At 35.8% G+C, this 136,230-nt stretch overlaps 15 protein-coding genes across 17 annotated transcripts in view; 5 read left to right on the forward strand and 10 right to left on the reverse strand.

The window, feature by feature from the left end:
* The first annotated feature begins 2,589 nt into the window (after positions 1 to 2,589).
* LOC115631072 (degenerin del-1) lies at positions 2,590 to 5,200 on the forward strand. Its single transcript, XM_030527718.1, has 8 exons — positions 2,590 to 2,823; positions 2,878 to 3,031; positions 3,092 to 3,298; positions 4,124 to 4,260; positions 4,407 to 4,537; positions 4,600 to 4,750; positions 4,842 to 4,955; positions 5,016 to 5,200. The coding sequence occupies exons 1-8, from the start codon at positions 2,590 to 2,592 to the stop codon at positions 5,181 to 5,183; spliced, it is 1,296 nt and encodes a 431-aa protein (XP_030383578.1). The 3' UTR covers positions 5,184 to 5,200.
* On the reverse strand, positions 5,197 to 10,800 carry LOC115631071 (protein yellow). The gene is made up of 3 exons (XM_030527717.1): positions 10,738 to 10,800; positions 9,058 to 9,336; positions 5,197 to 6,417 (listed from the first exon to the last, which is right to left on the reverse strand). The coding sequence occupies exons 2-3, from the start codon at positions 9,314 to 9,316 to the stop codon at positions 5,306 to 5,308; spliced, it is 1,371 nt and encodes a 456-aa protein (XP_030383577.1). The 5' UTR covers positions 9,317 to 9,336; positions 10,738 to 10,800; the 3' UTR covers positions 5,197 to 5,305.
* Positions 10,801 to 17,243: 6,443 nt separating this feature from the next.
* Positions 17,244 to 24,916, reverse strand: LOC115631144 (BUB3-interacting and GLEBS motif-containing protein ZNF207). The gene is made up of 7 exons (XM_030527815.1): positions 24,779 to 24,916; positions 24,227 to 24,534; positions 23,891 to 24,152; positions 23,402 to 23,828; positions 22,301 to 22,570; positions 19,134 to 19,269; positions 17,244 to 19,066 (listed from the first exon to the last, which is right to left on the reverse strand). The coding sequence occupies exons 1-7, from the start codon at positions 24,817 to 24,819 to the stop codon at positions 18,933 to 18,935; spliced, it is 1,578 nt and encodes a 525-aa protein (XP_030383675.1). The 5' UTR covers positions 24,820 to 24,916; the 3' UTR covers positions 17,244 to 18,932.
* Positions 24,917 to 25,243: 327 nt separating this feature from the next.
* LOC115631651 (U6 snRNA-associated Sm-like protein LSm7) lies at positions 25,244 to 25,809 on the forward strand. Its single transcript, XM_030528463.1, has 2 exons — positions 25,244 to 25,303; positions 25,361 to 25,809. The coding sequence occupies exons 1-2, from the start codon at positions 25,289 to 25,291 to the stop codon at positions 25,679 to 25,681; spliced, it is 336 nt and encodes a 111-aa protein (XP_030384323.1). The 5' UTR covers positions 25,244 to 25,288; the 3' UTR covers positions 25,682 to 25,809.
* On the reverse strand, positions 25,795 to 29,658 carry LOC115631241. Its single transcript, XM_030527951.1, has 5 exons — positions 29,529 to 29,658; positions 29,397 to 29,483; positions 26,712 to 27,444; positions 26,133 to 26,655; positions 25,795 to 26,073 (listed from the first exon to the last, which is right to left on the reverse strand). Exons 1-5 carry the CDS (start codon positions 29,656 to 29,658, stop codon positions 25,795 to 25,797), a joined length of 1,752 nt encoding a protein of 583 aa, XP_030383811.1.
* A 1,518-nt stretch (positions 29,659 to 31,176) lies between these two features.
* Positions 31,177 to 32,430, reverse strand: LOC115631140 (cytosolic Fe-S cluster assembly factor NUBP1 homolog). Its single transcript, XM_030527810.1, has 2 exons — positions 32,299 to 32,430; positions 31,177 to 32,243 (listed from the first exon to the last, which is right to left on the reverse strand). Exon 2 carries the CDS (start codon positions 32,177 to 32,179, stop codon positions 31,247 to 31,249), a length of 933 nt encoding a protein of 310 aa, XP_030383670.1. The 5' UTR covers positions 32,180 to 32,243; positions 32,299 to 32,430; the 3' UTR covers positions 31,177 to 31,246.
* A 66-nt stretch (positions 32,431 to 32,496) lies between these two features.
* Positions 32,497 to 33,382, reverse strand: LOC115631141 (probable proteasome subunit beta type-2). The gene is made up of 3 exons (XM_030527811.1): positions 33,228 to 33,382; positions 32,945 to 33,170; positions 32,497 to 32,888 (listed from the first exon to the last, which is right to left on the reverse strand). Exons 1-3 carry the CDS (start codon positions 33,316 to 33,318, stop codon positions 32,600 to 32,602), a joined length of 606 nt encoding a protein of 201 aa, XP_030383671.1. The 5' UTR covers positions 33,319 to 33,382; the 3' UTR covers positions 32,497 to 32,599.
* A 101-nt stretch (positions 33,383 to 33,483) lies between these two features.
* On the forward strand, positions 33,484 to 34,052 carry LOC115631611 (COX assembly mitochondrial protein homolog). The gene is made up of 2 exons (XM_030528415.1): positions 33,484 to 33,623; positions 33,686 to 34,052. Exons 1-2 carry the CDS (start codon positions 33,572 to 33,574, stop codon positions 33,988 to 33,990), a joined length of 357 nt encoding a protein of 118 aa, XP_030384275.1. The 5' UTR covers positions 33,484 to 33,571; the 3' UTR covers positions 33,991 to 34,052.
* Positions 33,988 to 34,932, reverse strand: LOC115631610 (tRNA-splicing endonuclease subunit Sen2). Its single transcript, XM_030528414.1, has 2 exons — positions 34,345 to 34,932; positions 33,988 to 34,283 (listed from the first exon to the last, which is right to left on the reverse strand). Exons 1-2 carry the CDS (start codon positions 34,769 to 34,771, stop codon positions 34,009 to 34,011), a joined length of 702 nt encoding a protein of 233 aa, XP_030384274.1. The 5' UTR covers positions 34,772 to 34,932; the 3' UTR covers positions 33,988 to 34,008.
* A 1,083-nt stretch (positions 34,933 to 36,015) lies between these two features.
* On the reverse strand, positions 36,016 to 37,954 carry LOC115631111 (protein sine oculis-like). Its single transcript, XM_030527771.1, has one exon. The coding sequence runs from the start codon at positions 37,162 to 37,164 to the stop codon at positions 36,325 to 36,327; it is 840 nt and encodes a 279-aa protein (XP_030383631.1). The 5' UTR covers positions 37,165 to 37,954; the 3' UTR covers positions 36,016 to 36,324.
* A 531-nt stretch (positions 37,955 to 38,485) lies between these two features.
* LOC115631369 (V-type proton ATPase subunit H) lies at positions 38,486 to 43,683 on the forward strand. Of its 3 annotated transcripts, none has more exons than XM_030528089.1 (7): positions 38,486 to 38,687; positions 38,774 to 39,252; positions 40,671 to 40,871; positions 42,162 to 42,296; positions 42,361 to 42,923; positions 42,985 to 43,087; positions 43,151 to 43,291. In XM_030528089.1, the coding sequence occupies exons 1-7, from the start codon at positions 38,651 to 38,653 to the stop codon at positions 43,184 to 43,186; spliced, it is 1,554 nt and encodes a 517-aa protein (XP_030383949.1). In that variant the 5' UTR covers positions 38,486 to 38,650; the 3' UTR covers positions 43,187 to 43,291. The 3 variants fall into 3 exon arrangements, with proteins under 3 accessions (XP_030383949.1, XP_030383947.1, XP_030383950.1); XM_030528087.1 differs by having other exon boundaries at positions 38,490 to 38,687; positions 42,985 to 43,098; positions 43,275 to 43,683; XM_030528090.1 differs by lacking the exon at positions 40,671 to 40,871 and having other exon boundaries at positions 38,492 to 38,687; positions 42,985 to 43,098; positions 43,275 to 43,683.
* Positions 43,684 to 44,897: 1,214 nt separating this feature from the next.
* Positions 44,898 to 47,236, reverse strand: LOC115631115 (cytochrome c-2). The gene is made up of 2 exons (XM_030527775.1): positions 47,160 to 47,236; positions 44,898 to 45,491 (listed from the first exon to the last, which is right to left on the reverse strand). Exon 2 carries the CDS (start codon positions 45,443 to 45,445, stop codon positions 45,119 to 45,121), a length of 327 nt encoding a protein of 108 aa, XP_030383635.1. The 5' UTR covers positions 45,446 to 45,491; positions 47,160 to 47,236; the 3' UTR covers positions 44,898 to 45,118.
* Positions 47,237 to 47,777: 541 nt separating this feature from the next.
* Positions 47,778 to 53,239, reverse strand: LOC115631044 (cytochrome c-1). The gene is made up of 2 exons (XM_030527676.1): positions 52,973 to 53,239; positions 47,778 to 48,311 (listed from the first exon to the last, which is right to left on the reverse strand). The coding sequence occupies exon 2, from the start codon at positions 48,288 to 48,290 to the stop codon at positions 47,976 to 47,978; it is 315 nt and encodes a 104-aa protein (XP_030383536.1). The 5' UTR covers positions 48,291 to 48,311; positions 52,973 to 53,239; the 3' UTR covers positions 47,778 to 47,975.
* Positions 53,240 to 53,279: 40 nt separating this feature from the next.
* On the forward strand, positions 53,280 to 70,993 carry LOC115631045. The gene is made up of 2 exons (XM_030527677.1): positions 53,280 to 53,487; positions 69,580 to 70,993. Exon 2 carries the CDS (start codon positions 69,663 to 69,665, stop codon positions 69,837 to 69,839), a length of 177 nt encoding a protein of 58 aa, XP_030383537.1. The 5' UTR covers positions 53,280 to 53,487; positions 69,580 to 69,662; the 3' UTR covers positions 69,840 to 70,993.
* A 64,301-nt stretch (positions 70,994 to 135,294) lies between these two features.
* LOC115631243 (mucin-5AC) overlaps positions 135,295 to 136,230 on the reverse strand; it is a 5,408-nt gene continuing 4,472 nt past the window's right edge. The window contains exon 6 of the mRNA XM_030527953.1: positions 135,295 to 135,495. Within this exon, the coding sequence (XP_030383813.1) occupies positions 135,295 to 135,495 (201 nt within the window). The remainder of the gene's footprint in view (positions 135,496 to 136,230) is intronic.

Consider the following 136,230-nt stretch of genomic DNA (forward strand, 5'->3'; position numbering starts at 1 on the left):
CCTCTGGTATCGGTGCTGCATATGTATCTGTATCTGCCGTTCTGGCTTTGGCTCAAAAGTAAAGAAAACTTTTTGCTTCTTGCTCGTCAACACGTCCATGTGTATTGGTGTTGTTGTTGTTATTCTTTTTCTCAAAATGTTTCAATCTATGCTATTTTTAGTAACAAGTTTCTTTTTGTTTATTAGTTTTTTGCTTTAGCCGAACACATACAAGCACCTATCTATCTATCTATCTATCTATATAATCATAGACACATGTATATATATACAAAGATATATGTATATATGAGTATACATACATATAACCTATGTAGTGGCTCGCACTCAATTCTGTGCTGACTTTCCAACGTCACAACTGAGGAATTTATACGGCTGTTCCCACAACTGGACCCACCACACACATTCAAATGGTTTGCCTTGATTTCATTTGTTTTCACTAATTTTCTTGTTGAAAATCTCTATATGCAATATGTACTCGTACATACATACATATACGAATATACATTAGTATATTATGTACTCTAATGGCTTAAAGAGCTAATGGCTGGGTTATATGAACATTTATCCCACATAGGTGTACTGACAGCTAAGCTGTTTTTGTTTAAGACATAAGGTCAATTCAGTCATTCCCAAGCATTTTAAATAATGATGATGGATTTCGCGAACGGTAGCCACAACACACTTTATAGACTTTCATTCATTTATTTAGCAAAGCAATTACACAGAATAATATACATACACTTGAGCAAGAACCAAAGGCCATTGCTCATACTCGCAACTCATGAATTTAAATACATAACTGCATCTACAGTTCTGCAGTCGGGTTGGAAATTGTTATTCATTTACTATTAAGATGAAATAAACATAAGTAATTTAAAGAACTGAGTGGTCGCAATAAACATATTACATCTATGTATATTAGTCTTTTTTGTACAGCCGAAGAAAAGCTGTTCCCAGTCTCTATTTAAAAAACGTTTAACTTTAATAACTTATTAACTAACGAAGAAAACCTATTCCCGGTTTTATTTTAAAAGACTTTCATACTAAATTCAATTATTTATTAACTCTTTTAAGATATAGACCAATAGTTACATTACACATTTATTGACTAATGTGCGAATAAATGTTCAACTAACAATGCTGGTTTTATATTATACATTTAATTCCCATGTTAGTATTCAGGATATTTGAATAGAATTAAAAAATCTCTATTACTCGATAAACCAATTTGCTGTTGTGATCATAGATACTATACAATCTTGCTTTTAATTCGGTTGCTTTTTAACAAAGTTAAAACACAAAAGGGTTTCCCAAACCTAGCTTACTCAGCAACAACCCTAAAAGTATGCTGCATAATCTTATTTGTATTCCATGTCCATCTTTCATAGAAATGTTAGGGAATTATTCAGAACAATCTTTATTTATAATTCCGAATCAGGAACATATTTTTAGTAAATAATGTGCGCATTTATAAATAATTTATTTGTGTTACTATTTAAGTAAAGACAACAAGACCTTCGAAATGTGATAAATGATAAACTCTAAAGGAATATTTAAAAGAATCCGAAAATTAATATATATTATAATTTATGAAAATTATTAAGGCAACATTTTAATAAGAACTAAAAAATATGAAATTGAATCTATTAGCCCCATAAAGGTTAATCGCCATACAGATTCCTAACATACAATAGTTTGTCTAAAAAATGTATAATCAAGAAACGCAAATCATGGAGTATAGATATTTAAGTGTTACTTAAGCTTTAAATGCTTTTGTTGAGTATTTCAAGCAACAATTTTTATAGTTTTTAAATTTCCTAATTACAAATGCACGATAAGTCTGTATGAGGCTCGATAGGTCTCTCTGGATTAATCCGTTTCTTAGCTCTAGTGCATTCTACTTGTATATTGCTTGCATTAAAACATTTTATGAATCTTCAATCACATTGCTTTTAGTTTCGAATATATGTAAGTATTTTTTGTATCATCATATGTTAAGCAATATGAACCAAATTTGATAAATAAATAGATGCGCTTTAAGTTCATATTCACTTTTGACTAATATGATTTGCAAGAGGCTGTAAATTGGAGCGTTTCAATTCATAAAACCGTAAGCCACCCACAACATTTTGGGAAACGCTGATTTCAACTGCAGCTTTATTGCCAGATATGTATATCTATCCTTAGTTGCACGTACTCATGCCCATAAACGGAATTATAAACAACATGTTTCGGCAATTTTACGCTATGAACGTTATATACTTAGTAATCTGCAGAAAGCATGCGAAAACAAAGCCATAATCTGGTTGTAACTTTTGTGTTCGCTACACGTTTCGATAAGCCCATTTAGTTGTAGTTACTAACTCCAATACAGACGATACGCAAACAAAAATCCCTATACCTGGCGTTTATCGGGCATGTAGCAGTCCATGGCTCATAAATCAATATTAACTTATCTTGACCAACTGTGAGAATTTGTGCAAACTGCATAATTAAAAACGCTGGTGGTGTGTTGATGGAATGAATACTCTCTGTTGTAACATTGACATTCACTACAGTTTCACTTTTTACCGCGTCCAGTTCAGCGAAATGGGATATTGGTCGGAGCTACGTGCCTGGCTGCTCAGAGATCCTGCCAAGCTCATACGATATTTGGTGCTATTCGTTTGTTGCATAATTGTCATTGTACAGTTATACGAATGTTTTTCAAAGCTTAATCATCCGCCCATATCCACGCATTCGTATTATAATGTGAACGAGACTATAGAAATGCCCGCAATCACGATTTGTCGCGATCCGCCGTATAGAGAGGACGTTTTAGGAGTAGGTCCTTGAAACTTCGATAAAAACGTGCTTGATACTGAATCATTATTTCAGGAAATATCACATGGTTACTGTCCACATCCTAGATATGCAACATGTTGGCAAGACTATCCTTTTGGTGAAGTGGAATTAAAAGAGTTTTTTGAAAATGGTACCTACAGCAAGGAAGAAACCTTTATTATGTACGGACTTAATGGCTACGATTATAGTAAGTAAAATCATAGGAATTCACACTCCTTTCTATTGAGCTTGCAAAGTTATTTGCCAGATGTGGATATCGACAGCAGTCTACAATTTTATATGGGTCGCTGTTTTACACTGCGACCTAAAGCACCTATGAAACGTGTTTCCAAGTCAGTTGGCTATTCCCTGCTCCTGGAGCACAACATAGACAAAACAGCAACAAGCGATGTGGATTATATATCAGGACCCGGCTGGCATATCTTTATACACGATAAGCGTGACAATTTTACGGGTAAGTCACAAGATTACAATACCAATCAATTGGACCTACGGACCTACAATTGAAAATCAATAAAATGGAATATTTTAGTGTTCTTAAATTCATAACCGGTGAAAAGATTCAAAAACAAATGAACTGTGCTCTCATTCAGGAATTTAAAATTGTTTCGGCCTTCAGGTACAATTGAAAATCAATAAAATTGAATATTTTAGTGTTCTTAATTCTTAAGATTCAAAAATAAATGAACTGTGCTCTCATTCAGGAATGTAAAATTGTTTCACACTGCACTTTTTATAATTTATGTAAAAGATGTAAAAGAGTAAAGGAATCATCTCCGACCCCATAAGGTACTATATTTTTTATATTTTTTATTTATTTTTTACCGTCTGTCTGTATGAACGCCTTCCCTTCGGAAACGACTAAGCCCACATTGAGCAAACTTGGTATGTAGACACCCCTTATCCTCAGGCTACACGAGTTTTTTTTATTTTCTCTCCCCCCATCTCCCACTGCTGAATTTCTTAAATTTTTTTCATAATGCCAAAAGTACATAAACCAAACTTTGCACAATAATTTAATTGTCTGCTTTAGTTTTAAATTTCATACCAATTCGGTCGATTTGAAGAAAAATTATTGGCCCACAATTATTATTACTTTTAATTCTGCTATGGGCGGATATTAGAAAATTTGCTGGCGTACATTTAAAATTAAACCTCAAGGGAATGGTCGTATTGAAACGGAAAGGAATATTACTAAATTCTATGTATCTATAATTGAAAATTATTTCTAACTACTTTCACTTTTTAGTAAATTCTATCTAAAGCATTTATCTTTCAGAGATTAATATGAAGGGATCGGGACGCGTTGAATATGTGTTTGCAAGCATTAGCGAAGAAATTGAAATTAAACTGCAGAGCCAGCATTTCTCAAATGTGAACACATGTTCTAACGAGGAAGGCTACAGCGATTTAAAGGTAACCAGCGTTCTACTAAAGGACTCTCAATAATTTTTCAATTTCTGATTATCTTTCATTCATCCTATTTATAACTTTCTTTAGACTTTGTATACATAGTAGATTTCCTTAAGTATCCTCTAATTCTATTGTTTTCTGCCTTGTAGTGCGGTGAGCTTTGCATTTGGCACGATTTAGCGGAGGAAACCAATTGCTCTGGTCCCTGGATGCAGGAAATTCTGCACGAGCCCTGCAATGATACCAATTCCATGCGTAATTTGATATCGTCGTACAAAAAGTAACATAAATCTTGTCGATGTTTTCATAATGATATATACATTCAGGTGTTATTACTTTCAGCGTCTATGATGCCGAGGATGATTTCAATACTGATTGTCTGCAACCCTGTGAGTCACGCATCTACTCCACCTACATACAAAATCGAAAAGCATTTATACAACCAGAACCACGTACACTGGTCTATATCTACTACACAACCAAGCTGATATCGGTACGAGTTGTAAACAGACTGATAACTAATTTTATTGTAATTGCCTGTACATATTATTAATATATATATATATATATATATATATTGACAGATGTTTGAAGAACGTCCCAGCTACGACACTACACAATTTATCGCCGATGTTGGTGGCTCTCTGGGCTTTCTATTAGGTCTGTCGGTGCTGGGTCTAATTGGCATACTGGAACACGTAATATTAAGTTTATTAGTTACTAAATTATTTTGAATTTAATTAATCTACTATTTGCAGATGACGTTGTTCTTCTGCGGCGGTTTCATCAAACGCCTGCAAAAGCAGGAAGAAAAACGAAACGAGGAGCAGGTCGAGGAGGGAGAGAACGAGTCTCAGCGCAGCGAAGACACCGCGGATGTGGCAGCCATATATAAGATTGAAGCGAAAAAATTACCCAAGTACTAAACTTTAAAAACACTTATTGTTCAATAAATTTATTATTATTATTTTATTATACAAACTAATGGAAAGATCCAGAACTAAGTAACTTAATACTATTAAGAAGAAACTCAGAAATAACTTGAAGTCTACGCTAGTCTGGCAAATAGCAAAAGGCAGGAAATGAGCGCGGCACTTAGACTGTAGGTGGAGGCTGCGGAACGTGGTCCCGAACCAGCAGCTTTCGTATTTGTAACTGGGTTCAATATATCGCCTAACTTGTTAATCAGTTCTGGGAATGGCTTGGCCTTTGTATCGCATGCCGTATTTTTTATAGCCTCCTGCACGCTACCCGTTAGTATGCGAAAGTTAACAGAGCCCGGATAGAGCTCATCATAGATATATTCCTGCAGCTGATTGGACAGCACCCAGAGATTGTGCTTATCATCCACCTTGATATCGCTGGGGAACACCATAGTCTTATCGTCCATATAGACACGGCCCCGTTGCTTTTCCGTATACATTCCGTCCGAAGTCTTCCAGCAGTCCACTGCATTCATATTGGGCAGCGTATAGAAGAGTACTCCCGTCTCTTGATCCAAAAACTGTGCACCTGCCTGACCATTTGTACCGCGTGAGCCCAACACCTTGAACTCACGATATATTTGACCCGAAGTGGCCAGAGTCTTGTTGCGCAACACAGACGTGTTCACCGAAAACTCCATAGATGAGGTAAGTGGGTGGAAATAGAGTGTGGAAAAGCCTGAAGTCTCTGGCTTAGACAAGGCCAATCCATAAAGCCCATCGTCCCATTGAAACTCAATGCCATTGATGCTAAAGTTGCCAGCCATGGGATCTGGATGGAAGAAGTGATGCTGCACGCGCCAAGACTCCTGGTCCCGCCATGAATAAACAACCAGTCCAGGACTGCCCAAGTCAGCAGCATATGCATACGTGTTCTCACAGTCATGACCCTCCACAGCTAGATTGGCAAAGAACGAGTTCTGTTTCATCTGTTCAGCTGGGAACACATGACGACGCAGCAGATTGTCATTGTGCAGATCGTAGATGAGCAGCTGTGCCGGGCCATATAGTTTAGTTTGCTCCAGAACACTGGAAATACGCGAGTCTAGCACCCACAGGCGACCGCAACGATCGGCCCGAACGCGGAAAGTTGAAACAAGCTCTGGATTCTCTTCACTTAAGCTTTGCGACTGCCAGTTGAGGAAAGGAGTCAGCGCAGGCGTTTGTGTACTCGTATCTGAAAGAGAAATGGAGGTAAATTAAATAAATGGAAGGAACATTTTTTTAAACAGCTTAAGAACAAAATCTGTAATAAAAGCGACCTGAGATTTAAATGTGTAGATATTCATTAATTTTTCATATACTCTGCAGCTTGCTGTTGGTTGCGGCTTTGTTATAGCGCTACTGCCTTATCCTTAATCCATCCTCAAAGGCAAATTTTAATATAACCAGCTACCCTGCTCCGGAATCGCTTATCCACTGCAAATTGGTTGGAAATTTAACTAAAATCATTTCGGGCTAACTAAAAGTTGTTGCTTTAACTTATGGTGACCCCGACCTTGCTTCTATTTCATTCAATCAATATCTTTGTTTGGATCCAAGACAATTTCAACTGATTGATTTCCTTTGATTGATCTTGCAGATTGTTACTTATAGATTCTGTTTATTGAAGTGCTGCTGTTGTAGCGTCATCTGTTCCAGAAAAGCTCAAATTGGTTGGGACTTTCAACGCAAATCATTTTGGGCTAACTAAAAGGTGTTGCTTTAACTTATGGTGACCCCGACCTTGCTCCTATTTCATTCAATCAATATCTTTGGCTGGTTCCAAGCCATTTTCCACTGGCACATTGATTGATCTTACAGATTGTTACTTATAGATTCTGTGTATTGATGTGCTGCTGTTGTAGCGTCATCAGCAGCACCATTAACGTTTCACCTCAGCTAATTAGCATATGCCATGACAAACTGTGTACTACGTATTAACCCAACTGATTCATTGCGGCAGGTAATACAGGCAGCTCATTGATATTGCCGAGCACATTTTTTGGTCAGAACCGCTTGACCACTCAGACTTTTGCTCATTAAATTGGCGCGCTGAATTTGATTTATGTACGGAGCGCAATTATTTTTTAGCCTCACACAAGTTCAAACTGTACTGGAAAGTTTACTAACCACATCCATGCTTGCCTTGTTTACATATCTGGCTATATTTGTATACGAGTACGAATATACCTATCAAGACATAGGTGGTCACAAAAATAGTGACTGAAATCAACAATATTTTAAATTCCACCAAACACTCTTGGCTTGATATTTAAAATGTATGCAGAAATTATTTATTTGGCTTGGAATTTTGAAGATTTTTATATTAATTTTCGTCACATATCAATTTATCCTGATTTATATTCTTAGGTCCTGCATTGTGTCTTGCATGCTAATGAGTTTTCAATATTAAATAGTATACATTGCCAATGACGCAAGCGAACGGAAGTGTGAGCACTCACAGTAACAATAACAAGAGCTAGAACCTAATGTCTTGTTCAGGCACTTGAGATCGCGATTGTTTTGAATATGTATGTATAAATATCAACAAATAGCGAGTTGTTTTTGTGCAAATATTTTCGTTTCAAGTAATAAATCCCACATGCTTGTGTACCGAGCATTTCACACAGTGTGCAATGCCTGTGGTTTGCTGGCAGCTCTAAGTGAGCTGCCATTGTTGGCATAAGACTAACAATGCTATAAAACAATTAGGTTTATGCAAATGCAATGCGAGCACGAACAACTAGCGGTCTAACTCCACACTATGGGAAAAAGAATGAGATATTCCTAAGATACATTTTAAATTATTAGTGATGTTGATGGATTAGCGCGCCTAATAATCTCAGACTCTAGCAACTGCCTCAAGAGTTCTACTACCCTTGGTTGACTTGTAGTTGACTTAATAATAATAAATTCGAATCATTAAATAACTGAATATTTAAAATGAATAAATTAATTAATTTCAAAATAAGAAAAAAACAAATTAAATTAATTGCCTTGAGAAAATTAAAAAAATATATAAAAATATTGCATGTACTTATAAAGGTATACTAGCTACTGGCATTATATTAACGTTTAACAATTTCTTAAATCACAGATATATTTTTCGAATGCTATAGGCCTTCCCGTCTGACAACTATTTAGCTCTGGCTTGCCCAGGAGTGTTTTGAAAACGTAACGATAAAACTTATTATTTTTGTTATACCTCTTGCGATTCGATTTTCCTTTAGATGCATTGGTGTGAGCTTTTTTTCATATACATACATGTGGATATGCATATTGTTTTATACTTAACTCTTGTATGCCTAATGTTAGACAAGCCTGTTCACAAATATACCTAATTAAATGCTTATTCAACAGTAAACTAGATTAGTCAAGCAATTGTAAGACTTGCCAACCAACTGTAGATATAAAAGGCCGACAATCTTATGTAGATGATAAATACCTGGCTACTTAACTTTTATAATTTGAAATGTTGGTTTACTTTTTGATCTTGAACGTTAACACAACAAATTTTGATTAGGTGATAAGTTTTCCTTTTAAAAAGTTGCTAAATAAGTTTTTAATGGAACGTTGAGAATGTTTAAATAAGAGCTTAAATATATTTTTTGTATTCGAGCTCAATGCAAAAAGAATTTTCGCTTCCTGGATATTTTTGCCGATTTAAAAATAAACTGGTTTTCTAAAAGAATTAAATATGACAAACTAAAAAAAGAGTTGTTCGTTGAATGTTTTTCAGTGCAGCAACCTAAAGTCTCGTAAATGTCAAGAAGTCAGACACTAACTGCTGCTGTAATAATGCAACAGTTGGTTGCATGTTTGCTTGCTTACTCACCATTAAGATCAAGGTAGGCCAAAGTGGCGGGCACACCGGCACGCCACCTGGGCAGCGTTATAAACAAACGCGAGCGATAGACCTCCAAGCCATAAGGTATTACATTGGCCGGCTTAAATGAGCCAGCCTCAATGGCTTGCCAGCGTTGATCATAGCTCTCATATTTGAAGTCGATTTCGCGCCACTCGTAGGCCACACGCAAATTATTATTGGCCATGGCCACGCCCAGACAGAGCGTTAGAGCCAAATATGCAAGCATGTTGTGTTGATGTCAAATATCTGTAAATAAAATAATAATAAAACGACGCTCAATTAAATTAATGCAGCGAGTTTCCTCAATATGTGGCACTGCGGCAAAGCGCTGGCAAATCAGTCGGCCCATAATTGCAATTGATCGAAGCGACCTTCGCGTACCAAAACCAAATCATAACAGTCGAAAACAATGCCTGATCTGCTGATTCACAAAAATTACTTGTGGCACTTGACAAAGAGCCATCATTGAATGAACCACATTCAGCTTTTCAAGAACTGCGCGCTCACGTCTCACGCGCCAGATCTTGGCTATCCATCTAGTAATTTGAAAGTAGCCTTCGCTCTTTAAAAACATACAAACCTACTTAGAATTGCTGAGTGTGCTAAAAACTTGTTATGTTGCCAGTCCAAGAAAAACGACATAAAAAAAAACAAATAAATTAAAATTATACGCTCAAAGACTCGCTTTTTCAATTTGTTGGATTTGAACGGCATTATCTAACCAGCAGAGATCTAAACATGTTTGCAGTGGTCTTAAGTACTTTTATTTTTCGACTGCAATATCTTTTGTCTTGTAGGGTATACGGTCAGACGTGCTTATGTCTCGATTGTTGGCAACTCAAGCTCTTCAGCTTTAAGCCTCCTGCTTACGCATTTCAATGAATCTGTCAACCTTTTTTTTTTTGTCTTGTTATGCTTTTTGTTTGTCTGCTCTTGAACTTGCCGATGTGCACACTAATTTATTTAATTTATGATGACCACATTTTTGTGTGCTTTATTTTTCAAATTTTTAATACGATTTTCAGCCACAATGCGTCAATTCAACAGATTCGTGTAGGCTTGCATTTTTAATTTGTAATTTTCCTTTCATAAAGTGCCCGACCTGCTTAAATATTGTTTACGGCTTTTAGCTAATTAGGCGCTTGTTTATTTTAACTGAGAGTTTAATTTTTAATTTATTACAGTTCGTCAACTTCACTTTCTGTTAAATTTAAGGCTGGGCACTTGTTTTTTAACTTGCCAATTGCATACTTATTTATCAGAGTCGGCTCATAAATGGACAGTTCAATTGCCTTAATTGGCAAAACTGTTACTCAACTGTGTGTGCCGCGCCTAACGGTGTAAGGCGCTATTAAAGAGTGAAGTTGTTTTTCGATTTGAAAGTCAAAAGTGAATGTCGAAGAGCAGATGGTGTCACATTTACTAATAGATGGTGTCGGCATCAAGAAACGAGATATTACTTTGCTTTGTTGCCGGCATATACTACCATAGGTTTGTGTCTTAAGTCTTTTGTTTTGAGTAATAATCTTGCATGGCTCTTAATATCTTTTAGGGCTTCCTCTAATGTTAACAGCACACGCCTGTCGGTCTTTAAGCGCATAACCAGTTGATCTACACACACACATACGAGTATATAAATACACACACCTCTCTATAGGTCTTCCAATATAGGTATTACGTTAACAATATTAAAAACCAACCGTTACCCGCAACGCTCAAAATGAAACTAAAAGTCAAACAAGCTCCGCACTCTCCAACAAGCCAACACTTTTTGGAAGTTGCCGTTTGGTGGTGTGAGCTGTGAGTGAGCGTCGCAGTCTCCGTCGAAGTCGAAGTCGCGTGAGCGTCATTTAATTCCAATGAACTTGAATTAGTCAGTGAGTCAGCCTATCAAATTTTGATAGCCATATCTCAAGCTTACCACATTTCTATCCATTTCTTTGTTATGTCAACTTACCATGCCATGCAGCAATTACGAACTCCGTAAAAATAATTTGAATATGTTTGGAAAAAACGAAGTGTGACAAACTATTGGTTGGGGGCGTGCTGCGAAAAGTGGCCGGCCCTGTGCGAGACAAGCCCCTGAAAAAACGCCAACGCTGCACAGTGGGCTAAGCCACGCATTCATTTGAAAGTCAATTAAACAAAATGTTAATACCTTTAAGCTGCTTTGAATGAGTTAATTAAGGGATATCCCATTTTATTTTTAAGTGCATTTCTATTTCAATTTTTGTTTTCGTTTACTTTTGTAACTTTCAAGTTCATTTATTATATATTTATTTTATTTTTTTTATTTTAACAAATTAAAACTAGTATCTAATACTAAACTTAATATTAAATTAACGAGTGCTAGCTAGTCGGGCCTTCGTTTCTTATTTACTATATATAAAAATTGTATTTTTATTGAGTTGTGGGCACTATTAGTTAAATATACTTTGTCATCAAAAAGTTATTAGAAATTGTACCATAAAAATGATTGATGTTTAAGTCATCCTTACACTTCTGTTAGGCCTGTGGGTGAAATTATCAGCTAAGATTCACTGGACAAGGAGTACACAGTACGTCGGTGGGTTCGTTGACCTAATTAACAAACAACATCCGCACTATTTGTACTCTAATATGCTTTCTCTGACTTTTGCTTACCACAACCGCAGAAACCACATCGCAGCATTGTAGCATAAAAGAAAGGCAACAACATTATGCGAATAAAGCTACAGCCAGACCATATTTTATTGTTCTTTGACAAACATAATGTTTTATGAAAAATTAAAAAAAAAAACCCTGTGACACCTTCTTATTCATTTGGATGACGTCAGAAGGTTATACATAGTACCTTTCATTCGATACGCCTGCGAACCAGAACAAAGGGCTAATTGCTAGAAACTTCAGCGTGTCGTATGTATTTAAATATATCGACAAATTCTGTTAATCATACATATACACCTAATTTGCACGGTATTTTTATACTCTGTACATGAAATGTACAAGAGTATATTAGGTTTGCGGGAGCTGAAAAATGTAACAGGCAGAAGGAGGCGTGGCAGACCCCACAAAGTATATATATTCTTGATCAGCATGACGAGACGAGTCGATCTAGCCCTGTCTGTCTGTCCGTCTGTCCGTCTGTCCGTCCGTATGAACACCTGGATCTCAGAGACTATAAGAGATAGAGACACCAAATTTTGCACGAAGATGCGTTATGTGTGTATTCTATACGAGTTTGTTTTATTTTTTTGATTTTCCCCCCCACTTCCCCCCTATGGGGGTTTTCCCGATTTTCCATTCGTATAATCGCCTATATCTCGGAGACTATAAGATCTAGGAACACCAAATTTTAGTCCCAGATGCCTTATGTGAATACGTAGAAAATGTATATTTTGGAATTCCCCTCCCTCCCCCCTCTACCCCGCAAATCGTAACTCCCGTAATTCTTGGAATTTCGAACTAAAATTTTGGAAATACCCCCAGTTAGTTATTATGTGTCCGTATGCCAAATTTCATTATGATAGACCGATTTAACAAGAAGTTATAGCCATAAATATATTTGCTGATGCAGCGCTGCTGCAGCGCTGCTCAAGCGCTGCTCAAGCGCTGCCCGCGGCTGTTGTTGATGTTGCTGTTTGGTTGACTGCGAAAATGCTTACACAGACACGAATTGATGCGCATAGGCATACATACACTCACACAGACGCAATTGCTATGTAAATGTGCAATTATACACCCTTTACGTGAGTTCGAATACCGAGAGAGGTAAAATCGATCAAATTTTTTTTTTTATTTTCTTAATTTTTTTTATTTTCTATAATTATTGTAAACATATGTACAGAGTATTTCAAAGTCGGGACACCCGACTTTAGCTTTTTTACTTGTTTTGATTAACACGGTTTGAAAATTAAAAAAAAAAATTATTCCATTTAGCACGATTTAAAATAAGATATGATAAATGTCTTTTCTTACACGACTTTTTCTGGAACCAATCTACCGTGTAAAAACAGAATTAGGTGTATGTATGTATATATAAATATATATTGTAACCACTTGATTGTTTGTCCTAAGCACGATGGGCTCGTGTTTTAGACATTTAAAGTAAAATGACGCTGTAAGTCGTCAGAGTGGTAATATGATATTCAATATTGCTTTGCCTAAATATATGTAAGTCCGTTGTCCGCTGAACTCCTGAATTATTCCAAAGAAACAATTTTCTTTCCAACCCATAATTAAACCCGATATATGTATGTATTGTAGATTGATTACATTTTACTTTTCAATTCGCATATTTCATGCTCCCAAATATGCATAAAAGTTCAAGTTCCTGTTTTTAAACCGCTCACTAATTTGTAGGTAGTAAAGTAAATTAAATACAGATTTCCGGTCCAACTTTTTTTCTTCCTCTTCGGTGCAGCATAATGTTCATATTTCGATAGCCGATCATTTTCAGCAGTCAGCTGCTTCCATAATCGATAATAACATTTAACGGATGTCAGGTTCACAAGCTCATTATCTAGCCTGCTATATTGTTTATTAGAATTATAAAAAGGGTGCAGGAATTTATGTAAAGTCAAATAAACTATACTCAACCATCAATTTACACTCAACATAAGTTGTTTTTCCCACTGTGCACAGAGCGCATAGAATACAAGTATATTTGAACTCAATCATTTACATACTTCTGAGCGTATGATGAGACTTGGGACGCGCCCATGCGTCATCGAAGGTAAGAGTGCTGGAGATGTTTTACAAAGTTTTCAGCATCCCATTTGTTTGACTCATTAGTGATGAGTCGTATGGCCTTCAGTACAAAAATAAAAAACCCAGTATTTTCATATATAAATTGATTTTATTTATTTTTACTAAATTCAATAAATTAATTTAAAAAAGAAGAGCGAACAATCAAAACATTAAACTAGAAATATTATTGATTTGCTTTATCATTCAAGGAAAAAATAATTATCAAACAATTGTTTACATAAAATGTTGTTTGTTGTTGTTCTTGTGTTTATTGTTATTGTTTGTTTTTTCTTTTCGAATAGAAACATTTCTTCTGTATAAACGCTAAGTTTTTTTTTTGTCTTTGATTAATTTACTTGTCAACAATAAAAATGTTTACATACTTATTTTGATTTAGTCATTTGCACTATACGCATTAGCAATTAGTTAAGTAATTTATGTATTAAGATCTTTATCAAATTTCGATTAGGAAAAATTGCCAAAGTCTTTGCAATGACGAGGAAAATGTAATTAGAAATATATATCGGTAGACTCCAAATATTCAATTAATTAATTCGTTTGTAAATGCAAATCAAACTTAATAAAGCAGCAGCTTCTATAAAAGGAAAAATCATTTAATTCAATGAGTTTTGTTATTATAATTGTTATAAATAAATATGCGCACAAAAGGAAACTTCTTTGGTAAATTTAAAAAATAATAATAATAATGACTACATTTTGTGCGTCAAAGGAAACAATTAAATATGTAAATAATAAACGCTGCAACTATTTTTAAAGCATGGTATACAAAGTAGATATAAATCGAACTGGAACAAATTTATGGTTAAACAAACATTAGAATTGGCTTAAAAACTAGCAACATTGTTTGTTCGCAGCGCGCCTGGATCTGTTGTAGGACAATTTGGTTGATTGATAGTTGGATTGATTGCGGGCGTCGCAGGCGCCTGCAGGCTGGACCGCAGGCTGTGCAGTTTATTGATTTGAAGTAAAGTTAAATTTTCAAGAATTATATACGAATGCATGACAAGGACCGAAAAGTCCAACAGTTGTGTCTTTAATTCGACATTCAACTGTGATGGCATATCGCCTGCGTTTTTCAAAATGTATTTCTCTTGTTCTTTTAACTGCATATGACATGCAATATATAGATTGTGATTGACTGAAATATACATTATAGTATATATAGTATATGGACATATTGACGCAGGGAACTTTTCGCTCAGCAAAATTAATGTGACACGCTTTCGACTGGTTGTGCAAACGTTTACATGTGTGTTGGGTGTATGTGTGTGTTTGTGTATGTCTGTGTGTGTTAGGTTTTGTATGTTTTTGTGTGTGTTAAGTTCTGTGTATATCGGTTGCTATAGCATACAGTTTGTCACATTTTTCCAGCTACTTGCGGTCGCCCAGCGCAAAAACAGACATTTGGTGGCTATTATAAGTAATATTGGCATACAATTCGAAAACACCTAACGCCCAAAATTGTTGGACAAAACATGGTTGTTCTTGTTTTTTTTTTTTTACTTTACTTTAACAACGCGTGCAATTTATGCATATACATATGTATAGGTACTTTTTACAATCATAAACACAAAAAAATAATGCATAATGACCACCACCAGCAAAATAGAGAAAGAGAGGGGAGAGAGACTACGATCAGTGTTGCCAAAACAAACCAAACAAAAAATAAATAGAAGGATATAAAGGTAGATGATAAAGGAAACCAACTACATTGAAACGAAGCGCAGATTTCAAAAGGCGCCATCAATATAAATAAGTATTTACAGTTAAGGAAATGTTCTTTTTTTGTTGCACTACAATTAGTTTCGGAAAATATAACTACAGGCCTATTCCCATTTCTGCAATGATAAACATGAATAAGTCTTTTGATTGTCAACATTTTTTAATAACGATTACATTTGTAAGCGAAATTGATAATATATCAGCTTCAGGCAAAAAGTAGACGTTCCGAAGTTTTTTGGAAACTAAAATTAATTCGTAATATCATATCCTAATACACATAGACAACCGTACAAGTTTTAAAACTCATCAGGTCTGTTCCGAATGCCGTTTCTATTGAGAATAGAACGAAATGAGTTAAGTTCGGTCTTTAACAACACTTTTCAATGGAAATATTAGTTCCATCTGTAACCCTATTTATTTAAAACTCAATGTATCTATGTTGAATGTAGAAAGAATTTAAGTAGCTGGTACAATTATTTGATTTCTATGCTTTTCGGCCCGCTTTCTATAGACCTAGCCTAATATTTCTTATAACCGTTTGTGAACTCATCACAAAAAACAAAAAAACAAAATTGTAGAAAAAGTTCGTGATTTGTCTGTTGATTTACTTTTGAAAAAGGTACAGAAATGGGAACAACTCTGTATTATTTATTTATGTAAGTGATTTGTAAGTATATGTGTGTGTAATTATTAGCCACCAAATTTCACAACTTGTCTGTTTTGCATTGAGGTACTTTCATCTGAAGCACGCCATTCCAGCACCGTGACACGCGTGATGCAGTACGGCGAATTTGCCAGACCCAAAAGTCCAACATCAATTTTGCGCTAAACCATCGGGCAAACGATTCTCCTCTATTTTCTTTTTTTTTTTTTTTTTGTTGCAACCCGACAGTTTTTCACTTGTCATTGCTTAATTTACACAATATGATTACGATATTTACGCATATACATAGATAATAGATATATGTATGGGCTTTCATTATGTTGTGGTTATATGTATTTATATAAAGCTACATACAATTTAGATGTTCATGTATGGTTAGTGTATGATTGGGGATTTTGGTTAAGTGTGCTGAGCAGTAGACGGAGAAGTTAGTCGGTGAAAAAAAAATTGACTAGCCTAGACTTCACTACGACATTAGGTATTACTATATGTGGAACTGAACTGTGCAGACTGAACTTTATTGGAAGTGTACGAATTCAAGCTGCTAAAAGCATGTGTTTTGTTGCTTTAAGGATTTTGATAGACTATGCCCAATTAAGCTAGTGAATAAATAAAACAAGTGACTTGCAACTAACACTAGCTAACGATCTAGTAATATCAAATGCCACGGGGTCACTAAATTGCTGAGCCTAAGGAATAGTATTATTTATAGCATGTTTGTTAACTATTCAAGTGGTTTAGGAAGCTAGGTTTTTTCGTTTTATTTTTGTTTTGTTTGTCAACTAATGGAAGAACGCTACAGTGAACGCAGTATAACAATGCTAATTGTTTAACAAAAGTAACTATAGATAGTTTAGCTAATTATGGAACTCTACTCTAATAATTGCTAACATGTATGCAAAGGAGTAGGGTGAATTTAAACTGTAACTATAGTAGAGTAATTCTCGAAACTTTCTACGAATAGCTTCTAAAAAGGCGTACCCAGCGCGCAGCTTTCTTTTATTATTTTTATGTTGTTGTTTTTTTTTTTTTTTTTTTTAGTACCATACCATAACCAAGACAAAATAGTATTTAAATATACATAATATATATATAAAGAAAATATTGTAGATACCTGGTTGCAGCTGTGCACAGACAGAGCGATGACCGAACACAAAAAGAAAACGATACATTGAAAAAGAGTGAATAATTCTTTAACTTACTTTTATCATCCACAAACGAACGAGTATAACAAAGTAAAAGACGACGCATTTTTATCTTGGGAGTTCGGGTAGTTCAGATACTATGTATGTAGAAACATGAGCACAAACGCAAACGTTGGACAAATGTACGTAGAGTTAACCAAATAATAAATATATAACATTCATGTTTATATTGTAAAACAGTATAACAGTAGTACAGTTGTACATTTGGCATGGCACATACATAACTTGCTTTGACAATATATGTATGTTTATGAAAATAATTACTGAAAAATATGCACAAATAAAACGTATAAGAGAACGTTTTGTACAACATTTCAAAAGGAATACGGGAAAAAAATCGTTTTGTTTAACATACCCAGAGAGCGTACAGTTTGTCGTTTGTTTGAGAGAAGACATGGTAAATGGAGAGTATATATGTATGTATGTATCTGTATATAAACATGGGCAGGTTGGACTATATTGTGTGAGCCTGAAAGCGCTAACCGCACAGCACTAAATGAAACTAAAAAAAAAGAATGTAAAAAACAACAATATGTAGATTAATTGTTAAAAGTAATTTGCATATTTTTTTTTCATTATATTACAGTGTCAGAGAGATAGTAAGAAAGAGATCTATTTTGCTACAGAACTTTGTGTATGGTGTGTGTGTCAGCAAAGAAAGCGCTTCAACGTATCTGATGAGAGAGCGCGGAGCTCATGAGTATATAAAATGAGCGTATGTGTACAGATAGAGAGAGAGAGAGAGAGAGAGCGGGAGAGTGTCAGGGGTCTATTAGCTGTTATAACAATTGTATTTTTATAGAGTTTTGCAGTAGCAGGAAAATACAGAGCAACAATTTGTTAGTCGAGTTTTATAATGGATCAAGAGTAAAGAAAATTGAAAAGAAAATAGTTAAGCTTTAAATCAATGAATGCACAGAAATAAATATCTTTAACGAATTATAGCTTTTACGTACGTGTACATCATATGTGATTGACGTTGCCAAAGCATAGTGTGTTATATATAGGATGAATTTAAACTGTTATACTAGGCATACGAAGTGCCACTAATTAATAAAGTAACGGCCCTTCGATTAGTAAAATGGTTAGTGGGCAACATATCAGTTTGTGAGAGAGCAACATGACGTGATATATGATGTATGAATATGTGTGTGTCTGTTTGTGTCTTGCAAAACTGTTATACACTTAAAAAGAATGTTGCTTTTCGTAGTTGGTAAGTTTTGAAAAACTTGCTTGTAGTTGTGATTGCTTTTTGCACATCTAGTAGTTAGTAGACGACGTATTTATGTATGAAGTTCATAGACAACAGCAACGCCAGCATCTCACTCATGGAACAGCAGCGGCAGTGGCAGGCCCACCAATTGTGGTTGCGGCAGCGGCTGCAGTTGGCCAGGTGGTGGTTGCTGCTGATGCAGTGGCAACAATGCAGGCCTTTGTATCGACACTGGCCGATGTTGTGCTCCTTGCGGTGGCGCCGGCAACAACGGCGGCCCGGGCATACATCATCTAAAGCGTGTCTGCATCATCTGCATCATTTGCATGTTCGGGTGTCCAGGCAACATAACACCCATGCCCGGCATGGGCATGGTACCGTGTAAGGCAGGTAATCCGATGGCTTGCATTGGTGTCAAGATACCTGCGAAAAAAGTGCCATAATATAGTAAATGATTCCTCGAGAAAACAGTAATCATTTATGCACTCACCTGCTGGCATGCCGGGCAACCCTGGGGCACCTGCTGCACGCAGCATATTGCCTCCAATGAGTGCACCATGTGGTCCAATGGCGACAGCGGGTCTTAACATCGGCTGCATCAGTTGCAAATGACCGGGCAGTGGCATCTGATCGTGGGCGTTGGATAGAGAAAATATAGAAGAGCATGGAAGAAAGTCGGGAATTAATCGTTTTAGTGGCACTCGTGTGTATTTCGAAGCCATTTTACACAAAATTAGCTAATTTGTTAATAATTATTGGTTTTGGTTTTTGGTTTTTCTTGCTTGTATTAAGAATATTAATAAGTTTGTTTTGCGTATTCTTATTCTTTAAATGAATAATAGGTGTTCTTGTTGTGATGAAAGTTTCATTTGTTGTTGTCAAACATTTTTTGCATCGCATTACAATGTATGAGATATATAGTATAGAAAGAGAGAGTCAACACAGAAGTGACAATTCTCTTTAGGTACTCTTGCATTAATTTTTTTTTGTTTGTTTAAAGATAAAACATTTTAAGTTATCGAAAAAAAAAGTATTTGCATATATAGAAAATAAGGTTGTTTATTAAAAAGAAACGTACTTACAATTCGGAAACTGAACTGACGGCAGCGGGGAGACGATGAACTCCTCCCCACAAACGCGCCCACTCACAAATGCTCAAGACATTTGTAAAAAGTATTAGATTTTTTTTAAGATTGCGCTCTATGCATTAAAAGCAACTTAAATCAAATGAAAATTATGATAGGTAGTTCTTTTTTATTGTTACTTAATAAAATTAATAGTAAAATTGAAATTTTTACTAACCAGAAGCAACGCGAGTTGAGTTGAGTTGAAGTTCCAATTCTTTCGAGTGAGTTTTAATAATAAATGTATACTTATACTTAACTATTGGCCACAATGAATTGTGAGTATGAAGATTATAAATCAGTAATGAGTGTGAGACAGTGTGTATGTATATGGGTGAATAGCGTAGACACATTGGTGCAAAGAAGTGGGAGCTCAAGTAGCAAAAAGGCAGTAAACAAAAGTTAAATGGGTATGGAAATGTGTTAGTTTTGGATACCGTAGGCGTAGCAAGCACTGACAAATCAAAGGAAATTATGTTTAAAATTTCTTTTTAATCCAAGAAAGAGGATGAATAGAACATAGCATTTAAGAATTTTTATAAGTTATTGATAGAGATTGATAATCTAACATTCTTGCCAAAGTTAAGTTCTTCAAGACTTTCAAAGAGAAGATAATAGATATTCCGTTATATTAAGATGCGAAATCTAGCTTTCTTGCCAAAGTTAATTTCTGAAAGACTTACAAAGACAAGATAAAAGATATTCCGTTATATTAAGATGCAAAATCCAAATGATTCCAACAAAAATGAGTAACAGAGACTCCAAATAAAACATTAAAATTAAACATAAAACGAAAATAGTTTTAAAATAACTGCAAATTTTAAGTGTAATTTTTTGATATTTCAATAATTCTGGTTGCAATTCATTTAATATGCAGCTTTTGGTAGCCTTTTCTAACCTTGTTTTATCAGTGCTCCCCAAATAAATCACACCTTTTTCATAAAAATGTTAGTATTGTTATGGACTTGGGAGCAAATCAAAATGATTAATAAATGTAATACAAGAAAAGCTATAAATATTTATGTTTTTAAATAGTGATGTGAATGAAACTTAAGTATGTATGATAGTCACACTAAAACCTGCTCATTGCGCGTTTTACTAAACAGAAAAAGTAAAATGGTATATATGTATGTATAGAGTATACGTAGTACAATTTACAGATAAAACATTTAGATAATTTATAATTGTAGTACGTTGTTGTTGTAGTTGTAGCTTGTTTTAAAGAGTTAACAGATATCAATATCGATGTGGTAGTGTAAAGTTTTGTGTGTATATGAAGTAATCAATCAACCAATCAATCAATCACGAATCAATCAATCAATTAACCAACCAACGCAGCAACCATTACGACAAATTCAAATTAATTTTAATAGAAAAATTATTGAAATGTACTTACATGGCTTGCATAACTCTCAAAATTACATAAAATGTACTTTTTGCAAGGCATTACGTACTAGAACTTTCTTTCAGAGTGTGATAGGTGGGGTGTATGGGTATGGTATGGTATGGTATTTGTGGTATTTGGGGGGTAGAGAAAGGTAGTATGTACTTGCTTAGACTACTAATACTTGCATAGTATGTATGTACGTACGAGTATATTATTATTATTATTATGAAGTTTTGATATTTACTTATCTGGCTGTAGCTCTTTTGCAGTATTTTGCATTTTTGGTTTCTTTCATTTTGTTTTGTTCATTATTAGGCTTACGAAAACTGTACAAAAAAATACATACTGTAACTGTGCAGACTGTTTTGTTGGAGGCCCTGCAACAACTGCAACTCTGTTTATCAACTCAACTTCTGTACTGCAATTGTAACGGTAACTTTAATTGTTACAAGCACATTAGGTTAAGAAATTTTTGGTTTTTTTTTGTAGTTTTTTTTTTAAATTATTATTATTTAAGTCTAAGTATGTGGAGTTTTTTTTTTTGTTTTTTGGTTAGATATATATAGTGTTAAGAATGCGGGATAATTGTTAGATTTTGTTCTGTGGAAAATGGGTTAAAATTGGTTGTTGGTTGAAAGCGCTTGGAACCGCTTGGCCCCGTCAAAGAAATTGGACAGGCAGCTTATACAAATGTAAGTTTTGCTGCAGAATTTGGAGAGGAAATTAGAATATTTGGAATAGCGCCACAAGATATAGCAGTTAAAGCAAACAAATGATGTAGTATTAAAAGAAAATTGTGAATACAAAAAAAAAAAAATGCCTTTAAATGATCGTCCCTCAAATGGAAGTTCGAAAACTTCAAAGTAATTCCGTAAAATATTTCTAAAAGGTGATTTTGATGAACTGTGAGTATTGATCGTCCCTATGCATGAATTATATAAACATTGAAACCATACGGTCTTGATAATATTGGGCAACGTATTGGGAGCCTAATAAGTTTGACCAAAAACTCAAAATGCAGGGCACGGAGTAATAGTTGTCACGTTAAATAAAATAGTTGAGCATTTAAGGATTCTCGTTTTTTTTTAGTCAAGTTGAGAGATGTTCTTGTTGTTGTGCACCACACAAAGCAATTGAGAGACTTACCATGCCCACAGCCGCAGCAGCGGCGGCCGCTGCAGCCGCCCCTGGATTGTTTGGCTGACGCGCAGCCTGCAAACGTTGCAGCATCACAGCTCGATTGAAATCCTCCAGATGCTTGGCCTGTTGCTGGTGATGCTGCTGTTGTTGTTGTTGTTGCTGCTGGTGCTGTTGCTGAGCAGCAACCGCATGGGCAACAGCCTGAGCCGCCTGCACGTGCTGAGCGTGAGCCTGGGCTTGAGCCTGAGCTTGGGCCACGGCCACCATGGCAGCAGTCTGTAATTGAAAATGTGGATAGTTGTTGTGTTTCGTTAGCAATAGCAAATTTTGTTTGGGACGAGTTAGACGAGTTCTTTGGGTTCGGGCCATGAGTTATGTATTTGCCATTCAAGATGCGGTGCACCCTTAAGACAGAAACAACCGAGAAACCGCTGTCGATCAGATTCTCTTTCAGGTCTGACAAACATCTGATGCCAAGCAATGAGGATGAAACTTGTTGCCATTGGATTCAAGAATTCCTTATGTTCTTATAATTTTTTTCAATATTTTTTCTGTATTTCAATCAAATGATTTATTTGTTTAAATTGAAAACCGCCGTTTTTGTTGCCATTAATTGGTTTTTTAATTAAAAAATTATACAGACATATATCATATTATATGCTAAAATTTATGTACGATTTGTGTTGGTGAGTGTGTATTCATGTTCACGTCTTGTCTTGTAGTTCTTTAACGTTAATAAAACGCATTTTGAAAATTGCAAAAACAATCATTAAAATATAAATTTTGAATATTTAATAATATTATTGAATTGATATCTAACACAAAATATTTGTTATAGAAAAACAAAACTATAAATTATTTCCGTCCTTTACGTTGCAAAAAATGGAATTCTTAAATGCGAAACAAACGCAAAACTCACAACGCCGTCATCGCAGTTATGTATGTTTTTGTGTGTGTTTTTACTGTTTATTGTTGCTGTTGTTGTTGTCTTTTGTTTTGTACAAGTGCGGGCGGCGTGGCTATTTGGCGTCCGTCTCTCTGTGCGCGCGTCTCGGCTCAAACTCATTTATATTGACTATGTTTTCTATAACTATGATAAGAACTCACTTCCTGTGCCTTAGAGATGGCTGTGCTCACTGCGATCGCGTTTGCGGCGCTGCCCGTTGGCGAGATGCCAGGCAAGGACATTGGCGGAGGTGTGGCGGGCATTGAGGATGCGGCACTGCCTCCATTATTGTTTCCAATTTGAGGGCTGTGGCTTTTAGGCGTTGCAGCGGCCACTGCGGCAGCTGCCAAACGTGCCTGATATTTAGGCTTACGGGCGCGCAACTCCTCCAGACTAATATCCTCAGCCGGATGCATTATCTTTGTGCTGACAGCTGCGGTAGCGGGCGGAGCATTCCCAGTCGTATTCGTTGCGGGCGGACGAGCCTGATTATGCGGTTCAGGGGCGGCAGCCGGTGCAGCGTTTGACGCCGCAGCGACTCCAGCATTTGCATTGTTGGTGGTAGGTGGAGCACTTATGGTGGCGTTGCTATAATACAAAAGACAGAAGTAAGTAAAAGGATTATGTCGGGGTTGAATAGATTGCCTTACCTATAAGCCGGAAATGTGGGCTTTTGTTGCGCCATTGCGGCGGCATGATGATGATGCGCAGCTGCCGCCGCTGCGGCCGCTGAGGTAGTTGCCATAGCTGCCGGAAACATTGGACGCGGCGGCATCATGTGCGGCATCATAGGCACCGGATACGGAGGCAATGGCGGCATATGTTGCATCATGCCCATGCCATACTGGCCCAACATGTGAGGTGGCATCATATTCGGTGGCATCATCATTGGCGGCGGTACAGACATGGAAACTAAGCATACATTCATAAACCAAATCAAATTGATTGAAGCTCTCACTATGGTCTGCATCTTCCATGCTACTCACATTCAACTTTCTTCTTGGCCACAGGCTCATCGTCATCCGAATCGGATTTGCCGCCATTCTTTTGGCGTTCGTGGTCACGCAAATCCTCCGCTGGTATTCCATCCATTCCAAAGATTTCAATTTCGATGTTTGAGCGATTCGGCAGCGAGTTGGGCACCTTGTCCACCGTCTCCTTGTGTACCTGCATGCAATGTATAGATAAGCCCGGTCCTGTGTAAAGCTTTTTGTGACAAATATGGCACTTGAAGTGCTTGGCCTTTTGATGCTGCACCAGAATTTTTTCATCGTCGAATTCACGATTGCAGTACCTAAATTATTGAAAATCGAGCAGGGTTAAGGAAAACACACAAGACGCCGCAAATTGGGTCACCGTCACCCCAAAACGGTAAAAGAAGCGGCAATAACAACGCGGCATTATGTAAATGTAATGGTGTGCGTGCGTGTGTGTACGTGTAGATACAAAAATTTTTTCTACATCGTCTGAGCCTCAACAAGGCGACGCAGCATTGGGTAGCTGAAAATTTTTTCTTTTGATTTGTTTGAAAAGGATACCAGCACCAAGGTTTAGAGGCCTTCTTCTTTTTACGACCCATTGCCTCGAATTTGTTTTGAACACTAATTTACAACAAAACGAGCGTGCTAAACCAATATAATTCACTACTTCTGCTGAAATTATGATTTTTTCTGCGTGTGCTAGAAGACAAAATGGAGTGGCTGCCAGAGGTGAAACGATCTATCGATATTTGTATTAGTGGTTGCCAAAGTGCGTGATCGTTAATTGCTAAAAACATCGTCACAAAAATGCATGCGGTCGCCGAAATATAAAGTCTAATAAATGTTTATGAAATACAAGTTCTTTAACCAATAGTAAACAAAATCGCGCTTTGCTACAAAATGGCATACAAATTCGGCCAGTTCTCAACTCGTGACTAATACGCACACAGCTCTTATTTTGTCGACGAACACGAGTACCGTAGCAAGCAGCTAGCACATATGTTGCCTTTTATAAAGTTGGCAGTACTTACCGCTAAGAAGCAGACGTAAAATAAATTCGGCTCAATAATGGCAGATAAAAAGGTGCGTTTGTTTATATTTAAATTTGTCACTTATTTACAACTTCGGTGTGCTCCTTAGACAGGTGGTGGCAACAATGACGGTAAGGAAAAACGTCGCAAGGAATCCATTTTGGATTTGTCCAAATATCTAGAAAAACAAATTCGCGTGAAGTTTGCCGGTGGCCGAGAAGCTTCCGGCATATTGAAAGGATATGATGCACTGCTGAATCTCGTCCTGGACAGCACTGTAGAGTATCTACGCGACGCGGATGAGCCCTACAAGCTAGCGGAGGACTCTACCCGCAGCCTGGGACTCGTGGTGTGCCGCGGAACTGCGTTAGTTCTTATTTGTCCACAAGACGGTGTCGAGAGCATCGCAAATCCATTCATAACGCAATAGGTTAAGATAAAACATGTTTTTGTACAAACTACAAATTGTTTATAAACTCGGTTTTCAATACATGTATAAATTAATGGAGATATCATAAATTAAATCTTAAATATACCTAATATTCAGTCCAGACCAAACTCGTTGCGTATCCAGGGATATTGTGCCGGGCATTCCATGCATGTGTAGAAGTAACGATCCTCCTGCAACACACGGCTCCTCACTTTACAGGTATTGGGTATGTTGCAGACCTGCTCGTGCGTGTCAAGCTGCTTGGGTTTGCAATGCCACGACTCAAATTGATGGAGCTGATTGCTGGGCGTGGGCTGCCGCATCCACTGTATAGCCTGTTGATTGGTGACAAAATACACATCCGGCAACTTTTGCAGATCATCCAGGAATTTCTGCAATGATTTAGAAGTTAGCTTAGGCAGGGCTGGCATATCAACTGTGTCATCTTTACCAAAAATGCATTCAAGTAGTCGATCTTCTTAAACCACGTGGAGTGAAAATACAGCCCAAAGGGCGCGCGATTACTCAGATAGTGTCGCTTGAAGTTGTGCGTCAACATGCGATAGATATCGTCGCCATCCAAATGCGGTGGACAGCTATCCACCATGCCACATGTGTACTCACCGGCCTCCAATTGATTTATGACCATCTCCCAAATGCCCGGATAGCTGCGTGAGGGGCAATTCTGATTTACACCCGTGCAGGTGTGTGGCATCTTGTAGTCGAGAGTATAGGGCCACAGTGGCGGATGGGAATGTGGTGCCACCATAGAAGCATCGTAAACAAAGCCAAACTCCTTCATCATCAGAAACTGACGATTCCAGCCCACACGCAAGAAAGGCACACGCATGCCACGAATCTCCTCCATGCGAACGCTGGCAAATTTGTTAATGATGTTGGCTTGACCCACCATTTCGTCAAACCAATCCTCAATAGTGGCATTTTTAGACCACCAGAGCTCCGGACCACGATGACTGTCGGAGGAATAAGAAGGAATTAACAGAAAGGTGCAGTCAAGTCATAAACTTACGTCACGGAGTGCACGGCAATCTCATGCCCATCGTTCCACAGTTTCTGTACATATTGATAGTTCGTGAACGGGTGTGAGACGTAAAAGGTGCCCTTGATCGGACAGCCGTTGGGATTGCGCCGATTTTGGGTGAATAGGACCTTCGAGTAAAGCTCCCAATTCTCATGATTGACAGCATCATCGAATGTTAGGAGTATCATTTGTGGCACTGTCCGAGCCACCAATCCTCCGGGTATCTGTGTGCCATCCTTGGAGCAGAAACAATGTGGCAATTGACATTTGCGTGTATCACAAGCTCCAGCTGCGTTCGGATCGTGTTCCACATCACACCAACCCTCGTCGGACCCATCGGGGCAATCTACAGAGCCATCGCAGAAATATTCATGCGGCAGACAGGTGCCATCAGCACAGCCAAAGTGCGTCTCATCAGCACAATCGGCCATTTCCAGCAATGGTTTTGGTGCTGGCGTCTCAGCACTGACATCACAATTGTCCACATTCGCCTTGAAGTCGCATATCTGGCGCACCACATCGAAGAGCAGTCCCTCCGAGCACTTGAACTCGAACACTTCCCCATCGAGACAGAGAAAATACTTGGCACACTCATTGTTTGTCCATATCTTGTGGACTGCTCGATGCGGATTGCGATAGAATCGCGCATCTTGCATGCATTCGACGGTGGCGCGTGTGGCACGTCTATGTGGCAATGTGCTGTTGTTATTGTTGTCGCCGCCTGCAAAAACGAGCATCAAATTAAAGTGTGAAAGAGCGAACAGTGGTAATTATTACTGGGAAAACTAATTAAAACGTTGACCCAAAAAACAAAAACAGCTGCACACGTCAAGCCCAAATTAGCCACAACTTGGTGACTTGGATGTGATTGCAGCAATCAGCCACACCACTGGCTGCTGTGCACGCCAACCGAGTAACAGTGGCGTTGTCATTTGAGCCACTGAGCTCGTTTTCCACAAGGCCACACTATACTATACCAGGAAATGGAATTTCTGGAAAGGTACCAATCCAATGTAAAGCCTCGAAACTACGAATTTATAAGGATAACTTAATTCGTGTTTGTTTTTTAGTCTTAGAACTTACAATCTGTTGGCCAACATGTTTGAATTTGGACACTTTTGTACAGGTTTAGCAAATAGTATATTTCAACAATTTTCAATAAATCCTGCAGCTCTATTAAAACTGTAGAAATGAGAAACGGTTTACTGGTTTTGGAACTATTGCTTTCTGTTAACCATTTTGGCTTACTTTTGCAACCAGGTACTATATCATCTTTGTCTTTGCTAGATTTGAATAAATATATTTCTACAAAATAATTCAAATGTTTTATGGAATATGCCCATTCGACTCATAAGCGCAAGATTTTAAAAATATGATATATGATGTCTATAGAACAATCTATTTGAAGCTAGCAGGTAGTTGTAACTGTTTCTTTGTAAGTAGTATATTTCAAAAATGTTCAATAATCCTGTAGTTCTATTAAAATTGTTGAAATGGGAAACGGTTTACTGGTTTTGGAACTACATATTTCTTTGTGCAAACTATTTTGGCTCACTTTTGCAACCAGGTACTGTCTAAAAGTCTTTGCTAGATTTGAAAAAATGTATTTCTACAAAATAATTCAAAGGTTTTATGGAATGTGCCTATTCGATGTATAAGCACAAGATTTTAAAATTACGATACAAAAGCTTCAAAGAACAATCAATTTAAAGCTAGCAGGTAGCTGTAATTTTTTCTTTATTTATTAAGTAAACAATTTCGATTCAAAGAGATCCGCTAGCAATTATTTTGATTAAGAAGGAAAGAATTTCGAACAAAATAATTGAAATATTTTATAGAATATGCGTACTCGACTTATAGTATAAGCGCAACATTTTAAAAAGATGATATTAGAGCTTCAATGAACAATCTATTTGAAGCTAGTAGTTACAGGTAGCTGTAACAAATTTCGATTCTAAGATATACGTTAGCAATTGCTTTGGTTAAGAATGAAAGAATTTCGAATAGGATGTTTCAAAAGTCAATCTGCCAATCCGTTTTCTAACCAGCTAATCTATTTTCCTCATTTATGAATGAAGATTGATATGATGTGATTAACAATTTATTGGCACCCTCTTTTCTGAGCCACTGAGCAACAGTACATTAATAGCAACAACAACAACAACAACACCAACAAAAACTCAATTGCGTTTGCATCATGAATTGGCAGTAGCCAGCACTACAAGATCGTAACTCATGCGATTGAGCAAGCCAAAGACGCTGTAAAATGCAAGATGTGAGATGCTATCTTGTAGATACCACAAAAAAGAGTTTTAAGATTGCGTGCGTGCGTTTGTGTGTTTCTTGTTGTTGGTTGTGTGAGTGGGCAGAGACTGCTTCAGTTTAGAAAGTAAATCCCCACAATCAGTGCGCGGGTCAGGAAAATTTCAGCAACTGTCAGGTTGTTGGGTTCATTGCACACTATGCCCGATGCCGCATGGCTACTATATAATAGACCATTTTATTTTATTTATTTTTTTATTGTATTACACAAAACAAACAACTTTCACACTCAATGCGCATGCGCCCGCTTCGACTCGCCAAAAAAAAAAACAAAAAACGAGGCAATAACAAACACACTAAATTAAAAGCCGCCATAAAAATGTCACACCAAAGCTTAGGCGGAGAAATTACCAATGCGGGTAGCATCCACCGACGACATCGACGACATAATCAAAATCATAACACCAACAACAGCACACACGGAAATGGGCATCGCGCCTAACCACCGCATTGATAACGGCCAACCCGAGCAGCACAAATGGCGGCGTTTCTTTATTTGTGCGAGTGGTGCGGCAGCGGTGGCGGCGGAAATGCAAAAACCGCTAGCAGCGACGACCTTGACTGTGAAACCAGTTTGAATATTTAAATTTTCATTTTTCCAACAGCCCACCATTTTTCTGCACGTTTTCGTTTGACCGTTTGGCGTGTGAAAATGTTTGTTTTTGGTTTGCGGGAAAATTTTTTTAGACCCAGTACCCGGTGATCCGCACGAAAACGAGTCGCTGCTGGCGAACTTTGTATTGCGGAGTCGTAGCGCTTTAAACCACACCGAGTGAAATACAAAACGTAACTGAATTGGTTGGAGGAGTTGAGCGAGCAATTTATTGGGCGCGACAAACGACAGAGAAAGCGCTCGGGGGAGCTGTCGCTGTGAGCGAATTGAGCGAGAAGTCGCGGAGAGCTTACTCTATTTATTTAAGGCTCGCTTTTTAGTTGCAACAATGATTCGCAGTTATACTTATTTTAAACACTCTCAACAGATACATACTAAGTAGTATGTGTATCGGTCCATTCTTTTCTTGTTCAATAAAATTCGTTTGGAAGACAGATCTTATCATTTGAACCCATGCCATTTACATTTTACTCTATTTGAGAATCAATTACTTTGCCTTTTTTAAAATCCAAGTAAACAGGTGCCTTATTAGTAAAACGATATTGCAAATCATCTCGTCTTTTGAGATAATCCACAATATTAAATCGATCAAAATTGTACTGACAGATTAATTTTTGCTCAAAGAAAATCTCTTAAAAATCGAGAGAGCTATAGAAACAAACGAAGCTGGATCTGCCGTTGTTCAAAAAGAAGTTTACTTAATGCTGAACGGAAAGAAATTGAAAAGGAATTTTAAAATACATAATATAATATAATATATATATATATATATTCAACATCTCACTTATAATGATTATGAACGATAATAATGCAGATATTTAGAATTAGGTTAAAGGACTAAAAATAAATTGACAGGTTGTTTTGAGCTCAGCTTGTTCCGAAACTTCACTCAATATTATTAATTCATTTATTTGGAATTCTCCAGAAGCTTAACCTAGCTCGGTTCTCCATTTCTATGGCCAGATTAGAGGTCTTCTTTCCGGTTTTCACCACAAATTCTTACATTTGATTCTGGACTTTAAAAGAATCCAAAGGCAGAGATGAAAAATGGGCCAAAATGAATTTGTAAAAACGTATTTAATTTTTCCAATTAAGTCTTCAAATTTGAAATATACAAAATTGTATAAAATGTATACATTCTGTTTAAATCTAAAGTACTCACTGTAATTAAATAGGGGCTTTACACATAATATACAAATTACAATTTAATGGAGAAGTGGTTGAATATATTCGACCGATTTAATTTGGATTCCATCAACAGCATAAGCAAAACTTCTAGCAAAAAGATAATATACTAAGCATTATATTTTTGTGAACCTGCCTGAATAGCTTGAAGAAGAAAAACCAATTGGTACCGTTGTCTCAGGGATTGTCTGACGCGTTGGTATCAGAACGAGGCATTCAAGGAGGAGTGCAAGGCTATTTATTTGCAGGAGCGTGCAGACTATCGAAGCACTGGCATACCCAACAAAAATCGATTTGGCCTTTGCATCTTAAATGCTCGAATAGTCTATAGGATTATAACATACTTAGTTTTATTGAAAACAGTTATCGCATCTTATACAAACGTTTTAAAAACACTATTTAACTAAAAGCTGCTCACGATCTTGCCACAGATGTCAGCCAGCGCTTCTGTTGTGGGATTACGTATTGCTGTGATATCCTCTCCAGCATCGCAGGCTTTCGCCACATTGGGATCGAGTGGCAAGGAGCCCAAGAGGGGCACCTCCATTTCGGCGCACATGGCAGCTGCGCCGCCCGTCTTGGCCGGAAATATTTCCGAGCTGTTGCCACAATGCCCGCATCGAAAGCTGCTCATGTTTTCGATAACCCCAACAATGGGTATGCGTTGTTTCTTGCAAAAGTTTATCTCCTTTCGCACATCCAGCAGTGCAACCTCCTGGGGCGTTGTTACTATAATGGCACGCACTGAATCCGGCGCATTGTCATCCCGCAAATAGGAAACCACCGATAAGTGCTCATCAGAAGTGCCCGGTGGCGTGTCGAGCAGCAACAAATCCAAGGTTCCCCAGTCTACTTCGCTTAGAAATTGGCGTATCATGCCGTTTTTCTTGGGTCCACGCCAAATGATGGCATCATCCACAGATCCCAACAGGAATCCAATGGACATGAGGCACACATTATCATCGATGCCCACAGGTGACCAACCGGAGCCCGATTGATGCACATTTTCGCCAACAGCGCCAAGCAGGCGCGGCTGCGATGGCCCACAAATATCAATGTCCAGCACGCCAAAGTTTTTGTCCGGACAGCTGCGAGCCAAGTAGCGCGTCAGCAGAGTGGTCACAGTGCTCTTTCCCACCCCTCCTTTGCCGGAAAGTATAAGCAACTTGTGTTTGACATCCTTGAGAGCGGCAGCGACCAGTGCCTTGCCGGGGTCTTCGAGTTTTTTGTTGGGATCACTGCAGATGCTCTGATTGGGACACCCGGCACAGGCGCTTACTAGACCGGCCTGTTCGCTCTCCAAGCCAGGACAATGAACAGGTGGAGGAGCTTGCATTGTGCGTATAGAACTAAATTAGAGTCTTCACAAAAAGAACGTGTTGTGAAATTGTTTTGATGCCCTGTAAGAATAAGAGTATATTATCATGTACAGCCACTTGCAACAAGTGGACATACCCCCAATTATTGCGTACGTTTACACAAATAATAATCTAAATTCTCCAACTTTTTGGTTAGGTAAGTTTTATTTGTAGATTCTCAGTTTCATTACAATTCTTATCTGAATGAAAACTATAGGGAATAACAAAGTCGAATCCGTCAACCACGACCTGCCAACTATCTGCAAAAAGAAATAATGCCAACTCTCTTCAAAAGTTTCGTACCAAAAATCCGGGAAAGCGATAGCCGGTTTATTTATATGTATGTATGTAAACTAAAAAAAGGCATTTACAATGCTGTTACTGCGTTAGAAATCTAACTAAGCGGCCAAGCTGCTGGCCATAATAGTGTCCAATTTTTTCACTCCATTCGGATCGACAACCATGACATTAAAGTTATTCAGATTAACAATAAGACGCTTCTGTATTTCCTGTACGCACTTCTTCAGTACTTCGTAGGCCTCGTCCTGGGTAATGTTCGGGTGCCAGTAGCGATCAAAAATACTGGCTGTGAACATGCTTCCGTAGCCATGACCGCCATGATTCAAGGCCTTTGCATTGGCCAGATAGTCAATAAAGACCAACTCGGGGCCCTCTTGCGCATCATAGCTGAATAAAACCATATTAGTTTTTGCCACAATAAAGGGATTATCAAGTCCACTTACCCAGCAACAAACATGAACACTTGGTATGGAGTACGACTTCGCAAATATTCGGCCAAATTCTTGCGCGTAAAATGTGCGGCCGAACGTGGGCTCAGATCATAGCCATTCCGCATTTTATAGAGGGCAATGTTCTTCGAAATGAACTCTGTGAATTGCTCGGTATCACCTGACTCGCCCATAGTAGAAATCATTAGGTTGTCCGAGACCTGATGGATCTTGTTCTGATCTGCAAGTTACAGAAGATTACATTGCAAATTCACATTGTATAAAATTGCACACTTACCGTGCTTCATAACAACAATTGAGCGGGCGTGGGTTGTGTCTGCAGCTAGCATGACAAAATCACGACCCTTGATACCCAGCAAAGTTTCCATTTTGAAAAAGTCTTATATTTTTCTTTTCAGACTAAAACAAATCCCAATTTTCCTGTTGTTTGTGCCGGAGCAATGACAAGCAAATCCAATGATTAGTGGTGGGAGCTATCGATTTATTCGATATTTTGCGCACTGACATTCAATGGCAGTGCAAGCATGTGTTTTGCCATTCACAATGGCAGAAGGCAAAACAATATTCTCCGGCTTTATTTATATAAACAGAAATTGTGAAATTATTTGATTTTTACACATTATGAGCTTGGACCAGCAGCCCACAGTCAATCCTAGGAATCCTCATGGCCTTGGTAAGTACATAGAATTAAGAAACCATTACATTACCAGATAACCACAACTATTGAATAATTAGGCGATCCCAACGATACTTCGTTGCGCAATGTGGAGCGTGAAGTGCTAATACCAAAGATTATGCGGGATCGAGCGCGAACGGAGCTGTGTTCCCAAGAAGTGGCCGATTTTGAAGAATGCTGCAAATCAAGTAGCATTTTTATGGTGGCCACCTGTCGTAAACAGAATTCAGCGCTCAGGGATTGTCTGACGCGTTGGTATCAGAACGAGGCATTCAAGGAGGAGTGCAAGGCTATTTATTTGCAGGAGCGTGCAGACTATCGAAGCACTGGAATACCCAAGAAAAATCGTGTCCAGAAAATGTAGGTTAAGTTATATTATTGTTTATTTTTGTTTGCTTTGCACAAATGCAGTGTAGTTGAACCGTCGTACTACAGTCTCGTTAATGGTCAGGGTTCCCAGAGAAGCTGGCATGTCGTAGAATGCATTTAAGCCACTGCTGGTGAAGACTGTGAGTAGCAACACATCCTTGTCTGACGTCTCGGCCACGCGCTGTAGTCCTTGCAGGTTTTTTGGTATGTAGAGCTCACTTTCGACTAGCGTTTGTATAATGACCAGAAATGCAGCATGGTAGTATAACGGACTATGCTTGTAAATAACTGGGAGGCGGATCTTGCAATTAGTAGTTCTGGTGTACAACTTAAAACTATGTATACTTACGAAAATTCCCACCAAACTTGATGCCGCTTTTTATCACCCAATTCTTGGACTTTAAATACAGATAAGCTGCAAGATGTTCAATGAAACGTTCATTTAGCTGCAACGCTACTTGCAGATAGTCAGTCCAATTCATTTGCTGGCCCGTCGTATCCTTAATAATGAGCGATTCTAGATAAAAAGCTAAAAATGCTGCCTCCTCTAGTCCAAGCAGTAATTTTTCATCGGCATCTCCAGAATCCGGTGCCCCACGCGACTTACTACCCTTGCCATAGCAGCCATTCTCATAAAGCGCCTTAATCTGCGTTGGATCGGACACCTCAACAGTAATGCCGTTGTAGATGCCTTCGAAGCGTAAATCCCTTTTTGGAAATGGTTCGAAATTAAATTTACCATGAAAGTTTGGTTTGCGTTTGAGAGAGAATTGCATTTTTCAACACTACTGGTTAGTTTAATTGAACAAAACTTTAAAAGAATGCTGAACTTGTTCCGAGGTCTTGGTTCTTTTTTGCATATTTATTTAAAATTTACCTCTTTTTCTATCTATTACAAACTAGTATTTAATCTTTGAAAATATATGCAAAACTAATATTGAAAGTAATTTAAATTTTATTGTAATGCAACAAATACTAACATTTTAAGTATTTTTAATTTTTTTTTAAATTATTTTTATGTGTTAATTTATTTTAATGTGTAATGTAGTTAAAATCACTCGGTAGTTAGATTGTTTTATTTTACTGGTGTGATTAATAATATTCGCAATTCACGAGGGAAAACGTAATGTGTTGAAATTGTTGCCAAAATGTATTTGCTAGGCTTTTGACCGTTGGATTGCTTTAATTTTATATTAAAGTAAGCAGTTGTAAAAACAGAAAAGGAAACGATGGCGCAATACCAAACACATACAAATCAAGCACAATTTATAACATTTACAAATTATGCGACCCAAATTCATTTTTATAAATACCCATATGTATGTACATACATACATACAGATTTACTATATAATGCGCATATTTTGCGTAGTTCGCATTGTATCCATATTTCAACAATAATATCCACATTTTAGGAAAGTTTACACGACTTTAAAAGGAAATAAGCTAGAATACAAAATTAACAAATGTTTAAAGAGTTAGAGTAGGAAAACCAATGTTAATAAATGTTTCCACTGTCATAAAGTTCAACACACTCATTACATTCCGATTATAATATTTACACGCTAATTTTGAGACCTCTGAAGAATATGTACTGCATAAAATAAGCTGATGAGCCATTGTAAATGAGATACTATTTATACATTTATTTAAAAATGTGTGGCATTTCTATTAACTGAATTTCGTTGGCATATACGCAATGGACTAGACGATTTTTAACATTAACATATTTTACAGTGATTCAACAACTTTTCATAAATGATAATCCAGCAAATGATTTGTAATTTATCAATATCAATATTACAGATCAAGATTAGTTTGCAGAACGACTGTTTAAAATATATTAAATAGAATCAAACGGCCATCGCAATAACAAAAGCAATGTTTATTTCGCCACCAGCAGAACTTGTAAAAAGTATCTGTGAGGCACTGCATGAAAAAATCTATTACAGCACGAAATGAGTCGCCTGAATCCTAAAAAGTGCAACAGACTATAAAACCAATTTTAGGCACATGTAAATACATTTTTCTCATATTTTCGGTTTTATTGTTAATAAAAATACAAATAAACTTTGTCGTTTACATTAAGAATTGTTAACTGTATAAAATAAATCTCTATTTTATATTTTATGTGGCACAAAATGATAAGCCCATTAACTACAATTTCAAAAGTGTCAGTGTTTAGATTGGTGCTTGGGCGTGTCCTACTGATCTTTTGTATGTCGCTAATGCCATTCACAGGATACATACATACATAAGTTGTTATTGCAGCCATTGTTATTATTGCTGGTGGTGCTGTTGTTGTTGTTGTTGTTGGTTTTACTGCATGCTATTCTAGCTCAGAATCGCTGGATGAGTCGAGATGTTGTTTATCCGTGAAACCATCTTTATGCTCCGCAGCACGATCTCTTTGTCGGCGATTTTTAAACCAGTTTGAGACCTGTGTGGTAGTAAGTCCTGTGGCCTCGGCTAGATCGCGTTTTTCACGGGGCGATGGATATGGATTGTGTGCATACCAGTCTCTAAGCACAGATCGAGATTTCTCCTTAAAGCAGTAGCTGGTCTCCTCACCGTCCCAAATGGTGCGTGGCAAAGGAAATTTACGACGAACTCGATATTTTCCAACTGCACCCAAAGGTCTCCCACGTAGATTTTCGGCTTCCACATAATGAGCTTTCAACCACAAAGCCTGAAGCTTGGCATGGTTTTTCGGTGAAAAGTGATGATGTTCGAGCAGTCGATAGAGCTCCTTATACTGCCCGCGATGGAATGCGACGGCAGCCTTTGCTTTAAGCACAGATTCGTCCAATTGCAAATTATCACATGGCGGCAGGGACCAAAGGAAGCGATCTAGTCTGTCAATATTGCCAGCCTGTTGAAGCACCTCACACACACATGCTACTTGCTCCTGTGTAAAACCGAAACTGGGCAAGTTTTCACGCCCATTCCCGCCCCTGGCGCCTTCGTTGGCACTATTGTTCATGAGCAGATCGGTGCCGCCTCCACTGTGCGTTAACATATCTAGCTCGCTGTTGTTTGTATTATTGTTGTGCATGGCCATAGCGCTTAAACTGGAAGGACTGTAGTTTGGAGTGCATCGCCCGGGCAGAACGGAGGAAACATTCGCCGTCGCTAAATCATAAAAATCTGTAGCGGGTTGTTTTAACATTTTCTCTTTGGTCGTGCCTTCGCTATTGTTGTCGCCAGGTAACTAATCTGTAAATTGTAAGCCAGTAGGCTCGGCCATCAAATGTTAGTTTATCGTTTTGAGTGGTATTCTAAGGGTGAATCCTCATCAAAACACATAATTGGAGTTCTGTTTGTTCTTTTGTTTTCGTTGCTGCTTTTGTGATGAGTAGGACAGGGTTTGTTTGCAAGTGTTTCGAAAATAACTTTGTGTTGATTGGTGTATGTGTATGTATGTATATAAGTAAATTAAATTCAAAATAAGGAAAAGACGATCACACAAAGTCCACGAAGAATCCAAATGTTTATATTCCGCAGCTATTTACATAAGTAAAAGACTATATGTACTGCATACATACATACATACAGATACATACATATATGTATCTATTCAAGTCTATGGTACTATTTTTAGACACGTACAACTTCAACACTGGTACACAAAATATGTATGTGTTTGGCTCTTCTGCGGCTGTTTTTTCTTTTTTTAGCGATTATGATTATATAGCTATTGCTAATGGAAACTTCTGTTCTTTTCGATTATTATTTTTATTACATGTGTATTTTGATTTTTTGTTCAAGTGGGAAGCCGCTGCGTACTAAATGCGCGAGCCACTTTGTTACGCACGCGTGCAACACACCAAATGAGAGTCTGGGTTCTTATTTTTTTTATTAGTTTTTGTTTTTTATTTAAATTTTCGATTTTCTCCGTTTTTCTGTTTGTTCAGCTGTTATTGTTTTTAGCTGATATTGCTGGTTAAAGCCCATGTCGCACCCGAAACGAAATGCCAGCGAAACAAAGCAGCGGAGTAGTGATTTTGATATATGTGTTTTCGCTGCAGGGAACCAATTGTTGTTATCGAATACATATGTATATTCATTCGTTTATAGTCAGATACAAAATATTTTCAAACGGGCATGCCTTCATTTTCTATTGATTTATATTTTACTTTCCCTGCACTTTTTTAATGGAATATTGAGCTAAATAAAACAGAAAACTTAATTTCTTAATTTTCTTGAACCAAAAATAATCCTTTTACGTACATATATAGATTTTTTAGTGGAAAGGGGTTTGACATCGATAAAAAATACATACAAATATGAAACGAGAAACAACAATAAATAACATTTTCATGCTTAAAATAATGTATGCATGCACAATAAGCAAAGGAATAAAATGACCGATATATGTGCATGGATACTTTCAGATGCAGTTCCCATTTGAATTGTTCAACACTACCTGCTGCGGCGAGTTCATGCTGACAGTTGCAGAAGCAGCAGCTGACTCCGCGGCGAGTACGGCGAATAAGTCACAAGACCTGTCAGCTGAATATCGGTGCTGTGTCGCAGTAGTGAAAAAATTTTCACACTTAATTTTTGAAAATTTGACTAATTCCTGCGCCTGAATTTGTGTGCAAACGCGCGCATCAACTGTTTTTGCATACCCATCCAACTAAACAGCAAGCAAAATGACTACCGCGCTATATTTGCCCGAGGAGAACATCGGTGAGAACTCCCACCTGACAATTGCGAAAAATCGAAGTCAGGTCAGCACCCACCCAACACGAATGCTACAATTTGTTAACTTTCAGATATGATTGCTGCCACCTCGGTGCTGCAGCAGCAGGCGGCGGACATTCGGATGCGTACCATTAACTGGGCTTCCTATATGCAATCGCAGATGATTAGCCAAGAGGATTATCAGGCCATTAGCGCTTTGGACAAATCACGCGCTTCTTATTTGACACAGAATAGCACGCAGGCTGTGAAGACTTTGTTGAATTTGGTTTCGCATCTATCCAAGGACTCGACCATACAGTATATATTGGTGCTGTTGGATGATCTGCTGCAGGAGGATCGCTCCCGCGTCGATCTCTTCCACGAAACATCGGCCAAGTTGAAGCAGTGCATTTGGGGTCCATTCTTGAATCTGCTGAATCGTCAGGATGGCTTCATTGTGAACATGGCGTCGCGTATTTTGGCCAAATTTGCATGCTGGGGCCATGAATCTATGCCCAAGTCTGATCTGAACTTCTACTTGCAGTTCCTGAAGGATCAACTGGCCAACAACGTGAGTAACTTTTGTAAATATGCATGAGCTCCTGTTAGATGATCCCACAAACTTGTAATTATTTAGTGGAAAATTAAGTGATAATTTGCATGATTTGCAGCTGCATATAAAAGAAAAGCTTAGTATTTTTAGCTGGTCACTAGATTCCCTCAAAAAAAGTACGACCCACTGGACAGGTTTGTTAAATTTGATTATAAAATCTCTCTATAACTTAGTGTTCTGACCTCAAATTATAGTATTTGTCCGATATATATTTCGAATTTAGAGGGTAGGAAAATGTGTAAAAATTTGTAATCATACAACAACATTTTTCCAGGTGGTCCTCACTTCCCAAGAAAAATAGTTTTAAAGCAGTTTTAAAAGAATATGCGGTTAATGAATTTCCACACAGTTTGCTCAAGTATGTCTCTTTGACAGAATAAAAGTCCTTCGACTAAATAGTAATAAGATTGAGGTTTGAAAGAGGTATTTAAATTTTTTTATTTTATGAAGATATCTGTTAAGTTATATCTGTTTCACGATGTGGGATCTGGCCCCATTTGGAAAAATATAAGTATTTTAATGTGATAAAATATAGTAAAGTAGTCCATTTCCCAGGCTGTAGATGTTAAATTTCTAAACAATTATTTGTTAAGCCATATCACAATCTAAATGATCAATAAATCATCATATATCATATTTGATCATCAACATGTATTCTTCGGCCAGCCGACAGTTGAATATCCCTTCCGCCTTCCTGTATATATGTAATCCTCCTTGTGAATTGGCTTCTTATGCATGAATTTGATTAACTCAGAAATATCGATTGTAATGCCTTCCGCGTTGTTTTGATTTGAATCTTGCCTCTAACATTTCAATTGCCTTGCATGCTACGCTAGTTTTGTTTGCTTTTTGTTTTTATTCTTAAATTTTGCGAAAAACAAGAAAAACTGGAGCAAAAAATGTGTCTTGAAAGAATTTTAGAATGTTTGCAGAAATCGAAGATTTTGAAATGGAAACTCAAATGTTATCGTTATCAACAAACCTAAACACACATATTTCTCTCGTACATAAGTTAAATGCACATGCACATGAATAAACTTTGATGGCAACCAAAAGTATACAAAATTAAGCACACACCAAAAACCATTATGTGCTGTCCTGTGTGCTGTTCCACCAAACCACCAAAAGCACCCACCACCCACACCACCAAACACCAAACCACAAATAAAACCGTTCATGCGTTATTGAATGTGTTTTTTTTATATACAAACAACAACAAATAAGCTAATATTCCTATTTTAATTTAATGCAATTTAATTATAATTTAAACGAAATATTAAAACCCAAACCAAACCATCACCTGCAATATAATCCACAAACGAAAACCCCCAACACGCAACGATGTCCGTTTTGAATCGCACGGTTCCCTCCCTTAGAGCGCTGCCTATCTGCAAGATATGGCCAAGCTGGCCAAGCGGGCACAAACAATCATTGTGCATTCGCATGGACATGGCAAAGATCATCATGGTGGCAATCAGTACAGTCCTTCGGCGGTGCAGGCGCAGCTTCAAGAGCTGGCCAATGAGAGCTATCGTGAAATGAATTCGGAGCAGCAGGATGGCAAAAGTGTTATACCGGTATTCCAACAAGCAAAAACAAATAACATGCCAAACACTCACAAGCTCACACATAACACACACACATACACGCATCACGAGCCACACGCACACACATACAAACACACACACACATTAGAGTTGTCGGAGCTCAGTTTGAATCAGTTGCCTCAGCCACTTTTAGAATTTAAATTTGGGTCAGATTGGCCAGTTCATTCATACAGTAGTAGTTCGCGAAAAACTGATCTAGATCATTTCAACGGAAATGTTTTCTACAAAATTAAAACTACTTCCAAATATTTATTTTAAACATTTTTTCGCGATACACATTAAAGTTTGATGAACAATAACAAATAACAATTTATTCTGTAACTTTTTCTTAAAAATCTAGCATCAGTAAAGATTTTAACTAAACTATACTGCATATTATTTGAAACAAAAGTCACCTTCAACATAAATTAAATGGAAAAAATTGAATTTTTAAATTTTGAGTGCGAAATCTTTTAAATGGTTTATTTCTGTATTTCGAAATGAGCTAGTTCACAATTGAATTGAAGTGGAAGCCGGTCAACTCTAATAGGCAAACATATGCACACGAAGCTTGCGCTCTCGCCTAGACATAGCAGCAGCAGCAACTGCGTGTGTGTGGGTTTTTGTGTGTATGTGCGAGCTGCAATTGCAGCTCTGCAAATGCGAGCAAGCCAGAAAGTGTTGCACACTTATGGGCTGCGTGTGTTATAATGCTGTAGTTTCAAAAATAAACATTAAGCTACAACAAAAATATTATTACTAACACAACTAATGGTTGAAGGAGGAACAAAAACGCCGTATTTAAATGTGGTGTAACGGTACAATGCTTATAACGGTGTCGGTGTTGAGTGAGAAGATGAATATCCAGCCCGCTTGTCGCCCCACAAACATAATAAAAATGTGTACACTGGCAAAAAGGTTAAGGAAATTGGGCGGAAAACGTGTGTGTCAAGAAACTCTACAATTTTAAAACTCATATATATTTTCTGTTGTTTAATTTTTGTTTTTCCTACTCGTTGGCTCGCAGTGTTGTAGTTTGTAGTAGTCATTGAAGCTGTCACATTTTATTATTTTCCTTTTTTTATTTTCATATCTTCTATATTGTTGTGTAGCGCGCAAAATTCCTTAGATTGGCCCCGTATAAAAATTGTGTAATTGATGAGAGAAATAAAAAAGAAAAATCGTAGTGCAAAACTTTACTAACCCCCTACTAAAAAATTGCAATGTCGTCTGAAGCTGAACAAACTGTGACTAATGCTTGACCTTTTGCCCTCCATATAGAGCAACGAATACATTCAATCTGTGGCGCGTTGCCTGCAAATGATGCTGAGAGTGGATGAGTATCGATTTGCCTTTGTCAGCGTAGATGGCATTAGTACCCTGATCCGTATTCTGTCCACTCGCGTTAACTTCCAGGTGAGTTTGAAATTGAAATGTGTAAATTGTTTGGTACAATTTAAATTCGATTTCTTATTCATAGGTGCAATATCAGCTGATCTTCTGCCTCTGGGTGCTTACCTTCAATCCCCTACTGGCGGCTAAAATGAACAAGTTCAGCGTAATACCCATTCTGGCTGACATTTTGAGCGATTGTGCCAAGGAGAAGGTCACACGCATAATATTGGCTGTTTTTCGCAATCTGATTGAGAAGCCCGAGGATGCATCGGTGGCCAAGGATCATTGCATTGCCATGGTGCAGTCGAAGGTGTTGAAACAGTTGTCCATTTTGGAGCAGCGTCGTTTCGATGATGAGGACATTACCGCTGATGTTGAATACCTGAGCGAGAAGTTGCAGAACTCTGTGCAGGATCTGAGCTCTTTCGACGAGTATGCGACGGAAGTACGCAGTGGTCGCCTAGAATGGTCCCCGGTGCATAAGTCGGCCAAGTTCTGGCGTGAGAATGCCCAGCGTTTGAATGAGAAGAACTACGAACTGTTGCGTATCTTGGTGCATTTGCTGGAAACCTCAAAGGATGCGATCATATTGTCTGTGGCATGCTTCGATATTGGAGAGTATGTGCGTCACTATCCAAGAGGCAAACAGTAAGCATTTCAATGGTTTTTGAAATATTATTTCAATTAACAAATCCCAATTTCCTATCAGCGTGCTGGAGCAATTGGGTGGCAAACAAATTGTCATGCAGCATCTGGGCCATGAGGATCCCAATGTCCGTTACGAAGCATTGCTCGCTGTTCAAAAACTGATGGTACACAATTGGTTAGTATGTTTTGGGTTCAAGATTTTACTCATCACCCCACCTCATACGCAGGTTCATTATGAGAGCAGTGTTAAGTACCATGCATGATGCATTCAAGCACTCATTTATTCATAATATTTCGCATTTCATACTAAATTTTCGGTACTAAATTTGATTTGTTTGATTTGTTTATCAGGGAGTATCTGGGCAAGCAACTGGAGAAGGATAATGAGAATCAAAAGCAAGGCGCTGCACCCATCGCTGGCAAGGCTTAAGCACCAATACCAACAACAACACTACTTCTGCTATTACAACAACAATCCATGTACAAGCGTGTTAGCCAGGCCTTGCTGCCCAAACTAAAACTTAACTTACAATAAGAGTTGCGAGGGCTCTCAGCCCATTTCGGGTCCTCGTACTCCCCATTAACACAAACATGTTTTCTTTCTAAACTAAGTCCTTGTTAGCCAAACGCTCTCGACTCACATACACACACATTTGAAGCTGGAAGAGGAAATTTTAGACAGCGATTCACGTTTTTGTTTGTTTTTCTGGCATTCCAAAAATGAAAAAATTGCTTAAAAATGAAAATACTTTTTAATGTATCCTATTGTTTTTGTTGTTATTGTATTGTATTTGTTTTTCTGTTGCGCTGCTGTACAGTTTGTCCTATCATATATATATTCGTAGAGACATGCTTAATTGCATCGGCACAAGCGATAAATGAAAACCTTTTGAGTATTTCTTTTCTTTACAAATAAATACACATACATATATAATTTACCTATAAAGATAATGCAATTTTTGAAGATGTTTAAAGCTGTTAAAGTGTATAATAAATTTCGATTGTAAAATATATAAATAAAAATATGATAGTCAAAATGTATAACCAACTTTGTAATTAATAAGAATTCATTTAGGAAATGAATTAATTTCTAATTTACAGAAAGAAGTTGAAAATAATATTGTTTATTGATTCTATTAGACTTCATTGGGAAATAAAAATAACTTTTACGAAAAGTCTGTTGTGCTTATCAAAAAAAGAAGCAAGCTTTGGCACGTGACTCGAAAACTTTTTCTTCGGTTCTTCAAAATATCAATATTACGTCAATAAGAACTCTTCATACTTGGAAAATTGTTTGCAAGTTTAGAAAGTGCAAGTTTTTTAAGATGCATAATCTAATTAATACGACAAATGAATTATAATGTAGCTTGCTAATAAACGGCATTTAGATTTCGTAATGTGCTTGCCTTTTGAAGATAATAATTTCACAGCTGAAAATCTTTTCTCCTTTGCTGGAAACTCTATCATTTCAATTCAATTTCTGGAATCTTTGCTTGATGCATGGTCATTAACTGGCACCAGTTGAAGCCAACATTTTGACACCATGGATTGGAGTCAGCTTACAATGCCCAGATTTACAATCGAAAAGCTAACAACGTTGCTCATCCATTTCGATTTATTATATCATATCATCCGGTTGCACACAGACACAGAACACACGCTCTAGTCTGGCGTAAAAATCGATTGCGTAGATTGTTTATCATCAATGATGATGAGATAACAGTTTTACTCTCCAGATAAGCTCGTTTCAAACAATTCCAACTTTTTAAATGTATACTTTAATTTTCTCTAGCAGGAAAACTAAATAAAACCCTCCTTTAGTTTTTAAAATTTTTTTGTTATTTATTTTTACATGTTTTTATTTATGTTTAACGTCACAATTTCGTCAGCTTGAAATTAAATAGTTTGTCCATTTTATTTAAATTAAATAATAAAATTCTCCTATTTAAACTTTAAATTAAACATAATTGTAACTTGAAGGTCTGTATGTTTTTGTTGTTGTTGCTGTTTTTGTTTGTAGTTATTTGTGTGACTTGAACACAAAGTTCAGCCAGGGCTTTACACTTAATGATATCTGGTAGCACGTTCTTTTGGCAGCATGCCACGCCTCCGTTCATGCCCTAATACAGTTGTTGTTGCTGCTGTTGCTTGAGGTGGTGTGGTCTCGTTTTTATTACAGATGTGATGCTACCTCTTTACTTGGTGGCTGATTTCAGGTAGGCAATCAGATCACCACGCTCATTGGGCTTCTTCAGACCGGCGAAGATCATCTTGGTGCCAGGGATGTATTTCTTGGGGTTCTCCAGGTATTCGAACAGTGTGTCCTCATTCCAGGTGATGCCCTTAGCCTTGTTGGCGTCTGTGTAGGCAAAACCGGGTGCCTGGCCAGTCTTGCGACCGATCAGACCGTGCAGGTTGGGACCGACCTTGTGCTTGCCACCGGCCTCGACAGTGTGGCATTGCGCACAACGCTGCACAAACAGCTTCTTGCCCTTTTCAACATCACCAGCTGGTACGCCCATTTTTATAGGTTTTTAAAGTTGTCTAGCTGTGTTAAAACGGACTCGACTGTGGAGAGGAAACAAAAGAGAACGAAAAGAGAACGAAAATTATTGCATTATGCAAACAATGGCCAGTTCAGTAGATACGGAAGCTCTGTCTGCTAAAACAACAATTACTAAGGTTATCTACCGTCTATTAGTAATGCTGATAAGACTAGCCCATAGTTGTATAATCCGTTGCGACTTGTCTACACACCGTTATATGAGCTGAAGTTCATTCAACGCAAAGCTTCGCACGCGTGAGCGCCGACAACAACGTCATCACATAGCTCACTCATACAGCCATACATACATTTGCTTTGTCGGGTCACATGTTTATTCGAACAAAACTCACTCACTCATACATGAATATGTTGCTCCAGCGGAATTCTAATTGCGTCAGCCGTTTGGCGCTCAGCAACAGGCAAAACTCACAAAACTCCCAATAAAACAAATTCCGCGACTTCCAAGTATAAAATCGAAGATCAAACTGCTCTCTTATACAACAAAATGGCCCACAAATAGCTTCAGGGTCTGTGTCGCGGCCACACACTTTTTTCTAAACGGCTTATGCTTTGGCTAATTGTCGTGCATGCAGCAATGATGCACTTGAAACAAGTTGCATGTGAATAGTGAATTTCCGTTGCATGAGTAAGTCACCTACAAATACACACACACACACACACACACACACACACTCATTAACACAAGCAGACAGACGCGTAATTATTGAGAGAGCCAATTGGGAATAAAGCAACAACTACGCTATCGAGAAATAAACGCGCGGCCTTGATGAGAATTTTACATTTGTTCTACGCGTGTCTAGGCTTATGAAAACAAAGTTCAACGCATTTTTTTTTAAAGTGCAATGAAAGCAGGTCATTCTATATACACATACATATGTATATGCATGTATATACATACATATCTATGTGCGTACAAATGTGTGATTAAGGAGAGAGTTGAGCAGAAATTGGCCACGTTCTCGCTTCCAAGAACACCAAAGCTTCCCTGCAAGCAGCAAAGCAATAGTAGCGCATTTGTTACATAACTGCTATTTATGCTTCTACGCCTGTTTTCCTGGCAAAAACTATGCACTTGGCCAAGAAACTGCAACTTGTTAAACAACCACGTGGTCGTCTTAATCATTTTAGCATAAAAAACGTGAGGAAAAATTCCACTAAAGCAAACAAAACTAAAGAGAGAACTGATATACACATACATCTACATATGTAGATGACTGTGTAGCTCATGTAATCATCCCACGCTCATGCTCTCTTTTTCAATGCCAATGTGTGACTTCCACCTTGCCAAACACAAAAAAGCGCTCATACACATACACACATCGAAGCTATTTTTAATTACTTAAATATTAGCTAAGCGTTTGCTGTTCGATAAAGTTACAAATGTCATTTGTACTTTAGAATCATTAAGAACCAATAAATATGAATACTTTTGGAGTACATACACACACATGCAAAAATTAAATGTTTATGTAACAGCCAACCAACCCCAAAAATTTGCATGCAAATTTTAAGGATTACGCCATGCTACAAATTATGTAATAATTTTTGCAATAATAATCACTATACGAAATATCACACTTGTGGCAAGCTCTGCTAATTATTTTTCACAATTCTATTTATCTTTACGGCACTTGTTATTTTTAATATTTGTTAAAACTCCCGCTACTTACATTGAACACTAACTTTGTGTCGTTGCGAACTGTGGTTAACAGACGAATGAAAGCCAAGCAGCTGAAATCGTGAATGTTAAAACGGTGGTGGTTTGGCAGCGCAGTCAGCGGCGTAGGAGAGACTCTGTGTCGGTGTGTGCGTATGTGTGTAACGCTCTCTCATCAGGTATAGTGTGAAAATAATACATTCGGCTGCGACAGTGCTATGTACGCTCTACTGATTTTATAACACATATTTTTTACCTACCCTCTTGACAACTGGTTCCCACTATATTTGTATTATTAGCAGCTCTATTACAAATCATAGTAATATATACTGCGCGGTTAAACGTACTCATTAAGTTACAAACTTATATGACAAACAATGTACCCATCCATCTAAAGTGAAGAGAAGTAACAGCAGTGATCTGAGCATAGTACAGAATTACTCTCTCAAAAGTGGCGGGAAAGGCATGAATTATTATCGGTGTGCGCTCGTGTCGTGTTATCGATAGTCAGTAGACTGAGAGTGCATGCGTTTCAAAGCTCACTGCTACGCAAACGAGATTTCAAATATGTTCCCTGTGAGTACACATTCATATGTACATTTTTATAAATTTTTATTTGATTATTTGTAAGTTAGATTTTAAAGTATTTATTGTGTTGAGGTCACGGATGCTACCTTGTAAACGGTGTATGATTAATTGGGCTGGGTGTTGTTATATATTGTAAACATATTTAAAAAAGATAAACGATAATATATACCATATTGGTTATGTGTCTTATGTTATAGTTGCTGTCAAGATTGTGTCGTTGCTATTTTACTGCATCAGTCACTTATTTGCCCTTCTTTAGGAAGGCAATCAAATCGGCACGATCCTCAGCCTTTTTGAGACCAGCGAAGACCATCTTTGTGCCAGGAATGTATTTCTTGGGATCTTTTAAGTATTCGTCCAAATTGGCATCGGACCAGGTTACGCCCTTCTTTACATTGGCATCAGTGTACTTATACCCAGCTGCAGTGCCACATTTGCGGCCCACAATGCCCGCTAAGTTGGGGCCCACCTTGTGCTTTCCGCCCGACTCAATGGTATGACATTGAGCGCATTTCTGCACGAATATCTTCTTACCGTTTTCTGCATCGGCACCCATATTGACGATGACTTAGATTAACTGCAAAGAAAAAGAAATTTTTATTTGTAGGGCTAATAATAGTTGTGACTTATTTTTACAACAAATAAAATTTAACAATTTCTATTTATTGAATGTTAAAAAAAAGTATAATTATATGTACATAAAATAATGATTGAAATTAATTATGAAAAATATGTTCATTATTAAAATTAGCGCATAAAATTGAATATTGGAATTTTAGGTTCACAAAAGATCAAATACTTGTAACAACAATTACATATTTTAGCCGTACCGAAGCAATTTAGGAATTGCTGTATTTCGTAGCATACACAAAGGCGCTCAAAGAAAAGCCAATGCTGCTGTGTATAGAGCAGCCTTCAAGCCAGCGGCACGCCTCAAGGACATGCAAGCTCGAAGCCATTACAAAAACTTTTCATGTGTGTGTGTTTGTTCGTTTGTAGTAGGTGGGTGAGTAGCTTTAGGCTGGAGTGATTATGTCACCATAGCGTCGTTGACGTCGGCGACAGAGCCACGCAGTCTGCCAAGTTTAATTGCCTGGCTACATGCACGTTGGGCGTTTTCTAGGCCCCAACAAACTACGTGCCTGCGCAATAAAAAGCCATGTGTGGGAACACTGTAAACTGTAGTCGTTGTTAATGTTACTAGTATTGTTTATGCCCATAGTTTTATATGAAAGCACTCTTACAAAATATGTATGTAGCTTTAATAAAATGCAAAATCTCGCATTGCCATTTGGCAGACTGCCCGCCCACCACTCATCGTTAGAAAAATAGAAACTAAAGTCATGCGTAAAATTTTCTATAACAAAAAAATTGTTTGGTATCTTTCGCACACATTTTGTGCTTGTTGATGGCTATTCTTAACGCAGCTCTACGTAAAATTTTACCGATCTTTCACGATACATACGTAGATATTTTATTTTTTTAGCTTTCACACAAAATTAAATTTAATTGGTCTGTGTCTATGCGCTCGTTAATTACATTATGCGCAAACTAAAATTAAATTTCTATAATTGATTTAAATCGCTAAAGGAAAAACACAACATTATGACGACAATTGCAGCTGATGCCAAATGCTCGGGACTATGACGCTCAGTTGCTCTCAGAGCTCTCTCAGCTGCACACGCGTCCAAATCACTCACCTCCCACAAGAGACAACTAAAAAAAATCAAAAGGAATGGGCATGAGTGTGTGTACATGTGTGTGAGTGCAGTGAAAATTGGGTCAAACGAATGTAAATGAAAAATAGAATTAATAAAAAGCAAAACATAACGGCATCGACGACTATGGCGTCGTGCACCCGGCGCTCCTTCTCTCTAATATCAAATGTAAACGCAGCAGCCATAAAGTAAGGCAATTCAATTAACATGCAACGAACAGTGGGTGTAATTTAATGAAAGGGTTTAAAATCAACCTGTTAATTATAGTAGGCGAAGCTTGTAAAGGTTTAATATTATACTTTCTACAGATTTTGAGAATTAGGAAAACATTAAGAGTTTACAAATCTTATATAAATGTAAACGAATTTCAAAAATATCGAAAATCTTTAGCACACCAGTTTTATACGCATTTAATACTTCAACTTTTATCTATTAGTTTCTAATTTTAGAGTTGGGATTTCTAATTTTTGAATCAATTTGTATCATTCTACACAATGATTTAAGTTCGTTTTCAATTTCTTTTCATAAAATACTTTTCTAAAAGAAATGTCATACAACCACATTGTACTTCTAATTTTTTTTCTTTAATTTGCAATACTCCCCACTGTGCCGTCGACATCTACCCAATTGGTTTCCCTTCCCACCTCTCTTATTAGACATCATGCGCATCACATGTGCTTTGAACATTTCCCTTCAATTAAAAGGCAGTTTACGCAGCACGTCTGGAAACATGCTCTCTTGTGGTAAAATTGCAACAAAGCTGAAATCCAGATGCCGACAAACCAACAACAACAGGAAGTCATCTCTTCTGGCTGAATGTGGAGTGCTTTGTTTGCCTATGGTATAGTCGAAAAGGTGCGTAGGAGGAAATGCTGGCACAGCAGCAGGCGACATTTGCATCAGGTGTTTTTATGTATACCATCCTGCTTTGCTTTACCATGTGAGAATGCTGACCTAACCTAATTTGTTGAGGGGGCGCAATAAATTTTCCACATGCTAAGGGCGCTATAGTCAGGCCAACAAATGGACCCGTTGACCGACGACGGCGCCGACGACCGCTATAAATAAATGGCGTACCAAATTAAATTACGCTTGAACCAACGTTTGTGGGCCAGTGTGCAATAAAATATAAATGGAGGCAGAGAAAGAAGAATGGTAGGGAGACAGAGTTGGCACTTTCAGGAGAGTGACTAAAGAGAGGGGGGTGTGTAGAATGTTCGCTGCGGCTTGAATTATTAGTTCTGAGATGCATTGCTGCGGCAGTTTATAATAGCGTTTGTTGTTGGGTTGGCAGGATGGAAGGTTGAAATGGATCTAAAAACAACAGGAGGTAGAAGGGAAACCCGTTTCCGAGATGACATAGAAATGAATGAAATATGTAGGTTAGAAATGAAATAGAAGGCACATGGAGTGGAGAGTACGAAGAATTTTGTTTACAAACTTCTCAAATTACTAAATCAAAAAACGAACTAAATTATAAAATACCATTGAAATTGAAGTTGTAGGGGGATTTCTTTAGGGTTTACTGCAGTATACGCCGTTAATTGTATGGAATGAAGTCAAGCGATGCATGGTTATAAATACAACAATCTGATGAAATGGACATGCTACAATAGCTAGAAAGACACAAACAAAACACAACTGGCTTAAAAAATACGATTTCAAGGGAACCTCTGCCTCATGTGTAATACAAAAGGGCTCAAGGAGTCAGGTTAGAGATCTCACTTAGATATTAATATTTAGAGACAAAGAAGTGGAAACAAATTATTGAATAATTATTATTTGGCAAATCAACACTTTAAGTTTAAGAAGTGTAGCTGCAATTTTTAGCCGTCGCTAACGTCTTTTCAAGAACCATTTGGACCTTCAACGTCATTTTCCAAATTAAATTTTCCACTCACCTCCCATTATCGCAGCTACTTGAAAACCCACTCAACTGACAGCCAAATCAAGCTGTCTTGCCACAGAGCCCTATGAAAATGCCAATGCATTGCTTGCGAATGAGCCTGGCACTCATGTCAGTCCTGTCCACATTGCCAAAAGACACACAGTCATACATACATGCGTACATACATATGTACATACATACATATGTGTATGTATATTGTCTGACTGTTGCGCAATTCGGTAGAGCTTTGATGTCAGGCCAACGAGGAGCTATAGTCCTCCATATAAAGCAAACATGAAAAATCAGCCAGCCAGCCATCCACAATATGCGCCTTCCTAAAACCCAGTGGCTGTTATGCAGCCACATAGAAAACCCTACATTTTTATTATTGTAGATTTCGAAATGTTTATTCTGTACGCTTTTGCGCTTTGCTTTTGTTTTTGTGTTTCTTCTCTGTTGCTGCCATTTTTTTTCTAGAACGAGGTCGCTGACTGCCCTTCAACGATGCCTGAGACGTTGCTGCTACCGTTACATAAGCAGGCGACTATACAACACCGACGACATTAGTTGGCGTTGCTTTTTATGCTCTAGTAGGGCAAACCCCCCAAGCCCTACAAAAGAAGCCACATGCAAGCAAAACGAGCAGAATGTCAAAGAAATGCGAGCCCGACTTTTGCATACCCTCTTCCTCTGTCATAGTCACTATGTACATATCATGCTATATACATACATATGTATTAAAAAAAGCGATTATGGCGAGGAATTAAAAAATAATTATAAATATAAATATTTGTTGAAAATATTTTTACAAATAAAATGTTTGTACCTTTCGTTATTTTTCCTGCGATCGTTCCCATGGCAGATATACTTATTTATGCATAAAATAGAGAAGCCCTATGTGTTTTTTAGGTGGCAACTAGGGTACCAAATTTGAGAGAGCGAAAAATTTGAGAGCGACCTGGGTCTGTGGACGCGTGACATTTTTATGCAGCTGCCGCTGTTGCTGTTGCCGTCGTTGGTTGTAGGTGTGCTTGCGTGGGAATGTGTGAATGAATAATTGCATAAAATGTTTCAATATGCAGTAAAAATTATAACTGTTTTTCTAAGTCTACTTTTCTGGCAGTAGCTGCACGACGCGGGCTGCATGAATGAATGAGGGCCATTGAAATAAAAGCAAAGACAAAAAAAAAACAACAATAACAACATGGGCTTGGCACACACACATACTAGAGATGGAAATGGGCAGGCACGCGTGGAAGACGTGAAACAGTGTTCGTAACATGGTCCAGTAAGGTACAAGACGAAAACTGTGGATATAAGAATATAATTTGTTGTGGTTTTTAATTCAGAAATTGAGTTTACTTTAAAATTTAAGAAGTTGTATGTGCATCTTATGTAAACATTTTACATTTATAACCACATTTCTAACTGCATGTTTAATCAAATGTTTATCAAAGTTTTTCTAATCTCTATTTTATTCCTTTTTGAAAAGGAACTCGCGCGAAGTCGAAATATAAAACACAAATCCGTGTTGGCACCAACCATAGCACGGCCCATGTCCACCTCTATAACATACATATATACATATGCATGTAAGAACACTCTCACGCCTTTTACATATATATTACTTACACACTCCCACTCTACGTTCGCTGCTTGGGTATCCAACGAAGAGCGCCAATCTCAGCTGCTGCTGTTGCTCCGCTCTCTCTCGCTGCTTATCGCTAGTTGCTTGTGGCTCTGGTCGTTGCTTCTGACTGCGTTTTCATTCAGTCAGCTGAGTTCGCAGCGTACGGTTCGGTCTTCTTCGCTAGTTTTGGTTGTCGCAATTGACTGTGTCGCGTAAACGTTTTTGCGCGTTATTTAACAAGAAGTAAAAGAATTGAAACAACGTTTTTTGTTCAATAGAACGGAAAATTTGTTAACAGCTTACGACTTCGAAATTTTCAGTGTTCTGTGTTTGCACGCATACACAAATACTGACTGAATATTCACTTGGCCTAGTGTCAAAGCAGCTACCTACAAAAACAACAATTAAAGCAAAGCCTACTAGTGAGGCGAACAAAAATCCCAAAATCAACAGAGCAATACAGAGTAGGAAGAGCGCTCGTAGCCGCCGTCTACGCGCTGCCAACTTTTGATTAACGGTAAGTTAATAGTGTTGTAAAAACCTGATTGTATAATGACGGACTAAGTCTAAACATGCGCGTCCAATGTCCTTCTGCTGCACAATGTCCTTGAAAATGTTGTGAGCTCCTACAATCAAGTGGCTCTGCCTGCCACGTTACGTCTGTATATATGTATGTGTGTGTGTGTGTGTGTGTATGGGTGATACGTATTTTACGTAATCATTCCAGAGTCTTGGCATTTTTCTGTTACTCAAAAGCCAATCTCGTCTCCCGCATTTCATGTTTTTTATGAAGCGTTCTCCAGTTGAGCCTACATTTTCATTAGCTGGTCGTCGTATTGTCGGTCGTGTCCTCCCTTGGTGTAAGTTTAGGCCCAGCTGGGTTTCCAAATCGAGAATTTTTTTTAATAAATGTATTTTCCATGGAAGAGACTTTCAGACTTTCACTTTCTTTGCTTTTGTGATTATCACAGCAGGACCCGCAGCGTCCTTTTTGCTGAGCACGCACGTGTGCTCTTCATGGCAATGGGAGTCTGGATAAACGAGAGTGAAGATAATCTTGTCTTAATTTCGAACTCAAGCAGTTCCACTCAAATTAAGATAATCTTCCCCAAGCTGCGTTCTTGTATTTACTTGTAGCATCTTATTAACTAAAATGTTGTTTAGACAGCTCTAGTTTTAACCATTAACTCTTTCATAAACTTCAGGTTATGGGATTGATATCGACATAAAAACTCAACTATGATGTCCTTTTTGTTTTGGTAACGTTTCTTTCCATATTACTAATATTTTGCATATGTTTTCATAGAAAAGCATTTCTCTTTCATATGAGAGTCTTTTTATGATTATGATATAAACATAATATATATGTATATATTCACTTACATCATCTGTTCTTCGTCCCCCCACCATCGTCAACATCATCAATTCTAGGCTCGTGCCTTATATTTTGTTTTGCTTTTCATCTTAATAATTTCGCTTTGTGCCTGTGGCTGCAGATTTATTCAGCCCCTCCCAGCGTCAGCTTCAGCCCGCCCACTATATAGGCCAGTGCACATTAAGGTCTTTTGTTATGCGCGCCTTTTTGGCCAAATGCCGCCATTATTCAACATGGCAAGAACCGCCCAGGCTGTTCAGCTCTTTTGCTCTTCAGTTTTTCCACAATTCTATCAATGATACCCATTGCGGCGCATAAAATTTATTAATTTGTTTTTATACTCGAGCAATCATAATGCATAATTAATATTCATTAAGTGCAGGCACATACGAAGACACACACAATTGTGTCAATAAAATTAATTTATTGTATGTCGACAGCAGAAAATGGTCCATTACCCATTTAATTGGCATTAAAAACTTAACTCAAACTAAAGTGTTTGTCGGTCATCATAGTCGTGTCAATACTATGTTTGTGTGCGTCCGTTTGGCTATTTGGGTCAACTTTGTTGAATGCCTTTAAGTAGTGAGTCGGATACCAGATTCAATCAAATGCACCATTTTCTGCTTGAGCTGCCTGTTTGATTAATTGGAATTAGTTTAATGATTATGGAGTAACAAATTTTGTCGAGTTTAAAACATTACTCTTTAAAGTCGAGTTTTATATTAAAACAAACTACCTTAAGTAAATATCAATATTCTATTAATATATTAACCAACCAAGAGAGTACGTTAGAATGGGCCGATTTGAATGAAAACATAGAAAACAAATTAATTTATAGAGCATTAGAATTGTGGGCAGTATTAAAATTCTGTATGGGTGGGCAAGAGGTGGAAGTGGGGGAATTGAAAAGATATTTTTGGGTTGCCGGACGGACATGTCTAGATCGATCTAAGGTGATGATTCCTTTTACTTGGCGCAAACCTAATAAACCCTTTTAAACGTTTGGGAACATGTTAAAAAACTAGAAAATATTCTACTTTTTCGTTACTGGGAAAAAATCTAGTTTGAAAGTTCTTAATATAAATATTTATTTAAAAAGAATTTGAGATTATAAGCTTAGTTTCCTCGTAACTCAAATCAATCAGTTGTTAGTTAATAAATTAACAGTTTCACCCCCACATTCTTTTAAAACCATTTTTCTGATGTAAGTGTGTGTGCGACTGAACTCTAGTAATTGCAGCCAATATAAACAGAAAAACACTTTTGATTTTCTAAGTTCTACTAGAAGGACCTATTTTAAATATTTATCTTTCGGGCGACTGGTCTTTCAGCACCACTTCATCTCTTCTTCCACACTTTTTTGTGTAATGTCATTAAATGCACTTGTGCCCCAACTTCTGTCCGACATATGGAGCAGCACGAACTTATCAACGTTCGCGTTACACTTACCCGTACAACAGCTGAAAATCAATATTGACCAAAAAAGAAACCAGCACATACATATACTTGTATGTTTATGGTGTTTGGTGTGGTAACCTATTTGTCAGATAAGCGGCTCTTGCGTTTGCTTTTTATTTTGTTATTGTTGTTAAGTGCATTTTTATTAACGAGCCATCAGCCGCAAATTGCTCGCAAGCTGTGTCTTTTGAGCGGAGAGGGAGCGCGAAAAGAAAAACAGTCTCCCATTATGATAGATAACCGAAATGGAACTACATACACGCTCAAATACATATGTATATATACATATATATTTTTGTATATAAGTGCGTTTTTCCAACGAATGTATAAAGTTTTGTATACTTTTTTGATAAATTATCATTGAAGTGCGGCGTCAGCTTTGGGGCGATGGTAGAACGAAGGGCCAAAATGCGCGTTTGAGTGCATTTGGAGAGTCTTGCAATTTAGGTTTTGTAGATAATATAAAAATAAATATCATTAAATGTACCCTGACTGTCTAAATAAAAAGCGAGGGAAGCAACAAAACTTGGCGATCAAGGGTTTTGAATGGAAAGTATGTGCTAATCGGACGTGCATTGTAATATTTTTGAAGAGAATAAAAATAAATTGTATTTCGTGTATTAATTCAAATTTTGTGAACAGAGAAAAACTAGCAAATTTCTTATTCTAACATTTGAAACCTTTATGGACTGAATTTTTCTTCAAAAAGAAGCTCTGCATTCTCAGAATGATGAAAAATTGTAAATATTATGCTCCCAATGCGACTGTCATTTGCCAAAATGTTCCTAAACTGTGGAGACTTGGGGATTGCGTCGAAATTATTATGTCTGGCACGTATTGTACCAAGAGTCCTGAAAATGTTAAGTTTGGCTTGCCTAGAGTATTGAGTTATATTTTATTTTATTATTTATTTCATATTTTTTGCTTTTGTATATCAAGTTTGCTTTTTTATTTAAAAATAAAGCCTTCTTTTCCACTCTATTTATACTGATAACATTTTTAACAAAATTTAAGCAATTATTTACACGATTATGCATTTGGAAGAAAGCTTAATGTACTTTTTATTTGCGATTCAAATGCTTCTAAAATTGAAGATTTTCATTTGAACCTTAAGCGGAATTCATTCAGTTGAATACATTCATTTGAATTTTGAACATTGGGGCGTGGGTTCAACTGCTTGAATACTTGTACAACTTATTAGAGAAAATGCGTATGGCTTGAACTTTTTTCAAACAGAGATGACTGCGTTTTTATTCTTCAAGTGGGGCCCCACACGAAGTGACGTCGGCGTCTGTCAGCAAGTTGGGGTATAAACTGGTTGTAAATGAAACCGATTGGGTCGGTTCAGAATGGGGCAGATGCTGCCACGAATCCGACAGGCGTACGACAACATTTGCATACGCAATGATGATCATGATGATGATGATGATGACGATGTGGTGTCCCTAATCTTTGTCATTGCCACTCGCCTTTCGACCTTCTCATGCAAGTTTAATATGAAGACAAGTTTGGGCTAAAAGGCTAACAATATTCGTTACCTTTCTGACGGTCCCACATCGATTTACGCTTACATTAATTAAGGGGCAGCAATTGGCAGTGCCGCCACCGCTTGAACCCGAACCCTAATCCACAACACCATACCTTTGTTTTCTATAAATATTTCGATGCGCATTTCGGGTTGGCACGCATCAGAATCCAATGGATTTTTGTGCAAACATTTGTGCTGTAATTGCAGACGGCAGTCAATGAATTTTTGTTTTGTTTTTGTTTGTTTGTTTGCCTTGCCTTGCCAGCTGAATGTGTAAATTTTTGGCATAATTTATGGGCTCGGGGCGTTTTATGCTAGTCATGGAGGCGCAGTCTTTTGGAGCTTATTGAGCACACAGAGTGATGGCCAATCATTAATTATAAGCTAATCTCAATCAGTCACATTGATGAGCACAAATTCGCATTGGGGAAAGATTTATGTTCTGGCTGTCAATGGGTAGAACCAAATGTAAGATAAGCCATTTGGCTTGAACAATTTTGGCAATGTTTATAATTCGCTAGCCAAGTCACGATCATGAAAAATATTGAATGCTGGAGCCGTACACCACCTTCCAAAGTAAATTCTTATACAATGTGTTTTAAAATAGTTTCAATTACTTGACTTTTATTATAGCAGTTTTATTCATTTATTTTTAATGAACCTGTCTAGTTATAGCTTTTTGAAATACTTGCTTACATAGACAGATGAACCGACAGATAGAGGGACATTTAGCTGAACAGATGTTCAAGAATACTGTGCGACATATAAAGCTTCGTATAAGGACTCTGATTATTAGCGAACAGCTCTAAGCATAATAGCTTTAACAATGTTAAACTTAATACGTATTTGGGATTAAGTTAACTTTTGCACCAACTGCAGTGACACTACCTTCAACACCTATCGAATTGTAGTTGTTTAGACATTCAAACTATAAAATATCAAAAAGTTGGATTGAGATCGTTACCTAAAATTTTTGTGCTACTGCTGAAAGAATATTGGGATATTTTAAAAGAGAGAATTGGATATTCATTTGGAATTTCACAGCAGCTTAAAAGAATTAATTATTTGAAAGATAATGTAGTGATTCTATTAATCAATGAGTGGCTACTAAACTTGTTACAAACACTATACATTCATATATTTATCTAGTAGGGCGAGTATTCTGAACTGGCAACATAAATTCGAAGCATATTAAAATTTAACGAGTGCCATTAGGCAAAGAGTGTGTAAGTCTGAGGCGCGTTCCAATTAGCTTTCTTAGCATGATTTCAATTTGAAGAGTTAAGTTTCCCTGCACGCTCATTTCAAGCCGTTGCCGCAGAAAGTTCAAAGCAACGAATTCAATTTAAATTTGTATTCGTTTTTCAATTAGTTTAAAGCAATCGTCGCCACATTTACGACTTTTAAATGATGCTGAAAATGGTTTGCCAACCAGAGGCATGAAAATAGAAGCCCATTTAGCTACGCTTGTCGCTCGCTGCCAGTCGCTTCAATGTTATCAACATTTTTTGTTCCAATTGTGGACTCTGTGGCGAGCACAAAACATTTTTTCCCATCATTATGTAACGACAGTGACGACGACTAGTTGAAACGTGGCAAGGCATTACCCTAGCTGACCCCCTCGTTTGTCTAACTCTGCTGACACACAAATGCGTAGAAAAGCCAACGAGCCATAGCGGCTCTCGGCTAATGGGCAGCCCCACTGCTGGCACCTCCGTCGCAATTTCTTTGGCCAACTTTGAACTTCACGTTTCTCGATTTTGCTTTTTTTTTTGTTTATTGGCTTGACCGTCTGTTTATTATTGTTTATTTCCCATATAGTCGAGTGATTTAATATTTGCATAGAGCACACGCTGCGTATGCGTAATATTTGCCTAAGAACAGGAAATTGCTGCTGCTGCTTATTGTTTGTAATGAAATGTTCATGTGCCACACACTGTATATGCTCGTATAGTGTTGCATGTGTATTGGTTTGTTTGAAAAATATATAATCATTAGCAGTGGACATGACGAAAGGCATAATTGTGCGCAGTCTGAAAGAGTGGGCAGTTAGTCCAGCAATTAGGAACTGTCCACACATCTTATTTGATTTTCAATAGTAAATACATTACAGATGTATGTGTGCCGTTCGGAAGGTTATCTGTGATTGCTGTAGATATTTAAAAATATGCAGCGAAATATTTCACAATAATTTGCCTTTAGTTTAACGCAAACTCTTAAAAGAGATACATAATTCGCTTGAAAGAAGTTGAGGCTGGTGTTATACAATCAAAATACTGGTGCTATAAAAACAGAAATATTTTTGTATTTAAAGTACTTAAAAAATTAAGTTGCTAGTTTTCTTTTTAAACAATTGTGTGAGCAATATTTTATTCTTCAAATAAAAATTTTCTTTTGCTCGCATATACATTTTTTCTATTCAGAAGTTTAAAACTCTAAAAGGAGCTTTATGAATGCTTCAACAGGTGCTGTAAAACGTTCTCCACGCATTTTGTTTTGTTGATTTTTGGTGACAAAAATAAGTCGATTGTTTTGGATGATGCGACAATATTGATTTAATTTCTGGCGAATTCTCAAATACCACTGCTCTACGTTTCTCCAAAGAAATGAGATTCGAAAGAGAAGCAAGGAGGGAAGGACCATATCATTTTTAATCCAATCATAAAAAATATTTGATATAATCAATATCATTAAATCAGCATAAGTAGAAAGTATTAGAAGCACCAAGAAGAGCTTTAACATAAAAGTGTCCTCCAACAGATGATGATGTTTTTTTCCAGAAAAGCATAATTTTATCCCTAATATGTAAATTATAAACACAAATCGTACGAATGCAGCAGTTTCTACAAATGAATAATTAATTGTTAAACAACGGTATTAACTATTAATATAATTACATATATATAATTACAAATATATAATTACATATATATGTACCTATGTTTTGACTTATAAATATAACGTAAAAATTTGAATTGCGACCTCTGAACGCTTCTTAAAGAAATTATTTCATTTGTCAAAACATTTCTCGTCTCTTTCTTCAATAATTGGTTCGCAAATATGTATGTCTGTAGATTGTAGCTGTCAGCTGACAGCTGCTGTACATTGTCTATTGGCCAACAGTTACAACAGTTGTTGCTTCATGTCATTCACTATTAATACTACACCACCCCAGCCCCAATTTCCTCTGCAGACTCCTATATAGTGCCATCATTGTGTTTGTCTTTCTCAGGCCAGCTGAGTACCTCATGTTTGTTCTATTGTAGCTGCAGTTTAATTTACATGACAACACGTTTCGAAAGTCAGTCAACAACAACAAGCAAACGAACAACAACAAACAACAATATCTACGCTGTAAGTAACTTGCAGATACATAGATACTTTTTGTATCCACTTGAAGTTAACTAGACTGTTACATACATAGCTATGTAGTATGTACTTGTACGTACCTGCTGTATAGGGCCCGGCATTTGTGTCTCTGTTGCTGCCTCTTTGCGGTTTAGGGTTTCTGAGCCTCTGGCGTTGGTTCAGCGATGTTCTGGGTTACCGCAGCAAATGCGGCGTATCTTTCAGATGATTTTCATGTTATTGCTGTTGCTGCTGCTGCTGCAGCTGCTGTGCGACTTTTCGCAGCGCCGCATAGTTTACTGTTATAAAGACAAGGCAATAACAACAACAATAATAAGCAAAAACAACAGGCACAACGACTATTTCCGTAGCCCAGCGAAAAGAAACAAAAATGCAAAGAAAGAAAGAACAGAGAAAAAATTAGCATTCTTCTGAATATTTATGCGGTTTTTATATTTAGTAGTTGGGGCAGCTTTATTGTTCTTGTTGCCAATGAGCGTTAAAGTGCGCATTTCCCTTTAGGCCCAGTGCTAAGTGTCGAGACAATGAAAATTTGTGAAATAGCTAATTACAAAGGCAGCTACAGAGATATAAGAAGGCATCTTTAAAATCGTTGAAGCGTAAAATGCGAACGTACACGTATTTATATGCATATTACTGCTTTGAGATATTTAGAGTATCTTTTATCAAAATGTTGTATAAATTGTAGTTAAGTAATGTATTAAGCCGGGGGGCTTAGCTTCAATGATAGAAGTTATATGATAAACAAGAAAACAGGAATATGTTCAAAAAACGGTAACTTTTGTATTCATATTCTTAAACTATAAAAACTAAATTTGAAATTGATTCGATGGTAAAATAAGATATTCCACATTGGGAGATAAAATATTCCAGCCCTAGACTCGTCTACACTGTACTTGTGTCCAAATTTTAGCTTCCTAGCTCTTAACGTTCAGTTAATAAATCAATCAGTCAATTAATTAGTCAGTACCATCTATTTTATATACCTATATATTTTTAGATTTTGGTCATTAAGATTTATTTTGCACAAACTGTTTACATGTTAATTTAAAAAATATTCCATAAATGAAAATAAATAAAAATGCTTATTAAAGGGCAAACAAAAATCAAAAACTAAAAATAAATAAAAATCATAGTGGGAATATGCATTTAAAGGATCGAAGCATTCTTAATTCTTCAAAAACCTTCAAAATTCTAATTCAGTTGGTTGTTCTTAGATATATCAGATCTTGGCTGCAAATCGCGTAATTAAATAGATGCTCTTTGATTTTGCTCATGAAGACATTAAAACTATTGTCTCTAAAATACTTTAAAATACGAATAGAGAATGCAAAACTAAATTGGAAATATAGTCTATTGAATAATTGTACCTCTACCCTAAACCTCTGAAACTCAGTATTTAACACCCTTTGCTATTTCGAAAACCCTCTCGACCACTCATCACCTGCTGTGCTGCATTTTGCCGTCGTTACTGAGATATAATACTTTTTAAGTGAATCCAATTCGGTGTCGCTCATTCCACATTGACCCACTTACCGGAAACTATATAAACAACAACAACAACAATAACTACTAAGCAAAATAAGACTGTTGATGTCTATTTCGTTTAGTTCGAGCTTGCTCCAAATGCTATTATCAATTTGCGTCTAACTTTTTGCACTGTTTTGTACTTGGAAATGCGGCGACCCATTGTCAGTTTCTGAAGTGACAGATAGAGAAAGGAAGACAGTGAGCGATACAGGGGGAGAAAGGAAGTATGAGTTGTACACAGGAAGAAATTTAGCTTTAAACGAAACCGAGGTCATCTACAAAACATGAAATCCAACTAAAATTTGTAAATCTTATTGTAGGAGTAGTCTTTATGAACTAAATATAATAATAAATGGCATACAAATTGGTATTCATACATACATATATATATCTATCATTATTGTTATTTAATTCCGACTATTTTATTATAGAAAGTTTTGATTAAATAATGCACGATGCATTTTAAAAATAATTTATGCATATGATCAATGAAAAAACTTCAACAAATCCAACTCAGTTCTATTTTAAGGCGAAATAGTGCGTCATAATATTGAACGAGTGGTCGACTTTATATGGCAACATTTTTTTGAAGGGGCATGCCAGCTTGTCTACCTATTCGTATATATACATATGTTTTTATTGAAAGATCTGTTAAAGTACATATGAATAAGAGGTAAGGGGGGTTTTTTCTTTTAAGATTCCACATCATTTCATACTCGATTTAGAAGTTGAATCCAACTATTTCACCTAAAATCGCAAATTAGCTTTTGATTTTTAGCTTTTGATTTTTTAAAAGGGATTTACAATTAAATTTTTCAAATGAATAATATGAAGGGACTATTGAACCAAATTTTAGAAGACATATTTTTTCTCACAGTGCAGCGTATTGGCTTGTGCTGGGCAAAGTCTCCAGAGCTCACATCGTGGCTGGCGGTTTCAATTGCATTTCAAATGCGCAGCTCTGTGCGCGTTTCATGTTATCAAAAGCGTGCCAGCTGTGCAGATTGATTGACTGACTGCCTAACTGAGTAACTAACTGACTGACTGACTGACTGACATAACCGCAACGCACACAGACACATACAAGACAACCACATTGACAGCCCCCTTTTGCCTGGTCTGTGTGTGCCACTTTAACATCCGTCTTAATGAGGCTTCAATATCACTTGTCAAATTGGTGCAACAACAACAAAAGCAATGATGATGATACTTAGTTTTTATTATAATTGCTTTGAATTGTAAATGATCAGCGAAAATAAGTAATTTAAATGCTATATGTTAGATGCGGTTCTGATCTATGACCAATTGACTTTTTATGAAGAGTGTGAGCTCATTTGGTGGCGGAGCCGATTGTAGCAGTCGGTACCTTTGTTCGCCATCTGGGACACCAATCACAATCCAAACTTCAGGCTATAAACAATAAATGTTCAATCATATACACACATGAGGTATTACTCGAATGCTTTGAAAACAAGTTGAACTTGAACAAAGACTCTAAAAGTTGACAACATTCGATGCTCGATGGCTGCCCATTTACAAGGCTTCTCAAATCGAAACGCACAGCTTTTGGGCGAGCTATGAGCTCACACATTTGTGTGGTATGTGAGAGCTTGAGACAAACATGATGTCAGCACTGGTTTAACTTGAAAGCGCTGAGAAACTGCAATTAGAAACCAATAGCAAGTCATAATTATTTACGGCTTACAAGCTAAACGAATCGAATGAAGAGAGGGAGACAGGCAAGGGTCAGAGATGAATTTTATTTACAAAACTACTTGTGAAAAAGATGCACTGAGTTGGTAATTCGAAAATACAAGATTATGGCATGGTTTACAAGTAATAATTAAAATACACTGAATATTATGAGAGGGTAAGTGATAGAGTTGAAAGTTGTACCCATATAGGATTGAGAAATTTCCTTGTTATAAAGTAAATAATCAAAATAATGACTACAGTTGGAGAATTTAATTGTACTCTTTAGCCAGGTATGCCTCGATTAACTAAAAATAATATAAAATTACAAAAAATAAATTTTGAAAGACCAAAGTGAAAATAATAAACTAGTTTATGCTTAAAGTCGAAATCTGAAGAAGAACCCGAAATAACAATATTTTTTTGTCATGTAATACTTACTTGAATATCTTAAATAGGAGTATTTATTTATTTATTTATAATTACATTTCTAAATTGGTTTTTATTAAAGTTAAATGTTTATAGTTAGTTAGCGAAATAGAGCGGCCAAAGCAGTTACTTATTTAAAAACGGATAGGGGTATTTATTTAACAGGCCATGTAGACATAAGAGTATATCATTTATTGAAGCGCGTAGGACGAAAAAAAGGATTGATGAATAATTAGTACTGTATTTTAAACTGCGCTGTTGTAGAGCCGTGCCTATTCGAAACCTGATCGGAAAGCAGACAATATAATATTTATTATACAAATTTGATCCTATTTTTGTTTTTTTCCAGAGAAAATTGTTGCCATTGTGCAACAATAAAAGCAACAAACGAATTATTACAATATTTTTCATATTAAACAATAAATTAGCGCTGTTTTAATGATTAAAATATTTTGTATGGCTATCAGTACGTTTCCTATATCTATCACTCTATAAATAAGATAACGTTTCTATATATTGAAAGCACACTTTTCTATCTCACATAATCTACAAGACTACAAGAATGAGTTTAAATGTTATAATCCATTTTCGTCACATAACGGCAACATATTTCGAATTGCGTACTCGCAGATTTATTAAGAAGGCAGTCGGATATAAATAATACATGCCTTTTGGATTGCGTCCCTTGAATAAAGACATGTTGTTAGAATTATGTAAGCTGAACCTTCAACTTGACATGCCCCGAAAGTGTTGAGAGCTATGCCCAACATTATCATTAAATTCAATTACAGGCATATGTCACAGCCTCCAGCTTCGGCGATTCACACACACTCCGAGGGCGTCCAGAAAACGTGTCGCCCGATATATTACCAATATCTATATACATACATATGTGTACGACCATACTTATTGCCCATTTCATTTAATTTAGCGCCAATAAAATATCACGCATACGCACCGCAGGCGTAGCCCGAAACCCCCCATCCCTCAAACCAAATACCAAATGCAATAAAACAAATGCGTGACGAAGCGAAACGTGCGAGTGAGGAAAGGAAAGGAAAGGAAAAAACAAAACTAATAGAAGGCAAAGAAAAAGTTCAATCATTAGTTGTGCCACAGAAAAACAAAGTGTCACACGAAACTGTTGATGGGAGCGCGTGGGCGACAGTGTGGTGTGAGGCAGAGTGTGGAAGGGAGGAGGGGGGAGGGGGGGGGGCAGGCAGCCATACAACAAAGCGAAGGCGCCCACGCTGTCAACATCACGACATCGCAGCTGCATATCAAAAGATTAAAAGCGCAAGACAAAATTCCAAAATGTTTATGTCAAAGCCAAAATAAAGTTGCAGTCTACGCCTTATCCATACCCCTGCCTTCCCCCTTGCCTTAAAACCGATTTACTGTGAAATGGAAAACTCATGAAATGAAAATTAAGAACAGAAGCAGACATGAACCGCCGTCCACATTTTTTTCATTACTATAAACGTGTGTGTTTGTGTGTGGTTTGCAAGCGCAGAGGCCGACAGACAAACAAACAAACAAATACAAATTTTGTGTTTTTCTTTTCTTATTCCTATTTTTTATTTGAGAAGCTCATAAAAAATACTGTCGCGTGTATGAATACATATATGCATATATGCACATATTAGAGATGGCCATAAAACGTGCTTTTAAGCGTGAGCCAACAATTAAAGGTTTATGGTTGAGAGGAAGCCATTATTTGTACAATTGGAGATTTTATTAAAAAAATTATAATAGTAATAATAAATTTATATAATTTGAAAATTATAGACAGGTTAACCTAACGCCTTAACATGATTAGGTATGTGCGGTGCAAAAGTAGAATAGTTTCCTTTTCCTTCTTAAAAGTAGCACCAGCAAAATGAATTTTGTTTTAGGGTTTTACTTTTGAATCAAATAACTAGGGGAGTGCTTTTATTTACAAATAAAACAAGTTTTAAAAGGCATAGACATTAATTTCCTTAAATGACCTGCTTGATATCGTCAGCAATGCAATTACCTGAGAGTTTTTTATATATCTCTGATTACTAAATATGTGATTTTAAAATCTAAAAGAACCGCTACCTCGTCGATATTTTTAAACTGAGCTAAAAATATCTCATTGCTTTGACTCAACGTTTCCCCATAAGGTTAGCCGTTTTTAATTAAATCTAATGATGCCAAATAAAATAATAGTAAAATTTTTTAAAAGGAACACTTGACTTAAAAGTGAATTAGCATGTACCTACAAACTTAATGTAATGTAAAAACAGTTTTCAAATTCCAGTCATTCAGGAAGACATTCGATTTACTAAGGAATTATTCAATTTGTGAGGAGTTAGTAAAGTTATAAATATTGTAATTTTTGAAGCACTTGCATTTGTAACATATTTTACTAAATTGAAGAAGGCTGATGTGTAGTCAAATTCTTTATAAGTAAGTTCATTGCCAATGCTTGGTTTAAGTTGCGACTCACGCGTGCATCTCTATTACAATATGCATATATGTATGTGTATTTGTGTGTATTGTTGCTGTTGTTCTGTCGTGACACATTTAAAATTTTTTTCTGTTCGTTTGCACGCTCTGCACTTTGGCCAGTTGTTGCCGGTTTCAACACAACAACGACAGCAACAACAACAACAACAACAAGAATGGGGAACAAGAGTAGCAACAGAAACAGAAACAGCAAAAACAACAATAACAACAAAACGGAAAAAGCGTCGAGATTGTAAAAGTTAAATGAAAATTGAAATTAATTTGCTTGCCTAATGTGTAGAGAAGAGAGTGGTAGAGAGAGAGGCAGAAAAAGCGTAAGCGAGTGAGTGTGAGCGAGATGAATAGCGGGCGGGTGTGAGGTGGGTCAGTCCCGTTGCATAATGCCGAATGACGTAGAATGTGCGACGCACTCAGGATTTCATTTAATTAAAATTTGCCCAAACATCAACAATTCGACGTTGGCTTAATTGAACGCATATATGTATGTATGTATGTATGTATGTGTGTACACTATACGAATACGAACATATGTATCTAAATAAAGCTTGAAGGCCAATTAATAAATTTATCTTTTTTGTGAGCTGACAAAATTTTGAGTTAATAAATAATTCAAGTTATTTTTGTACGTGAACGAAAGTTCTACATTTTAAAAAATGTGTTTATTAGTGTGAAATTAGGTCAGCATAGGGAAACAAATACATACAACATATGTACATACATGTGTATTAAAGGCTGAATTCTTAATGCTTTTATAGCGTTTTTCAATATTTATTGTTGTTTATGTAAAGCAATAAGTTCAAAATTGGTTATCTAACTATTTAGTTTCGAATATTTTTAATATGTTGGATCAGGTTTTGTTAGCAGAGCTTCTTATTTTAAGCTTAGCTGAATTTATAGAAACTTGATTTTCTCGATTTGAATTAAATATATTTGATATTTCTACGAATTGTCTAATGTAGTGCTTGAAAATCTGAATTTCTAAATTAAAAGAAACAAGCTTTTCAAATTGTTTAGCTTATTTGATGTAATCGGTAAGCCATTATTTAGATGTGTAGTTACTTATACTACAATGGGATATTACAGCTTTCAGTCGGATGGATTCAACCAGTTCTTAGGTTGTTTCTTGACTCCAGTAATTTAAATATACATACATATGTACTCGTATGCTTCAAAATTTATTAAGAAACAAGCATAAACAAAGCCAACGCTAGACTGAAATGGAAAGAGACTTAAACAAATTGTTTATGTTTTAAGATTTCCTTTTAATAAACTTTTTATGTTTTATTCAAGTCAATCAATGCTTTTATAGTAATTTCATATTTCCGTAATTCATCATTTTAATTTAAAATAGGAATGCACGAGCATTCAAGTTCAAAGACCTCTCAGTCCATATATGTACAAGTATGTATGTATGGAAATAACGCTGATTCAACAAGAAAGACTTTTAATTTAGTAAAAAACAGTTAAAATTCTTGTAGTGTAGCTTTTACATTTTATTTGTTTACTGACATACTATACATACATCATACATATGTACATACATATGTTCCATAAATGTCAGTCTGCTGCTGTTATCTAACGAACCGTTAAGTTTGTCATTGAGGCGCATTCATCTGGTTAGCTCCGGTTATGGGAAACTGTTACATGATGTTTGATTTGGCACAGCGAAGGTCGGCGGTGAGCAAATGGTTTTTGTAGCTATTGGTGTTGTTCTTGTTGCCTCTCTCACTCTCTTTCTCTATGGCTCTGGGCTTAGTAAATCAATACGCCAAAAACTTTGTCTGGCCGACTTTTGGGGCTTTGCACAGCTCAGCAGTTTCGATTTGTGCAGCATTGGGGGACAGTCAAAAGGCAGCTAGCCAAGGGGTTGCCGCATAGTCGAGAACTGCCACCGGTACTTGACTCTAGGGGGTCTCGAGAGAGAACGAGACACTAGAGCCGACAACAAACTGCTGAGTGCCATTGATAGGCAACTTTAACTTTATCTCGTGTCCATTTGTTTTGTTGCTGCTCTTTTAGATGTCAGCACGATTGTCAATGCCTGGACCATAGTGCTGACAATAAAAGGGCCGGCTGTTGTAGTTTTGTGGGCGTGTTTTATGGGCGGACATTAAGAAGATATACGAATATACATATTTATATATTTACATACATATGCATATGTGTACAGTTACATTTTTTACGGCACATCAACTGATAACGAGCTGTCCCAATCGTGCTTACTACTGCAGATATTCAAGCTAATAGTAGTAATAATATTTCAAGCGAATCTTCAAGGGGTTTTTGATAAAACAATTTAAATTCATGCCGAAGCTTTAAAAGACTCTCTTATTATATAACTCATTCAAAAATATGGAATATAGAATTGGAGTTTTTGGGTTACCAACTGTTTACTCCTCGTTTTTTCGCCAACTGTGGATTGTTATTTTATTTTATTATTTATTTTTACAATTTCAAGATTTAATTTTAAAGCTCTAAGCTGAATGCACTCAAATATATCAACATGTTGAATTGAGACGTTAAAGAAATCCTCTAAAGCTTTTCTAAAAACGTTTCAAAAGTACATATGTTTTAAATACATTAAATATTAAGAGTATTTAGTTATAGAGGCAGTTTAAAATTCGAGCATTCTCGGCTCAATTATTAAAAGCTTAGCTGTATAAAAACTCAAATATTATTAAATTTATCTCAGTTCGTATTATAATTTGTTTACCATTTCATGTCCTTTGCAGTTTCCCAAAACTTTCCACGCTTGTGCCCGTCGCAACGCCCGAAAGGCGTGTGCCCCCCAGCCGTCAAAATTACTTACTCGATTATGAAGATGAGTTCGCCACGCATTATGCAGCAGAAGAGAAGCAGCAAGTCCTCCAACTCGTCACGCGTCAGCATGACGACATCGACGGCGGAGGAGAACATCCTGGAGTCGAAGCTCTTTAGCTGGATGCGGGTCTTTCGCTTCGCCTCCATGCTAGGTCGTGCCGAATTTTATTAAATTTAATTTCAACTTTTTTAATACTACACACTACACTACTACACTATAAAACATATACACACGAAGTGTTTAACTTAAGTTTATGAACAATTTATTGTTTTTTTTTCGTTTCACAATTAAGTCAATTTTTAGTGTAAATTCCGCGTGGCCAAAAGAGAACTTGAAATTGTTTTATGGCCCACTTGCGGAATTGCTCGCGCCTTTCGTACCTTTTATATTATAATGCTATAATATATAATATAAATACATGTTGAGAAATGTTAAAAATACTTTCAAATATCAATAATTTGCTCTTTTTAGATTAGTGTTTAAGTTTTGAAAACAACAATAACAAGAACCACAACCACAACCACACAAACAATACAATGCAATACGACATACATATATATTTTTGTAATTTACAACACTGTTTTTGCGAGTCACAAATATAAAGTAACGTTTATGCAAGGCAAAAAGGCAATATGCAATATATTAAAAACCTTAACTAAAGAGCGGTACTAACAATAATGCAAATTAATTATAAACATACATACATATTATAAATATAGATGAATATAATTAATAAATTAAATATGTATATGCAAAATGCGCTTTTAAACACAACTATTGACTCACACACACACAGGCATACACACCCACACAACACCTATAATAGTTGCGTCTTTTCCCAACAACAACAACAACTACTACTACAACACGTAATATGAGAACTGCATTTAATACAAAAAAGTTGCCAATCAAAAAGTTTGTGAAAAAATACCAAAAGAACTCTCAGACAAATTTCAAATACGTTTTCATTCACATATTTAAAATATCAATTTAATCCTAATCTGTACAACCAAACAACAATAACAACAACAACAAGAACAACTTGATGATGAATTATCATAGAATTTTCAAATAAAAATAAATATTTAATTATTAATTAGTTGTAAGCACAACAAAGCAAAGCCAAGCAACAACAACATGAACAAGAACAACAAAAAACCACTGTACTAGAAACATAGCATATAATAAAGATTTAAAAGAGAAATACGATCGATACTGCAATAATGTTGGCATACACATATGAACAAATGCAATAAATCGGAATAAATAAATAAAGTCTTTAAGCAAGTTGAGTGTTCAATGCAAATAAAAAATAACTAGAAGAATGTGAGTTTTACTTATTTCGAATAGGACGGAAATACTGAAATTCGTTTATACAAGCATTGCTATGTTTTCCCTTGTTCAAATTCAAACTGCGCGCGTTTACAGAGAAATATTTCTGCAGCCCTGGAATGATGACTGTTATCGTCATCGCGTGAGTGCCACAGTAGTGAGAGTGTATCGCTTGCCGATGCACGCAAACAAAAGCTGTCTGCTATAAGAATAGTGTTGATTGGTCATGTGTTCGTGCGATAAAGCACTGCCGCATAACGTAACTGGTACTTACCAGCACTATTAGATAGAGAGGTAAATTCTATTTACAGTTAATAGAAACTAATCTAAACATAAAGGTGAAGGAAATGTGAATGAATATAAGCACAAAAATAATATAAATGAGCTATTTTCATAAATAATAACGGCGTATAAGATTGCTTTTAGCAAATAAAAATTTGAAGGTCCACTGAAAGCAGCTGTGAAAAATGTAAAATAAAAAAAAACTTTTCACGAATTGATTTAGCTGGCAAACATTTCTGAATCGAGAACTAGATAGTTGGCGACTAATGTAATAATTTTGAGTTCGTCAGGTGCAGTGCTTACCGCATAAACAAATTCCATGTTTAATAATATTAAATATACATACATACATATACCATAATAAATACAATTTGAAAAAACATAAAAAATGGAATGATCACAATTACCTTACATAATTATTGTTCGATGTTCGGGTAAACGTCGATGATTCCGCGATACACATCGATAATTTTCTTACATTCCTATTACAAAATGCAACAGTGTCGCAATTAGTTATGCAGCAATTAGCAAAGAACGGATTGCAGATTGTGCTTTAATTGAATTAAAACTATTTAATAATATGCAGTGCAAAGTGTAGGGCGAAGTGCGAAAATTGATTTAACGGGAAATTCTGGCGTTGTCAACAAAGTGTGCGTTCAAAGTGTTTTATTGGCCGCGATTGTGTGTATTACGCGTTAATTTGTTGTTCCGCAACGAAAAAGGAAGCTGTTGATGAGATGGCAATTCATTTTTATGAAGCGCAGTAAGTGTTTTTCTTGGAATGCTTTAACCCCTTGAGACTTGTGTTGACGTTTGCGAACAGCAATCTGTAACATTTTCAATGACGATCAGTTTATTAGTAGACTTTATTTTACTAATACATACTAAGTATATTAGCATTGCCAGTTTGTTATTCTGGAAGGGAGAACACTGGAAATAAATACAACTAATAATGCCAAAAAGAATAGATGCCTTGCTGTTAGCGGTTTTAGATTCCATTCTGCTTACAGTGTACCAAAACTTTAATACAGGACGACTAGTTTTTACTATTGTTTAAGATTTGATTTTTTTCCGAACAGCTGTGATTGGCTTTTGTTGGTTACATTGTACGGCACAGTTGTTGAAATACTTACTTACTTGTTTTTACACGGTCTTTTTTTTAAACGGTTTTAACAAAAAAAAAGACGGTTTGAAAATTAAAAATTGTATACATGGTTGCACGACCTTATCCCATTTAACATGATTTAAAATAATATATTATCACGACTTTTTCTGGAACCAATCTACCGTGTAATAACAGAATTAGGTGTAGATGCTTTGAATATCCAACAATATTGGGCGAAAACTTGATCAAAAATGAGGTTATAAAATGATGATTAGTTGATTTTAAAAATAAATTAACTTTTACATTTTGAAGCATTTTTAAAGAATCTTGTTAAGGCTGCACTTTTAAAGAAGTAAAAACTGTACAACTACTATCAATTTCTTTTTTTTGTTAAAGTCTCTCTGTATTGGAGAAAATACAATTTTAAATTAATAATATTTTTTTCTGTCTTTGTATTTATTATTTATTGTTATTGAAAAAATGCCAAATATTGTTTTTTGGGTACAAATTATATTGGGAAAGTATCTTTTGGCTCTGAATGGGTTAAGTTGGACCAATTTGTTGCCATGCGTCTCCACTTCATTCACTAGCACTGCCCAGTTATTAAGATTCTCGGGTCTGTTCAACACTTTTACCGACAACACTAAGCCAACAGCAACCGAACACGTTTGCTCACGTCCAATTAGCCCCATTTCTGTGCTAAGCCATAACAAATGGCTTTGTTCTATATAGGAGGCAACAGCAACAGGCAGTAGCAGCATCGGACAGCTCCAGCCCCAGCCCCGGCCTCAATGCCAATCCCAATCCCCGCCATTATATAATCATAAACTGAAACGAGCCAAGAATATGGCAGGCCATTTGTTATGCAATTATTTAGCCTGCTCTGGCAGCTTCGGCGTGTGCATAAGAAAATCACCCAAAGCGTCTTACTATTTGAGCAGTTCCGCTCAATGAGCCAACTAAACATGCATCAAGATTGGCGGTGGCAGTGTGTTAAGCTCTGTCGACACCGCTGGTGGCTGTGGCAGAGGCGGAGACAGTGCCAGTGCCAGCGCCAGCGCCAGCAACTGCAACGCCGGCAGCGACGCATGCGCGACGTGTTGCAATTGTGGTGTACAATGCATTGAAATCGTAGGGGGAGACACATAGCAGCCAGTGCACTGAGAAAAAATCGTGGTAGTGGTACGTTTGAAAATGTGATCTAACAATTACCAATTCTCTACGTGAAGGGAAGCAGCTAAGCGGTCCCGACTCTATCTGGGGATAAAACATTTCCTCCGTCTTTTGGACCATCCAGTGTTTAAAAAGACGAATTTTGACAACCAACTAGTGAATGCTAAAGAAAAATTAAATTAAATCAAAACGAAACAAGCTATTACCTTTTTGATTCGTATCTTGATTGAATCAGTCAGTGGAGTATACAGGTATATGGTAAAAAATGTCTGATGTGGAACATCATTTTGAGGCTGGAGATTTCGGTGTTTTAACTATTCATCTTCAATGGTTCAGCTTTGCGAAATTGTCGAGAACTGGATTATTGATTGAAATTGATATTATTACAAATAAATATGGTTAGGATACTTAGGCTCATAATACACCGGTTCCATATGAAAAACGGGCAGATAATCATAATAATAACTGATACATCTTTTAATGGCTATCTCATGTTAATACCCAAAAATGTTGACTTGCGGGAACATTTTAAAGTTCCCGATTGAATTAGGTGTAAAAAAAAGCGAATTACCGATTAACAGGTTCTTTTTCTTCTAACAACGCATATAAAACAGGATTTTTTTTTTGGGGTTCAGGTTATTACAGTGATTTGAGTAAAGAAATAATTCTTGTTCGCCTGCGAGAGTTTATAATTGTAGTGTCTGTGTCCAGTCAAGAGAATATAGTTTTGTTAGTTTAAAATCTTAGAACCACGAGCGTTGTGCGCCTCTAATTTTAATTAAAATACTTTACTGCCTGAGACATTATTTCCAAGGCTTAAAGACATGTTTGTCTTCCATTTCAGGGCTACTGTGTAGCTATGGCCCAAAGGTACTTGTGATTTTCAGGAAATTGCGAATTCGATCGCTTTTCGGAATAATGTAATCGCTATCGTAGTTCGGACATATTTCAAAATATGCGAAATTATTAGTTTTCCAAAATTGAATTCAAATAACAGTTCTACTTTGTGGACAAAACAAATTGAATACGTAGTTAATACTTTGCTGCTCTACCGAAATAGTAATTGCTTTAAAATTTATTAGTTTTACAATGAGGTCTTAATGGGGCATGTTTCAATATTTTTAAATTTTATTGCTCTTTAGTAACTCGAAAAAAACGAGCGCCTTCGCTTACACTGAAAAGGTTAGCATTTCAAAAGTTTAAAGTATAGATGGCCCTACAGTTTGGTGCTAGTATTTGTTTTTAAAATTAAAAAAAAAGAATTTAAAAAAAACATACACCTAATTCTGTTTTTACACCGTAGATTGGTTCCAGAACCAACAAAAATAAGTGATTAGTTCCACATCTCTAAAGAAATATATATGCAATTTTTCATTTTCAAACCGTGTTATAACAAAATCGTGTAAAAAGTGTATTAAAACATAAAAATTTTTCATAATCCAGCCATCAATAGAACAGTAATATATAAATGGAGAATAAAACAAGGAATAAAAGGCGAACAGATATGTCAACGAGAAGCACGAAAATGTACTTCATTTCATGACTAAACATCATGTTGGCCCAATTGGTTTTTCGCTCAGTGTAGATGCGAACGCAGCAGTCCAATTGATAATTTAGTTACAATATTTATGATTATGTGCTGTCATGTACTGCTCTACAATTGCACAGCATCCTAGACAAACACACATACAAGTATGACAGCAACTAATAATTGCCACACCCCTCGCTCCGGTCGGGAATGGTTATAGAATGGAAAAGGACCGTTCGCATTGCTTGATTAAGGACCTTTGTTTCAGTTGCCCAATTATTGAACGGCATTCGGCGCTGGACTGACCGCTGGTCATGAGTTTAACGAAATAATTTACAGCGCTTTTGTGTAGCGAGGCGTGAATTCTGTACTGAAAACTGAGTGGTGTGTGTGTTGGTGATGGTCGACCCTTTCCAGTGTCCTGCGGAGCGGCCTTTAATACTTTCGCGCTTTGTTTGTCCAGTTAATCGCATTTGTTGTTCTCTTGTGTAATTATAAAGGCCGAGTGCCGCCGGTCAATAATTAAATGCAATTTTCCACGTGGCGCAGCAGCAGAAATCATTGACGAATTCAATTTGGTGGACAGCGACAACCACAGACGACCATGGAGCGACCCCTGGTCCGAGTCCTGCGCAGCTCCTGTGCAGCTGCTCCGGCCAATAAGTCAGCGCGTGCGCGCAGCACGATACAGCGTCCAATGTTTTCCGACAATTTTGCACCTTTTGAGTGGCAATTTGTTGTTCCTGCGAAAGGATTATGGCTTAGCTTGTGTTGCGGTTTGTTTTGTTCGCGCGCAATTTACCGTAAACTCTATGCTCCTTTTTGTCGTTATTGTGGAGAAATTGCCTTTTTTTTGGGGTTTATTTTATGTAGCTTTGCTTTCTCTTTGCCACATTTGTCAATTGCTGACAAAAGTGACAAATTTCGCTTTGTCTTTCACTTTTTTTATGTTTTATTTGAAGATTTATTGCAGTTTTTCGCCTTTGAAGTGGTTGAGTGTGGTTCGTGGTGGTGCACGGCATTTGAAGGGTTGGCCTTGCCAAGGGGCGTTGATTATTCATTGTCATTAGTCGTGTGCAACATTGAGAGATTTTTGTGATTTTCACACGCAATAAGCGCATCGATCGTGTCTAGACAGCAGAGCAGCTGTTTTGAGGATAAAACGAACAAACCAAATCAATGATAGCACATTTCCAAATGCAAAAAATTACATTAAAATACTCTTAGATGGTCAAATAATTTTCTCTTCCAGCAATTGCCTCCATTACTTGTATATAGATGGTTGATCAGGAAAACTTTTTGTATGTTTGGTAATTTTTAGCACCAATATTGAGATTCTAGGGGTTCCCTATTACGATTTTTGAATTGGTAGGTCCAATCAATATAAATTTGGCGATCAAGTAGTCTAACGCTCATTTATTAGTAATACAGACAAACGATTTGGAATCAAGTTAAACTCGAAAGAGTGGTCAACACTGACTATGCTTTTATTTAAAACAATTCACTTATCTTCAGAGTGCATCACTTGTAGATGAATCGATTCATTTGAAATCAACTTTATAATAAAATTGAATGAATCATCAAAATATAAATCATTTCAGGTAAAGTATTTCGCAATGGTTAGAAATGTTAAAAGGAATCTTTCAGAAATGAATCAATATCGATAAATATTTTATTTTTTAGCACCAATATTGAGAATCTACCTTTTGTAAAGACGATTCCGATATTTGGGGATAAAAAAAAGGTCAACAGTGACTATGATTTTATGTAAAACGCTTCACTTAACTTCCGATCGAATCAATTGTAGTCCATTCATTCCATTCATTTAAAAACAAACTGATATAACAAAAATTGAACGAATCATTCAAAATATAAATAATTTTAAGTGAAGTATTTTGCAATAAGCCTAAATAATTAATGGTAGTTGGAAATGTCATAGGAATCATTCAGACATACATTATTATTGATAAATATTTATAAAGGAATTTATTCAAATTGATAGCAGCAGACTTATCGCTCACAAAGTAACACTGTGTTTGTGCTATCGGTACAAAAATGGTTCAGAATTCAAAATTCATACGACATCTTTAAGGTGTCAAAAAAAGAGGAAAACTTCTTTTATATTTTTGTGTTTGGTGATTTGTGTTTATGTTTCAATGTTTCCAATACGATTCTGAAACCAAGCAGCAAAGTACAGAATGAAGGCAAGCAGGTGAGCCCTAATCGAATAAAAAATCATTGGGGGAAATCAAAAGAAAAATAAAATAGAATCTAAAAAACCGAAAGACATCATTAGATGTCAAAAAAAGAGGAATACTTCATATACATTATTGTGATTGGTAATGAAATGTAATATTTTCAATACAATCCTGAAAACAAGCAACAAAGTAAAGAATAAAAGCAAACAGGCGAGCTTTCATCAAAAAAAAGTCGTTGGAAGATATAAAAAGTGGAGAAAATATTGATTCGATGTTACGATTCGAAGGAACTTGTTCTTTGGTAATTTATTTCAACCGGCCAAATGGTTAATGCTGTATTTTATATTGGCCTTTAAAAGCATTTAGAGCATCGTTTTTGGTGTATTCGACACGATAATGCGTCGCCTAATCGGTCGAGAATTGTGACTTTTTTTTGACAAATAAACGCAACAACCACTTCCCATATTTATATAAGGATACCTTGTACCACCATTTTGTAGGACATGTCGGGAACGTTTAAAATACTCGATCGTAATTTTTCTAGATCGAGCTAAACATTGTTTTAAGTCGTTGAATAAAATAAAGTCCTGTTTGCTTTACGATGCTCCTTATATAATACTTAGTACAAGTATGTATATATTTATTATTTCTTTTGTGTGAAGACTCGTTTTAGATTTGGCCTTCGTCTTAACCAAGTTTTTTATAGTAAAACATTGAACTTTATGTGTGATCTTAAATCCCAGCTGCCTGCAATGTTTATGGCACTCGTTTAACCAATTCCAAACAGCCTTTCAAACAGAGACGATAAAAACATTGAATACAGCTGCTTCGGCCTCAGTTGGAAAATCCACACACACTCACACACACACGGACACAAACACATGGTCAATGTCGCTGGCCTTTGGCTATTTTCATTTTCCACACAACGCGGCTTTAAAAAAGTGTAGAAAACAACAACAAAAAGAAAAACAACGGCAAGTGTTTTTGCAACAGTTTTTCCGCTAGCCAGCAAATGCCATTCAAAATTATTCTCGCATGAAAATTAAAAAACATGTTCTCTGAAATTCAATACGCGTGTGCGCAGCGCCTGTTGTCAGTCAGTCATTCAGTCATTCATTCAGTTGGTCAGTAAGTTGGTTAGGCACTCTTGCAGTTTTTCATTCATTTATTCATTCGTCTGCTCACTCGCTTATTCATTCATACAAATTGCTCACAAAAACGCTTTTAAAACGACAGTTTCCATTGTTGTTGTTTGTCGATTTTTCTATTAAAAATCATGTCGTTTTTTAATTAAAAAAAGAAAACGGCTGACAAATTCGGAAGCAGCAACCGGATTTCATCAGAATTAGCCTCAAGTGTTTGATGACACGCTGTGCGCAGGCGCAGGCGTCCAGTGCCGAGCTCTTCCTGCTGCGACATCCACTTGAGAGCGTCCGACATCTGTCTGTGCAATGTTCTTGCGTGTTAATCATGCGCCCAACTACCATTTCCATACTCCATATCCCGCACCACTCAGTCATACTTCAGGCTGCGCTGATTTCATTTTGTTTTTTGTAATTTTTTTTTTTTTTCGGGCACACCAAAATATTTTCTCTGGCGGCCTTTTTACGAGTGACCTCTCGAGCTCAGCACTGTTGACCTCCTACGAGCAGCAAGCGCGGGATTTTGTTTCTCTGTCACGGGTGGGTTAGTCAGGCAGGACATTGTCTAGGTCCTTATATTCCGTTGCTGCTGGTGGTGGTGGTGGCGGTGATAATAACAATGGTGGTGGTGCATACATTTTTGTTGTTAGTTTTTTTTTTTTTTTTTTTTTTTTGCTGCTACACGTTATGACTTCTGGTTTGATTTATAGGGACAGTTGTATGATGTATGGGTGGATTTGTTATTTTAGGAGTTGTCATAAAATGTATTAACATGTTTGTTTCAACAATAGAAGTTGCGAGAGATGAAAGGAAACGAACATTAAAGGCCGCAGTGGAATATTTCAGTTCGTTAGTGCATGTCGAACTGGAAAATCGCTCTATATTTTGGATGGACATCATAACGTTGAATTCCTTTGCAGCTGAAAGCTATAAAATAAGGTGGTGCTTAGTGGTTGGCTCAAGTTCAATTTTAATCCAGAATCCATAATTTGGTTTGAGTCTATGGATCCTTTGCTCCTACTTATAGCCAAGAATAGTCATACCTAGTTAGATAAAAAGTTTTAGGTTAGCTATTGGCTTCATTAAAATAAAAGAAACAATATATGTGAAATTGTATTTTAAGTGGATATTGTATATTATTGAGAGCAGATAATGCAACGAATCTGAAACCCAAACACAAAATAAATTTAAAGATTTAAAAAAAAAAAGAAAGGTTTTTACAAGTAATTTGTACAAGTTTCAGCAGAAAGCAACAAGCTTTACTTTCTAGTGATGTTTTTTTTTACATATGGGTTTCTTTAAGATTAATAATATAATATTAATAATAATAATAATTAATAATAAACTTTGAATTGCTTAAGTTAGCTGAGTTTGCTCGTCTTCGAAAGGTTTCCAAATCACTCCTAAGATTTGAACTTTTTTTAATATCTTTTTTTTTTATTTTGTTTTTTAATTATACCAGTTAAGTCAATCTGCTTATAGTACTATAATAAATCCTAGTTAATATATACGTATTGGTTTTTACTCTAATAGTCCCTAATGGGCACTGTAGAATTTATTTCAAGTAACATACATTTCGAAAACATATGCTAATATTACTAACTTATGAAGTTGTTGAAAAAATAAACTTTAATGAAATGTGAACGTTGACATTGGAGAAACCACCGGGTTCTCGATTGATTTGAATTTTTAATAAATTTTAACACTGTATCGATAAAAATAACCGACTGATAAGAAACGCTTCAATATATAGTATATGTATTAATAGTCGCATTATTAGAATACATTTAAGATCCGACTTAGTAGCATATTGGTTTATCTATTGCGAGATTTAAAAAACCAAAACTGCTCTAGACCGAAATCAAGCTTCAAAAGTGATTTAAAAATAGCGTTGCATTCCATTTAAAGTGAATCATTACTCCTAAATATTGTTAAATTTCAGTTTTGTGTTTTCTAGTGAGTTTCCAGCAGCATCATGAATTCAACATTCCGTTTATTGCGATTTAATAAACTGGAGCAAAACACTTAACAATCGCTTTTGCGTTTTCCTTTTTCATGTAGAAAGCAGCGCAATCTCTCCTTCAATCTGCCCGCAATCAACTGACAATTAATGGACATTTAATTTCGCATGACAAGCGGATATTGTGCTGCCTGCCATCTTCCTTATCCGCGCCCGCTGACAAATTCAGAGCCCATATTAAATGACGAAACCACGCAAAGAAAAAAATATGCGAGCAGAAAATGAGAGCCGCACAATCAACGCGCACTGCAGGATACTTGTGGCGAATAAAAAACACGCACAGGATTAAAAGTGTCAAGAGACAGAGGCAGGAGCGTTTGTGGCATACTGATTGCCATATAAAAAATAACTAAAATTAATCGTTTGCACGTGCTGTGAAAATGTAATTCGAATACGCGCTCAAAATTCGATAGCACCCATGAAAAAAAAAAAACTAGAAAAAAATGCGTTCGTCTGGCACTATAACACCTGGATGGATCACCTTTCGCCTTTCGCATTTCATCGTTGACAATGACAATGTAATATGCGTTGATGCCTAAATTGAAACTGAAAGTAAAATTGCGCGTTGACATTGACGACGACAATGACGATGACGATGTGACGATAATGACGATGAACATGAGCATGGAGTACACTTGATATGTCTATCAACAAATTCATTGTTGTTGTTGCTGTTGTTGCTGTGCAGCAAGAAAGTTTGACAAAGTGCCGCTTCACAATGAACAATAAAAATATATGTTTGAGAAATTTTATATGTTCGAAAATACGTTTAATTATGTCATAAGTGGATTGTGTATATAAGTTGCTGAGCGACCGAGTTAGGAATTTTTATTAAGAGGAGTGTTTTTATTTTGTTGCGAGTACTGCGAAGCCTAAGATAACTAATTTCGTCACTTCATTGAAGAAGTGGTTATTCGTTTAAAAAATTGTATTATATTTCTTTTATTACTGATTCTTAGGGGCCTTATCATATAAGAAGTGGTTTCGTTTCAATTCGTTTTGTTATAAACATGGGGAATTAATTTCGTCAAAGGATAGATACCCTTTTTATAGACAGTGTTTGCTCGTTTAAAATCTTTGAGATTCCAGTCAGTGGTATAGAAGGAGTATAGTTAAAAGAATAATTAAAGAATAGTAAAAGAATAGTTAAAGAATAGTTAAACACTAGATTAGACTAGTGTTATCCAGCTTTTTGATCGTTTGGTTTAAAATTTGTTTCAGAAAGGTTTGATTTATTTGTTAATAAGTGTTAATAAGTTAATTCTTACTTACAAAACATAGTTCACTCGAACTTTTGCTTAACACTGTCTCAATTTACTTGTATATTTAAAATGTTATAAAATAATTATTTTAAAACCCGCTTTACAATGTTAATTGTTGTATGCAATATATGCATATTTATCCATTTAGTGTAATTAAGTAAAAAAGACTTTTGTTGTCTTATAAGCAAGGTATCTATATAAATACTCAGCAATATCAGTTAACGGATAACATTAAGTTTTTATTGAGTACATACATATATTTATTTTAGACTATCAATGTTAAACATAACAGCGCCTTGTTTCTTAACACTATGTTAACAACAACTACATACGTATTATCTTTCAGCTGTCACCTCGCCACAATCGCCATAAAGCTGAAACTTTGTTTGCCGTCTCGCTCTTGTTAATTGTTTCTGCCCTCCACCCACACAAGTCGTTTCTAAGGCCATCTCATGCTTTGCCGACATCAGCGTGTTCTTTTCTCCCATTCCTGCTTGATTAGCTTCTCTCAGAACCAACGCAGAAGCCTCTTACTTGCGCCATAAGTAGCCGAGGCTCTCTCAGTAACGGTACCCTTCTCATGAGAGCTTTTTCCATAGAAGCGTGTAAAATTCTTTTTAGATTATTTATGTTTGGGTGCGAGGCCCCAATAGTGGTGTATAAATTCGTTATAGAGAGTGACAGCAGCAATAAATTAAACTAGTTATTCTGAGAAACGGATTATAAATCTTATGCACTCAAGAAATGTCCAGCATATGATGCTAATTATATTGCTATTAAGTGTAGAAATGTGTAGTGTTCCGTAATTACTTTTAAATTTGCAACAATCCACTTTTTTATAAACTAAAAAGCATTTCAGAAGTGATAGTTATATAAAAGCAGTGGAAAAAAGTGTAAAGCCTTAGCAGTACTTATTGGTTTATTTCGATTTAATTACTAGCGGTAAGTAATTAAATAAATTGTATAAATATGTACTATTTGCTGGGTTCCCGTTTGTTTCATTGAGGAACCTTTCTGCTGCTGAATGTAATAAGTTCCATGCTTTCCTAGATTTGCAGTGCAAGTTACAGATTCCTCTTCCTTTTCTTACATTGTCGCTTTATTTTAAATATGTGGATTGGCGTTTTCACCAATGCCATACGGATCCTTAGAGTATATATTTTCTTGCTAACATTTCGTTCCTTCGCAAGGGCATTTTTCTAGTCGTTACTGTATTTAAGGATCCACGGAAGGCATAGTCGATTGTGTGGTTTTTCTTTCCTGACGATCAGAGTTTAATAATTTTATTGGGCATTACACTACGACTCTCACCAAAACTCATAAGAAAATCTTGTAGACATTGTAAATAAGAAATCAAAATAAAAATACATCAGAGCCAGCAAGTTTCAATCGTTCACTAAAAATATCATTTAGGTAGAAGAAGGATCAAGAGTTTTGCAGCACAGCAATTATTTATTGCTGTGCTACTCATAAAGGTGTTTACTGTACCAGTGCGGCGTAATATCAAACAAACAGCGAGCCCAGCCCAGATATCCTCAACCCTTTTTACCAACCACCGGTACTGCCTACACGGCTCGCCTGGGCGCGCCTTGGCGTGCAAATCCTGACAATTATGCGGGTTTTAAAATGATTGCTAAAAGAGAAAAAACTGACGCCTGCCCTGCCCGCTGGCTATTTGGTCCAACTGCTTGCCCATGTCCATGTATATAGACATTATAAAAAATTTAACTGTACATTTTCACGGCTGAGCTAAGCGGCCACACCTCAAGCGGTGGACTCCGATTCAGCATCCGCACCAAGCCCGAGGCTAACTCTAGACAGCATAAGCATCAGCATTTGCAGGGGCGTTTGGTGCTGGTAATGGTACTGGTGCTGGTCTGGTCTGGTCTGGAGGTCCAGCCCATAAACGCAATCAACCACTTCACACAAATATATTCGTTTTGAAATAACAAAAAAATAAAAAAGCTCGTGTGCATGTGTGTCTGTCTCTCTCTCTGTATGTATTTATGTATGTAACAGATTTTTTCAAGTGCTGCTGCAGCAGCCACTTCAACGTCATCGTCGACGTGCCTGAGTTCTGAGTTGCTGCAACCCTTTAGACCATAATTTATGCAAATTAAAGCGCACTCCATTTCGCGCCATCGAAAATATTTCCGTTTTGTTTGATTTCGTTGTTGTTTGGCGGGCGCAGGCGCAGGCGCGCAGCTTTATTCTACTCCCTTGTGTATTTCTCAGTGTCTTTGCTGTTGCTGTTGTTTATTTGTTGGAATACAACAATTGTTAATTGTTGCATTTAGAATGCAAACGTGTGCCTAACCCTTGAGCACATAAATAACCGTTAATTGACATATCTGTACAACAACTGTGCGTCAAAAAGCATACGCATTAGTCTTTTGAAAAAAAACTGCAAAAAATTGAATTTACCGTTTAATTGTAATATCTGAGATAAGTTGCTTTCACTTTTTTTTTTAAATGATACAAATGAATTAAAAATTCTCCACTTTATTTCTGGTCTAGAAATATTATTTCCCACAGCTAGCTTTCTCAGCTCTTTCGTCGCTCCCTTAATTACTCATTATTATCTACTTTCTGCTATAAATTATTTATAATCTTCATAGTCTCTTGGAGTAAACATATTTCTGTGTTGCCAACAATTTCTTCAACTTTTCATTTTTTCGCTTGATTGGTTGAAAAATTAACTATTTGGGAAAACTCTGATATTATTCCTTTACACGACGAACCTCATTTTCGCTGAAGTCAAAATTCAAGTTCTTTATTCTTTTATATTTCCACTTTGATTTAATGTCATTTTATTCCTAAAGTCTAGGCTAGGCGAACTGCAAGGACTATTACTCGGTAAAATTGTGATGTTTTCTCCCAATTAATGGGTCTTCCCTTTGTAGGTAATTCACATATTGTTGGACTAACTGCCTTCCCCGATTAGAGCTTGAACATTGTTTGGGTTTTGTTCTGCGAATCCAGACCTCCATCTCACTATTTAAGAAAGGTGCCTTCCATTATCATATGATAATGAACATTTTTGAAATATTTTATGATGTAAATAAATAATATTTTATAAATAAATAAATTAACTAAAAGAAAAAACCAACTATTATATATTCAAAAGACATTTAAAAAATGCAAATCAAAACCTAGTTTCGGGTATTACATAAGATAAGAGTCTTAAGACACACAAATTTATATTTTGTATACAGGCTTAAAAAAGTAAATCCCATAGGTGTTTTTTGTATCTAATTTTTCTTGGTTTTAATTGAAATAACAATATATTCGTATCACACTTATAAATTTTGGCAAATTGGGTGGAATTTATTTGCTCGTCTGATCGAAATAGTAGTCTGCCATCAGAACGAGAAAACATATGTTTGTTGGACTTTACTGAGTCTGTAATTTCCTAAATTTTTAAGGTGTCCCTATATATTTGTAATAAATTGAAAAATTAAAGCAAATGGCAATGTACTCGGAGAGAATGCTTTATTTGCTACCTCAGACTTTGGGTATGTCTAGGCTGTGCCAAACACTTAACATCAAGGATCATCAAGATAATCGCAAATTTTTAAAGTTCGAAGGGTGCATAAATTTTCAAAGCTTTGCAACATTTTTATCGGCCACAAATCTTGAATTTTGCGCTTTTGCGCTGTCAAAATGTCATCAAAATATTTTTGCCACTTGAGCATGCGCCCTAAACTGAAACAACAACTAAAGACAATAATAACAAATCGTACATACACGTACATACATATACTTGTATGTATATCTATAAGCTGCCTTGATGCACTTCAAACGCGGGTCAAAATGTTTCAATTTGAGCGCAGATTTTAACGCGGATGCTGCTGGCAGTTCAACTTCAACTTCAACCCAACATCCGACCCACCACCACCACCCAAAAGGCCTGATCTATCTAAATCTGAATGTTTGTTGTTTTTTAAAACGTTTTTAATGTGAAAATGTCACAAAATATCAGCGTTGTGATGCCAAACTGGTTCATTTGAATGACAATCGAGGGGTTTCCAAACCTGGACCTTTTTTTCCTCTCCTATTCCTGCTGCTGCTCCTGCTGATGATGATGATGAGCGTCTGTCTGGCACGTTGATGAGCATGTAATTCGTTGGGCGCCTGCGCAGCTGTCCAGCTGCTCGGATTGTTGTTGTAGCCATGGATGTTATGTTTTCCTGGTTGAGGTTTGCGCTCTATTGGGCGTGTTTGGGTTGCTCTTTTCGCTGCTGCTCTGCATTCTCTACATGTATATATCTGTATGTATCTGATGATAAGCTGACGTTTTTTATATGCAATTTTCCATGCCACATTTAACAATTTCGGAGCGACAAAGAATGAGTTTGTAGTTGGGCGCTCACAGCAGGTCGTCTCGGGTATATGGCCTAGGAGCTCAATGTTAATTGCGGCTGAGTAAATCAATTGTTTGGACGGCATATGACACACTAACAACTTACTTAAGTCGCTGTGCGTTACACTTTGCCAAAAATGTGGTGTTTAAATAAGGGGAAACAAATTAAAAAAAACTTTGCTGACAACTTTACATTCATTTTAAAATGATGAAATTCGGTAAAAATTCAGCAGAATTGAAATTGAGAGCCGCATACTTTTAGGATTTATTTACTCGGTTTTGCTGCCTCAGCCACTTTGAAAGAAAATGTGCTAAGGTGTTTGTGTCTAATTTATTTGTGTGTCTAATTTATTTATTTATTTATTTATTAACCTTATCCTAGCGTTACAAGTATCGGTTACTTTTAAATTATTACGCTAGTCATTACATTAAAACCCGTATTTAACTGTAGACATGGAATATTTTAGCTTAAAATTTATAAATTATTTTAATTGCTATAAAATTTTGACAATTTACATAAATTGAAGCAACTTCTTGCCGTTTTCAAATTGGAAAAAATTTAAGCAACATCAAAAGAAAAAGGATTGATGTTTTTTTTTTTTTAATAAATTGAATATCAACAGAAAAAACATAAGCCTCAATCTTTTAAAAACAGAGAAACCAGCGAAAAAAGTTTTTACATTTCAAATATATTTTATTCTTCAAGTAAACTTACTTGACTACTTAAAGAACATAGGAAAGGAAGAAAGGAAAAACATTAGTTTTTTAGAAATTAATATTTGCAGTTATTTTGCAATTTAAAAATTTTTCAATGCACTCGTCTTTTTTAAGTGGAAAAGTATACAAATTAAAGCTGTCTTGGTTAATTAAAAAGACAAAGCTACAAAATTTATAGGAATGCAGATATAAAATATTTAGTTCTCTTCTTACATTGCAGCAAAACTTTTCTTAATTAACAAAAAATTACTTAAACAATTTGTAATTTGATCAATATATTAAATTCTAACGATTAGAAAAAAGGACTCTAGATTTGAAATTTGAAATTTTTTGAAAATATTTTAAGTATTTGAAAGTTTGGGTTTAAAAAAAAAAAAAATCATATTTTAATTTGAGATAAAATAAAAAATAAAAAAAAGGAAAACTTTCTTTTAAGAGATATTGAAATAAAATTGTCCTAAAAAAGAATCACGGATTTCAGATTATAACAAAAACGTACAAAAAGTTGTATTTTAATTTGAGATAAAATAAAAAAAAAATAAAACAGAAAACTTTCTTTTAAGAGATATTGAAATAAAAAATACCGTTAGCAAAATTTTTTGAAAATATTTTAAGTATTTGAAAGGTTGGGCTTTTTTAAAAGAATCATATTTTAATTTTAGATAAAATAAATAAATGCAGAAAACTTTCATTTAATAGATATTGAAATAAAATTGTCCTAAAAAAGAATCAAGGTTTTTAAATTATAACAAAAACGTACAATTTTTCAAGAGAGTACTTGTAAAATGTTTTCTAGTCACGTAAAGATTCCTAGTCCCATACAGATAATAAGCAAAAATATTAGTTTTATTTTTTTTAAAATTATTTTTAATAGTTCATAATGAAGTACTTGTAAAATGTTTAAAAGAAAGTATTGTAAAGCTGCGTTTAATTTTTAAACTGCAACTCTTTTTACAGTCCTAGTGCTAGTCAGAAATGTATTTAATTATTCTTTTGCTTTTTTCATTTAGGTGCGGCTATGTTAATCGTCATAATGTTCCCATTGTACACATAATCTGCACTTTTGTTGTTTAAACAACAACTAAAAAGCCGCCTTTGTTAGACTTAAGTGTTGCCCTCTGTGTGCATTTGTGTGTGTGTGAAGCATTTAAACGCTGCTCGCGCTTTTTTGCAAGACACTCAACCGTTTTTGACACACACGACGCGTCGTCTGACGATGGCAACTTGCAGGCCAGCCCTTTTACCTTAATTACAAAATACTCTGCAAAAGCAGCGCCAGCGAAAAAAAAGGATGTTGCGCCTACGACTGGGTCGCTTCACATCGGCTCTGCCCAGCTCAGCTCCTTCTTTTGCTGCTCGTCGTCTGGCTGGTGCTATCCTTTATCCTCATACGCGACTCGTCTTTTAATCGTTAAATGCAATTGCAACGACTCTCAGTGTGTTTGTGTGTGTGGAGAGAAAAAAATGAAGTGTCGCGTGTGTTTCCTGTGCCAACATCAGAGGCAGGACCAACAGCTGCAGAAGCCTCAGCTACAGGCTACTATATGTGTGCTTGTTTGTGTTTTCGCTGGCTTGTCCTTTGCACATCCTGTCATTCGCGGCTGGGCGAACAGTCGACATTGCAGCATACATACTTAGCTAAAGGAACAGTGGTTTGGGTTTGTGGCTAAAAAGCGTATGTGTTTACTAATTTCCAAAACCAGTTTATGCGCGTTTATGAGTGGAAAAGCAACTGGAAGTTGCTCATCTGCAAAAGCTTTTATTTATTTTAAAGATCTAACAAGTTGCCCCAAAGAACAGAGAACAAATAAAAATGGTATTTGCATCGAATACAGGTCTGAGTAAATAAATGCAACATTAATTCAAACGAAATATAAAGGTATATTCAGTTCCAAACAGGAAATCAAACAGTGTATGCGTTTCGGTGCCGGGTCTGGTACTCTTAGTAGTTGTTTCTCTAAAACAGGATATATTTTCGTGCAATTTTTGTTTTTTTTTTGCGTCGTTGTTTTGGTACTATACCAATTATTAATAATATATCATTCATTGTAGCAAACGAAATACTTTATATATATTGTTTAGAGAAGACACAAGACCACCTTTAAATCAACATATGCGGCAGTACTAAGACTGTACTAGAAAAGAGTTTTTAGCTGTTGATACGGTAGAAATAATTTTTGAATATCAGTTTTAACTGCGGCTGCGACAGGCTCCTGTCCACTGCGTATTCAATTTTGTAGCTAAGGAGAAGCTACCACAACATTTTCCTATTTTCCCGTCTAGGGTTTCCTACCATATCTATTTCAAACACTATACATGTTGTTATTAAAATAAATATTGACAAATATTGGAGTTTCCAAACTTTAGGCACTGATGTTCGCCTTTAAAATTAATTATTTATTTTGGAGAAGTTTCGTTTTTGTTAATCCTAGATCCCTATTTTTTTTCGTTTTATAAATATTGCGCAAAAAGTAAAGTAATGAGCAAGCTCGTACTCTGATGCACATTATCCGACCTTTAAAATTATCAAGAAAAAGTGGCTTTTTTTGAACACAATTAATTTATTTTGGAGAACTATAGTACTTTACTTTTTCGCAGGTCTCCGCTGTTTTCCACTATCTGATTTGATAAACATATTAGTCCATATTTTATATTTCTGATTTATAATTGTTGTCTTTCAAAATATCAATTGTTTTTAATAGCAAGAAGTTCTGTACTGTCTTTTAAATTGGAAATATTCATTGTTGACTATTTTAGAACTTTCTGCTTTGTCTAACGGTCTGTCTGGTCGGTACGAATTATTCAATTCAGCTTAAATAACATTTCTTTCAAACACTTCAATTTTGAAACAAAGAGAGCAAAAAATAAATTAATGGCCACGTGCAAATATTTGAAGAGTGATCGCTAGCAATATTGTTTAAAATAAAACCTTGTTAAATCCATTGAATTGAAGGTACTATTGTTTCCATTTCACGACTCAATCCACTGTGCGCGTTTTGTCTGCTCATCTGGCACAGAATGCCGACACATTTTAATTTTTCGCCGCAAGGTAAAGACTCTTTGCAAAACATTTTGTTTTAATTACTAAACAAAAGACAAAATAATTATTATTGTATGCGCTGGCTAGGAGCATTTCATTATTTAAGCAAAGGCCGCACAGTTTGTTATTGAACTGGAATTGTTTGCTAATTCCTTGGGGTTGTGAAAACAAGCAACAATGGCTAACAGAACCGCGCACACGCATAATCAGAAATAAATAATACAAGTATAAATGAGGCACGGGCCAGGCACAACAAGGACATCCACAGCAGCAATAGGAACAATAGCGGGAACAACAACAACAACTACAGTCACAACTACAACTACAAGCCGTCCAATTGCACGCTGAAATGGTTAAATAAACAAAATTGCGAAAATTGTTCGACTGCAGCAGCAAAAGCAGCGACAACAATAACAAAAATAGAAAGCAGCAGAACCGCGCTTGGAAAAATCGAATTCACATCTAAAATTCAAAGTGCCAAGCAAGCGGAAGTTGGTTCAGGGGCGCGAAGGCATTCGAGATATACAAGTACTAGAGCGTGTGCCATGGAACACGCGCACACTCGACAAATAATTGATGTCCTAGATATGATCACAGACAACAAAATGTCGAGTCTGCTAGCATTTTCAAATGCTTTCAAAAGTGAAATGGAAATAAATTCGATCCATTCTGTTTTGCGTTTTAGTGTTTCTAACTATTTTGAAGTCCTTTATTTTTTGATAATTTTTGTATTTTTAAAAGAAAGAAATGTGTGGATTATTTATTGTATTATTTATTATTTTAAAATTCTAAACTTCTATTCTGAAACTTATGGTTCTGTTTAGGGTTGTGAATTTTTATTAAATTTATTTCGTAAACTGTAAAACAAGTGTATTTTAGATCAAATAATGTAAATTGGGCTACGGTCCGACAAGCAAATAATTTGCACAATAATTTTTTGTATTTTCCAAGTAGGCTTTGAAAAGTTAACTCCAAAGAGGTTCACATCAACTGTAAATTATGTGTTGGTACGAAATTCGTGTTCTTATATACTTAAACTAAACATACTTCGTATGCATAACTTACTTCAGATATTTATCGAATTGGTGTGTAAATGAATTTCTGACCAAAGCTTTACACAATTGTGTTGAAAAATATTTGTTATTTACAGCTAATTAGGGCGAATCTGCTGATCTTTAATATTTAAAAATCACTTTGAAAATGTTTTTTTTTTTAATTACTATTCGAAATACTAATAATAATTAAAACTGAGGAAATTAAAAAAAAAACAAAAGTTAATAATTGTAATGTTGAACGTAAAATAAAACCAAATTAAATGTGTACTTTAATTAAATTAAACTGAATAATAGTAATAACTTAAAAGTAATCTGGTAATTGTAACGCTAGGATAAGTTTAAAATTAAATAAATTGATAAATTGAAATGATCAAGATCTGCACACCAAGATATTTAATATTTAGTTTTCCCATAGATTAAAGATTAGTTTAGTGGCTAACTCTATGTAGTTCGTCTATAAAAGATAGTTACACCAAATATAATCGAAATGCATTTTATTTAATAAATAACGGAAAATGTTTTAAAGCTAAGACATATCTTTAGACCATTTAAAAACCTTAAGATCTAGGTAGCCTTCCTCTTAAAACGAAGCATCTGATTCTTTTAAAAACCATTTATATACATTTTTTTAAATTCCCATTTACTGGTCTATTTTTTCGTTGAGTGCAGCAGGCACTCTGGCAGCTAGCTCTCATATTTACCTTTGCCACTCCGAACCGTGTGGCATGCCCCGAATGGGAACGCGAATTGCCTGGGGCTCTGACGCTGTTGCGTGTTGCTTTTGGTTAAGAACTGTTTTCCTTCGCTGCGTGCTAGCTGCATCAGTGGATTTGCCCGGGGCTGCCCAGAGTCCCCCTTAAAGCTACTTGCTTAGTAAGGTTTGTAATGCTTGCGAGCAATTGCATACTTTGTGGCGTCTTCCATGTACTATATGTACGAGTACGAGTATGTGTGTTGCTTGTGAGCACTCATCTTAAGTTTCCTGCTGGCAAATATTTGCAGCTTCTATGGCGTTAAGTCAGGGCAGAACAATAGCATCAACACTGCAGTTGTAGCTGCTGCGGAAATTGCAATATTTGCAGCAACTTGGACGCAATGGCTTTGCTGATTGCAAATCGAATTTGTCGTTTTGCGTCAAGTTAAAATAAATCTAATTTGATTGTTCGTACATGTACGATGTCCACCTCCCCCCAACTATTGTTGTCTGGACTGGCAATTGCAATTAGTCTCAAGCTTGGCATATAATTGTTGTTTTCCCCTCGTTTAATTTATGCAAATCCTGCCTGCATTGCTGCATGTGCGGTACAGTTTTGTCTGCTTGGCTAAGCCGTCTTTGCGGTTGTCTCGATGTCTCGGCTCTCACAATGCACTTAATGGCCATTGAGTGCGTAGCCATTGGCTCTGGTATTTGGTGTTGATTGCACATTTTCACACTGTGGTCTTTATCGATTGCTTTGAAAGTCTATCTCTGCAGTGTGATTGCCTCTGTGTATACAATTTAATTGCTAAAGTGGGTTTTATGCTCTGTGCCTTGGCATAATCAACAGTTAAAACTGTACATATGTACATACAAGTATGTATGTAGGGGTTTGGGTGTAGAGTTGAGTTGGCAAAATATGTTGCCTTCCTCTCTATCTAAGCAATACTTTGCATATTGGTGCTGATTGGCAACAAATTGAGAGGAAAATGATTTAAGGCTTTCAACAAGACAGGTGCGGCATAAATCTTGACTCAGACATATTCATTTGTGTTGCAAACATTGCTGGCAAAGTGCAAAATATTTTACAAATGAAGTTTCATGCGAAAGATACATATTTGTGGTTTTGCTACAAAGATTCCTATTTATTCCACATATTACAAATATTCAGAGAATTTTGAATTACATTATTCTGGATCTATGTTCTCTAATTCTGACAAATGGAAAGCTAGCAATAATTTGTAACTGTCTCCTTCACATTTGTTGTTACAAAGTATAAAGTGGACCAGATTTCTCTTTATTAAAAACCCAGACAAAGTTGATAATAACATTAATAGTAATAAGCCAGCTTACGTTTCAGATAAAATAGTTGTTTTATATACTAGCAGCAGTGCTTTATTTAGATGCCGATTTTTTTTTATCCCATTTGTGTTTTGAGAACACCTCACAACAGATCGTATTAATCGTAATATAATGAGGTTAGTTATTTATTTATTTACATGAGTAGACTTAGATTTACAAAATTTAAAATCTACTGGAAAGGAGCCATGGCGACAGGGGCCTTCTGCTGAATATAATATGGTGTTATGTGGGTTTCTTTGATTAATGAGCTGTGGTCCGGATTCTACACATCTTATATCTCAAAAAGTTCATGAAGACAGCTTAGCCTATTTGTGATTTGGGAAGCGGTGTAAGGCCACATATTATTTAACTTCTTAGTTGGGTTGTGGAGAGTTTACTTACTCCATTGAACAAACCAGCTTGTGTTATAAAATGTCTTCAGATTATTCTGGAAAACAAACAATCTGCAGACTAGAAATGGACATACAGAAATTGGTTTTATTATGGTTTACGAGATGCTAAATAAATTGCTAATAAATTATGTAACGATATTTTGAATGGCAGATCCTGTCGGTCAAACTATCATTGGTTCGTTTAAACATCGAGAACATTAAAGCCACAACAGCTAGGATCGTCAAACTTGGCACGACGAATTATCTTATCCATGTACAACATTTTACAGTTATATTGTCTTTGCTCGAATATTACAATTTCATTAAAGATTATAATTGCAAGTTGCAGAGGTCCTGCCAAGCAACAATGATTTATTCACACAATCTGACCAGACAACTCTTTAAATTAAGCCAGGTACATACATGTTTGCATGCACAACCATTAAAGCGTAATCCCACACATACAGCTTTTAACCCCACTTTGCCGGTACAACCTGATAAAACAAAAAAAAAAAAAAAACGAAAAATAGAACATGTAGGCAACTAGAACTGCCACTGTGACAGAAGCAATTGATTTATGTGCGTGTGTGTTGTGTGTATTACAAATCTAAAAACACAACTGCATGCCTCTACCTCTTCCTCTTCCACTCCTCCTCTCCTTCACCCTATCTTTCACCTCTCCTGCTCTTCTGCCAGGATGCAGCAACTTCGCTGCCACGGCTATGCAAATGATAAATGAGAGCTGGCGGTTGTTCAAAAACTCCAACTGGCAATCGAATAGCGACCAACTATTTGCAGCTGTGCCGGCTTTGGTTTTTCTTCTTTTTTATTTTTGTATTATCCCTTTAACCCCTTTTCCAGTTGCTGTCCCGCAAAAGGGTTGCTAATCAATGCCTGCACTGCCATCTAACAAAAAGGCTTGATACAAAAAAGATACAATTTTCTCTTCATTTTTTCACTTAATTTTTATTTGTTTTTCTAGCTGTTACAAAAGAGAGAAAATGATTTGGAAATGCTGCGGCTCATTAAATATGCAAATTATGCAAAAACCACTTCAATGTGTAAACATTTACATTAATGGTGAGCGGCGCGGCTTTTGTTGGCTTAGTGGCCATGCATTTGCATTTTATTATTTAGATAGAATTAATATTTATCTACTAACAGATATGTGCCATAATGAATTAGTACATGGATTTCCGGTTAGTTTTTATTTATGTTTATTGGGATGCTTAAAAAATATTATTGGAACAACGATGCTCCATTTCTGCAATTTTCTGTAGCTTTGCAGATTTCTAGCGATATCTTAAAAGTTTTATAACCTTTCAAAAATATAAAATAAGAGTATGATAAAATAATAATGCAATACATAACATAAACTATAATCGTATAAATAAAATTAAATACTATAAACGTAAATATTCAGTGAAATGTCTCTTGTTCGGACTTTTGTCCGCTTAAGAGAATACTTACACATTTGTTGTAATATACAGTTTAAGTTTGTAACTCATGTACATACTTATAACCATCAAAAATTAAATCCTAAAAGAAGCTTCAGATTATTTCAAAGCTCATGCTAACTACGGTAGCTTAAAAAATTAAGAGATTATTAATTGACGTGTGTTTTTAACTTTATTTTCGAAAATACAATTAAGCAAATGGGTCTGCAAGTTTTAAAAAGTGCTCCAAATATTGATTACTGTCTGGTTTAGGCTTATTTTGTAAGAATCAACACGAGTCTTCAGATTCTGATTAAGGTTCAATATAACTTCCAGCTATTTCTAAGCAATTTATATCAATATCAGTGGTCGGATTTGTTGTCTATTGCTAGAAATTGTTTGCAATTAGAAGCGTTTTCAATTGTTTTCAACAGTTGATAAATGGAGCGAAAAGACGTTAGTGGAAACTCATCTTCATTACTATATAAAAATCGTCCGCATAATTAGTTTTATTAAAACCGGCCTATCCAAGACATTTTTTATCGCTTATGCTTAGCGACTTTTTTAGACTTACTTATTACTTATTCGTACAAAAGCCAATATAGAACTAAATTTCATTACATCAGATTCAAAAAACATTCTTTTCTGTTTTGGTCTACATAAATAAAAAATATAATAGACTTGTGTGGCCTTGAGATCAGGGTAATCTACTCTCAGAGTTTCGTAAATGTAGCCTCCGGCGTTTCCAGTTATGTCTCGTCAGAATGTAAACCTAATTCTGTTTTTACACGGTAAACTTGTATTTGTTCCAGAAACAACCGTGTAAAAAAAGACATTTATCATATACAAAAATAGGTGATTGGTTCTTTATTCTAAAGATATATATATGAAATTTTTAATTCTCAAACCGTGTTATATCCAAATCGTGTAAAAACAGACCATAAAAAAAAATGGGGGGTATATAATTTTTGGGATGTCAGATGCTTCCTTCTACCTGGTCTAATTATAAAAGTAAAGCTCTATCTTAATAACACAAACGAATTTTCTTTGACATACATATTTGTGCATACGAAAAAAATGCACCAATCACATGTATTATGATGTTTTTTCCTTAATTTTAATTACAATGCTGTATGATGCTTCCTCAACTTTAAGAAAGTTAAGACTTGAAGGCAAGTTGTATTATAAATTATTATATTTTTTTCGGCCCGGAGGCTTACTTAAATAAAATTAACTGTGCTTAGACAAATTTAATTTCAGTAAAGAATATAAAAGGCGCTCTCTAAATAAGATTTATTTAATTATGAAATTATTTTCAATTATGTATCATCATGCATTTTATATGGGATTTTCATTCAAGTATGAATAGCTTGAGCAATGATAGCTGAAATCGCTTCTATTCGAGAACGAGTTGCTCTATCAACCAGTTTTTTTTTTTTTTTTTTTTTTAATAGCTATCGCAACTGTACCTTTTGACCAGCGACAAATATTCAGTCAACTGGACAGCCGGCGGCCTAATTGCGCTTAGCACGTAAATCCTATTAAACCAGCACACATGTACAACAACAACTGCGACTATGACCACAAGCTGCTTTTGTTTTAATTCAATTTCCCTCTTGTCCTGGGCCCAGCGGCAATTTCGCTGTTGACGTGCGCTGACCGCTGGTCACACGTCAGTCACTGGGACCGGTCGGCCGGTCGGACTCGGTCTTACCCTTCTGCCACTGCTGCTGTCCCAATTGAGAATTAGAAGTGTGTGCGCCTGCGTGTCTTATCTGCGCATATATCGTGTATATCTTTAGTGTCTGAGTGTGTGTGCGCGCCGTATAATTGCGAGCAATGTTAATTGAAAAATGCTCATGTCAGTTGGAATATTGAACAGTTTTTTGATTGACACTATCGCGTGGGCAGTTGTTTGGTACGATATGAACACGATCTGCATTCAAATACCGACAGTTGTTCAAAAACTAAAATAAAAACAAAATTAGAAAAAGGACTGTCTAGCTGACAGCCGACCCATTGCGGCATTCCAAGAATGCCGTTTAATGGAGAACGCCCCTTACCCAACATTTACCAAATAGAAAGCAGAGAAATGAATCTACCCCTAACCTAGGGCAAGGCACTGCAAATTTGCCTACTCGAGAACCCTTTTGACCCTTCATTCTAGCCTTGCTTCTACCATTTCCAAATGGGCTGCAATTTTTCAATATGTGCGCCAATTTTTTGCATTTCGTTTTTGCACGCTTTAGAAATTATAATTAAATTATTAGGCACGTTCCAGCGACCTCTCTGGCAAATGTGAAAGGTGTGTGTACCCCATATAGACGCATACATATCTATACTATACATATAAGTATGTGAGTAGCATAGTTTTTTTTGCCCATTGTTTACCTTTTTTGTTAACGGCGTGACGCGTTGCGTTCAAATGTTTTGTCATAAATTTGCATGCCACAATGCTGGTCTATAAATTTTCCCTCTGCTGTAAACAAAGGCACTTTTCTTTACAACAAAATTATAGATTTTGTTTTTTTTTATTTCTGCACTTTGATTTTCGTTTTTCGCTTTTCATTTGGTGCGTGTAGTTGGGTGTTGAGTTGGGAGCGTCTAGTAAATAGATTTGTCGTAGCGCGTTACATAATTTGAATTATGTTCGAGCTGTCATAATTTTCGTAATCATAATTTTAACATTTTACTATGTGCGTGCAATTTGATTTTGCGACTAGGGGCGTGGCCGCCATGACCCAGAGGGGGTAAATGAGCAGCTGGTTTGGATGAGGCATGCAAAAATGCCTGCGTCTGCGAATTTTGCGCAGATATGCTTAATTAAGGGTAAATTAAAAGTAGTTAGGGGAGACGTTGTGAGTGGTTTGTGCAGAAAAGTTTTAGAAAGATTAGAAAAAATCAATGATTTGGGTTTTGTTTATTGTTTAAGTTGATATTTGGAATACAGTAGAAGTAATAGGAGTTTTGGAAATACAAAAGTTATTGAATGATGAATGAAAGTTCCTTGGCTCGTCCTTCATCGCCCCTCAGAGTAGATTTGTTTGCGCCTCTCCATTTCGCAGAACTCGCCTCATCATTATCACCTTCTTCGTTTTGTAGTTTTGTATCTCTTCTATAGTTTCGTTATGCTTGTTGTTTTCTGGGCTTACTTACTGGCTAAAATCTTATTTATTTATTTATCGGTAAACAGAGCTGTCGATGTGAGAAAAAAAATCAAAACAATGCAGAACTAAAGAAAAACAAAGCCTATAAAAATAACAAAAAAGGTACATAACCAAACCACATTTATATTATTTTTAACACTTTTCCGGCCTCGCAAAGCCTTTAACTTTTTTTTTGTACAGTTGCTGTTTGTTGGTTGATTAAGTTTTTGGTTAAGCAATGGGTCTAAGGGTTATTTTGTTTGAACTTTGCGGCTTAAAGTCAAACCATTTTCAAGTTTTAATCATGCTCGGATATAGGCCTGTCAACAACTGCCAAAAAAAGAAAAAATGGAAGGACAATGTTTTTAAACAGAACATATAGTATTTTCTTTGCGAATCAGACACTTACTTACTTAAAGTAGAGGAGGAGAGGCTCGGGCTAGGTCATAGCATTTTGTATAACATAATTGAAATAATCGAACTGGAGACTGCTGCGACATAAAATAATATTTAAAACGCCGCTTGGACAAAGTTACTTAATAGACAAAGTTTTTTTATATACTACTACTTCACTCAATTAAGACTATTTCATCATTAATATACTTGCAACTTGCAACTATCTTACTCTACTACTTGTTCAACTTGTTTGAATTTTATTTTTAAGTTCTACTATTTAATATATTGAATTCTTTTGTATGTTTATACGTTTTTTTTAAATTTCTTCTTATTATTATTTTTATATTTACATTGTTCTTTTTCTTGCAAAGTTAGCAGTTCTTTGTTCACTACAAGTATAATTAAATATTTACATGAAACCAATACGAAAGTCAACCACTAGCTATCAAAGGCTTTTCCACATATTTAAACTGGAGATTACTGAGCTATATAGTATACTAATATTTCAACCTTTTGTTGCCAAGAAGTACTATCTTGTCAGGAATAAGTAATATAATTCATGATCCACCCAAACCTAATCACAAACTTTTCTAGTGAAAGACACTTTAGATATGAAAGTTTGGGGAAATGTTGAATTCAAGTGACCTTAAGTAGTCGCATTTACATATTGCCAGTTGAATTCAACTTTGCCTAAAAGCTAAAACAAATAAAAAGGCGCTCTGCTTTAGTTAATTTTATTAGCGGTTACGTGTGCGCTTTGTTTTATATCTTCATTCCATTTGAGTTTAATGGCATGCCGACCCGTTATGATTATTTATTCATTTCCATAGTAGTTTAGATATAAGCGTAACTATCCAGCATTTTATCTGCAATTGCATGTGGACCCCACACACACGTGCGGTCCACACATCATCTGAATGCACTCATTAGTCGAGCGCTCGGCCAAAACAAATTATTGCTGTTATCTTGAAGAGCTCGAGTCTCAGATTATGCAAATACTATACAAGTAGTAGGAGCGACCGAATAAATTCATTGAAGATAAAAACACACGGCAGCGTGGCCGCAAAAGAAAACAATCAAATTTAAAACACTTCATTAACCTGCGCCGCCAAAATTGAAAATAAAAATAAAGTTGAGGCGCCGCTAAAATATTTGTTGCTACCTTTTTGTTTATTACATAAAGAAGAAAGACCCAGTGGCTGAGTAAAAACCCAAAAACACAGTTCACAAGACGAGTATATAAGTGCAAACATACATACGTAGTAGATGATGATAAAGATGATGATGTTGGGCTACATTTGAGCAAAAAAAAAAAAAAAAAATACATTTCACTGCACATCAAAGCGATACTAAGATACTTGAATCGAGCGTGGGCCGCTGCTCTTCCCGACTCCAATAAATTTCCATTTTGCCTAAAATGTGGCGACAATTTTATGAACCGACGTTTAAAGTGAATGCATAATGAAAATGTCGTGGCAACTTTGTCGGCTCTGAATCGTTCAATATAAACCCGTGCACACACACACACACACAAACATTCAAGCGGCTCGGGTATGTGAGAAACATAAATTTTTAGTGGAAACGCAGAAATTTTTTATTCATGCGGCAGTTATACAAATTATAATCGAATAAACACACTCACTAAGTGCATCAAAACATCATAAATAACATTTGAGTCGTATTCAAAAAGAGTTATGCGCCTATAATTTGAGTTCACATTGTGGAGCAGCAAAAGGGAATTGGTGGAGTCTGTTAAATATTGTATAAGGCTTGTAAAACCACAGAGTAAGTTGGTAGAAGAGGTATAATATGCTGAAAGGCATCCAGTGTCAAAAACTCTTTAATAGGGTAGGAGGAATCTGAGCCAAACTTCTGATGACCCCGTTCTAAATGATTTGGACACATCAGTGTTAATAATTAAAGGGATTAAAAAATTGTCTTATGCTGTTTATAGATTTTCAGCAATTTGTTGCTTTTTTAAATTCAAATTTTTATTTTCACGTCTTTAAAAGACTCTCACTAAGTTCTCAAATGGTATATTTAATGCTTCGGTTGTACGAATATGTTGCTTACACGGCCCTTAAATCTGGCACTGGGCTGGTAGGTCCTTTCTCTCGAGTCGAGTTAATGAGCAGGTTTGGATGATCATTTAGTGTGTCGGAATATTTGTGTTGAAGAGTGCGGTTTTTTCTTTTTAAAATGTTTCTTGTTTCTTTTTATTAAAATATATTGTTCCCCGATCTGAAAATCACATTTAAAGCTTACATCAGCCAACAAACATTTTAAAATATTGCGGACGTTTTATCCAATACTTTTTCTTGCATTTCGATAGCCGTCTGTACTTTTTGACTTTTGAATTGATTTCTTGTTAATTATACATTAATAATTTATGTAATTTATGCTTAACTTGCTTGTTTCCGCTTTCAATTTAATTGCACCTATAAGTCAGGTGTTTCTAGCTACAACGATTTTCTGAATTATCTCCAAATGTGTGGACTCACTTATCGAATCTACAGTCTAAACTAGGCTTAAAGACATTTACAAAAATTCAATAAAAATAAAAGCAAGCAAGATGCAATTTAGGCCTCTAAGACCAGCAGCTATAGGGAAATAATAAAAATAAATGTATGCTCTAAGAATAATGTTTTATTTTGATAGTCTCAAGATCATTATATGTTATCATATTTCATTTACATAAAAGTCCTTCAATTTGAAGCTGTTTCAGTTGTCTTTTCTTATGGTGTTTTTGTTTAAAGCCATGAGTTTTCAAACAATGCGATAATTTGGGGTTATAATACAGTGAAAACTCTCTTGGCCGGCCAATTTTTGTCCACTTAAGGGACTACTTAAATTCTTTAAATACACCGATCAAATGTTTTAGAAAAAGTGTCCGCCGAAGAGACTGGATAAAAGAGGTGTCCATTAAGGGAGTTTTCACTGTATAAAGAGAAGTACGTGTTATTAAATTTGAAGATAACACTTTTGAAGTGAAAATAAAGCTGACGCCAAGGGATTTTACCAAATTGTACATGCTGTAATTTCTATAAAATTTTATATACATCAGATGGTATATATGTGTACGTAAGTGGAAAAAAAGCCGACGCCTAGAGATGCCACTAAATTTTATTTGTTCCCGAATTCTAAAAGCTATAATTTCTATAACTGTTATATTCATCAGATGGTTCTTTGAAAGAATGTTTCATTAAGTTTCACTTACAATTTTATACAAATTTATTCTTATTTAAGCTTCACATTCGTTTGCTCATTAGCTGCCCATTAGAGTTATGATTGTTGCTTTAGGGCATTCAAGCTTCGTTGCCAGCACTGATATCACTTTTCTCGTTTTGATTTCATTTCAATTATGTGACGCGTGCGGCCAAATTGACGACGACGGACAACGACGACGATGGAAATGGCGATGGTAACGATGCCGTCGGCCCACGCACAACAGGAAGCCTTTTAGCCAAATGTTGTAAAAGTATATACGAGTATGCATATACTATAAAAGAAACTGCTGGCTGGCGGCACGCATGCTCCCTGGCCTGTATTAGCCAGCTTGTTACTATTGCTAACTATCGGTTGGAACGGCGGCAGCTGGAAAATACAAACAACAACTCTCTTACATATGTGTGTTTTGGTGTTACAACCATTGGGTTGTTGTCTTTTTGGCAACTTTGTTGTCGTCGTTATTGCTGCTTCTGTTGCTGTTGTTGTTGTTGTTGTCGGTTGTGTTTTGGCAGCAATTAATCGGCATTAAAATTTATACCGTTGCGATAATTAATGGTCTGCTAATATGCCATAAAATTAGTTTGCTGCACAAAATGTGTTGCCAGTTGGTGGGCAGTGCGTTTGCGACTCTGTAAGTGCGTGTGTTTTCAGTGTTTAATTAAGGATTTCTTGTTCATAAGTATGTGTGTGTGTATGTGTGTGTGTGTGTGTGTGTGTGTGTGTGTGTGTGTGTGTGTGTGTGTGTCCATACTAACATACTTCCCTATACAATAAATCAAAATGCTTATCACGCACTTATGCCTCGGCTGGCAACGCCTTAAAGGAAAACTTCTCATTGAACATTGAAAGCACTAGAGTAGCACTAGCCAACAAAATTTGTTATACATTGTAATTAAACAGATCTTTATTATACAGATAAGTTCCTCTGATCCCTTACTCCTAGTGTAAAATATGAAATGGTCGTAAAGCTGCTGGTTTGTAAACTGTTTTTAAGATACACTTTTCAAGTTTATTTATTTCGTTTGGTCTCATATTTTGTAATTATTTTAATTGTTGTTATTTGAATGGAAAGTTTTAAAAATAATGGAATGCATACTAGTTATGAAAATAGTTATAACTACCAGCACCTGACTGGCATTTTAAGTTTGAAAAATAGTTCTATAAATAATATAATATATAAATAAATATAAAAAAACAATAATTTGCGATAAGTTTTAATTAGTTATTTGAAAATATAAAACCCGGTCTTGCGGCTCATTACATTTACACAAGATTTTACGTTTCCACAAATATGCTATTTGGATTCTAGACTTAGGTTCGTATTTAGAATACTCCTTTCCAAATCGAATCTGCTTCCAACAAGCTTCTTTTTTTTAATTAAAAAAGGGAAGAAAAGATGTTTGCACAATAATAATTAATATTTTTATTATTATTATTATTTTTTTTTAAAAACTTTATGGAATAGGTAAATTAATTATTCATGATGATTAAATAGTTTTTGTTTAACATAAAGATACAGAACATTAACAATCAAAGTTATGCTGTATATTTGCTGTATACTTGAGTATTATTTTAAAAAACATATAAAATTTTACTTCTATCTGCTTATTTTTCTGGTTTTAGTAAAGTAATACAAAGTAAATAAATATTAAATTTTGTTTTCGTTTAATTTGAACTTTTAAATTATTTCAAATTTCAAATATTTTTCAATTTATTTTTGTATATTTTTATGTTTTTAGTAAATTTTGATTAAATAATATTTACATACTTTAACATTAATGATGGATTTTGTTAAATAATTTTTAAATTTTTAATTTTGTTTATAATATTAAATTTTTGCAAGCTTTTAAACTACCTAAAATAGGTAAGTTTACTTTAAATGCTTAGTATTCTATAGTATTATTTTTATTGCTCTCAAAATTTCAAACATCATTAAACATTAGTGTGTATTTTGTTTTTAATCTAATAGTGTCTCTATTAAATAAAAAACCCAAAAATAAATCGTGCCGCTTAGTGTAATCTGTTTAGGCAGCGCTGCGCCCGCTTCTCTAATTGCCAGCCAATACGCGTTGATTGTTGCACATTGCGAAAATGTTGCACGTAATTGTATAACTTGCCTGCCCTGCAGATACGCCGAAGACAGTGGCAGAAGCAGAGGCAAAGACGACGACGACTACGCACAAAGGTGAGCGGATAAGGTCAACAGGAAGCGTCATAATTTGTTATATTGTTGACTTCATTTCAATTCATATTGGTTTCGCTCGTGGGTCTTAGCTCTGGCATTAGCCTTTTCCTTTCATCTATGTCTCTTTTTTTTTGCTTTTCAAATGGCACCCAGAGAAATATGATGCGGCTGCTTCAAAAGTCAATAACGAGGAGCTCAGAGTAAGGCACTCGGGCAGTCAGGAAGTTATAAGGAATAACCGGTCTTGGGAATGTGTGCAATAATGCCTTACGTTTCATTTTGTGTGCGTTCGTTGTCCATTGCCATCACCCCAGACCCCTCTCATCTTCTTGCCTCGCCTCACCTCACCTCACCTCGCCTCGCCTTCATCTTATTTATGTTTATTGTGCTGATCTGAGCAACATCTCCTTTGTGGCCTTTTTCTACTTTTGTGTGGCGGCTGACCTTTTTGCCTTTGCGAAAATTGCATAGAAATACGATTCATAGTCATAGTCATAGTTGCCGTCATCCGTCGTGTGTATATTTAGTCATGGCTCTTAAAATTTTTATTTAATACTTCAAACTAACTTTGATTTATGCCTTTTGTATTTGTCATGATATTTTTTCTTCTTCCTCTTTTCTGCATAAATGTCAGGTCTTTTCAACTCTCCAAGTGCTGGGCGAACAAATGTTTTGTTGTTTCTACTCGCATATAGCGTTTCTATCCATAATCTGTAATTGTTGGCGCTTTGGCAAGTGCAAACAATTCGTATTTTCCGAATATCCAATCGACTTTGGCTTTCCTCTAACTTAAATAAATGTGCTTATGATGTAATGAACTTATCTTTTTATGCAAGCCCACAAGCCATTTGAACTTTGTGCTTTTATTTATAGTCCTAGGCGTTAATATAACGCGTTAGCCAGCCCATAAACTTTGCAAAACTACCAATCTTAGTTGAGTAAACAGAATTATAAATACAAATAGCTTCGCGCACAGGTGCCACAGACAACCCTTTAGCTGTCTAGGATAACAAAAAATATTTATTAAGGTCGACAAGCGGATGCTCTCTCATCTGCTGAAAGTCGTTTTTAAACTTAAACTAAGGGAAGAGATATCACCTGGATTCTGGAGTTACACTTACCCATTCAATTTGGTGATTCTATGTCAATGGTATTACTAATCACAAACCTTTTGTTTCAGAAAAATTTCTTTACATTGGAATAATAGTTTTTGTTAGTTTCAATTGGACAGTATTTTGTTTGTCAATGTTATGCCAGTTTGGCTACGAAGACCAATTTATAAAAGCGGTGTTTTTATTTCCATTCATTATATTTAATAGGTTTAGTGAACCGTTTAGAATTATTCTCTATAAAAGAGGAAATAATGATCTTTTTTTCATAATATATTTCAAAACTTTAGTTCATCATAGTTGTTTTTACGGAGAGCCATAATGAAGATTCGAAAATGTAAATAATGTTTCCAATTTACAGAATATTTACATAGTTTTTGTTTTTATTTGAGATACACCTTTATTTAGTTATTTTTTAGATGTAACGTGTATTTTCCATTTCATCAATTTAATTTTATTTTAATTGAATTTGTTTTCAAAATATCTTAAATATTATCAACGAAAAGTAGGTGAGCAATGATTTGTAGAAAAATAAAATAGTCGGATATTTTATTCAAGGAACTTAATTTTGGAGGAATAAAGGCTTGTTGTAAGTCACAGTAAAGTGTATATACGATTCGGCGCAGCAAAGAAACTTTTCACCTTGTCTTTAACTGAAAACAATTATATGCTTTGTTAAGCACGTTAAAGCTTTTAATTGCAGTCCAGCTGAATCAAATTATATAGATAGATAATAGTCGTTTAGAAATTTAAGCAAAACATTGTTTACTGTTCATACTTTAAATATGCATTTTTTTCCAAATTATATTCCAGTACAGTTCTCCACAACTATTAGAGACATTAAAAGGCATCTATAGTATTTTTATTTAAAAGTGTTATTGTACATAACTAAATAGGAGTGTTTCCTTAAAGTTAATTGGTTTATTTAGTGTGGTATGTTTGTGTTTTAAGCAAGTTTTTATCTGCCCAAAGATTGTTTGCTGCTTCACTTCAAAGAATCGATAATTTTTAGTTACTGAACGGCTTAACTTCTTGAAAACATATCTTAAATATTAAGAATCAGTTAAGATTCTGTTAGCATTCTTTGGATATTTTTATACCCTGTACCCAAAGGGTACAAGGGTATATTAGTTTTGTGCGAGTGCACATGGAACACACAGAAGGAGGCTTGGTAGACCCCACAAAGTATATATATTCTTGATCAGCATGACAAGCCGAGTCGATATAGCCATGTCCGTCTGTCCGTCTGTCTGTCTGTCCGTCTGTCTGTCCGTCTGTCTGTCCGTCTGTCTGTCCGTCTGTCTGTATGAACGCAAGGATCTCCGAAAGTATAAGAGCTAGAATAACCAAACTTGGTATACAGATTCTCCTGAGACCGAGAAAGGACGAGTTTGTTAATTTTTTCTGATCCGCCCCCCCACTCCCCCCCTATTAACGATTTTCTATAACTCCCGTAATTCTTGGAATTTTGAACTAAAATTTGGTAGTCACATTAGGTTAGTAATTATATACCCGTATACCAAGTTTCATTATGATAGAATGATCGGAAAGAAAGTTATAGCCATATAACCAGGCCCAATGCACACATACATACATATGTACAAATACACAAACACGCATAAGGCACGATTCTGAAGTAAATGTAAATGTATCTATGCATGCATGGAATATTTTATATTTAATTTAGTTAATTAATTAAATTAATTTAGTTAATTAATTAAATTAATTTAGTTAATTAATTAAATTAAATTAATTAATGAAATAAATTAAATTAATTAATTTAATAAAATTAATTTAATTAATTTTTTGTGGGGTGGTACAGGGTATTTAAGAGTTGAGCCTGCTCGACTTTAGCATTCCTTTCTTGTTATTGCTATCTAATATCATCAATAAAAGTAACTTTGTGTTTCTGTTCTGACCTCTTTTGTGTGAAATATTTAAATTCATTTCTTAAGTATTGAATAATTTATATGAACATCTGTCAACAGAGTGTTCAAAGCGTATTATAAAATTTAGAATGCTTCTTTTACATGCTTTATGTAAATTTTCAGGTAGCTATTCATATTTTCAGCTTCAAGGCTTTTACATTATCGCCGGCTGTGCGTTTTTGTCTGGCATGATAAATTTGTTTATTTGAACTCAAAATAAACTAACTAACAGGCACACACATGGCCGCCCCTTTCATATTTTGACTTTGTGTGCTCACATATTTTGATTAAGTAGAAAATTTAATTTGTAAACTTTGGCCGCAAACAGGCGGTGGCGGCGACAGAACCGAACCCGAACCGTGCCCCTTGATCTGGTTTTGATTCTGTGTGTTCAGCCCATACCCAAACCATACAATAACACAGATACACTTACTTGCACGTATAGTGTGTACGAGTATGTATGAATGAATGGATTTGTCGAAAATTCTAAACGCATAAATCATGGCGCATTGACACTTTAGTTAAATGATAAAAGCGGCGACTGGGGCGACGCACTTTATCAAGTGGTTGTCATGCGTGTGTTGGTTGCTCTTGTTGTTGTTGTTGTTGTTATTGTTATTGTTGTTGTTGGGGCGGCCGGCAAGATTATTTGTGAGTCAGTTAGTCTGTAACATTTATACCAACTACTTACAAACATAGCTGCAATTAAAAGAAATTGCGAACATAAATAGAAATTAAAAGCGCAACTGGTCGCACAGCAAATGATATTACACCATTAAATGCGCCATTTAAGTGCAAGACGCGCAAATCGACGGCCGGCCAATTTAATTACAACAAATTGTAAGATGTTATGCCGCAAAGGTGATGACAGCGATAGCGACGACTGTGCCACAGATTGCACAGTGGGGCGCTTTGAGATAAAGTAGTTATCTGGCTTAAGCGCTTTGTCAAACAGAATAGTTTCTTGGGCAAATGTATAAGTTTTCAATACACTAATAGTGGGATTTAGTTTTCAAAGGCTTTTTGGATTGCTATGTACAGTCAGTCCAGCGAATAAGTTAAATACGATCATCTATAACAGAAGGATAATGGAGTCCAGCTGACTACTGACCTGTTCTTAAATACATTTTTATAGTACTTATCTGGCTTAAGAGATTTGTCAAACAGAAAAATGTATACGTTTTCAATACACTAATAGTGGAATTTAGTTTTCAAAGACTATTTGGATTGCTGTGTACAGTCAGTCCATTGAATAAGTTAAAGACGATCATCTATAACAGAAGGATATTGAAGTCCTACTGATAACTGAGGCGAAATAATGACAAAAATTGAACGACGCACGGGAGATGACTTTTAAACATTTTCTTTAATATATTTGTATATTACTTATCTGGCTTAAGAGATTTGTCAAACAGAATAGTTTCGTGAGAAAATGTAAAAATATTTACTACACTCTAATTGGGATTTGATTTTCAATGTACATTCAGTACAGCGGAAAAGTTAAAAGACGATCATCAATAACAGAAGGATAATGGAGTCCTGCTGACTGCTGATGCGAAAAAGATAACAAAATTACATTTAAACGTTTTCTTAAAAATATATGTATTTTCATAGTACTTATCTGGCTTATGAGCTTTGTCAAACACAATAGTTTTTATAAGTTTTCACTACACTCTAATTGGGACGTTATTTTAGTTTATATTTGCATTTTTTCCAGATTTTTGAAACACAATTCTCCATAACTACAATCCCTGAAACTATATAAATATTATATAGACACAAAAATGCATCTTTAGTATTTACATTTAAACGTCATAGTATAATGACTAAAGAGAAGTGAAATACATTCTACAATGTATTTTTAAATTTATACAAAAGTCTATTCACGAAACAAACTACTTGGCTAGACGAATTATTCGCATTTATATTTAGCCTGCCAGACATTCTCCCAGTGACCCAGATTGCTTTATTCCAGCTGTTCAGCTATTTCTGTCTTGTGGCCCTCAGCTTAGTGGGCGGGCTCATTCCACTAATGCGGATATGAAGGTGTTTACATCACCCAATGTCGAGCCTGCTTGATCAAATGATTTATCATTTCCGTGAATGTTAATTTTGTGTTTTGGGCAATACGCATGCAGTTGTGTTCCCTATCCCACTGTGGCTGGTGTTAATCCAATTTGTGGGCCAAGTAACAAAGTGTGGCATTAGATGAATGCTCAGTCAGTTGGTTGGTTATTCAGCTGGTAAGTCAGTTGGTCAGTCACGCGGGCCGCCAGGCAGGGAGCCAAACGTTGTGCCGCTGACCCAATTGCTGGACAGCATCATCATCAAGCGGCTTTTGTTGGCCGGTTGTGCGCGTAGTTGTTGCTCGTTGCCTCGTATTGTTGTTGATAATTGCTGCCGTGGCTTTAACTACAACTACAACTATGAGTACGACTATAGTTATGACTACGACTGCGACTACGGGTTGGCTTGACTTGGCAATGTCAAGGTAACCAGTTTTTGCTTATTGCGCTTTATCTTTTGTCTTTGTGCCAGCATGACATAATTGGTTATGACTAGCTGGCTCTCTTGTCTTTCTTTGCAACAACCATCAGTAGCAGCAGCAGCAGAAGCGACAGAAGCGGCATAAAGAGCAGCGTTTTCACTGCAGGATATCCGCGTCAGCTGAATGCAACGCAGCTAAGCGCAAATTTCATAATTTTTTCAAATTTGAATTGGCGGGCGAGGCAGCAACGGCTGTTGCCTGTCAGCCAACGAGCCTGTCTCCCTGCCACTTGACTTGATTGATTGCCCGACCAGCTCAACGCAGCATGCTAACTTCTATATACTACATACATACCTACATACTCGTATATAGAGTATAAGTGTGTGTATATGTCAGTCAGCAATATGTGCGCTTAGAAACTAAGATATACAGTACAAAATGCTAAAGAAATGATTCTAAGTAACAGAAGATGCTCGTATGTTAGAAATGTCTAAGAAAACCTATTCATAACTAAGTTGATTTCAGAAGCCCGATGGAAATCGTTCCTTACATTGGCAGCAATTACATAAGAAATATTTTATATTTAGAAAGTTCTTTTTTATACAAAAATTTCAATATATTGCTTTGGTAATTTTGGTTTGGGAGTATTTTCAGAATACCCTTTGAGGCGGGGTTTTTCTTAAATAATTAACATGTTTGCAATATTTCTATATTTTAGAGCTGCACATTTAACGTTATTTTTTGAAGAATAGTGTCCATTTTTTATGTATAGATTGGCCTATGGAAACGCTATTTAAATGGAATTCTTTCAGGTTTAGCTAAAGAGTGTTATAATTCAAAAAAGTACTGTGCTTACATTTTTAGCGGAAAAGGAGAACATAATATTCATTTTTCTGAAGACCTTGTATTGTTATAATTCGAAAGCATAAAAATCAAAAGAATGTAAAGCTTTTTTGATTCAAGGCTAACCCAAATAAGTAGCTTGGTAGCTTGAAGATAATAAATAACAATTAAGAATTAAGCAAATGCAGCTACTTATTAAATCGAAAATCAGTTTTTTATGAAAGACAACCATATACTCGGATATTGCCATGATTTTGTTCACGTTTTAGAGCTTCGTTCTGTTTTGGGTAAATGTCAGCCTAAGTTACGCTAAATATTAAAGAACAATAGGCTGTTTTCTGTGATTATATGTACAAGTATATAGTATGTAAGTATGAGCTTGGATTGACATTATGGATTGGATTCAGTTTTTTTATGTGTGGGAATCATGAGCACCCTATAGGTATCCGTACGGATTGAATAGATTCACCAGCTGGAGAGTATAGCTATCAGTACAGCTGTGCTTTGGATGCCTAAAAATGAAAATACATATCAGTTTGGCACTATCCCTTAAGCTAAGGTCAGATAGGCAAATAGTTTCTATACAAATTGTGAACACTTTACTGGTATGTCAGAAAATTAATGCTACGTAGTAAAAAAAATATTTGTAGCAATGGTATAACTAGAGATAGTTTTCTGCTAAATATTGTAAGTAAATTAACAGCATAGTTGCATAATTTAACGAATTTGTGTTCAAAATATTTCTGCTTCTGGCAACAGCATTGGAAATATTGCTTCCAAAAGAATTAGTCAGTCGCATTTTAAATTAAAAGTGATTCAGAACTAGAAATTCTTTTTTAATTTGTTAATTTTATTATTAATATTTTTTAAAATTTGTTTTTATTTTTTTTTAAATCATTTTACTTTTTTAATTTGTTTTTATTTTTTAATTTGTCTTTATGTTTTTAATTTTTTTTTATTTGTTTTTATTTTAAAGTTTTTTTTATTTATTTTTATTTGTTTTTAAATTTGTTTTTAATTTTTTTGTTTTCCTTATTTTTATATTTTTTGTTTTAATTTTTTTTTATATATATTTTTAAATATATTAATATTTTTTTTATTTTTTTAAAGAAAATAATTGATGTATTTTGTAGTCAGCGTCGTCTATTTCAATTCAAATCAGTTCAAGCGGTGTGTAAAAGTAATTTCCACTGTAGTATGGCCATGCATATCGTTCAGTTCGATTTGTTGAGCAAATTTGCCAAGCCAGACATTTTGCATACGTACAAGTATAGTATGTAAGGAAGGAAGCGTTGGGCTGCCTGCACAAAGCCATTCCACTCGCTAGCTGCTCTTCCATTATGGGTTTCCATGAAATGACTTGGGCAGATGCCGTTGGCATATTCAAATAACATTGTTTGCATATATAGTATATTCAACGTTGCGATAGTTGTATGTATGTGTGTGTGTGTGTGTGCGAGGCAGTGTCGACGGGTAAATGACTCCAATTTGATTTGTTTGGGTTGTTGCGATGGGGTCTCATGGAGTTCATTGCAGCCTGTTATTGATGAGTGAGTGCTGTCGGTTTTCTTGTTGTTGTTGTTGTTGTTGCTGCTGCTGGTATTTTCATTGTTGAATTAATTTCCAAATGCTTGGGCTGCGATTGAGAGCGTTAAGCTGCACTTTGCCGCTAAGCTCCATTGAGCACCCCCTTGAGGAGGATTGTGGAATGGATGGGGGGAAGTCGCATGCATAGACGAGTACTCGTAGTAGTATGTGGAATTGTCTTTATCAATTGTGGGACAGCAATTTGGAGTGCGGCGCGGCTTATTTATGCAACTAGCTGCACATTTTAGAGATAAAGTGCATGACTGCATGGTTTCACATGCAGCCAGTTTTTGTTTTTGGGTCAATTTGGGTTTAAATAACCACAAACACATACATTCACACACAATCACAGACGTCTGTTGTTGAAATATGCATTTAAATGCTGGCCAAGTCATTGACAACTTCATTGCACGACCACGAAATCGAAAATGAAAACGACCACGCACAACCAGCGGTCTTTTCAGACACCGAAAAATTCACAAATGCAATCAGTTTGACAGCTCAAAAGGCATGGCCGGCAAACTTCGCATAAATGCCACAAAATAGCAAACAAAACCAAATCAGAGACCACAAAGCGCAACACAATGGGCGGCAGGATTAAAACGACCTACCCACACACTCTCACACACACACAAACACACACATACAATGGCTTAACAATCATTGGCAGACAGTGTGGCCATGACATTGATGGGTCCGGCCTACCACCCGCCCTAATTGCATGCCCTTTGTGCATCCGGGCGTGTGCCGGCGGACAGTTCGTTGACGCAAACAGGATTTCGGTCACTTTCACCAGCGATGCCGCATTTGCGAAATAGTGATTCAATTCACATTAGTCTACACTCATAACTATTTTCTTTATTTCATAAAAGTTTCTTTATTTCATAAAAATTTCTTTATTACATACAAATTTCTTCATTTCAGACAAACTTCTTATTTTATAAAAATTTCTTTATTTCATATAAAATATATTTATTTCATAAAAGTTTCTTTATTTCAAAAAAAATTCTTTATTTCATACAAATTTCTTTAAAAATTTCTCATTTTATGAAATGAAATGATAATGATTGAAGGAATTTGAATTCGCAAACATGCGAATGTGATATTGCAGAATTAATACGTTCTGAATCTTTCTTAACCTGGTGAAGTTTAAATGTGCGATAAATAAAGATTTTATATGGATAGAAAATACATAGAGATCATTCTACATATTTCACGAACTAAACTTAATTTTCTGGATAAAAGCTCAGTTTTAAATTTAAATTTTAATCGATATAACGAAATGAATTTGCTCGAACTTCGAGATAAAACAATATGAGATACGGTCGGATTTGCAATTAGCTTGTACAGAAATAATAATTTATATAGAGTCTTAAAAAAGTAAATCTCAAAGAATGTTTTTTATGGAGAAATGAAATGCTATACTACTGGTTTCAATCAAAATACCCCTATATTCATAAAAAAGAATCAAATAGAATGAAAATCGATAGGCTTACTAATTACAATAAATCTTTGAAATTGCTAAATGACTGGGCTTTTCATTATATATAATCCGCTAGATTCATTTATATAAGTTACAAATTCATATTCTGAATCTATTCCTGATCTAAGGCCATAAGATGATGATTGAGGAGAATTCCTGAAAACACAGTCTTAAGACTATAGCAATAATGTTGCGCAAGCATATCCTTAATTGTGTAAAATATATATATAATCTGGAGCTGTGACCACCAAGTACTAAGTAAGTTCGTCCAAGAAGTTATAGTTAATTATAGTTATAGTTCCATGAAGAAATAACTTTGCTTATTTTTGTGACATTCGAAAAGGGCAGATTAGATTCTTCGTTATTGGCGCATTGAAGTAACCTCAGTGAGCGCGTTATCATTTCAGCAATATTTTACCCAACAGTTTATTTTCTTAGTCTTAATTGCAGTCAAAAATAGTCCCGTTTCTCTCAGTGTAACCCATACGCTCCACATAATCGCTTTATAATGCATTCAATGTTGCCGTTGCTACCGCAAAAATTTGCGCAAAATTTACGGCAGCTGCATGGATTGCTCGATGGATAGATAATGATGATGATAATAATGATGATTATGATGATAATGCCCTCCCACCCAGCATGATGTTGTTGCTATTGTTTCAGTCTGGGTTTCCAATGAAGCGCATCTAAGCCTTCTGCACTGAAATTTGCAACGCATTTTTGTTTAATTTTCTTCACGCATTTTCGACTTGGCACTCGTGTTAATTGCTTCATTTCAGTTTATTTTTGGCCAGACGCCCGATCGGTCGCTCCCCTCCCCTCCCCTCTGCCGACTGCTCATTGAACTTTCACTCTGTATTGTAGCGAATGCGTCTTAAATTAATTTTTGATGTTTTTTTCCACTATTTACGCTGTATGCGAGTCCGCGCGCGCTCGCATAAAAAAGTATCGTATTTTGCTGCCGGTTTTTTTTTTTAAACCCTTTTTCGCAACCTTTTTTGTGTTGATTTTTGACATATTTATGACATGTTTTTTTTGGGTCTGGGTTGGATTCGCTGGCTGCACTTGATTATCTGTGGGTATGTCTGTGATGTGATGATGGCATTACGTTCAATGCAATAAAACTGAAGGGCAGGAAACAGCAGCAAAGGCAGCAAAAGCGTACAAAAATGGCAATTTTTCTGATAGATTTATTTACTTTATTGAATATGTTTCATTTTTGTAACGAGCGCGGCATAATTTTTGCCCTTCTCAGTAGCCAGGTCTGGCCTGGTCTGGCTGATTGCCAAAGGGGACGGATACGGGGACAGGGGCAGGCCGAAGGGCAATCATAATTTCTTATTTACTTTGCGAAATTATATTTGTTTTACTTTGGTGTACGTGTGTGCCTGTGAGTGTGTGTGTGTCAGTAGTCAGCTAGCGAACGAGTGTGTGTTACATATCTGCAAATATATAAGTTCCTGTTCCTGTTTCTGTGAGTTTCTTTCATTCATGGATAGCCCTTTGATGTTGATAGGCAGCACTGTTATGTGATAAAAAGAAAGTTCGCTATGGCCCTATTGAAGAAGCCTTCAAGTTTCTTGAAGCAAATGCAAGAGAGTTGGGCTGAAAAGCTGCCTGTTAGTTGTAACAGCCTTAAAACTTAAGGTTGTTTTAAATTTAAATTTATGCGGGCAATAAAGGGTGAACGATTGCAGTCAGTTTTGAAAAGTATTATTAAACATTTTGAAGGTTGTTAGCGATAAATTCATTTAAAAGGTAGTTTGTACTTTAAAAAATGTACTTTTGGCCATAAAATAGTAGTAGATATTATTCCAGAAACTATAAATCAAGAAATCTAGACAAAAATGGCCCTATTTATACTGTAAAACCATTTTTAAAAATTGGATTTAAAAAGAAACTCGGTGTGTAGTGATAACAATTGTATAATCTAATAATATTAAATCTGAAAACAGGTTATGCATTTTTTGGTTCCAAAATCCAGTACTAGTTCTATTTATGTAAAATTGATTGAAAATCGTACACAAGTTTTATAAAAAACCAACAGTTTTCAAACCCTTTTTTGTTTCCAATATAATTCGAAATAATATGAACTTATTAAAAATTTTAAAATATTTATAAAATATATGTAATCAAATTAATACCGCAGCGATTTTTTTAATAATTTGGAATTTGATAAGAATTCTATTGTAAACGTTTTTTCTAAAAGTGTAGTTTTATAGAATGAATTACAAAAGCATAAATGTTTAAAATAGCTTAAAAGAAATTATGAGAAGCGAGGCAGATGTTGGAATTGTAAGTGTTTTAAAAAGATAGCATTAACATATAAATATGTAAAAAACATGCAAAAAGTTAATCATCGGAATAAACATAATAAATATAGAATATTAAATATATACGTGTATTTTTAAAAATATTTTTTGATATTACAAATTTCTGAAATTCACGTAAAGTTAAGTAAAATATGAACATTGATCAAAATTGCACAGTTTTGCTTTCGAAAGGATGTTTGTCATTCTCTACTTGTATATCAAAAGAACAGTATTCTGTGTCGATATTTAAACTCAAAATTATAAAACGTACTTCAATGATAAACGAGGAGCCTGGCAATGCTGGCATCGAGCTAGCAGGAATCATCATGATTAAAAAATTTCTAAATTATCATAAAATTGAATAATTATCCAACCTAGGATAGATCTTAAATAAAGATTAACAAAAACTAATTATAAACGAAATTTAGCTCAAACAACAATGTTCTTGAAAACATTAACAAAAGTTCTTGCACAATGAAAACAATTAATTAAATGTGTTTCGAAGCCCAGCTTCATTCATACGATTGTACGACCATCGGGGCAGGCAACCTTCCATGGTCACAGCTTGACAGCTGTTCGATTAACGCCCCAAAACATTTGTCTGCACATAAACCACTTACTTGAGCACTTTCCCTTTCATGCTATTGTTTTTGTTTTTGTTTTTATTTTTTTTGTCGAGTGTTCATGACTAAAAATTGAAATGGCTATGGCTACTTTAAAATGCAACTACTGGGCTGGGCGTGAAAAATGCCACAAGCGGAGCGTGAGCGCACGTGATGGCAATTGGCGATGTCGAAGCCGATGTCGATGTCGAAGCCTGATGTTCGTCGCTTGTCACACGCTGCCAAATAGATAATGACGTTTGACATATCACGGCATACGCCTCTAAAAATGCTTCTATGTGTTTTATAGTCTGTGTGTGTGTGCTGATAATGTCAATCGCTTACGAATGACGGATGTGTTGTTGTGCCAGCGTAGCGACATTTTCAAGTGCACGACACCGGGAAGCGGGGCAGTGACGCGTGCGCATTGCAACTGGCAACAACTACAACAATAGCGACCAAAGTTGACAATGCCTTGTCATGGTGTCGCACCATTTGTCACAAATCAAAACGAAAGCAAAAGGGGTGTCTTCTCAATCTCACTCGTCTGCTTCTGCTTCTCTTCTTTTCCTGCTCTCAACCGTTACAGTCGCCGCGCATGCCCAATAGGTGGAAGAGGCGTGTGCTCGCCCTAATCCATCATGCATTCGTAACGGGCCGCTGGCGTTTTGCCACGAAGCGTGTCAGCGTAAAGGATGTCCCTGAAGGATGCTTCCTGTCGTGCTCAGAATTGTAGGCTCCGGTTCTAATTGCTCGTACAACCTTGTGCCACGCGCAATATTTCCAAGCCATAAAATCACCGAACGAAACGACAGGCTAAACTGACTGATTGGCCAGTCGGGTACGCATGGTACTCCTTTTTTTTAATATCCTGCATCCCCTATATCGTGATGAGCATGCTAGTTTGCTGAAGATGTATGCTTTGGCTAGCATGAAAAAAAAAAAAAAAAAAACAAGATAGAACGCTACAGTCGAGCAAGCCCGACAGTAAAATAGCCTGTACTCTCCACAAAAAAGAAAAATTAAAAAAAAAATTAAAAAAAAAAATTAAAAAAAAAATTAAATTATTAAAAAAAATTAATGAATTAATTAATTAAATTAAATTAGAATATATGTTTATGTTTAGTTTTAACAGCATACATTTACATCACGTACCTATGCGTGTTTATATGCGTGTATGTATGCAGCACAAAGTTGAACCAAAGCAGCAACAACAACAACAGCTGCGGGCAGCGCTGCCGACAGAGCTGCAGGCAGCGCATGAGCAGCGATTTTACTTATGGCTATAACTTTCTTCAGAATTGACCTATCATGATGAAATTTGTCACACGGACACATTAGTACTAACTGGATGTACCTACCAAAATTGATTTCAAAATTCCGAGAATTACGGAAGTTATAAGAAAAAACACGAATTGCGGGGGAGTGGGGGGGGTGCATCGAAAAAAAACTCAAACTCGTACTTTCTCGGTCTTAGGAGAATATGGAAACCAAGTTTGGTTATTCTAGCTCTTATACTTTCTGAGATCCTTGCGTTCATACGGACAGACGGACAGACAAACGGACAGACAGACGGACAGACGGACGGACGGACAAGGCTATATCGACTCGACTTCTCATCCTGATCAAGAATATATATACTTTGTGGGGTCTGCCACGCCTCCTTCTGTGTGTTACATACATGCGCACAAAACTAGTATAGCCTTTCACCCTTTGGGTACAGGCTATAATTATCGGGGAATTTTCGTTCGAACGTCTGTTCCTCAATTTGTCTATCTGAAAGTCAAAATAACTAGTGATTAGTCAAAACTTGAAAATTTTTTTATAATACAAATATATATCTTAAAATATGAAATTTATTTACTTATTAATAATAGATCTAGGAAAACTTATTTGTTGAAACCAAACTCACAAGATATTTTATAACTCGCTTCTTGTTTAACTTTTACTTAGTATTGACTCTGCAATTATTGAATTATTTGCAAGCTATTTTTGTTTGCTCCAATAACTACGTATTCTCTCTAATATATAATTTGTAAAATATTCATTCTCCCAGGACCCGAGACAGAATTTCTAGTTGCGTGTTTAAAGCCTGTAGTTTATTTCTTTGGGAACTGCTGAAGCTCTTTAATTTGCTATTTCAGAAGAATCTTTTATTATTAATGATTTCTTATTGAAAAGTAATCTAATTATATTTTAAAATGCTTATATATATCTTCAAAGAATTGCATATTGATTCACATAATCGGCTCGAAAACTAATTTGAATGGAAATAATATGTTTGTGTCTTAATAGTAAAACTATAAAACTATTGACTATATAGATTTTAGAACAATGCTATACATGTTATAAAAGTTTATATACAATTCATTTCTTATATAATACAAGTATAGCCACAAAAGCTAACCAATTTTAAGGAATATTAATTTGAAAACCTTGGCAGTTATTAACAAAGTGGGAACTACCTCTAAATTATATTTAAATATGTTTGAAATTACTCGACAATTTCCACAATAATATATAGGGCTTAATTAATAATTTTGACTTGAGAAGACTAAAGACGATTGTGTTGGAATTATAGTATTTGACAAGTATCAGCAAATCGCTTGCTCATTTTGGTGGGCATATATGTACGCGTATCACTAGGGAAATAGGGCCTCTGAAATCAAAGAATATTGGATTAAATGTTATAAAGAGAAAATATAAAATACAAAAGCGTGTATCCATAATATTCATCAACATTATTGTGGACATATCCTTCTATAAAGGAAGACTAGAACAGATATAGAACGCTGTATCCATATTAAGACCTTGGCCACTGCCTTAACATGTATACAGGGTATTTCGTAGTCGTGCGCATCTCAGTTTAGTATTCTTATTTGTCTGCTCTAATTTCGGCGCTTTGTTGTTGTGGCACAAACGAATATTTTATGTGCGCGCTTCGCTACTTTTGCTTTTTACAGCTTTTGCGTAATTAAATGCAATTAGTTGAAGCAGCTGCCATCCAACAACAACACAAAAACAGAACAACAACAACAACAAGAGCAGCAACATCAGCCATCAGCAGACTGCTGTTTTCAATCATAAAGTTTCTGGGCTCGCGCAATAAGTGCGACAACATAAAAGCCGGCAGTAAATTAGTCAAAAAATGCATAAAATTTTGTCACAAAAATATCATAAAAAAAAATGTCGCACTGATTTCGTTTTCTATATGAAAAACGAACGAACGTCCATTGTCTGTAGAGAAGAGCGCAATAGCTAGGGGCGGAGGGGCGTGTGTTGAGGGGTGGTTCATTAGAGCCAGAAATCGAGAATGCTGGAAAATAGAAACTATAAAATAGACGCTCTTCAAATGCATTTTTTATGCAAAATGTGAACAAAAAATTTGAGGCACAATTGCAGTTGTAGTTTGCATTTTTTCTAAATGTACATTTTATGTGTATTTCTTTTTATATTTATGCCTAATGAACAGTTGTGTGTGTGTGTGTGTATGTGCTGTGCATAACACACCCTTAAATTAATAAATCATAAAAAGTATTTATGGATTTTTTATGCATGCATACGAATATTTTTTGAATCTTATATACATATGCATTTAACCTTATAAACAGAAATGGTGTTGCTTGTGCAGACCTTGGGGCGCTTTTAATCCAAGATGTAATCTTGTCATCGTTTGCGATGATGGATGCTCCTCCAAATTGCAGACTAAGCTCAACACTTCCACACAAACACACACACACACACACACACACACACACCTTCTAATTAATTAGTGGCATGTGGCAAGGTGCAGTAGCAAAAAAGAATGTCGTTAATTTGTTGACTTTACTCGTGTATGTATGTGTGTGTGTGTGGGAAGCCTACTATACAACTCTCAGTCTAATTAGTTGCAGATGGGCCGGGCCTGGCAAATTGAATGCAAACACCCACATGCAGGGCAACAATAACAACAGCAACAACAACAACAGCTCAAGGTTGCCAGGCAAACCCTAATGAACTTTTTGTTTAGGGCAGGTCTAGGTATATGTATGTATAGTAAGTATATTGTACATAGGTTTGCCTTTGCTCGTTCTCTGTTGATTTAAGCTAATGTCTCTCGGAATATGCAAGGTAATTTGGAGTTGGTTTTTGGTTTTTGCTTTTTGTAGGCAAGAACGAAATGAAATTTTTATAAAGTTTGAAACAAATTTGTGAGTTGAAAGTTTGTAAGTAAAAGCTCCTAATTAAATGTAAAGATGCTACAGACCTAAAGTAAAGCGCTAAATGTTAGTTTAGATTAGTTGTGGACCATCATAGTCAGCTCCACATAGAAACCAGTTGGTTCTTCGTATTGCCGGGTATTGGGGATACGTTTGCAGATCATTTTATTACTCCTCGAGCATCCTTTTCTTTGCTACATTTGTAGTCTGTTATTAAGTGCATCTTCGTAGCTTGAGCTGCTAACCACCTTTGAAACGCATTCCCTATTTTTTAGGCTTTTTTTGACTCTACTCTTGCACATGGTTCACAATTTCGTTGCCCTTTATGCCCCCGTGGCTGGGATTCCAGTAGATATGCATCGTTTTTACGGTGGGTGGCTTATATCTCTGATCCCCGCTCAGGACATTTTTACGGCCAGTGAGAATACTTTATAGAACAAATGTGAATACATAGTTGCACGCTATAGGAATAATTTATTTTTATAAAACTTTATTGTATCTATTATATACAAATATGTTTTTAAAATTACATTAAATAAATCATTTTCAATGATTTTTAAATTTAATTGAAGGATTTTTTTTTAACAAACATTAATTTCGAATTCAAATAAGAAGGATTTTTTGACTGTTCTGTCTACATTTTCTTTCTTCACATTTTCGAAAAAAAATTTATCTAATACCAAAATTGTACAAGTATAAATTATTATAGAGCAACTGTAGCTGAAAATAAATTATGGAAAAGCAAACAAATTCATTACAAAATATAGTTCTAATTATATAATTTGTTTTTAAAAAACCTACACAAAATCCCTATTTTTTGAAATTTAATAAAGATTTCTTACACACACAATTTTAACTTGACAATCCAAAAAAAAAAAAAAAAATGTATTCTTTGCTTAGTTGCTGAAAACCGCCATTATTTTGTTCTCATTCAAGCAAACTATATGCTCTCATTAAATTTCATAAAAGACTTGCTAGAATTTCAATAATTTCTTTAACTTACAAATATTTTCTTAATTAAAAGTTCGCACAAGTTTTGTGGAAACTCATTTTTAAACCAAATTATTTGCTTGAAAGCCCAAATAGGGCTTAAAGAAAATGTGTAAGGAGTGGTATGGGAACATATTTTGTTTGAACAGAATCCGCCCTAGTAATTTGCGTGCCCAAAATGAATTTTTAATGTCAACTCTTGCTGACCCATTTCGTTTTGTTTGCCTCTTAAAATATGCAAAGATGGCCTCCAGTTTGTCCTAGAAAACTAAACTAAACGCATACGCAAACAAACTAAACAGTAATTCATATGCAAGCTTTATGCATATAATATGAGCTGGAGAGAGCTACTGAATCATTTGGTTCTGCATGTGACTGCTTCCATAATTGAAATCTTAACACAATTTCCATAGCATGCTTTTGCAATTTGCAACCCCGGAGCTCTATGGCAAATATTTCGAGATAGCATCATTTGCCAAAAATTTGGAATCAATGAAGCATTAAGTTTGTGCCATTGTATAATGACGATGTAGATTGCATTTCTGCGATAAGCTACCACAGAGAGTGATAATAGAGGCCAAAACGATGCCAATCATTTGTGGCTGATGAAGCCTATTCAGAAATTTGAAATGTATTTGAAACAAGGCAGGCAGCTCTGCCTGTTGTTACAAACAACACAAATAGTAGCCTCGGGTAGTAACCCCTCGTTTCTCTCTATATATGCCTGTGTGTGTGTGTGTGTGTGTGTGTGTGTGTATGGCAAATGATGCAAAACTCGATCCATTCTAAGCTGTCAGAATGCCAGACTATGCCTTTATTACAGACACCTTTCCAGCGCGTGTAACCGTGGGAGCAAAACAAAGTCTCTAGTGCAATTGCAGACCATATATCAAAATTGAAAACTAAACCAAAAGCGTGCCATAAGGTGGCAAACAAACATACACTCGACGAACATTTGGAAAAGTCGTAATTTAAGAAATGAAGAAATTTGATATACACCTAATTCTGTTTTTACACGATTTTGATATAACACGGTTTGAAAATTAAAAATTGCATATATATTGCTTTAGAGATAAGGACGGTTGTTTCTGGAACCAATCTACCGTGTAGAAACAGAATTGGGTGTATTATTATAAATCATAAGTTATCCAGCGGGTCTTCTTAATAATGATCAAAAATGTTGGTGCAGTTAAATCTTTTTTATGCCGAATGTTTGATAGCTTGAGACCGTCTTAAGACTTACCGGTGTATTTTGAAATATATCTTAAGCTACACACTGACAGTTGTCAGACAAATTGTCTGCTGCACATGCGAACCTCCAATAATCTGTCTAGTGAATCAGGTCTGCCGCGTCCCTGCCCCAATTGTTTGTTGCAGATAATTGGAAAGTGTAAACACCATTCTGCAGACATTTATCGAGTTTGCCATTGGCCCTTGAAAGATTGTAAGAGACAAATCAATAAAAAACCGCAGGACATAAAATGCAGAATACCTCAAAATGTTATATTGCAAGATACAAAAAAATTTGATTTAAACGCTGCTGCCGATCGTGTGAACACGACACTGAACCTGAGACATTTTTATTAAATCAATTATCTGCTGTAGTGGGAACATCAAACTCCGACTTTGCCAAAAAAAGCCAATTGTCTGTGTTTCTAACTGTGGCTTTGATCGTGTCTTAATTTTTAATACTTTCAATAACATGTAGGTTTTAAATACCATTTAAATACTTTTTATTTTATTTTTGAAAGATTCACCTTTATTACAAACCCATCAATACATAGCTCTAAACTCATATTTAAAAGCCACAAACATTTACCACAAAATCTAAACCCAATCCTCATGCAAATGTATTCCTACCTTTTTCTTCAATACTGTATAATGTACATACAAAGTTAGCTGAAGGCCCTAGAAGCCATTGCTAACATAATTTCTTCTGTTAGTTTTAAGATTTTAATTTTAAAGCTAGCATTATGTAAATAAATAAAAAAAAATTTTTTCAAAGATATCCTGCCGACGAAATTTATAAGTTTTCGGCGTCTGTTTTAAAACAATTTCGATTATTATTTATTTTATTTTCATATTTAAGATTTGTATCGCACTTTTTTACACTAAGTTTTTTAGGTTTTTAATGTATTCGATATTTGTAAAAACATTTAAAACTCTTTTCATTCTAGATTCTTTGAATATATTCGACATTCGTATTTTAATTTTCAATGTTTTTTTTGTTTAATCTATACTTTATTCATATACGAAGTTGTGTTTTAAATACTTTAATAATTTAGAATGAAAAGATTTTAAATGCCTTATTTACATGTTTTTGTATGCTAAGAGCAAGCAACAATTTTACTTTGATTTTAAATTCCCTAATTTCCACAATTTTAATTTTATCCATCACTATATTTTCCGCACTTCTTTGACAGTATTTTAAAACATTTTCTATTGATATTTACGATCCATGGGTTCAAGCGAAGCATGCAACAATTTGTCAATAGTTCATTTTCAATGCACATTTAAATTTACTTGCATTTTCTCTTAGTGTATAAACACGACACACACGCGCAGACTCACACACATAAGTCAATGTTTAAACGCAGTCGTTGGCCAAAAGTACATAAACTGAAAATGGTGCAATTTTGATTGATTTATAATTGAATGTGAATTGTTGATAAGATTATGATAAACGACATTCATATGCAGTTGGCGGCTTTTTGAGTTGGCGGCGGTATTGGCAGTTGACGTTGATCAGCATTGAAGTGCCGTGTCGGTTGGATTGGTACGGTTTGGTTTGTACTATTCGTTCCATCAGTCCGTCGGTCCATCAGTCCATCAGGCTCGCAATCAGCCAGCCATCGGCAGACGGCAAAACAGGTTAACGGCCGGTGAAGTCGACGACGGCATTGCCAATTTGGCAGCAGCTTGGAATCAATAATAATAATAAAAAAATAAAAAAAATTGAAAAAAATGTTGCTCGCATATCGCCAAATCGAATTGCTTTCAATGCATAATTTTCATTTCTGTTTGGTTTCAATTTCGATTTACGTTTGTGTGAGTTCGATATATATATACGATAATATTTTTTGTTGTGTTTTTTGTATGATTTTTGTTTTAGCCACATTGACTTTATGCATAATAAAATCAATAAACGCACATTGAAAATTGCATATCAAAACAGTTGGCTGGCTGTGCGATTGACACAAAGGCAGCCACCGCGCCACTGAGCCACCGGACCAAGAAACCAACAAACCAACAAACCAGCGAGCCACCAAACGGTCGAGCGATCGAGCGACAACCGCCAACAGTTTTTGAAGGCGACACTTAATTGCCTGCCCGCTGAGATTTTGTGCGTGGTTTGTTGGACTTGTCTTGTAGCGATTGCTCTTGTTGTTGTTGTTGTTGTTGTTGGTATAAGTATTGTTGTTGCTATTGTAGATTTGCATTTGCGGCAAGTTGTTGCTGTTATTGTTGTAATGTCACAAGGAAATAGTTTATGTGACTTTGCCTCAAATGTGCAACTTGGCCGACTTTAATTTAAACAGGAAATTATGAATGTTGACTACAATTTGTTTATGCAGCTGCTGACTCACATGCCTCAATGACGGCGCAAGATTGCCGATACGGCCAACAAATATGTGCGCAATGTGCGATAAAAGTTAATTTACTCGACAAGCAGTTGTCTTTACTTTGCTTTTGTTGTTGTAGTTGTTGTTGCTGTTGAATGTCTTATGGTATCTGTCTGTCGTTATTTTGATGGCGCATATTTCACGCTACTTGCAAACTGGCCAAAAAGGCCAGAAAGGCTCGCGTATGCCTTGTTGTTGTCTGTCACGCATCATTAGCGTCATCAAAGGAGTAGGATAGTTGCCATCGACAAGCTGCAACTAACAATTACTCGTGTGCATCGTCACGGCCTTGCCTTTTCTGACAGATGTCCTGTCTACGCTGATGATGTCCTTTTGATAGGTGCGGACAATAAGCAAATTGCACGAAAAGAAAACACACATAAGCAACTACATGCTATTGTTAATGTAACAAAAGATGTCAGCTAGGAGTGGCTTATATGAGTATTGTTGAAAGCAAGAATTGTACAATATGTTCATACCAGCAGTACCCTATTAACTTGACTTTATTACAATATTATATAGTTGGTACTCGTACTTAAATGTTTTAGAAATGTATGGAAAAAAACAAAATTCCCCAAGGCAATAATGCCAAGTCAAGCTAACGTGCGAAGATAGCAAGTTAACTTTTAGGCACTTCCTAACTGCTGGAAATAAATATTTAAAAATACCATATTCTTTCTTATTTTTCTTCTTCTTATTTTGGCAAAATGTTCATGGCTACAGTATCCTTTAAGCTTGACTTGAGTGTAATATTATTACAATTGTTTGTAAATAATTAAATCTTTTAGAAATTTATGCAAAAAATATTTCCCCAAGTTAACTTTTAGGGACTTCATAACTACTGGAAACTAAAATTTAAAAAAAAAAACATATTCTTTCTTATTTTCTTCTTCTTATTTTCGTACAATACATTTTGAATCTTGCTGCATAATTCAGTTGTAAAAGGATGAAGTATATAGAATTAGGTTTTAACATGTTTTATAATACCACCGATTATTTTTCAGTAACATCTTGATATGGAGAATTGTTATAAATTAGTTGTTATAAAATTATGTGGAAATATAACATAGTAAATACTATATACATTTGTAGCTGTGGTTGTGAAATCCTTATTTGAAGACAAAAGTATCAAGAAATAGTTTCTCTTTAAGAATCAGAGAAACCGCAACCATAAAATAATTATATTTCATACCCATGGCTATCCCTGCTCATTAGTCGCGTCCCCAGCTAATATATTCTCTAAAATCCGTGTTGTACTCCAAAAAAACTCCTAAAAACTCTTAATTTAAACATAAAATGAAGTAGATTAAATAACAAATTAGCTTGTAGTTTAAAAAAACGTATGCCACCCGTGCGAAATGTCAAGAAACTCTATTATGAATTGTTTAAGTAGCTATTCGTTTGGAAAATAATTTGCAAAGAACATACGGAAATTAACCTGTTAACTCCATAAATCAATATTGGAAAAGTTCAAAGACCTTGGCTTTAATTATCTGCAGATGAGAAATATATCGTCAATAGTCGAAGGTAGTGGACTGGTTGAGATAGGTCAGGTCACGCTTTTTAGAGGCATTTGAGAAATCTAAATAAAGATGCAAAAAGCTATATTGAAATATCTGTGTTCTTGCTCTCACAAAAGCAGGAAATGATTTCTTAAAGCAAGTATTTTCAGTTGCTCACGAAAACAGTCGATGTTTGAAGGCTCGGTTTCGTCATTTCGTGCCACTTGACATCTCAGAAGTACGAAGTCGTCAGTTTTTTAGTTGAATTTGCATATCAACGGTTGGCGCCAACTTCAAAAATGTAAGCTGAACAATTCAAAAGAAGAATAATGACTTCACGTAGAGAACATCGAATTTGCAGAGACATGTTAATAGAAACCATCAGCACTTCCCAAATTATAGATGACATAATCATTTTGAAAGCCGAGCTGTATAAACATTTCGTATTAGTGGCTTTTGGTGTTTGGTGACAGAGGACGCGCGTGTAATTAAAATTCCATTTAATATCCATATCCATAAATGTCCTTTACTTGCTAATTGAAGTTTTTGTTCCTCACATATTATGGCCCGAATATACGAGTATACACACGTATAGTATAGTACTTAGTTTGCTTTGTGACCTCTAATGGCATGCACAGCGTGCTGCTCAAATTTCCAGCACTTTCGGCTAATGAGCCAAGCCAAAAAACTATATGTGTGTGTGCTTTGAAAAACAACATTTACTTACATTTCTAACAACTTTTGTGCAACATTTTGTTTAGCAACATAATTGCATGCGTTCACTCGCCAACCGGCTCTCTTACCCCTTCTATATCTGTTGGTGGATATTAATTACTCTGTCTCTGAAACAAAAAGTCACTAAATCATTTTGAACTTGACATTCAATGTGCAGCACGAATGCAAATGGCCAACAACAACAATTAATGGGGGGCACAGAAATTTATACCAAAAACTGGACATAACGGCAGCGGCAACTTTTACAACATGCTGAGCGTATTTATTTATAAAAACTATGCGTATTGGCAGCATGATTTAATGAGCATTTATGCAAATCAAGTGAAAATGTTGCCCATTTTTTTTCTGTATACGAATATTTTGTAGGTTTGTTTGTTGACAACAGGCGCTCGCCCGCTACTTACAGAACGTGTTATCCTTTAGAAGATAGAGCTGTGCGCGTGACTGAGCTCGTATCACGCATATTCACGAAAAGAGAGTTTTTGTCAAGTTCACGATACTGTATAGCATATTTTACCTTTTACAATCACTCACGCTAAATCACGAAGGGAAAGAAACCATTTGTTTTAATCTACTACATTTCTTTAACGAAGGTTTTTTTCGGTTTCAGCGTGATTTTCTTTAAAACAAAAAATGTTTCAATGAAGATGTGTAAAGTACTATCTATAATCAATCGGACGTTGTACATACAAGTTGTTCTTAGCCCTAACATGACAATTTTGGCCCATTTTAATGGCGAGCTTTAAAAACCGAATCTAAGACTACCACTACTTTAATGTTCTACTCGCTTTCATCTATTTTGATGTTTCAGAAGTATTTTAAACGTATACCGATGTATCATGAGATAACCTGCAATTTCAGTATTGTTAAGTCTTTACCAGGAAATAGTAAATTTTATTCTATTTTTAAAACTTTAAATTTAAAGTTAATTTTATTTATTTATTTCATTCTATAATATTTTTCGTCAATATATTTTGTAAAAGAGATAATTTATTTATTATCACGTTTTAATTGTTATGCTGTTAAGTTCTTTTTTTACATTTTGGAAAACATAAAAAGCCATTCAGCTATCAAAAATAAAATTTAAATAAAATAGGCGACCATTGATTCAACAGTTTGACACTTCGTTTAATTGAATTCATATCGCAAATTTATTTCAAACCTAGAAAATGGTTCTAGATCAGTTAGAGACTCCCTAAGTTTTTTTAAAGTCCGAAATAAATTAAACAAAATTTCCACTCTTTCTGATCACGCACGCAGTCACGCACAGCCCTACACGGTTGACCATTGAAAAGGATGCTTGGCCATGCATAAATCATGTATGTACATGCATAGGTGTGCGTCTCTTCGTGTTTATTTTTTGACAGTTTTGTTTTGGGCTGGCTGCAGGGTGTGGTTAGCAGCAATAGCGGCATCTATTGAGCTGCCAAATCAATTGAAAAACCTATGCAAAAGCCACAGCCACAGCCACACTCACACAACACATCGGAGAGCAATAGAGTAGCAGACTCTTGTCAATGGCTCACTAAACACTTTTGAGCTGCAATCAGGCGTAAAAAGATTTTTGCCCAAAAGCAATTTTCACTCTACGCTTGTTGTTGGTTTTCTTATACACACTACCTCGATGCTAGTGGCTACAATTTGGTCTAGGTAGACACCAACATATTGCAGAGCAGTCGAAATCTATGCCGGCCTCATCAATTTGGCAACAATGCGAACGGTTGTATGTCTGTCTGCATCCTCGCTACCTAAAAATGTGCGCTCAAAAAGATGGTGACAGGGTGGCTGGGCAGCAGCATAAAACGATTGTCTGTCTGACTGGCTGGCTGGCTGGCTGGCTGGCTGGCTGACAACCAACATGCCATAGCAGGACATAACAGGGCATGCCGAGAGCAATCCAAACTCCTCCCGACTCTACCTCTCGCCCTGTTCTGTCTGGTGTTGTGGTCGCCGCCCTGCAGCCGTTTATTTGTTGCCTTTTACTGCTTAAAATGTTTATTGATTTTTTTGCTTTCGTGTTTAGATTTATTTTTTTCCCGTGGTCATTCATTCTTGTTTATTATGTTTTTTCTTTCTTCGCTGGTGCGTGAAATCAATTGGAAAATGCATTTAATGATTTCGGTGTTACAACGAATTTCTCAGGCCAAAAAATGTTATATATGTATGTTACTTTCTTAACCACATAAACTATTGGTCTTAGTTCCATATTCCGAATTATGCAATCGATAATTGTTATTTTACACTTGTGAATAAAAACAACATCAATTTTTAAATACTTTTATTATCCGCTCTTCGATTGCAAATTGAGTTTTTTATGATTTATATATTGCCTTGTTTTTTCAGCTGAAAGCTTGCGAATTAATGTTTGTAGGTGGTCGTAATACATTTTTGGAATAGTCGTAAAGTTTTGAATTTAAAATTTAGTGCTTTATGATTTGTGGTTTTCACCTTCATCTTTCGTAAGCTAGTGGCTATAAATTATATATCGTCATAGTGACTATGTTTGGATACATTTTAAATAAAACAAGAACTTCATTCAATAAATATTTTGGAAGCACACTTTTTGGATTTGAAGTGTGTGGCTACTGTGCTCTCATTTCCAAACCACTAAAGTATAAATGAGTCGAACATTAAAGTCGCGCTAACTCGACTCTTAGGAATATAACCCTGCATCTAAAATGTTCTGGATTATGTTTATAATACTTAAGAATATAAAAGGGCACTATAAAATATTCATAGGACCCACATTTGCTTTAGATATATGTCGAAATAAATATAACAATATATGTGCGCTGATCGTTTATATGACAGCTATACTACAGTGGGATTATTTGAATATCTTTATATTATAAAAAACTCACAAATATGTACTAAATTTAATTCCTACATCATAGTAAATAAAAAGCTTATGGTACTAAGATTTTTAAATGGATAGTTCTTATGGCTTGTAACTTTTTGCAAAACAATAAAACACAGACACGACACATTTTTAAACTATATATCGATGTTTTCAATATTATTCAACATGAGAACCGCATGGATGCCTTGTTTTTCAAAATAACAAAACTTAAATCTGGCAATCTCTTTGTATTGATTCTTGTGCCTTTGATGACATAATCAAATATATCTTAAATTTCTGTCACAAGCATTTCTCCACCTTTGCCAAAGAATTACTTTGAAAGTTGTATGCAAATTTCGATCTGAAGATCTTCAAGTGCTTTTGCAATCTGCGCCTGCCTGTCCGCCCATTTCCTCGAGCAACTGCAACAACTGTCACAAAGGAATGCAATAAATGTCCTGCGCGTCATCACTGTGACGCATTAAGATCGCCTTGGCCAGGGCAGCACATAATTATCACCACAAGCTGCCGACGGCTGAGAAAGGGGTGCCTTAAGATGGCCTCGAAAGGGAAGGGTGCTTAAGGGTTGCAAACAGACATCCAGACAATGACTTCTTAGTAGCACATATAGGAGGGGGTAGCACGAAAAAAGAAACATTCTGTCCTCTTTCTTGTAGCGCCTCGCTGCTGCTGGCATAATTATGTCAACTTCTTGAAATGCCGCGCCGTTAAGTTGTCATTAAATCCATTTTCGGTCTATAGCCCTATAACGGAAGTGCGCTCGTTGCAATTTAAAAACGATCAAGCATAACTCATGCGCACGGTATTATGTGCTCCTAATTATGGGTGTCCATGTAGAGCGCACTGCGGGACATAACAGGCGGGCAGGCAGTCGGGGTGATGTGGCAAGGGTGCTCGAGTGGCAAAGGTTAAGAGTCTGTGGCAGTCTTAGAGATCAAGCTGTTCCATAAAGTTCTCAAATAAATAAATGTTAGCTGGTGAGAAGAGAAGTGGGAAGCTTTCTATTTTAAGTTTTTGCTGCAGCTGAGAAAAGTAATATCTATGACTTTTTCCAAGTTAGGAAACTTTTCCAAACTAAACTTAATATTTAATATGCTATCACAGATTGTTGCTAGAAATATTTGGTTTATTGTATACTTGTAAGCTTTTATACTTGTATATAGATTGCCCAGGTATTTTTTCTAAAAATCCTTACTTACAACACGTTATTGAGATTAAAAATAAAGTTTTTCGTACTAACAAGTAGAGTCGAGATTATTAAACTGTTGACACTGTTAGATCATGGTGGAAACATCTGATTTTATTTATATATTTATGTACTATATATGAGTATAAATCCATGAATGTTCTTTACTTGGTTCAACAGTTAAGTAAGAAATTCATGCAAACAAATATAATAATAGTTTGCCATTCTTCATTGTAGCAAGATCATAATAACTTGCAAGTTAGATCAAATACAGTTCTATCTTGGGCAGCGATTTAGTTGACAACAGAAAAAATAAATGTAAACGGCAGTTTTTGGAAAACAAAACTAAGAAAATTGCCAAATCAAGAGCAAACCCAAATGTACTTAGTATTTGAACGGCCTGAGGGTAGTAACCAGTTTTGCGAATGTCCGTTTCCGCATGACAATTGTAGAGCACTAGGCGTGGATAAAATAAAATTGCACATCCATTGCTTAGGGGCTGTTCAGGCCTCTAAGCACCGCAAAAGTTAAATGCGCTTTGATTTCAACGCGTGCCACCCCAGAAACCAAAAAAATATACGAAAACCAAACCATTTCCTTTATGTTTTTTTTTTTGTTGTTTTGTGATGCCTTTTTCTGATTGATTGCCATCAAAAATCCGCTTTTGGCATAACGGTAAATGCGCTTTGATTGCTGCTGCTATTATTGTTGAAGTTGTTGTAATTGTTGTTGTTGTTGTCGCGCACTGCAAAACTATTAATATATATTTTCAGCGGCAGTCGCCTAATCCCAACTTTCACGCACAATTGCACAGGAAAAGCAGTCGAAAAAAATGTGATTTTTTTTGCTGAGAAAAAATTGCGTAGATTTTTTGCCCATTTTTGTGTGATTGCAGCATTCATGTGTCGTTTTTAATTTAGGGTTGCCATAGCTCATCAACGCCATTCGATATGTTATCGTGCGTGTGCCGTTTTTTGACAGCTGTCAAGCGTATACATTTTCACCTTAATTAAGTGATATTAATCGTCTTTTGTCGCCTATCAACGGCTCAAAATCTTTGAAATTTTAACGCTGAAAAGGTAGGATTTTGTGATGGGTGTTAGCGTTAAGTGTTGCTGCCTACATTTAGGCGCGTGCCTAGGTCAACGCCCATACATACAATGCACACCAACAACACAACAACAATGGAAGCGGAACAGCAACGAAAAGCAATAATCATTTGGCATTAAAAGCTTTTAGTGCATAAGCATTTGAGCGCCCTTTCGGGTTGAAGTATAGAATGGAGTGGCCACGCATAATTTTCATTTTAGTGCCCTTTTTGTGGACCCTTTTTCGGTATGAATGTGTGTGTGTGTGTGTGAGTGCTCCTGAGGCGGCAATATTGTAAATGGAGGCGCATGTTATGCTCCTAGGTCGGGGTCGGGTGTAAAGTGTTTGCTGGCATAGTGTTGGCCCATATGCTCCATATGCTCTGCTTCTGCGAACTGGCAAACATTGTACATGCCAGTACTGTTATCTTTTGCATGTCTGGCCATTACATTAATTGGAATTATCAAAATGAACAGGCACAAAAGGCAAAGAGTTCAAAGGATACTTAAAAACCTACACTAACATGGTGCCATCTAACCTTAACGGGGCACATGTTTTCAAAGATAATGTTTTTAGTTTATTATTTTGGACAACAGGATTTTATTTATATATAAAAAAGCCATTTAAAAGGAGCCTACATCTACAACTTTTAACTTGAATAATTAAATAATAAACATGGAATAATTAAGTAATAAACAATTCTTACGAACATGCTAACTGAACGAAAAATACAAATGAAGCCAAGCTGGCTTTTTAAGGCTTTTAAATCTAAAACGGTGACTGAATGATAATTATGATTTGTAATTATTATTTTTTTAAAAACTTGAATAATTAAGCAATAAAAAATTGTTTACTGAACGAAAAAATGAACGAATGAAGCCAAGCTGGGCTTTTAAGGCTTTTAAGAAATAAGAAATAATTCTTTATAAGCCAAATAAATTGTTATAAATAAGGTATACAAGTACAAATATATCGATTTTGGTAAGAACACGATTCGCATCCTAGAGGAAGTCATTTTAAACTCCACTATGTATTTCCTTCTCAACTGAACCTGAACTTTTAGGAATCCGGTAACATCAAGAGGAATTGGGTGGGGTGAGGTGTCGGGTTGTGTTGAGGATCTTAACTATATTTATTTTATTTATTTCATCAACAAACAAAGCTGTCGTTGTGAAAAAAAATTATTTTATTATTTTTTAATAATTTTTTTATTATTTTTTAATAATTTTTTTATTATTTTTTAATAATTTTTTTATTATTTTTTAAATATTTTTTAATTATTATTTTTTAATTTTTTTATTATTTAAAAAATAAATTTTTCTTACTATTTTTTTAAAATATTTTTTTTTTATTTTATTTCTTTTTAAATATATGTATATTGTTTTTAATATTTGTATTGCTATTATTTTTTGTTTGCTGCGAAATCGGCCTGCAGATTTTTTTATTATTTTTTAATTTTTTTAAATTATTTTTTTTTAATATTTTTATTACTATTTTTTTTATTATTTTTTTTATTATTTTTTTAAATTTTTTTTTATTTAATTTTTTTTTTAAATATATATTTATATTGTTTTTAATATTTGTATTACTATTATTTTTTGTTTGCTGCGAAATCGGCCTGCAGATTAGGTCAAACCAAGACAGATTAACATTTAATACATATGATACCACTCTTACAGATTGGAAGTAATTTTGAAATCATGCTATAAATATAAAACTAAATAAAACTAAGGTATACAGAAAAAACCCTATAGAAATTAAAAAATTATCTAACAACGAATCCGACTCGGTGGCGGAATGTTATTAATGTTCATTCCCTTCTAGAATCCCTCTCGGACGTACCGCCTTAGGGATTAAAACATGTTAAATGACGTAGTATGTAGTTAGAAAAACCGCTGTTTGTTTCTTCTTCTTTCATTGTTGCTGCCTTTTGACAGTGCGTTGCCTTGTCAACGTCAACGCCAACACACAATAACAACAACAATCACAACAACAACAACAACAACAGCGGGAGGCAGATAGTGGACAGCTTGTGGAAGTGAACTAGAGTTGACTGCAACTTAATCTGCCTGGCGTTTGCATTGCTGCGAACGTTGCGCTTATTTGACAAGTGCTTCGGCTTTGGCTGTAAAGTGCCGTGTTGTTGTTGCTGTTGTTGTTGTTGTCGTTGCTCGCTGTCTTCCGCGTTGCAACTTGCTGCATGTTCATTGCACGCTGTCTGCTTTAGCCGAGACAGGCGGAGACTTTGATTGCAACTGTAACTACGGCTAGGCTTTATGCACGGACCGACTATTAGGTTTCATTGTTTGTGTGGGTTAATGTCATGTGTCCAATATATAATGCGAGCAGTCGGAGTCATACTGATAATGGCCATATCATACTTACTATAGTAGGCCTGTATGTATGTGTGTACTTATGCTACAATACAATAGGCTTGTTAATTGAATTGGGTAAAGGCCTGAATGACTTTCTATGCGTGGGTTTTATCGTGGTATGTGCTCACAAGGTTGGCGGCGCTGCCGTGAAATTGTAAGTCAGCCGAGACGAGACAGGCTTTAATTGTTTTCCATTCCAACTATTGATTTCATTTGAAATTTAAAATGGAGCCAGCCCGACATTTCGAGGTCTGACCCATTTGTGTGAAAAGTTTTGTCCATTTTTTATGGGTTTTGAAAGTTGTTGGCACAAGAGTTTAGATTTTATGTGTAACAAATGTAATTTGATGGGTTGACAGCCAAAATTGTAGTGGTGACATAACTTACCCGTTAATTTCTATAACGTAATGGATCAGGGTTAATCATGGCATTGTTTTGCTTTTGTTTTTTTTTTCACATCGGCTGCTTAATTTATTTCCATGCTAAGATACAAGTACATTTACATATACACAGAGTCAAATAATCTACTAACAACTTAACTAGCCAAGGGGTTTTTTTTTATAGCATACATACAAAAGAAATGAGTAGAAGGTATGAAGAATACAGAGTATAAGCGAATACATAAATAATAGATACAATGTACATCATATGCATTTTTTCTAAGGCACCGCATTTGCCTAGGTTTTGGGTTTTCGACTTCGATTAATTGTGGTGCGTACTGTGCGTCTTGTGGTAGTCGTTGTTGTTGTGCTAGTTGTGGTTGCAGGCGTGGTTGTGGTGCTGCTACTTGTGGTGGTTGCATTAAGGCCACGTCTAGCGTTCAAACGATCCCTATAGACACACATTAGTTCATCGGCAGCATCGGGACAATCAATTTGCTAAGACAAAACGAGGGAAAAAGAGTGGAAAATCTTAAATACTAGTGTTCAAATTTTGTGACTTTTTCACAATTGTTTGAAATTTAAGAAACAATTAAGTGAAAAGTTAATATCTATATGCTTCCCTGTATCTTACAAGAACGTTTTATTTGAGTTTAACTTTGAAAAATCTTTTCATGAAAAGTTTGCCAAATTGTTGTTCTACTAGAGGCAACTTTTTGTTGTAACGACACCAATTAGAGTAGAAGAGTTACTATAATTATTTGATTGGTCACATCTAAAGCCGTATTCGATCATTTTTCTATGAATATTCGATAGCAAAATAATATTTAAGAGATCTGTTCGTGAAAAGTTTGCCAAATGCCGGTTATACTAGAGGAAACTTTTTGTTGTAATGCAATTAGAATAATTACTCCAATTATTTGATTGGTGTGGTTAATTTCATATTCGATCATTTTTCTATGAATATTCGATTGCAAAATAATATTTAAGAGATCTTCAATATCATTTATGCTCATCTAGTTCTTTTGATAGTTATCTGGTATGTCGCTGATAAGTATTCTATACATATTAGATTATTATTCGTTATACTAAGTAAATGTTCAAGTTAAGCAAGCATGTATGTGTGTTTATTATTAGTTGGGCACTAGAAGACTTTTTCTGACTGTTGATAATCGTTAAATTCAACCGTATTTTAGGCATACTGGTACTATCTGATAGATATTTGATATGAAG

Source organism: Scaptodrosophila lebanonensis, unplaced genomic scaffold, assembly GCF_003285725.1.
Source record: "Scaptodrosophila lebanonensis strain 11010-0011.00,11010-0021.00 unplaced genomic scaffold, SlebRS2 tig00001412-arrow-pilon, whole genome shotgun sequence".
NCBI classification, from domain to species: Eukaryota; Metazoa; Arthropoda; class Insecta; order Diptera; family Drosophilidae; genus Scaptodrosophila; species Scaptodrosophila lebanonensis.

Excerpts from the sequence above, each read along its gene's own strand:
- LOC115631241 (XM_030527951.1), bottom strand. The coding sequence starts at position 29,658 with ATGGTGGGCTGTTGGAAAAATGAAAATTTAAATATTCAAACTGGTTTC. Across the intron at positions 27,445-29,396 it reads GGTGGATGCTACCCGCATTG|GCGGCGACAACAATAACAAC; the intron begins GTAATTTCTCCG and ends TCGTTTTTGCAG. Across the intron at positions 26,074-26,132 it reads ACTACTTGAATGCATTTTTG|AAATTCCTGGATGATCTGCA; the intron begins GTAAAGATGACA and ends AAATCATTGCAG.
- LOC115631045 (XM_030527677.1), top strand. The coding sequence starts at position 69,663 with ATGAAGATGAGTTCGCCACGCATTATGCAGCAGAAGAGAAGCAGCAAG.
- LOC115631369 (XM_030528087.1), top strand. The coding sequence starts at position 38,651 with ATGACTACCGCGCTATATTTGCCCGAGGAGAACATCG. Across the intron at positions 39,253-40,670 it reads AGGATCAACTGGCCAACAAC|AGCGCTGCCTATCTGCAAGA; the intron begins GTGAGTAACTTT and ends TCCCTCCCTTAG. Across the intron at positions 42,924-42,984 it reads CACTATCCAAGAGGCAAACA|CGTGCTGGAGCAATTGGGTG; the intron begins GTAAGCATTTCA and ends ATTTCCTATCAG.
- LOC115631144 (XM_030527815.1), bottom strand. The coding sequence starts at position 24,819 with ATGGGTCGTAAAAAGAAGAAGGCCTCTAAACCTTGGTGCTG. Across the intron at positions 24,535-24,778 it reads GCCTCTAAACCTTGGTGCTG|GTACTGCAATCGTGAATTCG; the intron begins GTATCCTTTTCA and ends TCAATAATTTAG. Across the intron at positions 19,270-22,300 it reads CTGCTGCGGCTGTGGGCATG|ATGCCACTGCCCGGTCATTT; the intron begins GTAAGTCTCTCA and ends GCCCACGATCAG.
- LOC115631111 (XM_030527771.1), bottom strand. The coding sequence starts at position 37,164 with ATGTTAAAACAACCCGCTACAGATTTTTATGATTTAGCGACGGCGAAT.
- LOC115631071 (XM_030527717.1), bottom strand. The coding sequence starts at position 9,316 with ATGCTTGCATATTTGGCTCTAACGCTCTGTCTGGGCGTGGCCATGGCC. Across the intron at positions 6,418-9,057 it reads GGCCTACCTTGATCTTAATG|ATACGAGTACACAAACGCCT; the intron begins GTGAGTAAGCAA and ends TTTCTCTTTCAG.
- LOC115631140 (XM_030527810.1), bottom strand. The coding sequence starts at position 32,179 with ATGCAAGCTCCTCCACCTGTTCATTGTCCTGGCTTGGAGAGCGAACAG.
- LOC115631141 (XM_030527811.1), bottom strand. The coding sequence starts at position 33,318 with ATGGAAACTTTGCTGGGTATCAAGGGTCGTGATTTTGTCATGCTAGCT. Across the intron at positions 33,171-33,227 it reads AATTGTTGTTATGAAGCACG|ATCAGAACAAGATCCATCAG; the intron begins GTAAGTGTGCAA and ends TGTAACTTGCAG. Across the intron at positions 32,889-32,944 it reads GTGTTCATGTTTGTTGCTGG|CTATGATGCGCAAGAGGGCC; the intron begins GTAAGTGGACTT and ends GGTTTTATTCAG.
- LOC115631610 (XM_030528414.1), bottom strand. The coding sequence starts at position 34,771 with ATGCAATTCTCTCTCAAACGCAAACCAAACTTTCATGGTAAATTTAAT. Across the intron at positions 34,284-34,344 it reads CAAGTTTGGTGGGAATTTTC|TTATTTACAAGCATAGTCCG; the intron begins GTAAGTATACAT and ends TCCGCCTCCCAG.
- LOC115631072 (XM_030527718.1), top strand. The coding sequence starts at position 2,590 with ATGGGATATTGGTCGGAGCTACGTGCCTGGCTGCTCAGAGATCCTGCC. Across the intron at positions 4,261-4,406 it reads AAGGCTACAGCGATTTAAAG|TGCGGTGAGCTTTGCATTTG; the intron begins GTAACCAGCGTT and ends TCTGCCTTGTAG. Across the intron at positions 4,751-4,841 it reads ACACAACCAAGCTGATATCG|ATGTTTGAAGAACGTCCCAG; the intron begins GTACGAGTTGTA and ends ATATATTGACAG.
- LOC115631115 (XM_030527775.1), bottom strand. The coding sequence starts at position 45,445 with ATGGGCGTACCAGCTGGTGATGTTGAAAAGGGCAAGAAGCTGTTTGTG.
- LOC115631044 (XM_030527676.1), bottom strand. The coding sequence starts at position 48,290 with ATGGGTGCCGATGCAGAAAACGGTAAGAAGATATTCGTGCAGAAATGC.
- LOC115631611 (XM_030528415.1), top strand. The coding sequence starts at position 33,572 with ATGAGCTTGGACCAGCAGCCCACAGTCAATCCTAGGAATCCTCATGGC. Across the intron at positions 33,624-33,685 it reads TAGGAATCCTCATGGCCTTG|GCGATCCCAACGATACTTCG; the intron begins GTAAGTACATAG and ends TTGAATAATTAG.